The 125,722-nt window shown below is 39.6% G+C and overlaps 11 protein-coding genes across 17 annotated transcripts; 6 read left to right on the top strand and 5 right to left on the bottom strand.

The window, feature by feature from the left end:
• Positions 1-11,428: 11,428 nt before the first annotated feature.
• On the bottom strand, positions 11,429-23,385 carry LOC131664237 (sodium- and chloride-dependent GABA transporter 2-like). The gene is made up of 10 exons (XM_058935176.1): positions 23,243-23,385; positions 20,293-20,461; positions 19,806-20,084; positions 19,284-19,503; positions 18,870-19,063; positions 17,215-17,395; positions 15,583-15,820; positions 13,559-13,897; positions 13,032-13,184; positions 11,429-12,401 (listed from the first exon to the last, which is right to left on the bottom strand). The coding sequence occupies exons 1-10, from the start codon at positions 23,270-23,272 to the stop codon at positions 12,270-12,272; spliced, it is 1,935 nt and encodes a 644-aa protein (XP_058791159.1). The 5' UTR covers positions 23,273-23,385; the 3' UTR covers positions 11,429-12,269.
• A 1,703-nt stretch (positions 23,386-25,088) lies between these two features.
• Positions 25,089-26,071, top strand: LOC131664283 (trafficking protein particle complex subunit 1). Its single transcript, XM_058935254.1, has 3 exons — positions 25,089-25,247; positions 25,639-25,848; positions 25,932-26,071. The coding sequence occupies exons 1-3, from the start codon at positions 25,149-25,151 to the stop codon at positions 26,055-26,057; spliced, it is 435 nt and encodes a 144-aa protein (XP_058791237.1). The 5' UTR covers positions 25,089-25,148; the 3' UTR covers positions 26,058-26,071.
• Positions 26,072-27,036: 965 nt separating this feature from the next.
• LOC131664278 (E3 ubiquitin-protein ligase RNF19A-like) lies at positions 27,037-40,072 on the bottom strand. 2 transcript variants are annotated; one of them, XM_058935245.1, is made up of 13 exons: positions 39,631-40,072; positions 39,084-39,227; positions 38,131-38,375; positions 37,899-38,032; positions 37,628-37,817; positions 37,238-37,549; positions 36,966-37,110; positions 36,539-36,675; positions 36,350-36,447; positions 29,663-29,861; positions 28,973-29,168; positions 27,986-28,459; positions 27,037-27,285 (listed from the first exon to the last, which is right to left on the bottom strand). In XM_058935245.1, the coding sequence occupies exons 3-13, from the start codon at positions 38,291-38,293 to the stop codon at positions 27,045-27,047; spliced, it is 2,289 nt and encodes a 762-aa protein (XP_058791228.1). In that variant the 5' UTR covers positions 38,294-38,375; positions 39,084-39,227; positions 39,631-40,072; the 3' UTR covers positions 27,037-27,044. The 2 variants fall into 2 exon arrangements, with proteins under 2 accessions (XP_058791228.1, XP_058791229.1); XM_058935246.1 differs by having other exon boundaries at positions 27,146-27,285; positions 27,949-28,459; positions 39,631-40,068.
• Positions 29,868-36,322, top strand: LOC131664281 (uncharacterized). The gene is made up of 4 exons (XM_058935253.1): positions 29,868-30,802; positions 31,101-31,513; positions 31,721-32,078; positions 32,165-36,322. Exons 2-4 carry the CDS (start codon positions 31,187-31,189, stop codon positions 32,752-32,754), a joined length of 1,275 nt encoding a protein of 424 aa, XP_058791236.1. The 5' UTR covers positions 29,868-30,802; positions 31,101-31,186; the 3' UTR covers positions 32,755-36,322.
• A 1,196-nt stretch (positions 40,073-41,268) lies between the features above and the next one.
• On the top strand, positions 41,269-50,092 carry LOC131664280 (fragile X messenger ribonucleoprotein 1 homolog). Of its 6 annotated transcripts, none has more exons than XM_058935252.1 (14): positions 41,269-41,435; positions 42,075-42,127; positions 42,423-42,573; positions 42,724-42,887; positions 42,971-43,136; positions 43,215-43,285; positions 44,108-44,179; positions 45,056-45,203; positions 45,276-45,413; positions 45,493-45,636; positions 45,719-45,929; positions 46,177-46,392; positions 47,007-47,102; positions 47,465-50,089. In XM_058935252.1, exons 1-14 carry the CDS (start codon positions 41,385-41,387, stop codon positions 47,695-47,697), a joined length of 1,914 nt encoding a protein of 637 aa, XP_058791235.1. In that variant the 5' UTR covers positions 41,269-41,384; the 3' UTR covers positions 47,698-50,089. The 6 variants fall into 6 exon arrangements, with proteins under 6 accessions (XP_058791235.1, XP_058791231.1, XP_058791230.1 ...); XM_058935248.1 differs by having other exon boundaries at positions 41,281-41,435; positions 45,719-45,902; positions 47,465-50,092; XM_058935247.1 differs by having other exon boundaries at positions 41,281-41,435; positions 45,276-45,410; positions 47,465-50,091.
• Positions 50,093-50,224: 132 nt separating this feature from the next.
• LOC131664277 (KICSTOR complex protein SZT2-like) lies at positions 50,225-67,983 on the bottom strand. The gene is made up of 29 exons (XM_058935243.1): positions 67,714-67,983; positions 67,150-67,470; positions 67,000-67,077; positions 66,506-66,914; positions 66,211-66,431; positions 65,501-66,135; positions 64,691-65,428; positions 64,361-64,560; positions 64,125-64,285; positions 59,591-59,921; positions 58,310-58,489; positions 57,944-58,233; positions 57,543-57,873; positions 57,112-57,470; positions 56,940-57,039; positions 56,526-56,851; positions 55,921-56,458; positions 55,332-55,853; positions 54,803-55,269; positions 54,164-54,718; positions 53,389-54,094; positions 53,222-53,316; positions 52,714-53,152; positions 52,286-52,649; positions 52,051-52,213; positions 51,738-51,954; positions 51,159-51,661; positions 50,478-51,086; positions 50,225-50,400 (listed from the first exon to the last, which is right to left on the bottom strand). The coding sequence occupies exons 1-29, from the start codon at positions 67,732-67,734 to the stop codon at positions 50,269-50,271; spliced, it is 10,011 nt and encodes a 3,336-aa protein (XP_058791226.1). The 5' UTR covers positions 67,735-67,983; the 3' UTR covers positions 50,225-50,268.
• A 255-nt stretch (positions 67,984-68,238) lies between these two features.
• LOC131664272 (non-lysosomal glucosylceramidase) lies at positions 68,239-80,218 on the top strand. The gene is made up of 14 exons (XM_058935238.1): positions 68,239-68,927; positions 69,371-69,459; positions 70,143-70,323; positions 70,633-70,913; positions 71,547-71,786; positions 72,158-72,287; positions 72,353-72,604; positions 73,149-73,393; positions 73,644-73,798; positions 73,878-73,981; positions 74,523-74,665; positions 75,862-75,968; positions 76,474-76,668; positions 77,482-80,218. Exons 1-14 carry the CDS (start codon positions 68,794-68,796, stop codon positions 77,677-77,679), a joined length of 2,454 nt encoding a protein of 817 aa, XP_058791221.1. The 5' UTR covers positions 68,239-68,793; the 3' UTR covers positions 77,680-80,218.
• An 8,390-nt stretch (positions 80,219-88,608) lies between these two features.
• LOC131664302 (uncharacterized) lies at positions 88,609-96,179 on the top strand. The gene is made up of 2 exons (XM_058935276.1): positions 88,609-88,706; positions 95,738-96,179. The coding sequence occupies exons 1-2, from the start codon at positions 88,666-88,668 to the stop codon at positions 96,177-96,179; spliced, it is 483 nt and encodes a 160-aa protein (XP_058791259.1). The 5' UTR covers positions 88,609-88,665.
• A 1,203-nt stretch (positions 96,180-97,382) lies between these two features.
• LOC131664273 (uncharacterized) lies at positions 97,383-104,520 on the top strand. The gene is made up of 3 exons (XM_058935239.1): positions 97,383-97,396; positions 102,833-103,862; positions 103,932-104,520. Exons 1-3 carry the CDS (start codon positions 97,383-97,385, stop codon positions 104,190-104,192), a joined length of 1,305 nt encoding a protein of 434 aa, XP_058791222.1. The 3' UTR covers positions 104,193-104,520.
• Positions 104,521-108,030: 3,510 nt separating this feature from the next.
• LOC131664300 (pro-resilin-like) lies at positions 108,031-113,771 on the bottom strand. The gene is made up of 3 exons (XM_058935275.1): positions 113,710-113,771; positions 108,850-109,320; positions 108,031-108,375 (listed from the first exon to the last, which is right to left on the bottom strand). Exons 1-3 carry the CDS (start codon positions 113,713-113,715, stop codon positions 108,031-108,033), a joined length of 822 nt encoding a protein of 273 aa, XP_058791258.1. The 5' UTR covers positions 113,716-113,771.
• Positions 113,772-124,410: 10,639 nt separating this feature from the next.
• On the bottom strand, positions 124,411-125,461 carry LOC131664252 (pro-resilin-like). The gene is made up of 2 exons (XM_058935204.1): positions 125,336-125,461; positions 124,411-124,665 (listed from the first exon to the last, which is right to left on the bottom strand). Exons 1-2 carry the CDS (start codon positions 125,453-125,455, stop codon positions 124,411-124,413), a joined length of 375 nt encoding a protein of 124 aa, XP_058791187.1. The 5' UTR covers positions 125,456-125,461.
• Between the last annotated feature and the right edge of the window lie 261 nt (positions 125,462-125,722).

Here is a 125,722-nt window from a genome sequence, read left to right as displayed (position 1 = left end):
CTAACAATTATATTTATGCCCGAAGGTACGAGGCAATGAAGAAAGGCGAATATTTGTTCTTTCTGTATCCAGCTCAGTTATGAATTGGCGATGACTGAAAAACAAGCATACAGAGTGGACTCCTTGCCCGCGGGCAGCCCTCGTGGTATGAGCTAATCGTCGTATGTCAAGTATAAAGCAGGCGAAGCTGAGCGCACTCCTCTCGACGCCGTCTTTAATTTCCTCCGCGCTCTCGCGGAAATACATCCGGCTGCGAATAAACGTCACATCGCTAACGTTCGCGCGCTGCCCAGCCTCGTCGCCCCCTCGAAATTTACGACTTTTTCGATTCGTCGACATATAAATCGCGCTCCTATCTGCTACTTCGTAATGCTATTTCGATTTTCCCCTCTATTTTTCACACACCCTGCTCACTCGACTACGAATGAAAGAAGAAACGTGCGGTTTGAATGTCTCGCGACTATTGAATTGGTGAGCGGTAAGAGTTTTTTGTTTCAATTTCAAATGAAGACGAAGAATAGCCGCGACTGTTTACTTTTTCAGCGCTTCCGTCGTGACAATGGTCCTGGATTATCGAAAACAAAACAAAGGGTTTGGTATTCCAGGCAGATGCACGTGTAGTCGCACCGCCGCGATTGTATCATGCATTATTTCGCGACGACAATGTGTGACCTACTATCTTGCTTCTTTTATGCTTGAAGCTTCGCTGTTTTTTTAGCAAGATGTAGATATACCATTTATAGCTGAATTAGAGCGAGAGAGCGATTCCGAAGCTCACCTTTTGTATTTTACAATTTCATTTCATCTCGAATGGCAAAATTAATTGTGTTCGTTTGGAATTAATTCGTTAATAAGATATTCACGGCAGCTTTTTTTTTTATTTTGTTTAACGTCGCTCTATATATGCTCCATCAGTGTTAATCAGCGACGAAGGCTTGCAACGTGTTTGAGAACAAAGCACATGAAAACTTTTTTCAGTGGTGCTTGTATCAATCAGCAGGGACTGGGAATCGAACCCGGGCCTACCGGGTGCGAGTCTGTCGCCCTACTGATCGAGCCATTGTAGACCTCTTACGGCAGCTAAAAATAAAATAAGAATACTTTAAATATTTTAACAGAGCAGGAGAAGAATAACGTTAAAAGTAATAAAAAAAGGTAAGTCGAAGTTAAATTAATATCATCCAGTATGAGTATGTGAGAATTTATCGATACATTATATTATTCATAAGTTTTTATTTCATGAATATTTTATTGGAGCGTCGCTGAACTTATTTGCAGGTATAAAATTTAAAAAAAACATCGGTTTGCCTCCATAGGATGTCAAATTATTTTAAATTACGAAAAAATAACACCGATAATTAATTCGAAGCTCAATAATCGTCTAATAATAATTTAAACGACAATATATCCTGTATTGTTCTACATAACTCTTATATACTTGAGATAGCGTTGTAAACAAAATCGAACGTAAGCAATGTACCAAGAGATCACGTTATTATTGGACAAACACAAAGATTTGGCGCCAAAGCTCGAAGAAACCGTCAAGAAACTAGTTGCGCGGTCTGATGCACTATATTCCTTTGGTAAAACAACAAGCAAGGCAACACGTGTCCGGTAAAAAGTCATCGCGCCAAAGCAATAAGTTGGCTTTGGAAAAATGTACGATGCCGCGGGGATGTAACTCGGATGAGTGCGCGCGAGGTATTAAAACTTTTTCATCCTCTAATGTATGGCCTCCATAATTTCATTCCGCTGTTCGCTTAGCTCGTCCTTCTCTCTTAGCCTCTCTTTCTTCGCTTTCGAGCTCTGGCGCGTTATGTTCCCGCGGGCTTTGCTCGCGAGCAAGAGACAGTGACGTATCGCACGAGAGAGCAAATAACTTTTTTTTTCTTTCATTATTTATTTCTTTCGCTTCGCTCTTTTTTTTTTCACGCCCGCCTTTTGCGCTCTTTCTGATTTCTCGCTTCCTGCTTTCGCTGCGCACTGCATTCTCACTTCGAGAGTGCGCCGCTCTCTCGGCGAAATGTCATTTCTTACGCGCTTTGTCATGGAAATGGCAATTCTCATTGTAATTTCTTACTCGAAGACGAAAAAAGTCTGCTCTATGCAAAGGATATTTTTCAAACTTCCATTTTTACTTTTTCCATTTTTCCATTACACGCGGGAGAGCAAAATAATTTGTGCTTCTAACGAATGGACAAAGCGTCGAAATCACTTAATAAGTGCTTAGTTCCATTCAATTAACCCGTCGTTTTTCAATCATTAAATAGATAAATAATTATTTATATAGTCAAAAGTCATTCTCGTGAATGAAAAGTCTTCATTCCGAGAGAGAGAGAGAGAGAGAGAGAGATTGACATTCTTGAACGAGGGTCGAGAGCTGAAGTTTCCTTTTCGAGCCGTATGACTGTTTACGAGGCAGAGTTCCGTAGCACCTGGGGCTTATGATTCGCAGGCGGGTGGCTACGTTATTGCGAGCTTTCGCAAGCTCGCACAGCAGGGAGAGGAGGTAAATTAACATTGCAGGCTGTTGTCTTGGCTATAGCACTGACCTCGTAACGGCAACTGCGCGCGAGCGCCTGAGCGCCTTGATTAAGAGACAATGCTCAGGCGCTTTTTCAAATTTACTTAATGCGGTTAGCGCGCTCGAATAATTACTCTTTTGATTTTATGCTCTCGCTCTTCGGACAATGAGCTTTGTTGCAAAATTTTATCGCCACAGCTGCTGCGAGTGATTAAGTGAGGCTGCTTCTGCTGCTACTGCTACGAGCGGATAAGTTGCTCGTTTAGTTTTCAGTAACGAGCTGCTTTGTCGACCGACCGAGCGCTAATAAAACAACATGGCAGCCGAGCAGACGACTATTGTAATTTATCCAAATGTTTTTGGACTGTTTGCCGAGCCTCTTTCGCTACCGACGATACACGTTTCAATTTGTCATTCCCGAATAAATACGTTTGGTATTAATGCACGTTATTAATTAAAAGCATTTAACTATACTTTATGCAATAAACAAGGTTTCATTCTGTTGAAACTCATGTCTAAAAGTCATTTATGATCTATATACTGGTATTACAATAAAGGAATACAACCAATTGTAATGTTTTCAATGTCTCTAAAATATATATATAGATACAAGCGTGAGTGCAGTCATTCTTTGTCGGCGAACAAAGCGATCCGCACTTTTCTCGTAACGAATGAACTCAACTACGCAGCACTGCCTTCATACTCGTACAGGACGAGACTTTAGTGGCGCTAAGCGAGAATAACGTATGGTGGGCAGCTTCAGAATTTATACGCGCAGTTTATTACTAAACAATGTCGGTATAGCTAACAAGCTAATCGCTCGGATTTACGAGTTGCTGCATGAATTAATTGAACACCTGGTCGGCATAACGCTCTCTTACCTTTTCGCACTTGGTTGCAACTCGTAAATAAACTCCTCTCGTTAGCAAACTTGTAAAACATATCTCGACTCGAGCGATCAAATCTTTCCCGTTAAGATACGTATCACAGTTTTGCTACTCACCCTTGATACATTTAACTTACAACTTGTTTAGTATTTTGCTAGCACAGTGGAGCAACGGTGACGCTATAAGTCACTTGGTAGTTCTCGAATGCAACGAAAACAGGTGAAAAATCGCGAAACATCTCTTTTTAAGCGCTGCGCGCGTTACCTCAACTGAAAATCATGAATGTCGAAGGCGTCGCGCCAATAAAAGTAAAGGAACTCGTCGTGTAAAGTATACGTCTTTTCCCCCGAGTTAGGCTCGTGTGTTTTTACCCCACGGCGCTTGAAAGTACGCAGGTCTACGTGACGCGACTTGGCGATAACCCCGACGCGTGCTTCAAATACATTTCTCTACTATACGCGATATTACACACATACACACACACACACACACACACACACACACACACACACGCACACACGCGCACACACACATATCCTTTTCGCCGCTCCGTTACTGCTGTCTCGGCATTGTATATTTGCATAATTGATACAACTACTTGTGGCTGTGCCTAGACTCTGATTCGATTGCTATATGCAAATTTGGCACACTGACAAATAATGTCTTATAAATACGGACGTCGAGTTAGTCGTTTGCATATTGGGTGAGCTGTAAGTAAAGTCCACATGAATATAATTCCTACGGGGGACGTCAAAGTTCTGACGCTTCTTGGTACAATTTCTTATCGCAAAATAAAGTTCGAACGCACGAAAAGACACAGAATAAAAGTGAAACAAGTTGGGTTCTTTTCTAATGCGACTAAATGAGTTCAGCAAGTGAGGCATGTATAAAATATAAAATAAATGTACATATTCGTTATAGCTTGGTTGCATTGATGGAACTAGTACAGCTTTTAGCTTGATGCTTTTAAGGAATAAGCTTTATTGAATGAGTCATCCAAACGTGAAAAAAAAATGTTTTCAATGAAAACTAGCTCTTTGAAAGACTTTTCAGAATTGCTACAAATGATTTCTGGGCGTATGTTTTATTAGACAATAATGGGAAACTATTTTACATACTTTTTTTATTTTCATTCAATTCGCACATATAATTTTAATTCTCCCAATACTGAACGAACAACGAATTTTTAAAAGTATTAATCTCCGTAAATATTTGAAAAGTTGGTGAATCCGATTAGTCATGAATTTTCTAGCTATAGATCACCTCCAGCCATAAAGCATGTAACGCAACAGAAAGCTTGTCGAAACGCACGCGAGAAAAAGGAAGCTCGACTAGACTACATAGGTAGGCTGCTGTAGAAGCGTGGCTGCTTCGACAAAGCACGCAAAACTTGTTTGACTTACAAACAAGATTTTATCGCGTTCCCTCGACGAAAGTTCGCTAAGCCAATTGCGGTCGTGGATAAATGAGAACTTTCTTTTTTTTTTTTTTTTTTTTTTTTCGGTTGCCTGACTGCTCGTTTACTCGTATCACTGCGGTGTGCAAGTGCTATATTCATTACACATGAAATCACTGAAAAGCCTTTGATAAAGCGTTATGAATCGATCGTTTCAATCTCAAATTGAGGGAAAAACAACGGACACGGTCAAGAATCACGAAATCAGCGATCCTATATGTGGTCGTGTGGTCTCGCACATTCTAGTTTATCGTAGTGCGAGGTACAAAATAGTGCGGTTTTGCATGCGGATATGCTTGCGTACCGTATAAAGTCAGCCGTCTAGTGATAATTATATGCATCGGGGGTATCACTACCACTCGATTCCGAGCCCTATAGCTACACGTCGGGCATCCTGATTAACGGTCTTCTTTATTCCCCGCCGGTATATTGGCGCACATTGCAATTCATGGCTTTTCAGCGTGCATTCCTTTTGAAGGGAAATCATCAAATATTCACTGATCGCACATACAGGAACACTAAAGTGCCGCTCGAATTGATTTTCCGGGGGATTTGGAGAGAACCCAAGTAATTAGCTGTACGGTCATCATGGAATATGTTCGATCTTCAAATGAATTACTGACCATCGTCCGTGTAGAGTATTGAAGTACATTGTTGCAGGTAACCGGCGAGCTGAATATTTAACGTTCTGAAAAATACGTAGGTCAACAAGCGAACTGACAATAAATTGATCCATTCGTGAAATTCGAAAAGTTACACGCGAAGCATCGAGGATGAACAAATAAAATAAAGCGCCGTTGTATATCGCGATCGCGAGCATTAAACAAACTCGTCAACAAGTGAAAACTATTGTGTGTATACTGTAGCTGCAGAGAAAAAAAACGATTGCATATGTCGAAACAAGCAAAAATATTTGTGTAAACGCGAGTCTAAAATGGGCGTGCATTATACAGTCAGTAAGAGAAGAACAACGAAGTATGAGCGTGTGCACGTGAGAGAACAAGAGAGAGAGAGAGAAAGAGAGAGAGAGAGAGTCGCGACACGCGCATATAATCATTTGCTCACGTATGGGCTGGGCGAAAGGCAATTTAACGCGTTCGCGCGAGCGAGGAGCGGCTTTGCCGTTTGTAGTCTTAATTCGTTTTCGTGAAAAGTGGCCGCCTCAGCACTACACGTCCTGTCACGTAACATTTCAACGGCTGCTATTATTCTCGCGCACGCGCGCGCACGTGCGTGAACCTAACGTGGCACATACGAGACTCGTACATTTTACCTACGGATCATGATTTGATGCATGTTTTTTTATTTATGAAAATGCTCGCTGCTCTCAAGCGAATAATCTCTGAGAAAATGCGAAACAAGTGATTTTTTCTACTTAAAAAAATGTTGTTATTTACAATTGTGCGACTATTCAGGATAGATGCAAACAAAACAAACTACAGCACAAAAATCTAACAGCAACTCTAATCCGAGCGTTTCGTCCGAAATTAATTTCTATTTTATAATTTTTTATGATTTTAAACTAAATTTCTTCTATCGTCAGAGATAAAATTAGTTCAATGCAAAATATACTTTCAAGAATCTTTATTGTAATTTAAAAGAATTCATATTTTTACGGTCTCGAATCATTAAAATCTATTTAGAGCTAATTAAAATATCAATGAGTGTTATAGATCACAACGTGAACTCGTGTTTATCAATGATCTAAATATCAACGAGTAATTAAATATTTCTCACTCGAGCTCGTCTGTGACGTCTTTCCTTCTTTGTTATCGCACTTTGTTTCTTATTCTTGCTGTAAACTTTTAAGTTGTCAAATTTGAATTTATAGTCGGACGATCAACTGTCACTGTAGTGACGCCTGAAGGTTTGAAATAGTAGTAGATTACGTATCCAGGCCGGGAAAATATAGGTAAGTTCATAGCACGTCAGAATTGACAACTGAGGTGAAACGAAGCTGCTCACGTGCTATAGATTTGCCAATTTGCCGGCCGGGATACATATAAGGCACTATTGTATCGTTGATTAAAGTCAGTGTGTCTTTTTCAGTTCTTTAAGTTCAACTAAATGATTTATTGGTTTGCCTTCAATTCACCTATACAATTGAACTTATTTCACAGTACGTTGATTCAGAATCGTCGCACGCGTTCGTATGTGTGTTGTTAACAAATGCGACTAGTAATCATAACCCATATAGATCGCTTTATTCTCAATTAACAATCCATTGATTATCTGAGCTCTGTATTTATACATACCGTTATTTCCATATAAACGAATACTAGGGATGAAGTAAACCGTAATTATAAATTCTTAGAAAAAGAAAAGAGACTCTTTCAAAATGAAAAGCTTGCCATTTATATTTCCATCCAACCTGACCTACATACCGCTTTGTAATTAAAATACACAGGGTTGACGGAAGCCACCTAATGACGCCTCGACGGTAGTGTACGAGTATGTTGAATGAAAAACGGCATGTCTCGATGATCGGGAAATGAAACGACGCCCCGCCACCTTTATGAGAGATACATTACGTCACAAAGTCTTAAATTTTCGTATAGCTTTTATAGCTATATATATTTAATTTTTCTGGACGCTTTCACATTTGTAATTTTTTTAACATATTTTATATCGTAGTTTCTGCCACATTTAAAAGATCAAGGTAAAAATAAATAAAAAACGCGTTTTTTTCGTAAAATAAAATATTGAAAAAATAAAACTGAATGATGAAGTTTACAAAATCTTTAATTCTGACAATTCTCTATTGCGGTTTAGCGTTTTATATACTTTGATAAAGCAATATAACAAAAAATATAGTTTTACAAATAACCTGTTGCAAATAAGCTGTTTTATAATTAATATATCGCCGTTTTGACTTTAAAAAATAAAATAAAATAAATAACAAAAGCATACATAAATAGCTAAATCTGCCGCAAGGGATACTTTTCAGAAGTGATAGAGCGCAATTTCCGAAAAATGTTAACGTTGATTTGATATCCAAGTAGTTTTATCGATTTATCTTATCAGATTTATTCAAACACTTTAGAATCGAAATGATTTTGTAAAATACATCTGCAAAGTGATTGTCAAGAGCTGCTGTAATCTAATTTCAAACTCGACGTAGATTATTCCATAGCAATTTCGTCAAAATTTCCCTCAACATAAATTTATTCAAACTTAAATGATTTATTGAGTTTCATGCGAGGATTACACATCACTTATACTCATTATAAATAGATAACAACTTAACGTGAATAGCATACTCTCAAGTGGCATTAGCAAGTTGTAAGCGTTGCTTGCACAATTAGCCTGGGGCTTGTCAAGCTGCGTATTCAAGACAATACGAGATTTCTACAAGTTGTCTCGTTATTTTTACTCATCATATTCAGAGATAAATGTACGTACGAAAGGTATGGATACAATTTAATTATCCTGTACTAATTGTCGACAATTTATCGCTGGTAAAAGTACAGAATAGTGGCAGTTATAAATGAACCTATAGATTTATAGATTAAAGACAGGTCGGCGTAGTCTTCATCAATTATAAATAAATATTTAGTTCACATTCATATGTCAAATTCTCTCGAAGCTATTAAACTACTATAAAAACACCATTTATAAATGAATGAAGTCAATAGTTTGAATGTTTTCTACGTGATAAAACACAGCTACGATACAGGCATTCAAACTTACTTCGGAGTTTCTTAGAAAATTTAGATTTAACAGAAAATAGCTGCCACTCAAGCGTTAACGTGATAGAAAGCAAGCACCCGTGTAAAAGCTATTCTCGCTTTGATCTTTCTTTGCAGGACATCCGAGAATTCCTTTCACAGATTTTATGACTTCTTATTATGAATCAGTGCTCGAGAGCAGCTCTCCTTTTGAACCTACCTCGCTTGACCTGCAGTTTTATTTGTATCTCGAGGACTGTTATTTTTTAACAAAAAATAAGGCCATTCTAAGCGAATTAATCTTAGTAAACGATGTGCTGATTTTATTAACGCTTAGATCTCGATGCAAAATTCACTTGAATTACATAAAATGATACTTATAGATCTTAGACTATATATTTCGTTCTATATAATCTGTTATAATTATCCTTAGAATAATTCTATACTTAGATCATCAAAATTTTACATATTGTGATAAATTCTCAAACGATGTTATACATCAATCACTTTGTCTATCATCAGGTGACTTTCGCTTCGATTAAAATTAATACATAATGATGACTTAATTATCTTTGATTATATTCTATCCGTTGAATTGGGTCTAATTACACATTGATTAACATCAATTTCACATGTATTAGCGCAAGCGATATCCGTGCCAATGACTCGAAAATCGCACAAGAGATTACAGCATTCCTCCCACATGCAACGAAAATGAAACTTTAATGGTAGCCTACGAAAGGTTCTTCTCATTTGCGAGTTTCGATGGCTGTCGTGGCATGTCTAATCTAATTGGAAGGTACATATGCCAATTGGCTGTCAAAGTGCCGGAGGGCAAATTGCATTGCATTAAGCCACGTGCATACGTATATGGGGGGCAAACAACCGCCACCGCGGATCGATACGATCGCCCCTCCTTGCCTCTTCGTTACCGACGCTTTTAAGCGCTGAATATGTGCTCCTATCGCACGCGTTTTTCATTACGATGCTACCCCTCAACCATTTCCATTGGAAACCCACCTGTGGCGACTTCCTTTTTATCGCTTGCAAAACATCAATTTTTGGAAATACCAAAATTGTATCTGCGCACTTTCGTTCTCTCCTTTCAAATTTTAATTGTGACAGAAAGACTATCGGTTGATGCATTGCGTTTGTACATGAATGTATTTTATGTAAGTAATCGGCTTTGTCGTAAAATCAAACTCTATATACAGTACTTGTGAACATTCATTCTGTTTCATATTATTCAATAATATATACACAGGAATCGAAAGGGAGTATTATATCTATATATATCATAGTTTTACAATTGCACGACTCGTGTTTCTAATACGAGCCGGTATGAAAGCTATTCCAGTACAGTAACATGATTTTCAACTATGTTAGCTATTTGGCCGAATTACATGATGTGCGTGGTATGTGTGTGGTGTGTGTGTGTGTGTGTGTGTGTGTGTGGAGAATTCCACTTAAAGACGTTTTGTTCGCCATACATAATTCTTCTTCAAGCTTACTGAAAAAAGCACTGCATGAAAAAAAGATGCAATTTTCAACGTACGTATATTGATCCGTAGAAATGGAATTTGGTATCAAGTTAACGCTACCATGTTTGGTTTTTTATTACAAACTTGAGAAAGCTATGGAAAATTGTGTAGTTTTTATATGACTTCTTAGGACAAAACAAGGACATTAGAAGGAAGAGAAGTACAATTTTGTTTGATGTTTGTAGTTGGAAAAACGTTCAATCAAGAGCTTTCAGTCAGTTTGAAAATGTAACGAGCCAGTGCTTGACCAATGCAGTTATTTTTCTAGGATTAGTTGTATATACATAGCGATGAAATTCAAGGGATTGCTTTACGCGCACGCAAGCACGCTAACAACCTTCAAAGTGAAGTTGGCAGCTTTGACACAAGACTACCGGCGAATCTTAGGAAGAATGCCAGTAGCTCGTGCCGACTCTCGTGACTCCGAGTGGACCGCTTGGGAGAAGAGGAGTGTGTTTGAACACCGCTAAACCGCAAGCTCTGTTCTAGCTCTGTTTTCAATTCGACCGACTTTGGTCATTTGCTCGTGAATTGTTTTGAGTGAGGAACGACGAAGAGAGACATGTGCTATTGGCCGAATATACGGCCTTCCACAAGGAACTATTTACTATTCACATTTGACACAGCTAATTTCAAGCACATACAAGTGATAATGATAGAAGACAAGCAATGATATGCAAGAGCGAAATTCAATAACTTACCAGAATATCGCGGCACCAGCTTCTAAGTCGCTTGCTGGAGAGCTATAAAGTAGATTTAAGGCCCAAAGTAAGTTTAACTCTCGCGAAAGTTAAGCAGCAAATTTTCCTTTCGCATAACCTTTCGTCTATGGAGCAAGCTACTTTAAGTTTGTTTCTTATACTTTTACTGGCGACAAAGTGCCCTCTCGATCGGTCGGATCGATGCTGCTTATTAAACTAAGCCGAGCAAATGTAATAGGCGATAATGAAACATAAATGCGCGTGCGATATCTTCGGGGGATTCACGCAAAACTTTTATTATTAGGACAAATGCGGCAAGTTGCAGAGAGCCAATTTCCGCCGGGCTGCGGCCGTTATCGCGCGGAAGTACGGCACCATGCGGATAAATTATGTACACCTCGTGCTCTAAACGAACGTACGTACGAGCGCAGGCAAGAGTTGGTTTTTTTTTCATATTGCTGATGTGAAAAAAGATGCCAGTATTCGAGGATATTGGTACGATAACGCATTTATGACGCTACCTTTCGAGAGAAAATCAATGTTTATCTATATTTTTAGATATAGATATAGAGGATTTCGTAAAGTAAAATCTTAAGTATACAAAACTTTTTTTTAATTTAAAAAATAATATCAAAGTACTTTGTGGTCAAAGTTTATTTTACAATGATATTTTATTAAGGGAAGTTTATTGCGGAATTTCTTTTTAATATTTAATTAAGATGAGTTTGGATAAATTTACGTTTAATTCATAAAATACGTATTGTCACGATGGGAACATTTTATTTTTAAATAGAAAATAAAAATTCGGTATGTAGAATAATTGGAAGACATCGTCAATTTTCAAATTATCCGTATCATTAAGAACAATTAGTCTGAAGAACTTCGTGAATAAGTCAAACCATTGTATTACTATTATTACTATTATTAATTCAAGAACTACGTTCGTTTCGAATACTGCAGAGATAACTGAAATAAAACTTTCAATTAGTTACACGTGAGGTCTGTAGTGGAGAGTATTTTATATGTAAATTTACTGTTACGAACTGAATGATTAATAGTAAATTGATAGATTATATTGTACATGAACTGTTAATAAATGATTAATAAAGATGAAAGAAAAATACAAAGAGCTTGCCCGTCTAATATTAATAGAATATTGAATCGTTTATTAACAGAGCAAGAAGAAGCCTCAAAGTTATTGCCGTTGTCAAAGAAAGTATAGGATAGCTCTATTTAAATTAACAAAAGACATTACCTACAAAAATATAGCATTAAAAAAGTAGTTGTAAAACACGCATAAAAAATTGGTCGGACATTGGATTAACATAGTATTCTGGCTAAACTCGGGACGTAAATCCTCGTTCGCGGGTAGATAGCTTCATGCATATTGCTGTCGCAGTGTGTACTCGTCCGCACTCGAACAAATTCGAACGATTGCAAGTCAAATGCGCCAATCTGCATACATCCTTTTCTCGCGCGCTCGCGTACTGAATCAAGCTTGCGAGTCGGAAATAAATGCCGGATTACAAGTTGCCGCAGCGGCGATGCAGGCCACAGCGAGCTTTTCGTCACTCTTCTTTACCGGCCCCCATAATGACGTCGGTCTCAGTAGACTCCAATCTCTCTGTAAATTGTTAACAGAATGAATCAAACAAAGAAAGAGTGTTCAATGGTTTGACCTCTGGCGCTCAAAGACACAAAGGCAAGGGGAGGGAGGAGGAGACGGAAAATCCCGTGAGAACCTGGACGCATGAGTAATCGCTGAAGAGTCGAACGTCAAAGTTCCAGTAGTTCAAGGGAGCTAAAAAGTTGAGCGTTCTTTTGGGACTTTCGAAGATATGAGAGTTAGCGTAACTCTTCGACAGCTATTGTCGTGCGGCAGTTTGTGAATTGATGGTGTGATCGCGCTTACTATCAAAGTTTAGCAAGGTAAGTGAAATATTTATTTGATATATCAATCAATTTCCACGATGTCGTGATCTACATTTCCGTATGTTAAAATTAATTAATCAATATATATCGGATGCCTCGCAAACGTACATCCTGTGAAAGTAGACTCCTATATCTCAAGCCAAACTATTTTATCAATTAAAGTTACCGTATAAAATCGATTTGCAGAGCAAATATTATTGTCACGATTATTTCGAAAGCCACGAACGTTACGTCTAGCAGAAAGGGAGCAGAAATTCTCTGACTATTACGAGAATAGTCGCAACAGGCGAGCAAAAATAATCGATGCCCTCGTGAAACTTACCGGGCCAACGTAGAGTCGATAGCAGAAAAACAAAGGAAACGGTAGGAGCGTCGACAGGCCAATGAGTATGCCGATGGCATCGGCCCACGCTGGAAACTCGTAGTCACCGTACTTGGCCGCCTGGTACGTGTACATCTGATAGGCGAACACGCCCTGCAAGCAAAAAACAGTTATGAATTTTCAATGAGTCTGCCTGATAAATTGAATTTGCACGCGCGTAATACACATTTTCACATCGAGTTTGTGAGTTATTCAGTGTACATGGCTTAGTGATCGAATTGAAAATTAATATCAATCCCTTAACATCTGAACTTTCAAACATTTATAATTAAATAAATATGTAAATTAATTATCGAGTATGATTATATCGATCGCACGTTATTTTATAATGTTTATTATTTTGACAGCATACAAAATATCGAATTATTATTGTTAGTTAATTTCGGCGTGGAACTCTACGCAATACACGAAGCAACCTCGGGTGAACCAAGTGAAAATACTCGCGTACAGTCAGGCACCTTACTCACCAATGCAGTGACAGGGCCGGCGACCATCCAACTAAATCGCCAGTAAGCTTGAAGGGTTCGTCCAAATTTCATGCCCATATCACTGAGATCGACGAAGAGACGATCGCAGCCGTAAAGCCAAGCTGGTAAAATCAGTTCGGCGAAACCAATAAGTAGAATAGCCCAAGCGGCCGTATTCCAGTCCATCAGGGTGAAGAGGTAAGCTCCACCGTTGAAAATCATCGGAATGCCTAGTAGCCAACCTAGGAAGCATATCACTAGGGTAACTCGAGCTTCGTACTTTTGTAAACTCGGTCGCATGTCGAGGATGGCTCCGCTTATCGCTTGAACGCCTGCAAACTGAGAGTGACGGCGTTCGTTATTAAACATTCCGATGCTCCCTAATGTCATTGAGACCGACGCTTGGCAAAGCACTGTCTGTCATAATGACTTGATCAACTGTTCTCAATTCCGCAGACGAAATATCATTTATTGTCTAAAAATGTAATACCTCCTGTCGTATCTTCATAAGCACTCTTTAATTTACTTCAATCTCTCACCATTAACTTTTTAGAGCTATTGATTTCACGACAACTTCTTTAATTAACTTGGCGTCGATAACAGTTATTTCACTTAGGTGAGCAAGAAAATTAGATGTTATTCTTGGCAAATACAACAATTGCAAGCGCCGAACAGTAAATCAGCTACGAACGCAATAAAGTCATCAAGTGCGCAAGCCAACGGAAAAATACGAGAAGAAAAAAAAAAACAAATTCGTATTTCGCTCACGTTTAACTCCTGGGCACACTTTCCCTTTTCGACTTCGGTGAGCTCGCCAGCGGGCGGTGAAAAAAAGGAGGATTGGCACGATGCCAAAAGCAAGTCTCTGTAGCACGCCCAACAAAAATCTCACCTGCGCGCTCTTATCGTGTGCTGCTGCTGTCGCGCCATTTTTTCTCTTTTTTCGTCGCAAACTCGGCGATCCTTGCTTTTGCAGGTCACCGCGCGACAATGTAACGTACTTCATTTGAGAGAGCACATATCTTCCGAGATATCCCTATACCTGTATACTTTATACCAGATTGTTTCGAAACTAAAAACGGCTGCAGTTTTTCCATTCGAAATAGCAAAGTTTAATGGTCTCGAAGAGCAATTATATTGTAGCAGCTCTCAGAGATTTATAATAAACTTGCTGCATCAATGGTATTAGAAACTTTTCGGCCTGCTATAGGATTGGTAAATTTCTTGACTTAAAAAAATATCAAAATTGTTACTATAGCTTGATTTGGTGCTATGGAACGTTATTTTTCACTTCAGAATCCATCGAACTATAACGGAATAACTAAAATTAGCTATATCTTTCATGGTATATTGAATCGTGAAATAGTTGTATGGGGTAGTGCTGTATGGGGTAGGACTGACCTCCATTATAACATATACAAAATAAGTTACTAAAATCAACAGTGAGAATCCTTGTATGAAAGATGTTTATCCTTTAAAACTGGATACAAAATTTACTGTCGAATCGCTTTTTTACCATTGTGAAGATTTAAAAAATAATTATGTGTACATTTGCAAACAAGACTTTTAACTTATTACTTTATGAATGAAAGATCTTAAAAACTAAAAAAAAAACGATTATTAAAGAAACAACTGAAAAGTTGGATCAGAAGTAATAATTTATATTATAAGTAATAATTTATACTATGCATTCTTTGGTAATAAGTACCTAGTAATTAACTATTGAGATTGTTTCATATTTTTATACGCATACCAACCCTGTATTTAAGAGTTTCGTGCTATTCTGCAGCTGTATGCTGCAAGCTGCCTATTTACGTTGGTATAAATAAATAAAAAATAAGAGTATAAATAAATAAATTTGCCACGTTGTAAAAACAAATCCCGTATTTGTTTAGATATTTTTATTACGAGGTATTTTATTCCTGGCAATCCTGCATCAGCGGTTTTACAAAACAAAAAAAACAACTGAGATTCCATTTTACCAACACTCGTGCAGGATAGATAAAACATGTGTGTATATTTACCTGACTACCGAGACCGAGGATAAACAGCATGAAGAAAAATAGAATTGCCCAGAGGTTTGGTAGAGGCATCCTTACGACTGCCTCAGGAAAGACAATAAAGGCAAGACCAGTGGAACTGCGTACTACATCGTCAATGGGTAGGTGCATCTGATTCGCAAGAAAGCCCATTATCGAAAAAGTCACGAAGCCCGCGAATACCGACGTCAGCAAGTTGGTTATTGTTACGAATATTGCATCCCTATATTTCAAGAATAAACAATTATTGTTAGATGAACAAGTTCTTGTAATTATAATTTCATACATAAAATGAATTTTTCTTTTTTTATGTTGACCATATCTTTCAAGTGAAATCGTGCAGAGTAAAAGAAGTATCATGGATGAAAACTGTTTTGATTTCCTTTAAGCGAACCGGATTTATCTCACCAGTTTATCGCTTCCACAACTCTCCAAACGGATCGATCAGCAAGCACGAAATAATGCTAGAAGGATCAAATAGGTTGAAATCACAGCAATCTCATAGAATGGATGTCTTGTGGCAATAGTTATTCCGTCGAGTGACTAAATCGTTTTATCATCTTTCATTAGAGAGAGAGAGAGAGAGAGAGAATCGAGTAACAAATTGCGAATTTTTATGAAGAATCAGGGAGATCGGGAGATAAGAAAAAAAAGCGAAAGCGCCCTTATCTCCACGTGCGACCGGAAGGACTTAACGATAGCGTAAGTATGAAAAATTTGGTCGCACGTAAACAACGGTGCTAAAAAGGATTTGTGACTTGTCTGTGTGCAAGTAGGAGGTGGAAAAAAGGAGATATAGGAATGCTGGCAGTTCATTATTGTAATGAGGCCGATAACCACTGGCAAGACTTTATTCCGTTATGAGTATATAAGCATTCTCTTTTTGCGTGACTCGATGATTTCGATTTATGAACGGACTAGCGCGCAAAGACGCAAACAGCAATTATTTGTTACTCGCAACGGTTCTGACAAATGTATACTTTTTATTTTGCAGGCAATTCAGCTCGAAGAAACAAACATAATGACTTATGTATCGATGAAATCGAAAGTTTTGAAGATGCGAATCATTGTTCAAAACTAGAAAATTCAGAATTTGAAATAAAGAAATGCAACTTTATAATATAAGATTTATCGGCGTACTGACACCACTGTATGTATGAAGAATTTATTGCTGGTATTCCAGAAAAGCATATGAGTTTTCCAATATCGATTTCTGATCGTAAATCACCGGAAATTTATATTGTACAATGAAATTCGCTTACTAGACAATGGATTTCTAAAAAAAAAGCTTGAACTAAATTGACTAATTTTAGATGTACCGTACTAGTGAACATATCGACGACGAAGGTAATATAAAAAAAACAGGACTTAGTGTTTTTTAAATAGCCTTAAGACGCGATGTCTATTTCTGCATTCCTGATATTCTTTGGCCTCGATATCGATGTAAGAAACAACGAATACTTTTGTCTATTTTCCAGCAAAACGAGAGGAAAAAAACAGAAGAAGAAGCGTAAAGCTTAACTGGCGAGAGAAAAAGCAGTGGTGTAAGAAAGAAGGAAGAGAGAGAGTGAGAGAGAGGGGCGACGGCAGTACGAACGAATGGCAGGGGATATATACCTGTGACAGTTGTTGGTAAAGGAGCTGTAGCTGGCGAGCGTGACGAGGGATCCGCAGCCAATGCCCAGGGAATAGAAGACTTGCGAGGCGGCGTCCGCCCAGACACCAGCCTTAAGTAGCTGCGACCATCGTGGTGTGATGTACCACACGATACCTTTCAACGAACCCTCCAGTGTAGCACCTGCGCCATTGTCAACAACAGTAATGCGTTAATCATGATCTCGGCATCGAATGGTTGAAACATTCTAGTCTCGTTGAATTAGACTGCGAGAAAAGGTCTGAATTTACCCCTTTGTGCTTTTCCAACACGGAATAAGAGTGCGATTTCTAATTTTACTTTACGATCGCTTTCGGCGATTGTTCTTGAATGAAAAATACACCGCTTTTTCCTGCACTAACGTTTCTCTGCTCGTGCGCTCGCGACCTGACCTACCTACGATGTCGCGCTTTCCTGATTCTTTTACACGCCATATTAAGGTCACGTTTGTATTTCAAAAACAAGACTTTTCCACTAGTGGCGTTTGACTTTTTTTAAGTTAAAATAAACACAGCTTTTGAAATAATAATATCGCAATGCGCAGTCGCGAACCGTTCGGTCTTATACAAATATCAAGTGTGATAATTGAATTAATGTGGAGGATTTATAAGAAAAAAAGGCTACGGTTAAACCGCTTAGTTTTCCACGGGATGACATCGTACGGCCAGCCACATACCCTTTAGGGAGCCACAGAAGCAACAAGATAACTAAGCGTTCGTGACTTTTTGCAAAGAGTTCAACTTGACTCTGGGCACGTCGACGTCGTCGTTGCCGCGAGATATATACTTTAGAGATGCTGTCGTTACGGGGAATTTGACGTTTTCATATCAGCGAACATGACTGCTATGCTACAATTTCCCGAGAAAAAAGGAAGAGCCGGTGTATTGCACGTTTTTTTCTATTAATAAGTGAAAGAAAATAAAAGCCCTTCTTTGTTTATTCGCATTATGATAATTTCCAAAGTAGTAATAATGATTACTTCCAAGCGGCTTGCACGCTCGCTCATTTATCCTCTATATTTCATTTCGCGAAACTGTAATTATATAAAAGTAATTGCTCGAGAGCTACTTTGCCGTTGAATAAATTGCAAAGATGCGTTTGTAAATTTTTTATTAAAATTTTTAATACTGCGCGTACGTGCACATCCATTGTTTACTGTATGCAGTAGTTATCCTTTATGAAAATCATATGGTTGTTTCGTAAATATTCATGAAAATGCAAAAGCTAACGCGTATGTATGAATTTGAAAATTAGTTTTCAGTATGAAGAAAGCAGCATTTTCATCTTGAGAGTAGTTAAAAGAATGGTAATTCAAACTAGTACATTCACTTCACACACTCGCCCTCTATTACGCCGCCTTATAATGAGATACTTAAGATACAGAACGAGTTGTAAAACTGGGCGACCTAGATATAAAGAAAGAGAGAAAGAAGGGAGGAAAGAGAAAAAATTGCGAGCGAGCTTTTACGCTGATTAATAATATTCCTCGTTATATGCGTCTAACGTTCATCGCGTAAAATGGCCGAACTCGCTTCGCGTCTGATTTTTCTCATGCTGGTCGGAGTGTCGCGACAATAAATATGGATGATCGAGCGAGCTGCACGTGGATTCAACTCACCTCTCCACATCAGAGCTATCAGCACGAAGTAGGGGAAGAGAGCGGTAAAGTAGACAATCTTCCCCACGGACTGGATGCCCTTCATGAGGCAGAAGTAGCAGATAATCCAAGCGAGGCTGAGGCAACCGAGCAACTCCCAGCGTATGCCGCCCCAGTGCTCCCAATCGGTGCCTCGCACTCCTAAAACGTAATCGCTGTCCAAACGTTTGACCATTAATTTCCAATCATTGCCTTGGCTATGCGGCAGATTTGAGCTTTCGGATTAACGCGCCGGCAAGTTGGTAATGGCGAAGCTACGCTTCACGTTGTGTACAATCGACGTATAACAATCGTGAGTGATCGTTGGCGAGTTTGTCATTGTTTTTCGGATCCATAGAGTAAAGCTCGATGCATAAGTGTACTCGCTTGACTCACTTGAAGTACTCTTCGGACGAGAGTACCCTGGTGTAGAGCGTTCGCAGCTCGATCGGCTCATGGGCACTGGCAGCTGACACATTGAAGCAATGCATCAAATCCCCCGACTGGCTCGCTAGACCAAAGTCCTGGCATATCTCGGCGACTGGCGTGCAGTTGCCGTGATAGAAAACCGTCGAAGTACGTTGGCACTCGGTGTCCTGGATACCACTGTAACAATCTGATGAATATGCCGTGATTGTTTATTCTGCTGTATTACATTTACAGTAATATCAATTTGTCGAAAATCTGATTACAACATCGGTCTCCTGTATTTATTTTAAATTGTCAAATTTATGTAGCTAAAAAGATGATCGCTTTTTGCGGTATATCTGATTTTATAATTAAAAATTCCAAATAAATTAACAGATTAACATGAATATTTGACTGCGTTGTCCCCTACCTCTATTTCGGTTCAGATATATACCGCGTGAAAAAAGGTAATGCAACAAGAAAGCCAATCGATAATAATTATACACTTACTAATTGAATTGAACTGATTGTCGCAGTAGGCCCAAGTGAGGCGGTGAGCAAACGAAGCGAAAGTATAGAACAAGGTCCAGCTGGTGATGACCATGTAGTAGATGGTGACAAGAGAGATAACGACGATAGTACAGTAACCAAGTCCGTGGAAAAGCGGTGCCATTCGTGCGTAAGCTTTGGTCGGGCCAGTGCCCGTGTACTGGCCGATAACCAGCTCGAGGAAGAACATCGGCATGCCCATCGTCAGCAGCATCAGGATGAAGGGGATGAGGAAAGCACCTGTGAGATGCGATTCTCGTGTTAATCCTAAGATGAATATGCTGTTGACGTGTCGGCACTTCGGAGACCTTGCGAATCGATATTCCCTCCAGTGCGACTATTAGACACGTCAACGACTCTTTCTCTTCCTCTCCCATTGATCTCGTTAAGCCGACTGCTTGTACATCGGTTTATTTTCACATCTGGAAAATCAGTTTTACGTGCCTACCTCCGCCATTACGGTAGACGAGGTATGGAAAGCGCCAGATATTGCCAATTCCAACGGCGTAGCCGACGCACGACAGCACAAACTCGAGGGGGTTCGCCCAGTTCTTGCGATCCCCTCCACTCTGCAGATCAACTAGCGAACTATCGACTATCAACGACGGACTGCTCATCTGCGAAACATTAAACATTTGTTTATTTCTCCAGTATTTATGCAGCAATGTAGAATTTATAAATATTTAATTGTTAATGACTTTTCAATTTCTGCATCGAAAGTTGACGTTTTTTTTTAATTTCAATTAGCTATATTGTATTACACTATTGGTTAAGTGATAAAAGATAGTGAAACTTTGATAGAGGATTAATATTCTAAGGCAAATAAAAGATGCAGCTGTTAATAATCGATGATCATTTCAAAAACATACGCTCGATTTCCCCTGATGTACAATGAAGACAATTCAGCTATTTCTACTTTAAGTTTAAAGTCATAGTCAATATTTCTACAAAGAAAACAGCACTCAAGATTCAAATTATCGCGGATTAGCATACAATTTTGTCCTGCACAGCTGCGCAGTGAAAATTTAATCTGTCCGATTATTCTTCACGAACACACGAAAAAAGCGTTATCGCGACCAAACCCTAGTCTTTGCAAAAAGAAAAAAAAAGCTTTGAAGAAAAAGTAAATGAAAATTTGCATTTGCGTTGGCAAAAAGCTTAACAAGTGAGTAATGCTGTAAAACAAAATAACATTATCCGAGGCAAGCTTTTCCGTTTCGAAATTGCTCGATTTTACAAGCTCGCAGACGAAATGAACGACCATCCTTTGTTTATTTTTAAAACGAAAAATCAAATTCAACTCTTGTGTACGGGGCTAGAAATGAATTAGTCTCTCGAGTGAAAGCACCGCCAAATTCATGGCTCATTAACGTGTATTATTTTTAACCAACACTTCTCATGATTTCCCCCTAGACTACATATATTTATAATGTAGGTTACTCGCACAACGACCATCATATAATCTTCCAAACTGTTTTCTCTGGTTTTCGTTAAACTCCACGATATAATAAGCTCAAGCTGCTAAGCAAATAGAACGCGCCGCGATTGGATTTGTTCTCATTTAGCTTTCTCTCGAGCAATTATAATACATTCGAGGGACCGTGGCGGTACACGCGCGCGCGTGTATTTGCTTTGGCGACAAGAAAGCCTAGCGTATACGTGCGGTTATATTTGTTTTTGTCGTGCCTGTACAAACGGATTCCCTAATGACGGCGAGCAGCTGCATTAATGTTGTTGTCGGTGCGGATTGTGCAGACGCTTTCGATTAAAGACAATCAACTCAGACCGGAGAGTCTTGGATATCCGTAAACTTTTTTCCTTCTTTTTTGTTTTGGCAACGGAGTGCATTAGGTACTGCTTCGCTTCGCGCAAGAAATGTTATTTGTTCAAATATAAATAGTACTCTAGTGTGGAATTTGTAACATTCAAATTATCGTAATTTAGCATACAATTTTTACATACACAGCTGCATATATATTAATTAATTAGTTAATATTTAGTTATAATAAAAGCTTACATATGAAATAAAAAATGTTCCAGTATCCAATTTCCGACGAACTAATTTTTAATGAGTTTTAATGTCCTTCTACTGGTATGCTATACATATCAAATTGTAGAAAATTTGCCTCCCTATTTTCGTCTCGAGTATGCGTTATGACGCGGAAAAAATAAACGATTCGGTAATTGTGTTTATGATTTAATTGTAGCTAGTATAATGAAGCCAAACTTTTTAAAATAATTGTTCTTCAACGAAGTTATTATCCGTCACTCCGGCTAAACAATTGAAAGCCGATGTTTCGAAGAGTTACTCTTCAAAAATTATTTTTAAATAATCGAGTTGGTTAAAATGAGTTATAATTGAATCAATGCAATCGTGCAATATTAAAATATTGAATCATATGTTTTTTCCCGCATCGTTATACAAACTTGAGGCGAAACTACGGAGGTAAATTTTTCATATCTTTGTGTGGTATATGCACACGCAGAGGGACCTGAAATACAGACTGCGCAAATATTTCAATAACTCGCTTAATCTTGCTGATAAGAAGGTGTTACCCGAAAGAATTCACGATTGTCTGACGAGTTTTAAGAATGAAGTACTACGGTATTCGTTTTATCACTTGACTTAAAATTAATTGTCAACTCGAAGATATTGTGTATACGTGCGGATGAGCTATTTTATCGCTTCATCTGGCAATTCCTAGCTTACAACGACGTAATTAGGAAAATTTAAATTCCGCGGGAATTCGTTTATTTGATATTCTCGATTTACAACGAAAGTTCATTGTAATTCAAATTGATACACTGATACCTTACGAAAGAAAAAAAAAAGAGAAAGAGAAAAAAAGAGAAAATGGTCGATTTATATTCGTTTGTGGGGAATTCCTATTAGCAAAATTGCGTTACGATCTCCGATCATGTGTGCAGTTTCATACAGATGAAAAACTATACAATTTATGTGCGTGCAGGTCGTTCGAATTATAATCTGTATGCACGATAACACGCTAAAACATTTTCGCAACGAGCCGCGATAACAGTTTTTCAAATTTCGCCGAGCGCCGTAACGGTTAATATTCTATATAGAATACATTATAGCTACACTACCATCATTTAATGGCATAGAAAGTATCCAATTCCCGATTAAACTCTGATGTGTCTTGAAAGTAGACTACGTGACTTTTTCAATCTTTTCCGAATGAAATTATTAAAGAAGTAGAAAATGCAATCGAAGTGCAACACATTATCACCAAAGCTCACAACTGCCTGAATAAATCTCTAAACGAATGAAAGAAAAAAAAGCCGCAATAAAATTTTTATCGCTGCACTAACATACCAACATATTATAACAGTTATGTACATAACTCACGTGATTCTTTTCTACTTAAATTGACACTGACCTTTCCGGGGTTTTTCTTGAGGTTGTCCATCGTGTCCTCAACCTGGACGCGATTGTACCGTGATGATGTGACACTGAAGGAGAAGTCGTCGATCGCGTGTATAGCACTGACACTTTCATACCGCGACTCTCGAGTGACGACTATCGAGCACGTAGTAAACACCGTACATTGTTATCTTCTCGAATTAGTATAGCCACTTATATACCCACCGAATTATCGGTTAACAAGTCGATTAATATAGACATGTCATCATTAAAATTTTATCTTCCAGTGATTATAAGTCGTCTTGTGAACGTTATAATTCAATTAGTTCGTCGTTCCTGGGCATCACCGAGAGATCAGTTTACGATAAAATATCGATTATTTTAAAGTATCGATAAAATGCTCCGTTATTAATTGTTGTTGTCACTGTCAAACTGTAATAGTCATTTTAATTTTGCTTTCAAATTTTTCGCCGTATGAAAAAATTAAACAATTGAAAAGAATAATCATCAAATTGATTATTTCAAGCTTACCGAGTGTTTTTCAATTAGCAGTTAAAACTAGCAGTTAAAGTTACTAATGAGCAATCCGTTGGAATACCTGATTGAAATTTAATCTTAAGTGCAGTTAAATGAAAATAAACGCAATTAGTTTAAGGTAACAAGTAACGCATTTTATCAGTTCATTGTAATCATTCTATTATTTTTTCTCATCTTTATAGTGAAAGATAACAAATGAACCGAGGGAGTTTTTTTCAAAACTTTTCATGCTAATTATTCAACGTCACAATTAATATTTGAAACTTTAGAAATTATCAATCATTTGTACCTAGTTATCTTTTTTCCATTATATTGTAAATTTGACGAAAATTTACTTAGTAATCATGAAACAATACGAAATTTGTACATAGATCAACAAAAAATAACATAAGTCAAAATACTACACGAGGTTTACTAGATTAATATAACTTTCTGGTATCTCCAATAATTCATACTTCATTAAAGAAATCAAGATATCGCATCATTTAACACATGTGAGTTTCAGTGCGATTAAAGATTAATGAACGATATTATTTGATTTCCTGATTTTTGATTTTAAATGTTACATCAAAGTCAAAAACCAATAAGTTCAAATTACTTACTAGATCGAAAGTAGCAACATTTATGAAAAAACGATTAATGTAAACGATGTTTATATATTGTTAAAACAGCTTTTGGTAATTTCATAAAATATCATCGACAATTTTGTTGTTTCTAATTATTTCTGAAAGAAAAGGTATTATATGTTTTTTATACTACTATTCAAATGTATAATTCACTAAAATTTTTGTTTCTTAATAAGTTTTTTTGTTATAATGATAATTTAATAATGTAGATAAATATTTCACGCTTTGAGAAATGGCTTATCCTATCGTATCTTAAAAAAAATATGTCGTTGACATCCATAGATTTGAAGAATGCTCACGGATGTTTTTAACGAACCAACAGAAGAACATACGACATTGAAATGTATTAATAATACACAATAATATAATATAATTAATAATATAATACTGAGGTAGTAGAAAACCATTATTATTAAATAAAGTTATGATTGTATAATACGAAGCGCGCTAAATCACGCTACTATATCTAACAAGAGCTTGTGGTTTTTTAATTCACATTCATTTAACTTGGTCTTGGATATAATTTATTATGAAATAAGAAAACACATATAATGATCTTTATACCAATGTATATTTATGGAATAACTATTCTTAGAAAATTACAAAAAAAGGAAAAAATTAAATATTTTACTTTTCACATTTTAAATTTTAGCCACCTACCTTTATAACGGAGAAATTGTTTCTTTTGTTATTCGTACCGACGGTTGGTACATCCTAAACGTCAAATCGTTAAGCTGTGTTGTAAAAGCAGCAACTGCAATGACAATTCACAATTTATATATTTTTTCCAAAAATGGCACTCTTTTATACTATACGGAGTGGAATCGGCTTAATAAATCAGGAATGACAAAAGATGAGGTAAGTTTAAAGTAGTTCAAATTAATTTTACGATTTACAAGATTAACCTATAAATTGCGTACCGAATATTTTCTTATCGAATAACATTTTAATATTAATGGTTTCATAACAACTAATTAAAAACACAATTTTTGAATACCATTGCTTGGGAATAACTCGTTTCAGAATACCAGAACACTTTCAGTATTGATAGCATTTTCATGTTTAATACTTGTGTGAAATGTTTATGCGAAATTCTTTATTGTATCATGCTAGACGTCTTATAAATTGATGCTTGTTATAAAGATTAATCATGATTATTGCCTTAATATCGACTAAAATAAATTATATTTACTACTTTTATAATGTATTTTTTTCATTAGGATTGTTATTAATGCAATTTTCATTAAAGGAAGCAAAATTGATGTATGGTATGCTGTTTTCTATTAAATCGTTCGTCAGTAAAATTTCACCGCTTGATTCAAAGGAAGGTTTCTTGTACTATAAAACAAGTAAATACACTCTTCACTATTTTGAAGCTCCATCTGGTTTAAAGTTCATATTGAATACAGATAATGCAGCTCAGAATGTTAGAGAACTGTTGCAAAAGTTGTACAGCCAAGTATGTATTTTTTAAATAATATTTTATTGAATTTTTATGTACAATTCTTTTAAAATCCATGTATGTACATTCATTTATTACAGGTATACATTGAATACGTTGTGAAAAATCCACTCTGTCTACCAAATGAACCAATACAAAGTGAATTATTTAAAATGAAGACAGATGAACTCATCAAAAAGTCTCCTACATTTTTGAGAACTATATAGAAGTGTTTACTAGAGTTATAATTTTAATGTATTTTCTTTTGTATAAAGACCCTGTATGTGTAAATAGTAATGTTCCTGTTTTATAATTATGGCATACTTGTGTTACAGAAAAGAACTGTAAGAAATGCATGTTATTACTTACACCCTTTTTTGTCCAGTTATCTTTAAAACTTTCAAGAGCGCCTATTAGTATCAATTACTAAATCGTTTTTTTTGTTTTTTTCTTCAAAAAGGCGGCAGTTCACGTTGTTTTCAATTAAAGAATGTATTTCGGTATTTTAAAGAGCCTTCGCGCAGGCAAAGCAGTCGGTTACATGGATAAGTAACATGTCGTTGTTTGAAATTCAAAATTATTATCAAAATTTCAAGTCAATTGAGTCTAAATCTTTTAACTGATTCAGTAATTAATTGTAAAAATACTTTCTTAATACATAAATTTCAACGATAGTTATTATGATTTTCCGACTTGGTATATAAAAAATTTCTAATAAGATCCTTTATAAAACAAAGAAAATATCTCAATCGATTCGGTATTTTAGCGTAGTTTACGAAAAAAAAAACAAAAAAAAACTAAATAAAAAACTTTTTTAATGCTATAGGTATTTTTATACTGACGACTATAATTCGTAATGATTTTCGTTAGTTTTAGAGTTCACAGACCCTATAACATCACACAAGTTATCATGATAAAATGCGCATCTCACTTTCATATAATTTTTTCCATTTCATAATTACATATAGTAATTGTGTGAATAAATAAATGCATGGATGTATATATACGTATATGTATATATTCATCTGTGCATCTATGTACATTTAACATGTACGAAAATCGTACATATTTTAGCTTGAATCATGTACCAAAGCCTCCAGGTATATTATTTTTTTTTCTATTTAACTATTTGTTTATTAATTTCCTCCAAATTGCAAGCTCAATAAAACTTTCTCAGTCTTAGTAGCGATAAGCATTTAAAATTTCATCAAATTTTAATTTTCATCTGACTTTATTTCGTTACTTGTATCGTCTATCTGATGTGTGTTCAAGTATGCAGAATTAGCCTGTAAGGTAACTGAAGTAGGTTCTTCTATGACTGGTAAGCGTTTTTCACGATCTGAACATGTTGAAGAGTTATGAAAAAAGATATTTTTCAATGCTGTCACGTTCATACGTTCTTTCGCTGGCTCTTCTGTGAATAATTCCGGCGAATTCGAGTCACCGTTCGGAGACCTGTAATGTTAAACGTTGCAGTTTTATATTTTAAAAGCCAGAGAGAGAGAGAGAGAGAGAGAAAGAGAAAGAGAGAAAGAGAGAGAGAGAGAAAGAAAGAAAGAGAGAGAGAGAAGAGAGAGAGAGAGAGAGAGAGAGAGAGCGAGAGAGAGGGGGGGAGGACGCGAGAGAGAGAGAGAACATCCAAAGGGGTATATTGTAAAGTGGTGAGAAAATCTTTGATGGCATTAAACAAGCAAAAAAACTAAAATTTGTATCCGAAAATAAAATAGATATATAAAATAATTTTATTTATCATTTGCTGTTCGCATAACAAAGTGATTTCCATATTTTTAAATGTCGGAAACTTGGTGTAACATAATAATCATCAATACGACGATAGATTACACATCAAAATCTTCAAATACAAAATAAAACAAAATGCGTATTCTTATTATATCAACAGAATTTGTAGATATAAAAAACGCAGATAAAATCTTTCAAAAGCGAGCGATCAAATCGCTCTTCACTCATCATCAGTCTATCCATACTAAAAACCATAAACATCATTCTTTCTAAAAAGTTTTAAAAAAAACTCGAAATAAATAAAAATAATAATAAACGTCCGTCATCCAATTCGATGAGTCGTCATCGAACGCACACGGCTCAAACACATTTTCTCACCAGATACGATCATCTCGAGAAAACACGCTGAAGGAACCTCAAGGGTTTCTGCTGCGGCTCCTCGGTGCTGTTCTCCTGTTGTCCTCGCTTGCGCCTCGAATGACCTCTGCCAGTGGTGTTGGCTTCCTCGATGAAGCTCACGTGGTGGTCAAATCTAACCCGTTCACTGCCACCGTCATCGGCACTCGAGTCGCTCGTTTGTTGCTTGTCGACTGGACGACGACGTGCACGTTTCGCCAGATTGCCTGGTGTCATCTCTTCAAGCGAACTCAGAGACGCTGCTTGACCCGAGGACAAATCCACCTGGGTGGAAGATTCGTTGGTCGCGCACGCTGCAGAGTCGAGCTTGATGTTCAGAACTGAACCGGCCAGAGTGCGGGTCGACGCTGAACCGTCGTCTGGAGCGATTGATGCGTTGACGGATTTTTCCGAGAGGCTGGTAGCCGCTGATGCTGTCTCGCTACACAGACTGAATCGTTGCGCCGATGTCACGTCTGCCTGGACTTCCAATCTGTAAAATTTTTAATTTAGTTTTTGCTTTCAAGGTCGGTAAAAACGCTATAAAAGCTCAGCGCGTCGAAGGTTGAAGGATGTAATACATATCGCTGCTTACTCGAACTTTATTTATAGAATAGAATCAGTCTCTTAACTCAGTCAATGTTTGCTAGTGAAAATCAATGTCGTTCAGTCGACAGGAGTCCTATTACAATTTTGTTTTCGTTCATTTGATCAAGAGGTAATTCCATTATATTGAATCATGGACTTTTTAAAAATAAACAATCGAGAAAGCTGAGATACAGCGCTTTTTATTTACTCGGAACTTGATTTTCCGTCTGGCGCATTCGATATTTCTCGATCTCTAACTGTCTGATTCAATTTTAAACCTTCGGCTCTAATCTTCACTACTTTCATGTTTTTGTCTTTCCGACAAGTAGAAATCTGCTGGACTATCGTGGAAAAACTGCGAGCAGAATATTCGCGCAAACGCAATAAAAAAGTTGGCATATAACAAAATTGCATTTACCTTTGACCGCCAGGAAGAACGCTGGAGGCGATGCTGCCTGCGAGGCTGGTGCCAGCGAGGGCAACATTACTGGCGCTCTCGCGGTCATTCTCTCGTCCGAGCTTCTCAAGCTGACTGCCACTGCCGAGCGACAACGAGGCCTCTCCTATTGACGGATTTCCACCTCGGTGGCTCGCCACATCTATCGAAGCTGCATCTGTAATACCAATGACGCGTTCGATTTTCAATGATTGAAGAAAACATTTAACATCCGGATATGAAACTTGGATGCTCTGAGTATTTTCAATTTCCAGTTAACGCGATGATGCCGTAACAGTCAGCGAACTCAAGTTCTAAAATTTTAAATGCGATCTCGAATTCTATATTTGAATTGGTCTGAATTGTCGACGGAACGATGAAAAATATATTTACGCCGCGATGGATTTGCGTGTAATGAAAAGGAAAAAGAGCGAAATGCTTACGATGAATCGCGATGTTTCGAGTGATCGCGCAAGGTTGTTAACAAGATAGTTCTCGAATTTAGTGTGCTTTTCAAACAACAACAAGAAAACTTTTGTAAAGAGAAGAACAAACCGCCGCGAAATCCCATTACAACGGGGAAAGCAAAAGCGAGGACAACACAAAGGCCGAGCGCGCAACGATGTGCACCGTTGGCTGCGCGCAGAACGGAAACAATAAATGCATACAGACCTCCGGTGTTCCTGACGCCGAGAGCACCCATCAGCTCATTCTCGTCGTCGAACTCGAAACGCACACCGGAGCCGCTAGTCGACACTCCGCAACCTCCGCTGCGACACAGTGACACTGGCACGACGCCGTAAACGTAGAACAGCAGAATCGGCACTCCGATGCCCACCGCTAATCCAGCTATCAATGGCGACACCAGGATCTGCGAACAAGCGTGCGACAAATCAATTTTACTTTTCCACGCTAATGCGGAGCAACGGAAGTGTTTCGCAGAATCGCGCGCGCTAAAAGGGACAATGGATCGTGTCGCTTTTGTGCACCGTTGCCGGGCGTTAAAGCTGTCAATTTTTTTCGCGCGCCGTCCGTTTACTTTTTATTACTCGTGTGTCTCTGTATTAATCAGACGGCGATGAACACACCGGTAATAATCAATGAAACAACGCGCAGGGGGTCGCGTCACTTGTCCACGAAACCTCACCGCGAGCGCGAAAAAAAAGGAAACAAAGCGTCGCTCTGTATTCCTTTAACGATGTAAGGAGTTTTGCAATTCCAACGAGTCTCCGAGCTCGAATGCAAAACGTCGTATCGAAATAATTGACAATCCGAGTGACAGAAGTTGCGATTCGATGCCGAGATACCAAAGGTAAAAGAGAAAAGGGCGAACTTAAAAACAGCAGCCTTTTCATTAGTACGAGTGGCGTTGCTCATTAGCATCCGCTTTCCCGCTGAAAGAAGTGCAGCTTCGTGCAGCTGGCCCTGTCCAAAAAGAAAAACGAGAATGACAAAAGAACAGGCAGAAGACATTTGGTCGAAAGCGCCCGAAGAGCTTGCGCATGCAGGAAGACGAGGAGTCGACGGCAGGATGTAGCATCGGCGAGAGCGAGAGAGGGAGCGAGAGAGGGAGCGAGAGAAAGGGCGAGAGTGAGAGGATATTGATTGGAGTGAGCGCAGCGTCAGAGGCATGCGCGACCAGGCAGGCAGGCGAGCAGGCAGGCCAGGCCGTAGTCCCACGCCCGTCACCGCTCTCAGACCGCCGCCTCGTGTACCGTCGCGAGGACGATGCTGCTGCTGCTGCTGCTGCTGCCGCTACTGGTGTCGCCGCTGCTCGCTGCTCAGCGTTTCGATAGCGTTGCCGGCCGCGAGGTAAGCCTTCGCTCCGTATCGCTTGGCTCCGTTTACTTTTTTCCGCGCTCTTCTGCGGGCTGTCCCTCGGTTTCCATTCGCGCAATTGTTTGATTAGCGCAGAGCGCAATTGGCGCGCGTGCCCGTCGCGTGCTTTTCATTCTTAATTGACTTCCGATATGCTCGTCATCGTTGTCGCTGCGGCTCTTCGCTCTCTTTTGGATCTTCGATCGAGGTCCTTTCCCCGAGAAGCCCGCGTTGACAATCTTTGCAGAGCTTTCTGCCTGGCAATCGTTTCATTTGGCAAATCTTTGATTAGGTCTTGGACGAGTAGAGCGCAGGATAAGCCAAGTTGACAGTGAAGTAGGCGCCGAGAGAAGCAGAGAGAAGAGATTGGTCGCGAGAATGTCCGACAGCGAGGATACGGAAGGTTCGTGCGCCGACTGGAACATAACGAGGGAGTGGCTGGAGGGTATGCTGGCGGAGCACCTCGGCAACAAGGAATGCAACAAGCCCGAGGTGATCGACTTCCAGGTGCGTCCCGGCTGCAGCGCCGGTGAGAGCGTGCTCAGTGACATTCTGGCCGTGAGCCTCGAGTACCGTTTGCCAAACGACAATGCCGCCAGCAAGCAGCTCAGTCTCATCGTCAAGAGGTTGCCTCAAGATCCTTACAGCCGTTTTTTCGTTACCGAGGCGCAGTTCGACCTCCGAGAGATTCGATTCTACACGCAGGTGAGTGAGAGAGAGAAAGAGAGAGAGAGAGAGAGAGAGAGAGAGAGAGAGAGAGAGAGAGAGAGAGAGAGAGAGAGAGAGAGAGAGAGAGAGAGAGAGAGAGAGAGAGAGAGAGAGAGAGAGAGAGAGAGAGAGAGAGAGAAGCAGAAAACCATCGAACGTCGACGACCGGAAGGAAGGACGATACACGATAAACATATCCGACAGGTGGTGCCGGATCTCGAGGTGTTCCAGAAGCAGAACAGACTGGCAAACGCCGAGCCAATAGACCTGCCGATACCACGCTGCATTCACGCTCATTACAGTCCCGGTGGCGGCGGCAGCGAGGACAGTCCCGAGCTGCCCGAGTCGTTTCTCGTGTTAGAAAATCTCGGCTCGCGCGGCTTCGAGGGCGCCGAATTCTCGCGCGGACTCACGCTGAAGCAAGCCGAGGCCGCCCTCGACGCCGTCGCGCGACTGCACGCTCTCTCGCTCACGCTCAAGGTCAAAGAAGGAAAGCCGCTGTCCGAGAGATACCCGTTCTTGTTCCAGACGACCAGGGCGACTGACTCCTATCAGCAGCTGGGTGAGTATTCATGGACGCTTCGAGCGTCGAAACACTCGGCGCAGCTTGCCGCCACTACAGTGTCTCGAATGTACGTACGCGAACAGTGGAACGGGGACTACCGCAGCTGGCCCGTTTCCTGGAGCGACGCCCGGGCCTGGAGGCCGTGCTCGAGTCGCTGCTGGCACTGCGCCCGCGCACAAAGGAAGTGATCGCCAATCTGCTGGCGCCCGAAGGGCCGCTGGCCTTGATCACCCACACGGACTTCTGGTGCAACAATCTGCTGTTTCGCGACGCGGACGACGGCAAGCTGTCCGAGTGCGCCGTGATCGACTGGCAAATGGTCACGTACAGTCGGCCGACCAACGACGTCGCTCTCCTGCTCGTCAGCAGTCTGCCTACCGAGCTGCGCCGGAGACACACCGCCAATTTGCTCGACGGCTACTGGCACACGTTAAACAAGAGCTGCGCGAGCCTCGGACTCGACATCGCCAACGAATTGCAGTACACGAGATCGGACCTCGATCGCGACTATCGGCGCAGTCAACTGCTAGCCCTATTGCTGTGCATCGGTTCGGTCGACGTGGCCTTGGGTGATCCCATGACCGAGCAGCGACTCATCGATGTGCTCGAGGATTTGCACAACGACGGTGTGCTCGACATCAAGGACATCGTGGAGACCGTCGAGGAAACTTGATTGGCCAAAGTCGCTAGCAATACAGCTACGAGCACAGTATTCACGCACAGTATACTATAATTTCCCGTTCCTTTTTTTCTTTTGCCTATCGCGCGCGCACACGAGTACACGTTCTAGGCGAAACCGACGGTAAATACGACACGTGTACACTGGAAGAAATATCGCGTAAAAATTACCGTAACTGTCACGGTAAAGCTGGGACATTATAGCAATTTGTCAATTTTTATGATGAAATCGGTCCAATTATTATAAATCTAAGCATAAGCACTGCTCAACACTCCGAGAAATATTACAATTCCGCACTGTCATTTTTCCAAAGAATAATATTTCTAATGAATTTATAGAATTTTTCTGACGATTTTCATGAATTTCTACATTATACACGTTAAATTTTACTGTTTCATCACGGTAATTTATAGTACTGATAATAAAGTGCAAAAATTCACATAGACAAAACAATGGTGCTACGGCAGTATCAATTGCACAGGATGCTCGAGTGAAAACATTTGTTATTGTTGTACGTTCCTGAATTGAGGGCAAAGTAAAAATTTTGATTAATTAATTGAACAACCAATAATGGAAAACTATTTAACAATTTAAAATTCTTCTTTGGTGGGTGTGAATCAAAAAACTTTAGGATTGGTTCAACATTTTGGTTTTATCATTTTTATAACCTTCAACATTGCAATACCTTAAACCGGATCTGTTTTATCAATCGGCAGTGCCAAGTTCGGAGAGTAGGGGAATTTTTACAATGACGATTCTGCAAAATTTTATTCAGAATTTGAGAAAAATTATAAGAAAATTCATAATTTTTATACGATATCACTTCAAATTTGTGAAGCAGTCATAGTGTCTTAGCTTTACCGTGATGCACTGTAATTTTTATGAAACACTTTCTTCCGTGTAGGCTACACGAGCGAGCTAAAATAGAGAAGGGTGTAGATTATAATATTCAAAGCTGCAAGGCCGTATCGGAGCGGTGACACGATGCTACTTAGATACGTCCTTCGAGCTGTCGCTATCGCAGGCTCTGTTAGACATTTTCATTATTTTTTTTTTTTTTTGCGTCACTGCCGCCCGAACAATTTTCAATCTCGCGCGCTGTAGCATATTATAACGCGTGCAACCTTCGTCCTCTCGATACTACAAGAGCGTCAAACGGGATTTTGAAAAACTGCCATTTCCAGTACGACACATGTGAATCGCATGAATAAACCGACATTTGCATTGATTACAGTCGACCTGCTTAGTAAATACATGACCACTCATTCAAAGAGTCTGCGGATCGGGAGGATAATTCTGTCTGTGGTATCTCAAACTTAATTATGCAATACAGCTAATAATAATGTCAAAGAGCGTCTATGGCGGAAGGTCAAATGTCAATTCCTAATTGTACCATTTTTTCGCATGTTGCTTCGAAAGCAAACGCTATGTTGCATTTGCTAATAAGACGATTCACGTCCTTCGGTAATCCTTTTTTTTTTATAATAATTTTTCCAATTTACGTAATAAGAGGTAAGAGAAAGAGAGAAATATATCCATAGACACTCCTTGAAAATAATATAAAGTGATACGAGGACGTCTTTCTCCGATCGACTTCCCACTATTGAAAAACGCGAATTGATTTTGCATAAGAAATTAAAAAATATATATATATATATATACAACGTATGCATCGACTTAGCAAGCATTGTATTGATAACACTGATGAGCGAGAGAGAGAGAGAGAGAGAAAGAGAGAGAGAGAGAGAGAGAGAAAAGAGCGACAATCGTGCGAATGAGAACTTGTTTCCTGGAAAATCACCTAATCGCCGACTTGGAATCGAATTATAATATTTCACCTTGTCGATCAATTGATTCTTTTTTTTCTTAATAACTACCGCCAGCAGCGTACATAGATATTATAAATAATGCCGTCACGAATACATAACGAGCTCATTTTATCGCGTACTGCTTACTGTAAAAAAGAAAATAAAAGAAAATGAAACATACGATTAATAGCGATCGATAAGATTTGTATCTCAGTGTGCGCGAAAATGTGAATTTATCAAGAAACTCGCGTCATTTCGTTGTTTTTACACCTTTGTAAACGAGATGACGTTAAAAAAAAACTTAATCGAACGTCGTTCACAGACAACATAAAAAAACCATCTAATATTATCCAAGTGACGAGTGACTCTTATCTATGTAATATGCGTGCGTACTTTGCAAACATCGACTGTTTTCTATGTCACATATTCGCTTAATGCAGATTTCTAATCAGGCACGTGTTTACATTATACAGAGTTCAAGTGTGACGAAACTGTCTCGTCGGATATAAAGTTGTCATATTAAAAAGCGAGAAATTCTTTTAGATAAATGCTTGACGTGCTTGAGTTAAAATTTTAGACAGTGTCTGTATATTTGCGAGAAGCAAAAATGGACAGGTGGAATTTTTTCTTCTTTTTTGACTTCTATTTTTTTTCCTTTTCTGTTCGCTTTGCTCGATCGCTTACGCGTGCGTTCGTCCAAGTCAAATATACTAACAGAGGTGATAATTAACTATAGCGTCGCGTCTTCAGAAATCATGCATTGTTTAATCACGATGATTAAAGGATATTGTGAAACTATTGAAATTGATAAGCGATAAAGATGTAGAGTTTTACTCGTTTTAATGCTTATATACCAATTTTGATTCTTTTTTTGCATGATCATGTGACTGTCTGCTAATCGAAAATGTTCCTTGCGGTAAGTGAATTAAAACTTGTACTCAGTGCTAATCATTGATGAAACAAATGTATATTATCATCAATTTTACGACATTGTTTCTGCGCTATCAATTATCAAATGTATTTGTATGCTGATGAACTTCACGAGGTCAGATAAATGTTAATTTTTATTAATTTTATCTGTAATTTTTATGCCATATGGAATAAAACACTGAAAGTAAAATTACACTTTTTACCTATAGGTCTATTATGAAACTCGTTTACTTATCGTTTAATCCGCTCTTCGTTTTCGAGCAATGTAATTCAGTCTTTATTAAAAAATAGATGCTTGTGGAATAAAACATCTTTTTTTTTCATGTGGCGCATTGCTTGATACGTTACCGGAAAAATCCTCAACGAATGAAAAATGAATAAAACGTGAGCGTATGCGCTCATTAAAAGAAACACGATCCGCGGATGGGCATTCGTGCGATGAACCGTTATTATCTTTACACGTCAACGATTTAGCGATGACGAATGCGAAAAAAATGAGTAATGTAGAGAAAATATAACGTCGACGCAAGAGTTATAAAAAACCTACTTTCGCGATAATTATTAGTCAAGCATTTTATTATCTAACACGAGATGTTTAGATATCACTACAGCTAAAAAATTTAACAATCTATTCATTAACTATTAATTCTTGACTTGTTAATTTATGAAGTATTAAATACCAACGTTGATTCTATGGAAAATAGTTTTATAAAAAGCTAAATGCTTAAAATTAAAATTATCATCACGCTGTTTAAAATACAAAAATATCTATTAAAAAATTGCACATTCAAATGTCGAACATTCCGAATAAACCGAATAAAATATGCAAAGTTATGTTTTTCTCCACTTACCGACGCGGTAACTCCACCAGCTACGAATGCATTCCTTTTGTGCTTGTTGGCCTTTTGATATCTTGTGTACAACTTCTGTCCAACCCAAACGGGAATGCCTAAAAACAGCCACAACGTTGCGCATGTAAAGATGTGTAAAGAATTCAAGCTGTAAAACGAATACATAACAATTGGGATCTATCTTGTTACCTATGATCATAGCAGGCACGGCAATGCCAGCAACAAGGCCAATGCCGACTGGAGCACCGACGAGTGTACCGAGTTGCCAAAGAATTTTCTTTTTGCGAGACCATGGCTTTTTACCCCAAAATGTGCATCCGGACGGACTGTCGAAAAGAAAGAACAGGAGTTGGACGTTATTTTATGCCAATGGATGTTATTACATTATACAAATACTTCGTGCTTGCGATAAGGGAATACTTTTCGAGTGTGTTATAACTTTTACGTATTGCAGTGAGTTTGCTAAGCTATGAGTCATATTTCGTGACTCATACTTCGTGACAAAAATACAGATTAAGCGGAAATATCAGTTATGATAATTTTTTCACGTTAGTTCAATGCAAATTTAAAAAAAGTAATAACTATTATTTTCAATTTATCTGAAAAACTATGATACCTTAGATAATGAAGATCGCTGATTTCTTTCATGCATAGCCAACAGAATTCCACAGCACACATAGTACATGTCATATGATTACAGCTACCATCATCCATTTTAAAAATAAGAACTTGACATCTGGGGCAAGGTTTGATGTCATCTCCTAAACAAGTATAAAGCATCATACCATCTTGTTTTATAATTTATGTAATCTTAGACATTTAGTGGCCCCGTTAAAAAATTATTTTGTGCAAAAAATTAACAAATTTTTGTCATAGGAAATTACTAACTGTGTTGAGAGTCGCTTTGACTGAAACTGAGAGATGAGCTTCGTTCATAATATTGTGAACGTTGAGCTCGTGCAGCATCGCAAGTTTGATTAGGATGCCACCTCGCCTTGCAGTGATAGCAGAAATAAGAATCGCAACCAGGCCTCTCACATCGCAATTTTGGACACGAAGCACAGCCCGATGCAATCACAGCAAAGCTGCAATCCGGTGCTGGACACCATCTTGCATCTGGTTCAACTGCGAGAACTCGTCTTACCATAAAATCTTCATATTTTTCAAGTTGAATATGATCATTTAAAATCATCTGTATGTCTGGAAAAATAGGGTAAGAAAACATTAGAATTATTATTAGCTTAAATGAAATATTCAAAATAATAATTTGTTATTTACCATTTGGATGAAGAGGTTCTGAACACTCAGGGCAAGCTATGTTAACTCTAGATTCAGATATTTCCACTCTGAGGTACTGTTGGAAACAATCATAACAACTACGATGATGGCATGACTGTATTATAGGAAATAATTCTACTGGAAGTTCAGCTAAACATAAAGGACACTCCATTGTTCCATTTTCAGTACTCTAAAAACATTAATTTTATTTATCAGTTTAATACACTAATCATATCGAACAGTTTCTAAAATAATTTTAAACATATATTACTTTTCCTGCAGTTGATAAAACTGATCCTTTACTGGAAGCTCTTTGTAAATCTACATTGTGATACTGTGTATGGCTAGAGCTAGTCTTGGCTTGACCTCTTTCTGTATCAGGGGATTTGGTTATAGTGTCCCTGCCTATGAAAATTATATATAACATAAGTTTTAATTCATCATGTCTATTAGCAATGAAACTTTTTTAATTAACTTTAAACTATTATAAATAATAAAATTACCTTTTCCACTTTTGTTGCTTGAAGTAGATGGTCTGGAGATACGTCGACCGATTAAGGGACTTGTATATAGCAACCTTCTTAATGAGAATCGTGGAATCAACCTCCTTGGTCTGGAAGTTATACCGCTGCATCCTCCTGATCCAGCTTCAACGTCTTTAAGCATTCTTTCCTAATTATTTCACCAAACTGTCATACTTGTCTCTCAGAGATAAGTATGCAATTACACAGTCACTTATTTACAAAATCTGCAAAAAAGATTAACACTTTCCTAAGTTCATATCACAAGTTTATTCAGCAAGACAGACTTATGCAGGATATCAAAAATAAGCTAGGGACTTTTGTTTTCACTGTTGTTTACACCACCAATTAGATTAACATCAATTAATACTATGAAAGTAATCTACAGGTGATGTCGTATATACTATAGAATATCTATATAAATACAATGTTAGTCTTTCAAGGCTGTAATGAAATTTGTGTAAACCTAACAGTACATAAGAAAACTTGTATTAAATAACTTTTTTATAAATATAATGTACTAGAAAAATATTTTACTTTGTAATTTACTGACATTTGATTAGTAGGTAAATGAAAGGTTTTATTGATCAGTATGCTAGAAAATACAGAAAATATACTATTAAGTTTTCAAAATATGGTAATTTGCTCAAAATAATTAAAACGAAATTTTAAATCAATGTCTGTTGAAAAGTCATAATGCACTATTTTATAAAGAAATTGAACTATTCTAACATATAAAACAAGGTTAACTTTCGTGAGTCTTGATAATTGACACGAAGTATAATTTTCATCAACTTAGCACGCTTTTTGTCCTTTCACTGGCAGTTTCAACGATTCAAGGACTTTTATTGTTGCTGAAGCATCTTTATTTGTCCACACGTACACACATTCATACAGATACACTCGCGATTCTTGAATAAGTACGTGATATATACCTGCATGGAAGAGTGCAGACCCTAAGTGCGAACTATAGGCCACTTAACGAATAAATTTCTTTCTCAATTTACACTCAACAGTCGTACGTTCGCCTTCGACAAAACATGTAGTCCACACACCACTTAGCTTTCCCAAAAAAGTCCCTGAAAAGTTAAACGAGTGTCAGCATCCAGCTGTAAAAACTCGTTTTTTTTTCCATCGTCATATACACGAACGCAGGAAAGAAGTAAAAAAAACACGTGTGTAAGCGCAAGAAAGAGCACACGCAAACCAGTCTGAAATTTCGCGAGGAAAATGAAATATCTTTCAAGATGAATGTAAAAAAATAAAAATAAAAACTTGATATCGTGAGACAGAACCCATTCCGTGCGTACGTATACATAATATGCATATGCCCCCAAAAAGCGAGTGGCCGAGTCGCGTATATATAGGCAAAAGCGAAAGTTTTCTGGAATACATTACACGCAAGCAGACTAGTGAGGGAGAAAGAGAGAGAGAATGAGAGAATGAGAGAATAAGAGAGACAGAGAGAAAGATGTGTAATACCTGACAAATTTCTCTGCAAATGAAAACGTGACGAAATGCTGGCTGTTCTAAACGATGACAAGTAGTCAGTAGTGCGGTTGGCTGATGAGTCAGAAAATATGTGCAAAGTCCAGAGATCTCTTTCTCTCTCTCTCTGACTCTGATTAGACACACGCGTATTTATTGAAAACAGCTTTCGATGTTTACGCGTCGAGTGCGTATCCACTACTACTCTATTACTTCGCTAGCTGCGGCTGGTCAAGAAGTTCCAGAAGAGCGTTTACCCCACCCCGCGATCTGTAGAATAGAGGCGTTGCGTCTTTCTTTCTCACTTATTTTTTGTCTCCTTCTTGTGCGCTGTAAATGACGAGAGTGACAAGTGACGACAGTAGCTCACTACCCGTACGTCTTTAACAATTCTAGCGATCGCAAGAAAGCGAGACACATTATAAAACACAACTGACCGTCTGTACTTGCTGTATACACACACACATACGTGTGTATGTATGTATGTGTGTATGTATGTATGTGTGTATGTACTTACTATAGTATACAAGGACTCTATATTCTTGCTATGCATGTATATATATAAGGATAGAATACCATTGTAACTGAAGCTTGCATTATTTATTTATTTATTTAGACTTTTAGGTGTCAATATCTGCATGTACTCTGCGTTATGAAGCTAAAGAATGATACATGTTTGTCATTAACACATTATTGTCACGTTAATAAATAAATCAAACTTTAAAAAATTTATATGGATGGGGTTTTAATACATTTATTTTTAAATTATTTGACAAATGTATATGTTTATGAAAGATTTGTAGTCAGAGGTATTGATGTATTTACATACATACATTACACTGAAGGACAAAAGCTAGTTCAACCTTGCGGGAATTATCGAGGGCATTGTTATTCATTCTATCTAAACAAATCGCAGGCGTTTAGTACACTAAAATTAGTGCTATAAGAGTTAATGAAATATACATTGACTCATATATTAAAAAAATTGAAAATATTTTGCTTAATACAAAAATTTATAAATTATTATTTAAAGTTGAAATTCGAAAGACTGCTAGCAAACTATAGCTGCAAATTTCAAATTGCGCGCTTCAAACAAATTTTACACGAAAGATCGCAGCGATTGGCCTTTTCCCCTCACGGCGAATTTTTTTTCGTAACCATAACCAATAAATAGCGTCGTGACGCTTTTTAAATTTTTCATCCAAGTTGCAGTCAAATATGTACAATACGCGTAAACATTGGTAAGTGTTGAAAATAAACCACAGTCAAATAAACGAAGCGTGATTGTTTCGTAACCTCTTATATATCAACAAAGAACAAGACAAAGAATATATTTAACGGGTAAATTCCAAAGAAAAAGTGCAGACAGAACGTTATCGAAAAGAGGAAGTGGTTTGAATGTATAGCAAGCGCACCGCAGAGATTGGCATCGCTTTGAATTACATTCCCCGAAGAAGTTCCACCAGCCGGCGTATCGTATAATCGTTGATTCGTTGGTGCGGGCGTGCTCTTTCGTCGCATCGTTCTTTCTCTCTCTTTCTCGCGCATTTGTACAAGGCAAGACAACGATCAACAGCGCCGCCTCTTTTATCTCTTTCTCTCTCTTTTGCGCGGCGGTACGGTGCGGCAGCAGCGGAGAGAGCAGAGGGCGGCGCGCGCGCGTAGCGGGGGCTAGCCAAGACTGTGCGGCTCGGGAGCTGAGGTCCGTGGTGTGGTGTCGTCGTCGACCCGTCACACACAAAAGCAAGATGGAGGATCTCGTAGTCGAAGTATGCGGCGAAAACGGAGCGTATTACAAGGTGCGTTATTACAAAAAGTATGCATTACGAGAAGCCCTCGTTATTTATCATCACGAAGTCGACATACCGGCTCGCCGGCCCCACTATTCCAACTGCTAGACCTACCTACCTAACTCGTCTCCATCGCGCCACGAGCCGACGCCATGTCGCCGCCGACGACCTGGGCTTCTCTTCTATTTCCTTACTCTCGCTATCTTTCGGATTGCTTCCTGCATTTCTACGGACTTACCTCCGGTTACGCGGCTATCTTGCTTGGTGGTAGTGCGTCATCCCCAGCGGCATATACTTATTCTCCGGCACGGCGTTTCCTCTCATTCTCTTTCTGTCTCTCTCTTTTTCTCCCTCTTCCTCGCTTACTAGCGATATTGTATCCGGGAGAGCTTGGTTGTTTTTTTGATTTTTATATTCTTAAGGGACTGTTTTTTTTCCACTTTTCATTCGGTTGTTTCTCTCTTTGACAAAGCTTCTTGTATTCCGCATGTGCGGGCGGCGTAAGACGCCGCCGCGAGAAACACCTTTTTTGGAAGTCCACGCACGAGGTTTCGGAAGAGCGGTTGGATCACGAAGTACAGCGACACGATCGAATTAACCGCGAGGATATTTCAATATTCTTGTGAACATAATTTTCTTCTTTTACAGGCCTTTGTCAGGGACGTTTATGACACCGATGTTCTGGTGGCTTTCGAAAATGAGTGAGTAGCCTTTGATTTTTGTTAATAAACAATTGGTCGAAAATTTATTGATTAAGCTGCATTATAACTTACTTAGTTTATCCCTTTGATCTTGAACTAGTTTTCATTTTTTGTTTTACACGATTCATTAATGTATCCATTATTGTTATAACTTTATTGTTTAAAATCTTTACAACTTGATTTTAATTATTTACTATAGTCAGATTTATTTATAGATAATAGTAGTAATTTTCAATTTTGTTCTTCAATTGTTCTAACAACTTTGTTTCATTTTACTGTTTTTTTATATTTTTAGCTGGCAACCAGAGTCCAAATTTTCTTTTTCCAAAGTTCGTCTACCTCCCAAGGAAGGTTCAAAGCCTGAATTTCAAGAAAATCAAGAAATTGAAGTGTTCTCCAGGGCAAATGACCAGGAGGCAAGCGGGTGGTGGAGGGCTGTTATTAATGTTAGTATGAATTTCTTTTTGAATTGTTACTGTTCATGATTAGATTCACAAATGAATGTTAGTATTAATAGTTTTAACAAGAAATTTGATACTTTGCTCATTGAATATTCGAGTGAATAATAAGTTTTATTATTAATGTTTTTCATATAGATGACCAAGGGTGGTTTTCAAGTCATTGAATATCTGGGATGGGACTGTGCTTACACCGAAATTGTTGCCAGTGAGAGATTAAGACCGAAAAATCCTAACCCTCCTATTGACAAAAATACATTTCACAAGGTGGAAATAGATGTGCCTGAAGACCTGAGAGAATAGTAAGTTAATATATGCAGTATATTTTGTCCATTAAAATATTTGGTTATTCATGTGTTCTTAATTTATCTATTTTACTTATTAGTGCAAAAATGGATGGTGTACACAAAGAATTCCAAAAAGTGATAGGGGCAGCAGTGTTACGATATGTGCCTGAACGTGGAGTATTGCTGGCCATCTCCCGTCAAGAGAATCTACATCGACACTGCAGTATGCTGCAAGACATGCATTTTCGTAATTTGTCACAAAAGGTACTTGTCTTCATAAAAATTAAAAAAAAGTATTTATTCTTGAAAAAACTAGTTTGCAACATTTTTTTTATTAAATAGGTACTTTTATTGAAGAGGACAGAAGAAGCTGCACGTCAGTTGGAGTCCACCAAGCTTCAAACTACAGGAGTGTAAGTAATTCATATTTTATACTTTTTGTTGCTAATTCAAAATAAACCCTTTCATTTTTGCCTTGCTCTGCATATTCAATTAATTTACTAACTAAAATACTAATTCATATACAGAGGTAAACATTCACTGTCCTCACTACCATCCTGTCTGTAAATTTCATTGTTGGCAAAGGTGAAAGATACTCTGTATAACAGCGCAAAATGTTCCAAATTTACTTTTGTTCAATATATGTTTGACTATTACCTTAGCTATTGAATATAATGTTATATCCAAATTCTTTCACAATCTGTATCACATAGTTTCAAAAAATGTCAATCTATTCATAATCGCAGTTTTCATTAAATTACGTGAACATTGTGTTTAATAATCGAGTTATTTATCCAAAATTTACCGAAAATGATCGATGCTTTGTTAATAATGTCAAAACACATTGTGTTGTCGGAGTTAAAAAAAACATAATTTTTAGTTTTTCCCTTGATTTAATTACTCGCTTGCTGGCCGATCAGCGTCATATTTTGCGTACGTAGTGTTCTTCTCACGCATCTTTTATCACTACTACTATACTAGGGATTGTCTGGGCAATTATAGCGATAGAAATTCATCGCACGCAAACAGACAGAATGGCAAGGGCGCAGAATGGGGCCATCCTTTTATAAATTCAACAAAATTCTATCCTTCAAGTCATGTCAAGAAGTTTGAATTCTGGAATATTTCAATTGTATCCTCAGCCACACAAAATTACCAAATGTGATGCCAAAGCATTTGAAATATTCTATACTTTAAACTTCATTGTTACTTCAGGGATTTCTTTCTTATTTCAGCAAATATAGATCTTCAAACTTTGTATACCAACGTGTCTCAGATTATGAGACAGGAGTTAAAGGAAACTCAAGGTGAGACCCATGCTGCGTGGTCTAGACCACTCAAGATAGCTTATTGTATTTTTATCCGATTTGACATTGCTATATATATTGAAATTTTCAAATTTTTTTTACAACTAGTAATTTACACGTTTAATGTGCATGCCACAAATATGCAGTGTAGATATCAATTACAAACGTACGCTTCAATTACACTTTGTATGCAAAACTATTATTATATTTGTTGTAAATTATTCCTTTAGTAAGAGTATGCAAAGTTGGTTAGTGAAGATTAGTAGTTTTTTTTAATAGTGCTACAAATTTTGTTTTATAGTTCTATACAAATAATGTATCTTTCAAATAATTTGTTCTGCATTTTCTTTCTAAACTATTAGTAGCTACAACCTAGAACAAGCCAAATTTTTCTTAAAGTTACAAACGATGGCCCATCTGCTTATCCCTTGCCTGGAATATGATTCGATTTGGAAACATAAAACAGGAGCCTAAATTTAATTAGCTACAACTAAATACATGAAAGGGATTTCGAAAATTTTTATTGTTTTTTATTTGTTACTTCTTACAGTAATACAAAGATCAAAATTTACTATTATCAGTAAGTTACAAACAAAGCATCGATCAATTTCGGCCAAAAAAGATTCATTTTTCTTAGCTATTCTACCCCTGCTTTGCATGAATGTTTGCACGTTTTGATAATACCAAGCTGAAAGAAATTACGATAATTTTTTCATTTTAATCATCATGTAATCCACTGTAAAATCATGAGTTTATTTCAATCATTAAGAATAAGAACTTTTTTTAGTTTGGTTGAATTTTTTATAATTTTAATTATATAAAATATTTTTTAGTACACGATTTTCATGAAAGTCTATGTAGAAATTCGAATTTCAGCTATACAGATGAGTTTAATGTGAGGGAGGATTTAATGGGCTTGGCTATTGGAGCTCATGGAGCTAACATCCAACAGGCAAGAAAAGTAGAAGGGATTACCAACATTGAATTAGAGGAAAACTCTTGTACTTTTAAAATTTATGGAGAGGTAATTTTTAAAATGATTACTGAATCAGAAAAACTGCATATGGATACCAACACACTTTTGTCTAATCAACAGAGTCATGAAGCTGTGAAAAAGGCTCGTTCCATGTTGGAATACAGTGAAGAATCCATACAGGTTCCACGTGTATTGGTTGGAAAAGTCATTGGGAAAAACGGCAGAATCATCCAGGAAATCGTGGATAAGAGTGGGGTGGTAAAGATTCTAAACGTTACCAAACCCTAGCCACCAGCGACATTTTAAGTACTCATACGTAAACGTTTCTTTTTTGCAGGTGAGAGTGAAGATCGAAGGTGACAACGAGCCTCAGCCAACAATTCCAAGAGAAGAAGGTCAAGTACCATTCGTGTTTGTTGGTACTGTTGAGAGTATCTCAAACGCCAAAGTCCTTTTGGAATATCATTTGGCTCACCTTAAGGTAAAATATGGAACTTCACGTCAATTGATCATTTAATTGTAATTTATCAAGAGCTAATTGAAAATAACTAAAAATGAAATAGGAAGTTGAGCAGTTGCGGCAAGAGAAGCTAGAGATCGATCAACAGTTGAGGAGTATTCACGGATCGAATACAGGACCAATCCACAGTTTCCAACCAACGAGGCGAGGCATGTCCATGGGTCCAGACGATGGTAGTAACAGTCGTGGTGGCCGTGGTGGCCAATCCAGAGGGCGTGGTGGACGAGGTAGAGCTCCTGCAAGGCACAATAGTGGTAAATCATACTAATATGATAGGATGTCGCGTGTCAATTTTAACTGTTATTTATAAGTATTAACAAATTGACATAGTGACAAGACGCTTTGCAAATAAAAATGGGCTTTTATTTTTCAATGGCAGCACCGTTTAAAATTATCAATGAGTCTGTATTGACTCACGCGGCAAGCCATAAATAAAAACAGAAATTTGACAGAACAGATAGAACTTCCTTTGATGACTCACTGACAATCATATTGTTGTAGGTATGCGTCGTGATACAATGGATAGTAACGACGATCGAATCCGAGACCTGCCACCTCGAGGAGGTCATCAAGGTAGTTCTGGTTACGGTCGACAGGGTGGAGGTGGCGGAGGACGGCCAAACACGCAACGTCGAGACCGCAGGGATGATCGTCGCCGGACTACTGACGACGAGGACACTGTTCTCGACAGCCAGGACGTGTCGAGTGTCGACAGAGGTGAGTCCTTTGCTCTGTGTTGGCTTATCGTTATCATCGATGAGCTTGTTTTTATCGCTGTAGCCTTTTGTTTACGTTATCTATGTGCATGAAAGTGTGCTCTGCCTTGTCAATCACGGCAAGATAAGGATAATTAATACGTTTATTATTCTGGTACTGTTAAGCTTCTTTTTTTTTTTTTTTTTTTAATGGGTTACTAATTCATATACTTGAATGAACTAATACTATTAATGAAGAAACTGTTTTACAAAGGAATTAATATAATTGAATTTGGTTGAATGTGCCGATCGATATAATACACGTGTATGTATGGCTTTATAGCTAGGGTATCCTCAACCATCTTCCGAAAGCACAAATTAATAAGAATTGCATTGTTAATTTCCGAATATAAAACTAAAACAAATATATGTATCGTCCTTGAGTGATTGTTGTCAAGAAAAAATAAATAAAGCAAACACTTGTGACCATCTAACTGTAATGTTGTGGAGAAATCATACTGGGTACATTAACCTGAATGCCTGTTACTAACAATTGCAGTCATTTCTTCACACGAAACGTAAAACAAAAAGTGAAAGTAAACTAATAGATGGTCACAATGGTTTGTATTCATTTAGAGTCGGTATCGAGCATGGAAGGTGGTACCAGAGGATCGAAAAGACGTTCACGACGGTATCGTCAGCGCAGCGCGACGCCGACCCGTAGTAGACGAGGTAATTTCATTCGATTGCGATTTCACTGTATTATTGATAATCGCTACTGCAATCTATCGATAATGAAAAATGAAAATAGAAAAATAGACCTTGCCTTACTTTCGTATTTCTGTGTTATTGTCATGTAAAGCAAGCACCGATTCGCTTCGTTATAACAACGTATCGATATTTTTGCATTATATTTGAAAATTAATTGAAATCAATAAATATATACATACAAAGGAATTGGTTACTTTACGCAAACAACACGCTTCATTTAATATTGTATTTTTATTCAGTAGTTTTTAATTGAAATTTGAAATGTATGTTTCTTTGATGTTTCTGATGCACAGTCTTTAACAAATGAAAAATTAATATTGCAGGCAGTAGTGTAGGTCAAGGTGACCAGTCAGGCGGCAGCATCCAGAGTAAGGAGATAACGCCGTCGAATAACGACATCTCAGCGTCGACGAACAACACTGGTAGTAACCAACAACAGCAGCAGCAATCCCAACCAGGTGGTCCGAAAGGTCAACGAGAGCAGCGGCCACGCTATGCTAGAGTATCACAAAACAGCAAGCCCAAGGAAACCATGGTTAACGGGACGAGCGGTTAAGTTCGTTTCGCTCTCGCTTGTCGAGGCAAACACACAAAACACTCACTTCCCCTCAACGACGAACTAAAATGGAAGCTAAAGAGAGAGCTATCGTTTTTTCACGGGACAGATAAACCATTTTTTTATGTGCGACGAGCGTTACGAGAGTCTAAACACAATATTAAGCGATGTCAAAAGGTGTAAGGGTTCAGCGTTGCGACGAATTTGAAAGCTGAAGCTAATGAAAAAGAAAACACGTCACGGTTAACAATGAGACAAAATGATTATAACGAAAAATGGATAAAAAAGTACTAAGTAATAATGGTGTTCGAGAGAACTTCCCACGACGCGATATATATTAACGTATATATATATATATATCTATATATATATACATATAAATATAATGGTGTATATTGTAAACCCAACAAAATGAGCTACCTACATCAGCACGCAACATGACGCATTAACCTCTACTCACTAATGGACTACACACGATTTTTGAACGCGACATAAAGATTAACCTATGCTCGTCAGTAAGACTGTTTGCTACCGATAAGAAAAAAAAAACAAGTATCGACATTATAATCGACGGTCATTCATCTTAAAATGATAAAAAGGATTAAAAAAATACAAAAAAATTTAAAAGACATTTATTATATTTATGCATGATTTAGTTTAAAACAAGAAAATAAAGTAAAGCGAGCGGTGACTGTGTGTTAAATCACAGAAACGGCCCCTTCGCCTGTGGTTCGACATATACGGACGCATTCATTGGGAGGCAGTAGCTAAAACAGCGGCCGCACAATTGGATCGAAAAGAGAAACAATACTCCCTTGATCGTGAAAACTGTGCCTCATTTTTTATACTCAAATCTCGATTGACGGCACCAATTCGTGGGTGAGCCGGATATCCGTAGTTGTGAACGCACCAAAAGTTGGCGTTGATGCAGTGTAGGCTTGATCGTACTTTTTTAAAACTAAAAGTAAAAAGATAAATTCATTTTTTAGATAATGAAATCTGTCAAGCGTACACTGTGTTTACGTCAATTATGTTTGGCGTTTTCGCTCTAGTAACGAGTTGAAGAAATAGGCAAGTCGACTGTTTTTTTTAAAGACTAGCGTATAACATCGTTACTAGTACGAAAGACACCATCGATGCGAAGATCTCAACATCAACTTTGATGAAAATGACAAACTTAAACACGATAAGTTGAGATGATAAATGGAGATTACAAAAAAAAAGAGAGAAACCGGAACGGCAGCTGTAGTTAATCCTAGTTATGTCAGTGTCCCAATGATGTTCCTTAAATTTTGTTCTTTACATAATTGAGTTTTTTCTTTTCTTTTATTCTTTCGTTTACGATTACTAGTAGTTACATAAATCACAAAGCTAGATTTTTATGTTTCAGTGCAGTGCTAATTACTGGATTATTAGTTTATAAAATATTTGCCGATAAAATTGGCTAACAGTAAGATTTAAAAAAAAAATACAAAAAAATAGTAATAAATAAATGATCAGAAAATAAAAAATAATCAAGATCAAAAAAACGGCCCGTGCATGCGTCGTGTTGAAAGATGTCGAAAAAAGTGGCGCTTAAGAGCGTTAAAAAAAGGGTTGATTCACTTTTTCCTCGGCTACGCTTTACCCGTCGCTGTGCAAATATCGTGCTGTTTTTTCCAAGTTTTATCGTACTTCTTTAAATCCTCGTTTTTCTCCCTTTTAGCTGCGTTAAAAGCGTAAGTGCTGCAACTATGACAGCTGACAAAAAAAATTAAAAAAACAAAAAAAAAAGACTAGAACAGTTGCCAGCTCCCCGCCCAAATCTCATACAATGTTTTCATGTAATTTGTACGAGGACAAAAAAATAAACGTATACTTAGCGATACCAGTTTATGATGTGCCAGAGAAGGAATGATACATGTTTTTAATGATATCTAGCTGAAGCGAAGACTTAGCGAGCGCGCATACCTTTATTACTATATTATATCTTGGTAGAAATGTGAATGTCTGAACAATTAAAGTTAGCTTTACTGTACCAAAAGCTATTAAAAACAAAAAAATAGATATGGTCAACGGTCAATGATAAATTGAAGAATCGTTCAATTTAATGAAACTGTGGTATTTCTTCTTCCGGATATGACAACAACCAATCGGACGTGTCTGATATAGTTATTGTGAAAACGAAAAGCTAATCAAGTGAAAGAATCACAATGAAAAAATATATCTACGTACGCCAGTTGAATAAAACTATCGTATAACTCGACACCTACAAATAAAGTAGCTACTCCTACGAACATCATGAGAAGTTACACTATATCACTGTAAGGCGGCAAAAAAAACTGAGATATCCCCCAACTTGCTTGTTTCAGATACATTTGTATTGATTGCAATTTGTGCATAATTTAAGAATAAAACATTTCTGTACATAACTTCTTTGCTTCTCTTTTCTTATCTACCTTTCCCAAAAATAAATGTATACATGAATATTTCGTAACAAAGAATATATTATATACAACAACATACAAATAACAAAGATATTTTTTCTTATTTTTTTCTTTTTTTCCAAATTTAAAAAATATAGCTGAAAATTCATGAGTAAAGTCCCAACCAGAGATGAAAACAACAAGCGTTAACGAAATCTTCTATCAAACTATAAATATCTCCCATAGTAAACGGTGTACTGACTATTTCTTCAGTCTTTCTGTATACCGCGAACAATTCCTGTCATAACAAATAGTCGATCATTAGTGAATGCTCATTTCTATAAAACGTTTTATTATCAAAAATTGTATACTTACACCTCTGGAGGTATGCAGATCGATCGTAAGCATCATAAATGCTTGAACGTAGTTTGGATGCAGAATGAGATGATGCGTAACGTTACCATCTGGTGCATTGAACTGCTTGTGATATTCCTGATACTTGTTTTGTAAGAGTTTGGCAAGGTTCTGGTACCAACCGACTGGTTGATTGCAGAATAAGCTCAACCTTGGGTCTAGTTTGGACAGCGGCTCTACGCAGGCAAGAGCACAAAGCTCTGAGAATTCGACGTAGTTCAAGCTCGATTTGGTCTCAAGAAGACGATTCCAGAGCAGATGAGTACGGCAGTGCAAAGCTCCTTGCTCGATCATCTTGCGGATGTGCTGTTGGGCAGCACTAGCTTGAGACATTATGAGCTGCTGCATCAGTTGCTCGTGTGACGAGTAGTAACCAAGATAATTAATAGATTCTTGACGTATTTGCGTTAGGTTGGTTGTCGACGTCGAGGGAGCATTGAGAACGAGGGGACTGTCTGGTACCGGAGGTGGTGTTGGGGCCATATTGCTCGGTTCTTGGTTGTTGGTCTCGTCAGAATCACGCTCTACGCGTTCTCTATGAGAACCTAGGGATTCTTTTACGTTTGTGTCCTGAAAATACGTATAGTAAGAAATAGTGCATTCGTTTAAAAATTGACGAAGAATAAATAATAGTGTAATCACCTGTGTTTGTAGATCACTGGGGTAAGAAATGAGTTCGTTTCTAGGTTGCCGGGTTAGATAAGGCGAGATTGTAGAAACAGGGCTATACTCGGAAGGAGTATCAGCCTGCGAACCTGCCATTGACTTAACGACACTGTAAACCGTACGGAATTTGCCGATTTTGTTGTTGCTTTCAACCTGTCGCTTTGGGTACAATTCGCGTTTACTCGTGAGCATGAGGTAGTATTTGAGAGTAATTTCTCGACTGTCAGGTTGTGCGAATTGATCGAGCCACGTGACGATGAGAGCGATGTCAAAGTCGTCGATATATTTTGTATCTTGAGCATCGTGGTAACTCACTGAAGGAGTACTTTGAAGTTTTACAAGAACGTACTCGCTGTTTTGAGTATCATCTGGATCGTCAGACATCGAGAACACTTGCATATTGTACGTCTTTTCATGGGACAGTAGGTATTGGTAGAGAGTATGCGCCGGTGTTATTAAATTACTTACAGTCACGTCGCCTAAAAACATTGTTACACGTTATACAAAAACCAATGAGATCTAACAAAAATACAATATCGAAAAAAATAATCTTACCACTATAAATTAGGTTTCTAGCGTAATTAGGCGCTTTGCTATAATACTTATTAAAATCATCCAAAAAGTTGGTCAAGTGATAGCCATGTTTGAGCGCCCATTGGCTATTTCCAGCGATGTACGAATGAATACATCTCAAGTGGAAATCGTAAGTAAAGGAATGTAAGTGCATGTTTATTTTTATCTCATCACAGGCATCCACGAAACTTAACATAAACTGAAAAAAACAAATAGATTAGTTATAATTAGTAGGGTGTCGTAACTTTTTCGAATTCATAGTTTGACTTTATTTCATAGCGCTTATTCTACGCACTTGATTGACTAAGGCACTACTTGATTTGGCTTGTAATCGGCTGCACTCAATTACTCTTAGCTTAACGGCAAAGAATGGTTCAGCTAAACTGATTTCAAATAGTAGTACGCCACCAAGCATCGACTTCTTCAGATAGTAAGCTTGATTAAGAACGTCTTCTTCGCTATAAGTAAAATACAGCAACGATTAATTTGAAATTTTCAAAACAACGAGAACAAAAGAAGATAGAAACTACTTTTTTTGCTGCGACTCGATCAGAACGGGACTAAATCCTAACACTTGAAGGTATTGCATGTACTCTGACAGCATAGATTCACATAATTGCTTGTGCCATTCAGTAACCATTTTCTTATTAGATGCATCACTAGTCGTTCTCGATCTTTGCTGCTGAGGAGTTAAATGAAATGGTGATGGTACCAAGGAATGATCCCTTGTAGCTGCCGACTGTAATCTCCACGACGGTAGAAATAGCAGAGGTGTGTAGCAGTAATGAATGAGTCGCGAATACTGTTTGAAAGTATTGAGAGTTGCTAAGGATATTGGAATATTTGGTGCAGCGCTGCGACTCTGCCACATTGTGTGTAGTTTATTGAGATCATCTGACAAAAAATAAATACGTTTTTTTTCAATTTGAACGTAAATCAATCTCATTTTTCTACGTACCTTTGTACTTTTTGTCTTTGTGCCGAAGTTCTTGAAAGTCATAAGCAGTTTTGACGACAGGGTCGGTTGTATTTGGTGGATACTGACCACTCGGTTTAGCATCGCGCATAACTTGTCCAACTAATTGATTCCACGGTAAAATACCTCCTTTCCCTTGTACACGATTGTTAACCTTCTGCCACTCTTTACCATCGGGTTGCGCCGTGTTGGGGAATTTGGCGAGACTTTCCATGTCCGTTATTTGAGCGTAGTACTGAGAATTTCTCTGTTCCTCCTGTTCGTAATTTCGAGCCGGCTGATGATGGAATATTCCAAGTTTTTGCATTGTTATACTAGAATGGAGATGAGACCGCGACGACAACCACAGACCTAAGCTACTTATTTGTTTAACTAACTTTTCAGAACGCTCCTTAGACCAGTTATACATGTATACGATAATCTGCAATAAGTAGTCAGGAAATTCAACGTTCAATGTCAATGTACAAGTATAACAGCTTCAAATACTCACATGCTGACTTTGTACTTTAGCTAAAAGTAACCTTTGACGAGGTATGCATGTCTTTTCTAAAATTAATGGATTGAATTTCTGTAGTAGTTTTTGATCTGAAATATGAGTAAATAATTAATTAATTAAAAGTTAAAAAGTACTTAAAAATAAATACTTAAAAAACAAACCCTTTGGGATAAGCCATTCAGATTCAATTTTATAGTTGAAAGAAGCTTTCCATTGATTAAAATTTCGAGCTAATAAAATACTCCTAACAAACATCCCTTGATTATCTTTTGCAGTATCGTATGACAAAAATTGTAAGTCACCAGCCTTGTCAGCAATTTCAGCAGCTTTCGACAGCCATTTAAAACTGTTTTCGTTATTTTCCGTTAATTTGTTGATCATAAGCAGTTCATCTTGGGTTGCACCAATGTCGAGGAAAGGCTGTCGACTCCATTGTACAAAAGTACGTGTCGTTGTATCGAGTGCATGACCATGAACTAAATTTTGCAATTCTTTGAGAATCACTGGTAACGAGTGTCTTCTTTCCAGTGTGACCACGTGTTTTTTAACAGCGGGCGCCGAAAGATCTAAGGCGAACTGAAACCAGTATGGCAAAATCGTGTGATATACTTTGCCTAACTTTCCTTTCTCGCCTAATTCGTAACTGCTCATTTCTTCATTTCTTTGGACGGTATCGTCGTAGCATTCATCATCGGAATTCAGTGGTTCTGTAAGTGGAGTTGGTAGAAACGCGTACTCGGTTACAAGATCCCAATTTGCGTGTCTAACTGCAGCTTTGAGTTTTTGTACTAGAGTTTCCAAATTCACTCGTCCTTGTTTCCATATTCGAAACTCGACAAATGCTTTTACGGCCACATCAGATTTATCCTGAAAGAAATACAAAAGATCAGTGATCACAGATATTGAATTATTCAATTAAAACCAGTTATTCCTTACAGCTCGTGTTTGTCCCCAAAAAACTTTGGTCTCAACAATTTTTTCAAATTCACTAATATCGGGACAATTAGAAAGTATCGAGACATTCTCATTTTCCTTAGCAATGTTATCACTTCTTTCATTGACGATAGCGATCGCTATACAAGCTATTCCTCGACTTCCACTTGAGTGACTTTGATTGTATAAATATATATCACTCTCGGGAACTCGTTTGCTAGAGCCATCAGACTGCGAGTAATCTTGAAAATGTGAATGCGCTCTTATAGTATCCGTATACTTTGGCGTGTAAAGGAATTGTAGGATATTTTGTCGGAGGTAGTAGCCAAAAGCAGTCATATGGTACAAATATCGCTCTTGCACAGACAATCGGATGATGTTTTCAGGTGGGCGGTACGGCCGCTGAATAAAATGCACATCCGAAGGTGTGAGCTTGCACATTGGATTTCTCGCCAACATCACTGAGAGTACTTCGAGAACTGCATCGTCTAGTCGATTTTGAAGGACTTGCACTAATTCACATTTGACCTCAGGTCCGGCTTCTGATATACCATGTACCTATAATAAGTCAAAAAAAACATTAGTACAATTCTTAAATGACACGAATAATTAAATAACCTAACATATAGATTTTCAATTTACCATGAGAACAATTAAATCTCCGGACTTGTTTAAAAGGTCCGATTCCCTTTCGCCAAAAGAGCGTACTCTCGGCCTGAGATCTGCAGAGATAGACGAGACAGAGGTCTGATCCATTGAAATACCAAGACTCTTGACTTGTGACAACGAAGCAATACTGCTACTTCGCGATACCATCAATTTTTCATCGCTTTCCGAAAGTTTGTTATTCTGCAATGGTCGATCGTCGCTGGTTCGCTCGTGTAACCGCAAATAGAATACGTTACCATTGCTCTCCTGATAGACGAACATGTTGCTACGATTGTTTACACAAAAGCGATTGAGTACTGCTTGTAAGGCTTTGATACCTCGGGATAAGCCTGTCTTGCCGGGGCCAGTTTTCAGCCGATGGTGTAAGCAGAAAGACACTTCGCATACGACTGGGCATCGGAACATTCCTGGCACGATGTTTGAGTTTTCTTTAAAAATTACTTCAATCAAATGTTTTATTACGCATGGCACATAATTTTATTTTAAAGGACAAGATATTTACCTGTGTTAGCATTCAGCGCAGTAGAAGTTGTTGGGTCAACGCTATTATCTGCATTCTTCCACGTATGATCTTCAATTGACTCGGGTTCAAGTAGTGGCTCACAGATGCGCTTATCATGCAAATCACGGAGAAGCAGATACTGATTAACTGTTCGACAAATAGCCTTGACTTGTGACACGGCATTCTTTTGTATCTGTAGGTATCTATCAACTTCCGGCGAAGTGAGTTCGAGAAACCGGCAGTGAAAGTAGACATTCACGTGGCTTTTCTCGACGCGCATTATTAGCCAAAAATTAGGTAGCACTTCCCTACGACGGTCAAGGTCGACTAACCATTGACATTCTTCCTCGGAATTACTGCTATCACCTTCGTATCCGTCGTCAGTACCGATTTGATTGTCTCCTATACTCGATATTTCCGAGTGATATCCGGGTGGATCTCCTGAATCCTGTTTCTTTATTCGTATTGACGCTTGTGTTGGCAAATCGTTTACATCAAAAACAGTACTGCTATTTGCGGAAGCTAAGATGATATATTGTATTATCAAAATATTTTACTTTGATAAAATTCCACTAATAAAAATACTTACGATTGAGCTGCTTAACATAATTATCTTTTTCCGACAACGTGTCAACGTTTTCTTCAGAAACCATATCTTGCTCGTTAGTTGCATTTTTAGCAAAATAAAACCAGCTACCTTCTTGCTCAATGAAATATCGATCAATATTCAATTTCTTCAACTCTTCGATGAACCTTGGAAGACTATTTTCTGACGGAAAGACAAAATGTAGAGGTACTTTGTCTAAATAGCAACTGCTTCTGTTATTAGATTCCTCAACGTGTTTTGCAACGAAGTTCAGATTTCCTTCGGTAGGCAAGGGTTGGTCTAACAATACCGTAGCAGTTTCGTCTTTCAGCAACCAATTAATTTCTTCCACTAAATTTGAAACTGCGGCATACTGATGAGTGGGTAGATTGGCCATGGTTTCGAGTATTTGCTCTGCTTCGAATGATTGTAGACGATCGAAATTGCTAGTTCCTTCGCTGTTTTCCGAAACGTTACGTGCACTACCTTCGCTACAATATGACGTTGTTCTCAAACCACCTGGTGTGTTGTCAATACTAACCTAAATATTAATCACAAGAACAATGTTATCGATTGCAATTCTTTTTTATGATTTCTTTCAATCATACCTCTAATACGTCTTTCGGTAGATTCAAGCAAATAATATCGAGAGTTATTTTGAAATTGGAAGCCGCGGCATCTTTCAAATGATAATCTTCGAGCTTTTCGGTGATCTCGGTAAAACAAGTTGGTAAAAGTTTAACAGAAGTACTAGAGAAGCTAGATTTGGAATGTAAAGAACAATTGAGTTGAAGAAACAAAGGTTGCTCCTTTCCATTGTCAGAATCCATTTGCAAATCACTAACGAAGGAATCATTAGAATCTGAGCTTTCGGAAATTTTGGATCGTTCGTGGAGAACATTACTTGGCCACGTGTGTGTGCTGATCTGATTTACTGAAGAGAAAAATTCAATAAATATAGTTATATTATTTATTAAATAACAACTTACATAACAGTAATAACTATCGTGAATGATTCTTACATTTTTTCAATGAATTAACTTTGCCATTAACTACACCAGAATTGAAAGTAAAACGAATTTCGTCGTCGCTATCAGAAGATGTTTGAGAAGCCGCGTCAATCTGAAACGAAATCAAAATAATTATGTTTTACATATGTGTTTTTTTAAACATTATGGCTGAGAAAAAACAAACCATTTTCTCAGATTTCCACGAAGGCAAGCAGAAGTAAAAGTCGGGATGAACGGGCACTTGTTTGAAGGCGACATTGATGATTTTTTTGAACTTATCTTTGATGAGATTGTGAATATTACGCATTTCGCTGCAACTTGCTTCTTCTTCGCCAGTCTGTGCGTGAAGATGCTTACATACTGCTCTCAAGTAGTCCGTTATATTGATTTCTATAAGACATTCCTCGCATTGTTCGACCGCTGCATCCATATCACCATAGCTAAGTGGTTGTTGTAAAACTAACGATTTGTATGCTGCCACGACGTACGAATGGCAGTGAGCGAGACTAAGAACTTTGCAGTGGTCCATGAGATTTCGTTGATCTGCAATAATTACAGGCTGATTTTAGTATATTTTCCTTACACACGTAAATGTCTTATTCCTGAGGCACTTACCACCGGAGATATTATCGGAGTCCTCGCTCTTGGGCTCCGGCGATGAAGGTTTGGTATTATCACCGGACTTGAGATTCACAAACTCTTCGCTGTACTGCTCACCGAATTTGAAGGTATGATCGCGATAAATATCCTTAAAACGCGGCCTCTCGAGCTTCTCGATAAGCGCATCTATGAGCAAAGCCAGCGAGCAATCATAAACGTAAATCGGCAGTACAAGGCCGCGACGAGGGTTCCCATCGCTAGACGCTGCTGCTTTCTCGCAAATGTCCGATGACTTCGGTGTGCTGAACGCCATTGAATTTTTCAGGAAGTACAAATCGCTGCTCTCCTATATAATTAAAGAATAAGTTTTTGAAATGAACTTTATCGTGTTGAATAGTTTCTTGCTCAAAGCTTACCGCAGTGCTAACACGATTGCGTGGTACAGGCGATGCATCTCCCGATGTTTCGCCGTTTGGCTGCTCACTCGAATCTTCGAGTTGTTGAAAAACTGGCGTCGCAAGATCTTCTTGCCTATCCTCGTCGTCCTCGAGTAAGGCTTCGTCGTCTTCTTCAGGATGAACCATCAAGTGCACGTCGGTTTCTGCTGCTGGTATCAGAGTTACTATCACGTGAGTTATGCTTATACCTTTGACGAAACATCGCCAGCGAGGGTACAGCACTGTTGACTTGTTACTGCTATCTGATTCTATAAGATTTGGGCGGTATATTTTTCGAGCTCGATGATTGCTTAAAAAATGGAAATAAATGAATGAGGTAATTACCGTTGTTTAAAAATAAGGGTTTAGCACCCTCTTCTCTGGGCCTTGCAGCTAGCATTTTGGTGAATCTGTCAGAATCTGCCGTGCTCAACATCAATTCTCGATTATGTATATTTCTTATGTGACTTAGAAGACCTTCCATCAGTATTCTATTGGCATTGTTTTCTCCGTTATCGTTGAAGTCTATGATCAAGTTTTTTTTATTATTTACACGCCGAATAAACAAAAAATCATGCCAACAATGTTTTAAAACGGAAAATTAACGTCTTTACGGAAAACCTTTTCTGTGCACGTGCGACAATTTCCTCTGTATACACAAAATTTATATAAAATTTAGTTGGTTATATTCTTAATTTACCATAGGAATACAATGAAATATACGTGCTCGCTATATACTTATGTTGCTTTACTTACTATATTGCTTATGATTTATTTTATAAGTAAAGGTTATGTTAATGAGAATGTTTATCATAAAGAAATTAATTTGTATTGAATCAACATTTATGAAAACCTTGAATAATGAAAATTGTTCAAATCTCAGGGAAATTGATGATTCATCAAACTACATAGTTGTGCAATGTAGGTAGTCATCTTATTTTTTATCACATTATTCAGATAATTGATTTTTTTTTCGAGCTGTATTTGAAGATGAATTGAACGTCGACAGAAATTGTGTTATAATCGAGTTAAGTTTTCAACTAAATTTTCGAAAATTAAAACATTTAAAAATTTCTAAACCAAGCGGGTATTATTAAATCGGGACTTTTCGAGTAAGATTTCTCATGATAGTGTGGGTAGAAATGTCCATTATTTATAGCTTTGTTAGCATGTATATGAATATATTTTTATTATCAAATGTTTAATTGCGAAAAAGTCTTAACTGATCAGATGTTGAGAAACAACGAACTGAACTGGACCTGTGCTGGGGCAATTTTTAGCAAAAACAAAAAAAATCTAAATTTCAACAACCGGAAGTTCGGTGCTGTATTCCTGTGATAAACCAAGATTTCAACCATTTATATCGAGTAAAAATTGTTTTTTATACAAATGCAGTTTTCGCAAGATACTGTACAATGAAATTGCCTTATTTTCCGATATCATCCAGAATATTCAATGCAATAAAAAACTATGTCAAAAGCATTCGACTGAAACAATCTTTTACTTTATCTCCTGAATCATTGATAGGTATATAACCATAAAAAGTACCGACTTTCCGGGCATAAAAGGATCGTGCATAAAAAATTGTCAACATAAAAGTAAATCGCAGCAATAAGGAAATCTAACCGTCGACAAACATGGAAAAAAGCAACTCAGCTTGCTGGCATTTGGGTAGAATGCCGAGAGCGTCAAATTCAAATTGCATCGGACGAATGCGATCATCGATGAGGGGATTCTCAGCTGCAGATGCAATGTCCGCATACGTTGGTCGTCTCGATGCCTTGCTCAAACCGTTAACATTGATACTGTTATTATTGCTGACGCTGCTGTTATTCGGTTGTACTGGTTGGTTACTCGTGCCATCGGCGTTCTTATTTTGAGGTGACGCTTGGCACATGAGACTCAGATGCTCCAGCGTCAGCAGCGCGTTTATGCATTCTTTGTCAATCCTGGATATCTATATTCATTTTGAATAAATTATCGAATACATTAATATGTTTGGACATAAATAGTCAAAAATGTTATAATTGAACATTATCTTTGACAAATATTTTTGATTAATTTTCATAAAAGTAGTGTTTTATGAAAATTATTTTTTAAGTAAACAGCTTTTATATAAATAATAGTTGATTAAAACTGGAAATTTCCGGATAAAAGAACTCCAATTCCTTAAATTGATAGATAAGTTTTATCTTAAAATAGATGCTCGTTACGAGTCCTCACTTGGAGAGATGTCCTGCTTAGTTAAGAAACTACATTTGATAAATGAAGAAAGAATCAAAATGCTTGAGCAGCGATAAGGGTATCGAACGCAAATGATGTAAGGATTAGAGGTTACATTTTATTTTCAATATGACATGAGAAACATATATAACATCATATATATGTGTATATAACATCTAACTGTACATTATATAAAACACATCGGTAATTTATTTATCAACAAGTAAAACACTAATAAAAACTTCACCAAAACTTCAATATCAAAGTCCAATATCTCGGGCGCTCATAGAAGTATCGGGGTTTCAGGAATAAGTTGGAGGAGTTGAATCTCACTTTCAAACAAACAAAGCGCAGAGACCACTTCTCCACTTGAACCTGAAACCCTCCCGTCCAGCAACGAGTTATTCACTTTCTTTTATTATCAGCTTGTTATCTTCGGCATATCATATCGATCTTAAAGATCGAGGACACAATGAACGGACAGAACACCACGAGGCTGTTGCCGTGCCGATCTCGAGCTGGAAGAGTTAGATCTGGCACGTTTTATCCACCGAACTGCCTAGATCTCCACTTCCAACTCAAGATCGACTGGCCCGACGACGATGACGACGACGACCAGGACGATAATACCTCAACCGTTTGCAAGACTTATTCTCCTCTCTCTCTCTCTCTCTCTCTCTCTCTCTCTCTCTCTCTCTCTCTCTTTCTTTCTTTCCTTTTCACGTATGAGAACACGTCTCGCCTCGCCATATGGCGGGACTCATCTGGAACAATGGATTCTTTCGAAAAAAAGAAACTAATACTTGACTGAGTCAAATAATACGTCAAAAGCTTTACACTGCCGTGGCTGATAAACCGCTGAGTACATAGACGCGTTATTACAGACGTTATCATCGCACAAAATAGATTTTCATTTTCGTAATTCAACGTAAACGAACGAAACGACTGTATCCGTTGAAATAAAGAAATAGTTCTTTTCATTGTCCGATCACTTTGCACTATCACACACCTCGGCGAAAAAGAATAATAAGAAGAGAAAAATTCGGAAAGAAATGAAAGAAAAACCTCGTGATTCACACTGTCGGCGCAGTGGTTTCGAGATCGATAAGACGACTGTGGCGCGTTATCTAAGGCTGCACCTCGTTCATGGCACCGTCGAAAAACCGGCGCTTACTGCGCGTTCGCCGCTTATCTATCGCGTTTCTGAGGCGCTCTTTTACGTAACGGCTCACCTTTGATCGCACTTTCTGTCATACTAGAAAAAGAAAGAATAAAGAAATAAAAAAGAAAAACAACAAAAAAAACACCCTGCCCGCTAGAACTCAACTTCGAAAACGAGAGAAAGAGAGTACGAGAAGAGGGTGGTGCGTACAAGTTCGAGTACGAGGGGTCACTAGAGGGCCCAGCCGTGACGGCGGGCCCTATATATACCTGGCGGGTCGCTTGCTGATATGGAAAAGCCCGTCCCAACGTCCGATATCAAGCGCCCCACCTCGATAACCCCGATAAGCACAGCTATGAAATGCCTGGCTTGGATATATAGATTGAGAAAGAGGCAGCTATGATGACCACCTGCACTTTCGATGTCTGATTCCCGAATGCGGCCAACATTTTACAAATATATTTGGTATTTGATCCGACGTCGTCTCACAAGAACGACGAGAATTCCTTACTTTTGACTTACTTAGTTGGGTGATATGTCGGCATCCACGATCGTTCGAGATATCGGTATTTCGTTAGACAAAGTTGAATGCACTTTCGGTAAACCTAGGGATCTCGAAATAGGGCTAATATTGAATTTGAAATTTTCAAATTGAATGTTACTTTTTTAGTAATCATTTCTTTGAATCCTACAAGTGATATAGTTCGAGTGTGCTCAAACTTTTACAATGCAGATAATTATTTATAATCAAGAAATCAGAAGAAAACTAAAAATATAATCAGGTCGTGCATTACTTTGGTAACATTAATGCTGATCTACCATGCTCAATTATCAATCGAATAAATTAATTTAGACTTTACATCAACTTTAATAACATTAAAAATAGAGATTACAGAGTATATTTAAAGGATGAATGCTTAACATTTATAAGCCTAGGTTCTATCAGAACAAGTTTTGTAAATTGTTCTATCAGAACAATTTACATTCAATTTACATTGAACATATTTAATTTTAACTTAATCTATTTCCAAAACGATGTATGGCACTTTCTCCCGTTAGCTTACTCTAGTTACCTTTTTGCGCCACTTTGGATATTTGGCTAGAAGTGGTTTAGAGAAACAGACGATAAGAGGACATGTTTTATTTTAAGAGTGAAACGTTTACTCAAGATTGATAGTTCCTTCCTTTTGACACATTTGACCTGACAACCGACGGTTTCGTCATTGACAGTTATACTGATTTAGTTTTTAAACAATTGTAATCCAACAGAGATAAAATATAGAATGCGTCACAAGATTTTAGCGAAAAATAATTTACAAAAGCCATCAGCAAAAATATTACTTTACAGCTTGATTTTATCACATGATTCATCACAATGATACAATGACGTAATTTTTAGAAATGAAAAAATGAAACATTTGATTTTAGTTATCGTACATTGTTTTGAAATAATCTGCTTTTGTTTTAATCATATTATGAAAAAATTCGCTAATTTTACGCTTTTTATGCATTTTAGATTGATACGTGCTGTAGTTACTGAATGCCTTTGATAAAATAATTGACATCACTGGTAATATTAGGTTCGAAATTCTTTTTCATAAAATTTTCTTTGTTTTTTATCAAAGTTGCAATTCTTCTATTCAATAGTTACGAATCATCATAAATCCTCAGTTCAAAAAATTACTTATATTACAGTATTTATCTAAGTTCAATAGAATCGCAATAGTTATTGACTGTCATATATGCTAGCTCCGACTATGCCTTAACCGCAATAAATCAATGCAGCCGTTTCAAAAAATATTCATTGCCAAAGCATTTTTCTCTGGAGACGACAGCAAGGAAAAAAATCTGCAATTCCCACATAGCACAATGCTGGGGAGATAAAAAGTGCATCGGCTAGTGCCAAGAAAGCCTGCGGCATCGGGGAGTTTTTCGAGAGAGAAAAAGATAGAAACGCTAGCGTCGATACCCACGTCTTTCTCTCTCTTACATGCTGAAATCTTCAATATCTTTGACGGCTGTTTGCCGAACGAGATAGCGCGCGCGTCTTTGCCGTCGTCTACCTGACAAAATAAAGCACTCGAGAAAAGTGTCGGTCAGGATAAATTTTTATTTTGCAGATTACAGGAGATAAGCCGACGACCCAAGTTATTCAAAAGAGATGCTTGAGGAAATTCATTTATTCTCTTCTTTTGTTCCCTTTTCTTTTTCCTTCCCTCTCGACTATTATTAACGTAATCGAACGTGAAATTTTTTTTCATTTTTATCGTAATCGTTCGGGGGATTCAAATTCCTCGAGAAGCCACGTGTAATCAGGAGTCTATGTGCTGAGATATTGGACTTATCGGTGATAAGTTATCAATCGACAATTTATTTGAGGCAATCTATGTCTGTAGAGCGTGATCAAATGAGCTTTTGTATGTAATATAAACGAAATTATGGCGTGTGGACAATTTCACATGGTTTTATTATATACACAAACTAGTATGCATAGCAATATGGCGTCAATCAGCGTGTATTAATTCCTATGCTATGTTACTCTGTACAAGAGTTTGTGTATATAATAAAACAATGGACGCCAAAATTATTAGACTTCAATGAAAATTGTATGTTTGATCTTTGTAATACAAGATAATGATAATATTTGTATAATGCTCAATAATTTTGCATATTAATTTTCCAATCATTGTATTTACTACAAATATTTTTGCATGCGTAGTAATTTTAATTTTTTAATTTTCTCTGCTAGATACATAGTTATTTGAGAAGACTTACCGCGTCTGATAATTGCTGATACTCTAAAGAATGCATATAGGAAGATTTTTTAGCATTCGTTGAATACACTTGTCCGCACTGAGGCTCAATCCAAACTTCCATGACTATTTGGAAATCGCCACTGGCTTCAGTATCTTCGACATTCTCACCGTCGTTTGTACCTGTTAAAAAGAAAAGATTTTCAATGCATGTCACGATGAAACGCATTTGATAACAAAAATGTAAACTAATATTACCATCAGTTTCTTCTTCAGATCCACTATCTTTTTCTGGTCCTCCAGGACTCACAATAACATAAGGAGGAAATGAAATATATTGCACTATACACGGATACGTTATATGATTACTACCAGGTCCTTGCATTTGTACTTCCATCACAGTATTTATAATCCCAGCAGCGGAATACGCAAAATTGAAACCTTCTGCCAAACGGATCCTGGAAAAAGTTGTTTATTTCCAATAATTTTATTGAATAACTTTTATTTATTGAAAAAGAAATAAAGCTTATATTTTTTAAGTCAAAACTGTAGAAAATTAGAAGTTCAGTAATTAAAAAGTATATTTACTTGGTAACAGTAGATAAAATTCTAGCTACAGCAGCAACGTTCAGTCTTGGTAAGTTAATTACAGGAACCGTTTGCAGAGCAGGTTTCTTGAGCAGCCACAGCCACCTGACGTGATATAAGTACCTACTCAAAGTGGTAGTAAGACTACCCCCAACGATCGCAGCATTTCTAGCTATAATCTGGGAGCCATCGGGAAAAATAACAGTGCTTAGATCTATTGGCATCCTCTCATATCTTATAAGGATTTTCTCCAAAGCTTTATGCATAATTATACAACAAGGAATTTCCTTTTGCTCAATACGTCGACTCGCTAAAGCAAGTTGCGAGAGTTTTTCCATTAAATCAGACATGACGTTGTGACGTAAATAACCCTCGGTACCTCCAGCGAAAGCTACATTAAGGACGACGCATAGGGATTTACAGCTAATATTGATAAGTGAAAAAGATATCGGTGGTTTATCTGGCTCTCGGTGAATAAACTGCACATACGTATGATTTTCTACGAGTACAAAAGTCGCCCAGTTTTTTAACATTCCATAGAGCACTGCTGCGGCTTGGCGGTACTGTACACTTTGAAAGCGACCACTTTGGTTTGCCTGATGCAGGTGTTTCGACAGAGGTCTATCGTGAATGAGAATTAAGGTGACTCGTTGAGAATGTAGCCATCGAGGCCACTGATGCGGTTCTAGTGAGACTACTGGTTGCCAGATTTGACCGAATTGCGGACAAGCTGCATCACTGAATACGAATATTTCAGTTATTTATTAAGGTGGCAAGAAGTTTTGATTTATAAATTGTTCAAATACAAACCTAAGTTGGATTGAATTGGATGATGAACTAGGCATATAAAACAGCGGCATACCACTCTTGATAGTATCAGGTACATTGTACCAAGTCCATTTCATGCTTGGAAACCAACTGAAATGCGCCAACATAGTATCGCCCTCAGTCAATGAAGTCAGAGCGCTCCAAAAACGCGAGACCATGTTCTGTCTGTACTGCGATTTTAGCGGTTTCTTCGACAAACACGTGATGTCGTGCAAAAATTCATAAGGAGCTTCTATCGTTATGGAATATTGTAGAGTATTACAAACGGATAAAGATTTCGAAAACCTTGGACACGTCACAAGATACTCCACGGAAACGTGGGTTTTCCAGGGAAGTACAAAGCATATTTCAAGACTACCGTCACGTATGGCTGTCTTTTTGATCAAATAACCTTCACGCAATCTACAACACAATAGACTATTCAATGTACATGTCACTTGGTTATCGATCTGCTTTTTCCTAAGAAGCTGAGGCGGCTCATGACCATAAAACAAATTGTTTTTCGTTCGCCAGGCATTGGGACCAAGCGTTGCAATTTCATTCTGTTCTGTCCGATAAAGTTGCCATCGTAGCAAATTTCGGTGGTATGTATTCAACTCTATCTCTTCGTTAAAAACCTAGAAAATAATAAATTAAAGTACTTTAATTTAATGAAAGTAATATAATATTAATTTTAGAAAGAGACTAATTACAGATGAAGGAAAAACTGTCATATAACTTCCTAAAGTAGCACTCGCTAAAAATCTGAGTAGATCTGGATATGGCACGAGCCCATTTGCACAGCGAGGGTGATATGAGCTTCCGACGTGTAAAAAACTACATGCAATCGTTGCTGCTCTTAATTGCTGTATCACAGAATCCAAAGCATGAACATCATCAACCCCAACAATACCATCCGAAACTATAACTAAATCTGAAAAATAGGTGTATAAAAATATTAAAAATAAAAATAGAAAAATATTCAATAAGGTGTTAAGAATTACATACTGGCACAGCTGTGTTCAGGTAAAAGTGACAATGCTAACATGCCATAACGCAACATGTTGACAAATCCAGTTTCTGGTGAAACCATGGCTATCGTAGACATATTATTATTGGTGTTATTTTTACCAGTGCTAGTGCCACCTTCCTCGAACAGGCCACCTACCAATTTCTCACTTTCTGCTCGTAAAGTCTCTAACTGTAAATTGACTAAGCTCGTAACTTGAGCCACCTTTTCTTCTAATAAATTCAATTGTTTTTCAATAATTTGCATTAACATAGCAACATTATCCAATGTGACTAGCCAGCCTTGAACTAACACTTGTTGAGCTGGATTGGTAAAAAATGGTGTATGAACTATCACAGTTACATAAATTTCTGGATAAATTAATTTCTTACTTCCAGGAATTACAAGCTGAAAAAATGACGAATAAATGAGTTATTTGATAGACGCGAAATTGTATCATTTCAATAATAATACTATCTATTAGCTCCCTTACAGGTTTTGTTATGCCTTCAAGACATCGCTTTGTTGCTATAAAAACTTCATCAATAACTATTTCTCCATTCTGGATATCCTGAAATTGTGATTTTATGATTTACACATGATTTAATTATTTTTATTTAGGTAATAAAAGATCAATACATACAACTGTGGCAAGGGATGGACTAAGATCTAAACTAAAAACAACTCTGTATTTATGAGCGAGAAAATATATTGTTGTTGAAGCTGTTACTTTATAAAAATACAGATGACTGGTTTCTGGGCTCCATAAATGATTGTTGTTCTCTTTTGGAATGACAGAGATAACATTTAGTTCAGGCACTTGTGTTTGATGTATATCAGGATTTTCTATTGAAATCACAGCATCCAAATGTTGAAGTACCCATAGTGCTCGAACATTGCGTGATATTGGAAAGCCCTTTTTCATCAACAGATAGACAATATCTGCTTCCAGCACCTGAAGTTTCTATAATAATATAATAAATTGATAACTATTTAACTTATTAACAGTCTTTTAGCTTGACATTTTTTTTTAGTAAAAATACAATAAGTATATTTAAATTTTGAAATTGATAAATTTTAACATTTTGATTCAAAAAAGTGTAACCCTTGGAGAAAAGTATACCCATGATAATATAACGAAAGTTACTGTACACTATCGAAAACGTAATATTAAGATATTTTATATAACCAAAATGTGAATTCTCACCTCACTTTCTGCAGTATCCATGTCGGTTGATTTATTGTTTATCACTAATAATAAACGTTATAAAAAGTACAGATGCACCAATCATGTTTATGCTAAGCTGTTCTTAAAAAATTATCAACGAATCCATAGAACTCCACTTGAAAGTTACTTGTACAAATGGAAAACACCATGTTTTCATCTGTTTTTCTTTGTGCATAAAGGTCACGTTCTCACATGCATTTTCTAAATCAAGCTCGACGATTTTCTAGTCAAGCTCATTCAATATAGCACATAGCAGCCAGTCATAAACGCAATGTTTTCAATAGTAAACATAACCTAGAAAACCCTGTCTACGTATCGCGTGTATCTGCGCATCTGTTGGCACATGCAGAACATACTATACAGTAACATATAGTATATGTACTAACTCGTTGATATGCTTTTGTTTCCTTGTCGTACTTAAGGAAGAGCCGATGATAAGTCAAAGGGAGATAGAGCATGCGTGGTGTATAGTATCTTGCTATTTTGGGATTTATAGGTTACGTCTTCTTAGTCATGAAGAGTGTTTATTTCGAAGGCTGTGTGTATTTGTCTCTCTCTTTCTAGCGGCGACTAGTTGCTTACGCGGTGCGTTACAATTGAGAGACGCTTGATTATAAATTACAAGCGATGCGAGCACTCATTAATACGTGCTTTGTAGCGATTGTCGGTGTATGGCGATGACTTCTATTCTGCCAAGTATAAAAGTGAAAGTGTATTCTGCGTGCAAGTGTGATTTGGTTTTATTGAAGTAAATCATACTGTGATAATATTAATTAATGTACAGTACTAGAGTACTATCGAAAAATTGAAACGCCGCTGTTGGTGAAGCCACTTGTCAATGGGCAAACGTATTTTACGTATTTTTTAAATAAAACCTAATACCAATAGTGCCAGTAATAAGATAAATAAATCATGTTCTGCTAGACGGAGCGCCAAATTCGAATGGACGCCGGTATCGACCAGTGCAAATATTTGTGTATAAACCATAAAATTGTTTAAAATTATTAAATAATTCAAACTCCTTAGCTGCGCGAATTTGTAATTTTGACCAGACAAAAGATGAATAGTGACGTGAAAAGCGTTCCAAAATACGGTTTCAAGGTGAAACTCGATCACAAATTTCCCGAGAAATGGTCGCAGAATTTGAGGCCGAATTTCAAACAAACGATACAGATGTTACCGCTTGCCTGGAGGTGAGTGTTACGTTTATTGATTACGACCGTTATTTATTCACGATGCACAATATCAAGGTTTTAAGTTACATAATGTTACTTCATAACTTTCTATATGTTTATTTACTTTTATCAATTTTGACGTATTCTTTGAGTTTTAAAAATATTTTAATATAAATATACAATAGTATATCTGTATGTAAGATATATATAGGTACACAAAAATATACTTTTATGAAAAATCGAATGATTAATTAATGCCAATCATTTTTCTTCTACTTTATTAACTAAAAATAAATTTAAAAACTAAAAAAAATATTTATATACACTAATTATATTCAAAATTAGCAAAGTTAACAAATTTTATTATTCTAAATGTATAATGTTCGTTAGTCATAGATACTTGAAATATAAAAGAATTATAAAACTATAAGTAAGATATGAATATTGTACTTGTACGACAGGTATCTATTTTATTACACTGGCGTAACACGAAACGGTCGGCCTGTAGTAATGGACTACTGGAATATGCGACATGGCCAGCAAATATACGGTAAATATGTATACCATTTCAATCAGTCCAACCAGTCTATTACAGTATTTATTCAATGTGCTTACACACATTAAAATGGTTATCAAAAGCGAAAATTCGAAAATGAACAGAACTCGCGCGTACTGTCGATTTTTCCGTCGAAATTTATATTTATGTACCTAATTGATGAAAAGTAAAATCCAATGCATAAACGCGCGAGTATCGCATGTTACGAACTTTGAAATTTATGCAATAGCTTTGGCACACGAGAGCGAGCGTATGCCTGAATCCATTATCGTACAGTATTAACTTTGCGAGCCTGCAATTTCCCGTTTACGGCAAATCTCTCTCTCTCTCTCTCTCTCTCTCTCTCTCTCTCTCTCTCTCTCTCTCTCTCCCACCCCCCTCTCTCTTTTATTATCTCGGCCGGGAATATTGGACTTCTTTGACTCACTTTTTTTTTATATCGCGAGTTTGATTTTTTTCTTTCACATCGCGCACGCAATAAAGTTTATATCACATAGATTTACCGTTGGTGAGCTCATGACACTCAATTTTTGCCGCTTGAAATGTGAAAAGACAAAAATGATTGAGATAGAAAAATAATGACGATCGCAAATTAAAAAAAAAAAATCGTCAGTAGACAGGAAAAAAATGGAAGAAAAATAGATTGCAATCGTAGAAAAATTAAATGTTCTGTACAGGCGTGCCCATAGGTGGGCTCGGATCTGGTACAATTGGTCGGGGATTCAGGGGTGAGTTTTGCCGCTACGCGGTACTCCCGGGTCTTTATAGCTATCACGTGATGCCTGCTAATCAGTTCATCCTGACTGTAAGGGATGCCAACGGCAACGTAATCTGCAACCAAGTCTTGTCGACGAGAACGTGAGTCTTACCTCCCTCACTTCTACACATAATACTCAGCAATGTCGCATTATTATATTAAGCTTTTTTACTCTCGCGTGCTTCGGATTTCCAAACTTTGAGCGAGGATTCAATTTTTCCGTAAATTCTCCTTGTTGAGCATTCGTGTTTGCGCTCCAACAAATTTGAATAGCTACGTGGTCCGGGCAGCTTTTTGGTTCGAAAGTTTGAAATTCTGTGTATTATAAATTTCGGATCGATACAAATTTCGCAGTGTACTTTTGGAATTATTAAATTTGACAATGCAATTTCGCATTCTGGCAAATGCAGAAAAAGCAAGCATCTGAGATCATGGCGTTGGGGCTTCGACGGTCGCAAAGCCAGTTATACCGGTCTCTATCCACGTTCTTGGACGGTCTACGATATCGAAGAACTGCAGCTACGGCTTACCTGTCGTCAAATCTCTCCGGTGATTCCACATGACTATCAGGATAGCTGCCTGCCGTGCGCCGTGTTTACTTGGGACGTCGTCAACAGCTCGCGACGTGATCTCCATGTCTCCATCACTTTTACTTTTCAAAGCGGATGCGGCAGCAAGGACGACGCCGAGGGTAAAGCTTCATATTTTCATGAAAACGTTGCAGATCGAGCTTTCTTACATAGGTATAATGTGATCAAGTAAATGGTGAATGCCGTGTATTAGCGCGACAACTAATAGCATTGGCGCCGCTTCGTCGTTATTTTCAGCGAAACTGTTCGCTCGAAAAATCCTTCGTAATTGTTCGAGTTTGTTTCGCAAAGTGCTCTCGTATTGCAGGGTACGTTGCCCTCCGCGAGATACGCGTTTGAAAAAGTCTCAATGCACTTTGAAGCGCGAGATTGCACGTGTTACGATACAGTCTTCAAGCGCGTCAAGTGTAATTAACATACCGATTTTTTTTATCTCACTCGCAAAAGGGCGCTCTCCAGTTGACATATATATTTTTAGCTTTTTAATCAAGAGGATTAACATCTTTTGCGATCGCAACACGACTTTCAAGTCCGGTGTCATTCCATTATCTTCTTTATCGATTGAAAGCCGAGTAGAATCGTGATAAGAGGCATTAATCTTTAAAATTGATTCACACGGCAAAAGAGGCCTGTCAGAGAATGATAAAAAATCTTTGATAAAAAATATTAATCTACTATCAACCTAGTTCCTGCGGAAAAGGTAACTCACCAAGCTTGGATATCTATTTTCATAGGTGAAAAATGGACGGAGCTATTTGAGCATGGCGATGTCAGAGGTTCGATGATTCACCAGGAGTTTCGTGGAATGCCTTGTACCTATGCGCTCGGCTCAAAGCCACGTCGTGGTGAAGTACGAGTGACTCGTCAGCTGAGCTTCGATCCACGCAGTAATGGTGCTGATTTGTGGCAGAAGCTGCAGAACGATGGTCGACTGTTCGAGAACGGTGACGAGGCTAAGTGTTCGAGCAGAAGCAGTGAGTCGAACACACTTCGTGTCTCGAAGCTATTAGGGGAGGGTGAAAAAAAAAACGCGAGAGGCGATAACGTTTAAAGTCGAGCGGTGGCATAAGCTTGTAAAAAAGTGTCGAGATGTGTGGGTGGGAGCTGTGGCGCGTAAATCGTGGATCTTAACTGATGGGGTCGCTCTCAATGACGGGATAGCGTCGCGCTTTTGTCGAACGCCCGTGGCGTTAATTAAGAGTGCCTTTTTTTTGTAAAAAAATGTTCAAAATGATTTTGGTTGATAATTCAGGGATTTTGCCAAGCTCAAATTCCAACTGACCATATTTGACCTTTTCCACTTGAATTACGAAGTTGATATTTATTTCATTTATTTTCATTCAAGGAAAACCAATAGCAACGGCAGTATGTGCCGATACTCTCGTAAAAGCAGGTAGTAGTGGCGTTTTGGAGTTTTGTCTAGTCTGGGATATGCCAAAGATACATTTTTACTTCAAGCAAAAGACTTATCACAGGTAATTTTCAAACATATCTATAAACAGAAAAAGTTCTTACATGTCTTACCCTCTCTAAATTACAGGTATTACACAAAATACTTCAGTCCTAAGGAAAATACGTCGACGGTAGCACCAGAGATAAGTAGGTACGCATTATCGCGTTACGACGACTGGAATGAATCAATAGCTGAATGGCAGCGTCCAGTACTGGAAGACCCAGATTTACCGGAATGGTTTAAGAGTGGCCTCTTCAACGAGCTGTACTTCGTCAGCGACGGCGGCAGCGTTTGGTTGCTCACTGACCAGTCTGACAATTTATCCGATGACGATCCACGGTATTACTGACGAGCTCCCATTATCCTCTCGCTCGCGCTTTGGTATTGAGATCCGTATCTTTCGTTAGTGATTTTTAATTAGAACTGCCGCTGCGTTAATTGGTTTCCGATTATTTGCGTTGCACGCTTATTGTTCGTGCTCGGGTTGCATGGCTAATCCTCTTTTTTTACTTTTTTTTCGAAAAAAGCTGCATTGTTCGGAAGGGGTTGAAAAGACTAATTAATCTTGACAGTATATGATTTTTCAATTTGATGCGCGTATTTATTTGAATAGGTATGTGATAGCCGGTCACGTATTTTTGAATAAAACGTAAGGCTGTCATAAAATATAAAGGTATTCAAAAGTTGAAATGCCGCGCGACAAATTGTATCTAACAATACGACAGTGTGTACGACAAATAAACAAGAGTAAGAGCTAGTCGGCGTAACAAGGATTACACATTACAAGAAGCTTGCGAGCGAGAGAGGACAAGTGGTGCGCGCGATTGCGTGAGACACGTATAATATAAAGCTTTGGAGCATAACACATTGTATGTTGCCGTAGGACAAAGTACGGTCGATTCGCGTATCTGGAGGGCCACGAGTACCGCATGTACAACACGTACGATGTGCACTTCTACGCGGCCTTCGCTCTTGGCTGCCTGTGGCCGCAGTTGGAGGCAAGTATACAATACGAGTTCTGTGATAGCGTTCACGTGGAGGACCAGCGACGACTTCACGGTCTTTACGACGGTACCAAGCGTCGCAGGAAAGTCAAGGGAAGCGTGCCACATGATATTGGCGATCCCGGTAAGTTTTACACACACGCACGCGCGCACACACAGTCTACATGCGCTTGTGATTGCGCTACTGTTCAGTCCCGGTTTTTACGACCTGCTCGCTGCTACTGTTGTTAACCTTTCTCTGTCTCGACATAGAATAGAGATTTCGGAACAAAATTCTCGTATTTCACAACTGATTAACTAAATTAAAAAGAACGTTCTCGACATATAAGTTTTTAAAACTCTTCGACATTTGATTTATTCTTACATCACTATAGGCGAGGAACCATTCAGCATGATCAACGCTTATCCCATACATGACGTATCCCAGTGGCGTGACCTCAATCCAAAGTTTATTCTAAGTTGCTACAGAATCTACTTTTTCAACAAAGATTTGAAGCACTTGAAGCATTTTTGGCCGACGATCAAGGAGGTGAGGAGAAAATTTTATGTGAAACCCACTTGACAGCTCACTCGTATGGGTTAATTGAATGTTGATGTGATTTCGTCAGGTGCTGGAGCACAGCTTAACTTTTGATGTGGATAACGATGGTCTCATTGAGAACGGTGGCTTTCCCGATCAAACTTACGATTGTTGGGTGATGAGTGGCTCAAGGTAATATCTTTTCAACTTTTATTTGACTCTTTTTTTCATATATCGACCTTCCAAATTTCGTTTAATTAATTAGTCTATAGTACAAGGCTTCACTTAGCGCGTTTCAATTATCCGAAAATGGAAAACCTTGTTTTCGTTCTGCGTTTCGATAACGGCTGAAAATTACAAATAACCAAAAGGCATTCTAATTAAACTGCGTGCACACGGCTATATTCCATATTGATATATGTATATATAACGCGACGCCTCGAGCACACATAATATTGTTGCTCGGCTTTTAAATATGCAGTGGTTTCTTTTTTCATTTGACAAATGGGTGACCTGCTCTCAGCGATATAACAATGAGCATTGCAAAGAAGCAGAAAATTCACCATTGGAAATGTAAAAATAAACAATTTTATTTCTCCTGTTAATTGAAGTGTATATAGGATATTCAATATTCGTATTTGAACCGATGCAATGAAATATTGAAATGTTTACTGAGGGAAAAAAGATACGTTTGCAATGGATGATTTACAATTCCCTCGATTCTCGTTTATAGCGCGTATTGCGGTGGTCTGTGGATCGCTGCTCTCCAGTGTTCTGTAAAAATGGCTGAGCTCCTTGGCGAACACGAGGATGCAAAAAAGTACAAGGAGATATTGGATCGTGGCAAGATAGCTTTTCAGGAAAAACTTTGGAATGGTATGGTTCTCATATTATTTTCGATTATTATACTGAAAAAAATGATATTCTTACAACAAGAGATTAATATTTTTGATTAAATCCTCCTCTGATAAGAAGAAATCTCTTTGTATCCGAATTGTTTTCTTATAATAAGAATATTTCTTCTTGGATCAACAGAGTCTGTTGAGAGAGAACTTTACGAATAAGAGGAATTCTTTTATTATATAAAAGAACTTTTTTGAATATTTAATTGTAAATAAAAAAAGCACGTATTTATCAGCTTGTATACCATACAAAGCAGAAAATTGAATTATAATGAAATAAAATATTTCAATAGTTGATTCGACTAAAAAATTATTATATTTATATTATATCAAAAGCGTAACGCTTAGAATGGAATGAAATGGCGGGCATATTATTTAGGAATAAAAATTAATCCGGCTTAATTTACATAGCAATTATACACTGACAGTGTAGACAGAGAGTGTGACTTAATTAATAAATAAATCCTAGCTTTATTACCGTAATATTTTAGTTGACAGAGAGAGAGAGAGAGAGAGAGAGAGAGAGAGAGAGAGAGAGAGAGAGAGAGAGAGAGAGAGAGAGAGAGAGAGAGCGAGAGAGAGAGAGAGAGAGAGAGAGAGCGAGAGAGAGAGAGAGAGAGAGAGAGAGAGAGAGAGAGAGAGAGAGAGAGAGAGAGAGAACGATTGCGAATAAAAATACACTTTTGACACGAAAATACGATTATAAGCACGCACGCCAAAAACTAATTTTCCTCTCTTTTTCTCCCATAAACGTTGAAAATTTAGATTTTTATTTGTGACGTGTTAAATGTATTGATTTGATATAAAGCATATATACATACGTTTTATATTTTTAAATGTTAAATAAACATATTTTTAATTATTTCAAATTTACTATACCTTCAATAGTGAACACATTTATTCGCTTGGAATATATACTTTGCTTGTGAAATTATCTGACAAAACAGGAAAATTTAATTTTGAAATAATTAATATTTGCCTCCTACTTCCTCTGTGTGCGACCGCCCCCACCCCTTGAAAAAAATTATCATAAAACAGCAATTTCGTTTTTCACCGCTCGTGCCACCCTACCTTAATCTTTTCCGCATCGCCGAGCGTAAAGCTTTTATTACACGGATTTTTTATTATCTTTTTCTCTTTTTTTTCATCTCTCTGCCGCTTTATCCCAAGGCAAATATTATAATTTCGACTGCAGCAAGGACGAGAGTAGAAAAAGCATCATGAGCGACCAGCTATGTGGTCATTGGCTTTTAAGAGCTTGCGGATTTACTTACGAGGTATGATTTTTTCAACATTTTTATCTCTATTTACCAATATTTTTTATACATACTATTTTTACCCATCAACATCGAGAAATGAATATCACTATGTAAATATAAATATTTCGTTTATCGCAGCTAAATACTTTAAAATATTTGATTTTTCAAAACGAAATGGTGAAATCGAACAGTAATTAACTTTTTTTCATATTGTTCTCTGGATTACAACAGTATTAACGCGGATTTTTATACCTGCAATATGTTAATGACTTTTATGCTTTTGGCTTTATCGACATAAATAATATTTGCCTAAATTGTCAATATATTAATTCATTCAATAAAATATTGTAATACAGAAAGCAATATAACTGGGAAACAACTTACAATACACCGCAGAAAGTTATGAAACGTATATGTAGAGTAATAAAAGTTTTCTATGTTTTTATGGGAGACATTTTGTGTCAAGGCCGTGTTACACGAGACTTATAAAAAACAATATAACGAAAATAAAAAAAAATTGCAGGTGTTTCCGGAAGAGCGAGTGAAGTCAGCACTGTCAACGATATTCGAGAACAACGTGATGAAGTACAAGAATGGCGAACAGGGTGCAGTGAACGGGTTCTCGACTGAATCAGACTCGATCGATGTTTCATGCGTTCAGAGCGAGGAGATGTGGACCGGTGTCGCTTATGGCTTAGCTGCACTCCTAATTCATGAGGTGGAAAAAACTCATTCTTTTTTCTTAGCCTCGAAAATTGTGCTTCTTTCTTTCTTTTACGATCGAAAGCCAGATGTCGCACTCGTGTTTTCTCGCGCGCGGAACATTGAACAAGTATAGATTGTTACCTCTAGAGAGAGAGAAAGAGAGAGCGACTAAGCCACGCGGGGTCTCACGACGTACATTTTCAAAGTTTATCGCGTATGAGTTGCTACAGAAAAAGGCTATTATGAATGGCACCGAAGGGTACTGAATAATGCATTCGCTCAACTTTGCCGCTATTAGTTCTCTCAAATTCAGTGTCCTCCCCCTTTAAATTTTGTACGTTTGAATTAGCGCGCATAAAAAACAACTTCCCGATAATTTCGAGTATTTTATTGACTCAGCAGCGATCTACAATGAGAGTTCCTAAAATAGAGCAACATAATTTATGTCGCTACAACGTTGTGAATATATTTTTTTAATTGAGATATTTTTTTTAAACAGTGCGCAAAATAAAAAAAAGACTAAATTTATTATTGCTTGTTACTTTCGCTGCACGGTATGTGACATGAATTGAAATTTTTTTACCTCAAGTATACACGAAGCTGCAGGGTTATTACTGCACCATTTTCATCAAATTTTTCTGATGATAACGTAAAAAAAACGATTTTTTCATTTAAATTGCGGTTATTGAACTTTCGTTCGACCACTGAATGAACGAGAATGGCCCGGTAATTGCAATCTTTGCCACTCAAAAAATTAGCAGCGACAAACACAAAAGTTACATACTTAGTAAAATTAATGAATCTGAATATTATTTGTTGCCTTCAGGGAATGATCAAAGAGGGTTTCCACACGGCTGAGGGTGTTTACCGCACAGTCTACGAGAAGATAGGTATGGGTTACGAGACCCCGGAAGCTTTGTACGAAGACAAGGTGTACCGTGCAATAGGCTACATGAGGCCACTGTCCATCTGGGCGATGCACCATGCCTGGCAAATGAGGAAGCTCGAAGCGCTCGATGAATAATCAACTTAATGGATTCCAATGATATAAAAAATTATGTATTACAATTTCAAATACTTTTACTCTTCTATTTACATTGACTGTGTTAACATCGTCCAAAGATAACATTTTGTATACGCTGGCTAATGGAAAAAGATGATATTAGTATTTAATGAATTGCGCGCACAATAGTTATAATTTTCATGATGTTATATATTGCTATACTCTGCGCAGCAGACATTAATTACACACACTCACACACGCATACACACGCGCGCGCACGCACGCACACGGTTAATTTTTTGCATTTGAACTTTTCAACGTTCAGAACAAATAAATATGAATAGATTTGCATAGTGAAAGTACATTATTTTTTATTGGAAAATTCATTGGCTCCCTCGTTGGAGCGAGTAGCTAATGAAAAAAGTTGACATATATCGATGTCGCGTGAAACATTATTAAAACCTCGAAGCAGGTATCCACGCGAGACTCTAGCATTAACGAGTGCGCGACTTTGTGCCGCCGAAGCGACAAATTTGCATTTAATTGCGAGCAACGCAAGGGGGAGAGAGATGAGCGCGAAATAAAACGGAGAGTACGTACGTACACTTTCGAACGCGCGCAATAACAATTGGAAAATTCGAAGCGTTTGGCGCACTTTCATAATCGCGCAAATTCCCACGCGTATTCTCTCGCGCGTGGCGATGAAAATCGCTTTCCAATTTGCGCGCGAGTCTGTTGAGAATTAAGGGTGTACGTACGTGCGAGTTGCTTTTTTCCCTTTCTGTTGTTACAGATGATTGCGTTCGCTCAATAATTCACGCGTAGCTCTAACACCAAATCTCACATTTCTTTTTCTCACCCTCCGATCGTCGCTGATTTATTTCATTTGTCGTCATTTTCCTGTCAATAATCCCGGAATGCAAATGTCATGGGATATTTCATTCGTACACTACGTTGAGCTTTTCGATAACGTATATATCTTTTTGCTTGATTTCAGATGGAAAGTGAAGGGAGTATTTGCATTTTTGACGTTCTATGAAATTTTCATTCCCTTCCCTCAACAAGAATTCAATTTTATTACGTTATTTTTAGATAGTAAAATATCTCTACTTGGTCCATTTATTTTTTATTTAAATTTCAATAAAATTGATGAATTTTCTTGATAGGCTTATAGAAAGGACTAGATGCATTCAAAATGTGAATATTTTGCTAGTATAATTGTTATTATAATTTGAAACTGTAAGATTATCGCATACTTTAACTCATTAAAACACGGTATTAATAGGAAAAATTCCAATCAATTTGATTGCAAAAAAATATTCTTTCGATAAATTCAACGCGATTGCTCGAAAGATACAAAAATCAATTGAAACTCATCATTCAAATTTTTCCCTACAATCAAGGGGGAAGGGGTGTCGCATTACATTAAGTCCTCGTATCGCCACCACAAATGTTATTAAAACGTTCGAGCGTGAGCAAAACGCATGCATTAATGAGAGTGAGGGAGCAAAAAAGAGAGTAGCTGTCTGGTTTGCCAGCCCTCTCTTTTGGTTTTTCTCGTTTTCGCCGGGGCGCGCGCGTACGTATTATAATGATATTTCGCAGCTCTCGCACACAATCGAATGGGCGCATTATTCATTCTCCGTGCGCGCATTATCATTCATTACATTTTTCAGTCGTGTGGAATAATGCGCGCGCGTGAACACATGAGTTACTGGCGAACGGCCAGCTGCAATAGCCGCCGCGAATTGCGCACTGACGCGCCAGGAAATTAAGGAGCCAAGCGCGGATCATTTTCACGCCTGCGACTACGACGACGACGATGACGACGACGACTATGACTAGTTGTAAAAAGAGAGAGAGACAGAAACTGAGCTTACCTTTAATGCTTTCAGCTCGTAAAATGCAAGATCGACTCTCGCGTGCACACAAAAGAAAAATGTCGACGTTTTATTTTCACTCTTTAATAACCCGTTGGATTTTCCATTCGTGCGGTATCCAGCGCTTAAAGTTATGCTATTACGTTATTGATCGCAATTTCTTAGTTATTGATAAAACGAATGAAAAAAATTCATTTGAGAATATAAAATTAAAGATCGAAATATACGATAAACAATGGAGAGTTGGAGCAATCGATAATAATCCGTGGTCTTGTTCTCTTTCGTGAATTTCTTCTTTTTCAACTATTTATCGTTGTCTTATAGTCGCAAGTTTGCCTTGTGGCCAATAACTTCTAACTTGCTCGTGGATTAACACACTAGCCATATCTTCGTTTTCACCAACACACGATTTACTCGGCTAGTTGGCCTTCTTTTCCTTTTTCTTTTTTCTCTTTGCCTTTCTTTCTCCATTCGCATTCGGCTTCTCTCTGTTCCGTCTGACCAGTTCGCTCGCTTATCTACTTAAGTGTACGCGCACCGTGAGCTGTTTGCGCACCCTTGCCAAAGTGCAGGATGTATGTACGTCCGTAAAGTTTTGTATCGTGAATTCATTTACTAAAAGCTTTGGATTTCAACTTTCCAAACTATGTCTGAATGAAATGGGACACAATGTATTTCATGCGGACATTTTTTGTATTTATAGTAAAATATTCGATTTGTATCAATGATTGCTAAAATAAACAAATATTGAAGTAAAGCTGAGAACTACGAACTAGAGGGGAACTATTCTCCTTATAAAATTTCATGCCACAGTGGATTTTTTTAAGTCAAAGACATCTTGAATACATTCAAAGTACAAACAATTTTCATTTTCAACTTCCCTTTCCTTAAATATAAAACGCTTTACGTACTAGCATGAAAATGTTCATCTGTTTCTATCACGAGTGTGTTGAAGGAGAAAGAGAGAGAGAGAGAGAGAGAGAGAGAGAGAGAGAGAGAGAGAGAGAGAGAGAGAGAGAGAGAGAGAGAAAGAAAGAAAGAGATAAAAAGAGAGAGAGGGCGAGAAAGGAAAAAAGGATGAAATAAAAAAAACATCGAGCAGAGGCATAAAAAGGCGCGTTTCCCCAGCGAAAAATAGTCGAATTCTCATAAAGTGTCGCCCGGAAATGGAGAGACAGCGTACAAAGTAATGCAACGTAAAGAAAAAAAACGAAGGGGAGGCGGTGCACGTGTCCCATGTCGAAAAAAGTTTGCCAGGGCCGTCGTCGCGCGTATAAAGTCACACGCCATTCCCAGGATAAGGAGAGAGCCGAGCGACAGGCGAGCGTCGTCTAAGCTTCCGGTTATTGGAAATCGTGCGCCGACTCTCTACGTCGCGAGCCACGAAAGATTTTTCAGCGATGGATTTAATTTTTTTGTTCGAGCGCGTGTCGGCAGACTCTCGTGCAGCCCATTAAACCCATTCAGGGGAAGATTCCATTAGCTCGTGATTGATTTGGTCTTTTTGAGCCAACTCGTCGACGCTAAACAATGGATACCCTCGTCGCCCGTGCGACCGCGCGACTACACTGATGATATTCTTTTCTTTCCTTTTCTTTTATCCCGGCTTCACGAATCTCACGTGAAATGTCTTTTCAAGTGAATCAATCTCCTCATGAGAGTCTTTCAGTCGTTGAAGCTGCTCTGCAAGACTACACTTGATTCTGTTATAACGACGAAACTTGACGATTTATCCGACAAAACCGAAGCTCCTAAACCTGATCATTCTACACTTGAACACACTCTCGCGCAATTCAAACTTTCATTAAGCATTGTTTAGATTTCCTTGTTGTGATGGAAGTTTCATTAATGATCCTATCATTGTTTGACATCCCACTGTAACACTATACCCCTATGTATATAGAAGAAATAGGTATCGCTTTCAGTGCCCAATACGGACGTCCGTCGTCAAAGCGAAAATTCGATCCCTTGTCTCGCTCTCCCAGTCCTCCAAACAAAACAGCGTACAGCCATGCATATACAGTCCACTCGTAAAACGTCCCTGTAGCGCAGCTGACAAATGGCGCGCATTTAATCAGATCTTCGCACTTGTTGAAGCGAATCAAGATCGCAATTAAAGCCTGACACCGCGCAGTCTGCATACTAACCAACGAAAAAAATAAAGAAAACAAGGAAGAAAGGAGGAAGAAGGAGAAAAAGGACAATCTCAGCAGTAGCTGATTGAGACGGTGGTGGGGTAGAGGGTGAAGACTTATTCCGCTGTCTATGCCGTGGGAATTAAACAGGAGGCAAGCGTACTACGTGATTCGCATTTTTGGAGAATTTGCAAACGCTTTCGGCGCGCGCGCGCGCTCTACGCTGGCGAATAACGAGGACGAGAAAGACCTATATATATATATGTATATATATATATATATAAAAGACGTGTCGACTCGATTACGGTTGGCCGCGAAAAGGGCTGCTGTTGCTGCTAATTTAGCGGCAGCTGGCTCCGACTCGCACGCGCGCGCGCCCCTCATCATCCGCGCTCTCTGATTAATGTTGTCGCCGCTGCGCAATGGCAGCGCCGACGCGACGTCCCGATGAAGTAGAAAATTAGCTGGGAAACGCTTGTTGCGTGCGCGCGCGCGCACACACCCATACACCCACATAGACACATACACACTCACACACGCATATCGCACTTAAGGCTTTCGCGCAGCTGCCTGCCTGCCTGCCTGCAGCTGCCTCATGGAAATATCCCGTGTAATTAGGCGCTGAATTTCACGAAATATACCGCTTCGTGTGTGCTCTAACGAGGATTAGCTTACAAAATACTTTAGGGCACGTCTTATCATTGTTGTAGATCACGCATCAAAGTGTCCATTACACTTTTATGAAAAAAATTGTTTTCGCCAAGGATACTTGGTGTTCGAACGCTAATAATTTTGCATAGTACGTGCAAGTTTCGTTGAGGTAACATTGATTAATTCCGAAAATTGATTAACAAAAGTTTGCTTTATCGAGAATATATTAATTTCAAAGTTCTTTAGTTATGATATAACTGGTAGTTCGAAAACATTAATTTGAAATTACAATTGACCGAACGAATCGACGATCTATTCTACGTATGACGTATTCCGTATCATCAGCTCGAATAAATTGCCACGCGAATTTTCGACCTCGTTCAAGTTTATAAGCGATCGCGCGCAAATGAACCGAAGCGCGCGAGCTTGCAAAGCTAAAAAAAGTTGGGAAAATGAGAATTCAAGCTCAATTAAGCAAGGCACTTAAGTTGACGCTCAACTTGCAGCATGCAACAGTTTCGGTCGAATTACCCCCTTTTGAAATCGTGGTAGCTGCACCACGAGAACTATGTCTTTATTATAGCTATGCATGGTCCCCAGGTTTCCCCATGGCTATATTCGTCGTGTAATCCTAATGCAAGCTCTCAAATATGAGATTTCGTTCGCACGTATTAAAGAAGAATTATAAGATGATGATCTTTACGTCTGTCTGAGTATAAATGTAGACAGTGTTTCATACCGTATTGGCTATCTAAAAAGAAATAAGACTACATGCTCATTTTTGTATACTTTTCTATTGTAATGAAGTATATGAGATATTGTAATTTTTTAATATTCAATTGATCTTTTCAATCGAATATACCTCTTCCATCGAATATTTCTTTTAAGTATCTTTTATGCATTCTTGGAACAATTAAAACCAATGGAATTGCATTGAAATCGACTATCATTTATTTATTTATAGCAAGCTTGGATGATTTACGTGAAAATTTAACTCGCATCGAAATTTCCTGTAAACGTTTCGGAATTTCCATCGTCGGAAATTAATATTCGCACGTCGAGATAGAGGGAAAGAGAGAGAGAGCTGTCAATGTAATTTTTGCAAATTCATTCACCGTTTAAATTGGCTTGCGATGAAATGTTTGAATGTGCAACTGATGAAAGTTGCTGTACCAGTGCAAGTGATCAACATATCCTATTCATAATCGCTCGAGCACATTGCGCCGCTGATTGACGGGCTGTTCGCTCTCGACTCGCTCCATGCCGTTAGCAATACGCTTATCTGAAAATCCAGAATCAAAGAGAAGCCCATTTTGTTGCCGCTGTGGAGAATTGAGAGTAGTAAAAACATATAACGTAAGGAGCAAGATACACTGGGTGAAGTTGATTGGGATCTGGAAATCGCGCGCTTGAGCTTGCACGTATTGTAGTATTTTCAATTATTTCAAAGAGACGAATGATTTATTTCGAATCCATACATCAACTCGAACATTTTTTCCGATATACTCGAAACAGTCTAGTTACAATAGCTGGCAGTATTCACGTACTTTTTGATAAAATTACCTTATGATTATTCTTCATTTGGTAGGCTTATACGCGTGTGCTTGAAAATGAATAAAATAACTTATAGTTATGGCAATTCATTTTACTCAAGCCCTAGGAGCTCCGAGACGTGCACTTTGGAAAAGTTGAAAACTTCATAAACTAATTCATTAATCGGCCTGTACAAGCCGAACTTTTAACTAAAAGGGGAGGCAGCGGCTGCCGCTTGGGTAATAAGCACAATAAACTCCTTAATGCACTGCGAGATTATTCGAGAGTGAAAAATAATCGATGGCCAGTTTGCTAAAAAAGAAACTTTCAAACCCCTTCCCCAGACAGGAAAAAATAGAAAAACGCTGCATGAGAAGTACTCGGACGGCTATTTGTTGAGTTCGTTATCGAAACTTGCTATAGGACTTGAAGGGTTCTCGGATTTCCTATCTCTCGTATTTTCTCAATAGAGGCTTGAAGTTACGCGAGGCTTCATCATTCCACGATATGAACGGCAAGCAAAATCATTTAAAAATCCATTAATTACCGAATATTGTGTAACTATTGCGTAAATGAAAATGCGGAAAAAACAATATTCGTAATCGTTCAACGGAACTTGCAAAGTGACCGGCTTGGTGCGAGGTAGATCATTATAAGGCACGCGCGCTTGGATGAAAAAATTGAGTAGCGCGGGGGAGCATTTACGCAAAAAGCGAAAATAAATCTCGGCGCGTCCTCGTTGGCTCCGCCGCAATGGCGAACAATGAGCGAGCAGCAGAAAAAAACCCCCAATATCGGACCAAATCTCCCTTTGTCGATTGCACAACAGCTCACCGAGAGCCGGCCAGGAGCAGTACCAACTTTATCCGATTTCGCCACGCAACGATGGCCGAGATCTCTTGATCTCGTTATACGCGCGACCTGCACGTAACGTCACTGCAGGTGGTAAAAGCAGCTTCTCGCCTTCTCCCTACTTTCGGAGTGAAATAGCTTAGCACCGGCCACGAACCTCCTCTGATCGATACTACGCATTTACGTCCTTCGCATAATTCTGCGTCGCAAAGGTATGCGCATGCTTGACGATTTAATATATCCTCGTGTCGTACTGTCTGATCGTTTAGTCAATACGGAACCGTAGCATCTCACCAACCTTCGTTTCGCTATGTTCTTCTGCACTAACGGTGAGGCTGCGTTATTATTGCCAGATTCTTATTACTACGGCTGTGAGTCAGTACGTTAGGGAGTGCTTTCCTTCTTTTTTTTTACATTATTGTTGATTAAGATTTTGTTTCTATGCTAAAGAACAATTGTCAAATGTGTTGTATTTTTCTATAATCAGTATTTTCAGAAGTAAGTTTCCTACGGTTATCGTCATTATTTATTATTACCTAACTGAAAATCGCCAATATCGACCTGCCATTATGAGAAGTCAGTACTTAAAACCTTGTCAACATCTGATATAAAGCTAAAGATATTTCCAATGACGAGTGCAGCTTTCGGCGCGTAAAAGCGAGCTCATTTTAGTTGGAAACTTAAACTGACAAACTTCATATCTTTGATATGATATGGTTAACGGTTTTTCCGTATCTGACATATGCATAGAACTTGCGTGAAAGTTTCTACAGTCCCGAGATTGTGGACTTGCTATCGTTGATTGTTTTAGTAACTTGGAGATATTAGAAATATCATATATTTTCAACTGATACTTAAGAGTGGCATCTGTCTTTTTTCAATAAAACCCTTGATAAGGTTGGTAGATCATAGCCGACGGGACGTCGCAACGAAATTTGCTTATCTTTCTTCCATCTAATAAACCTTGTTCTCGTTAGATCTATCAATATTAATTTGCTTTTAGAATCATAAAAATACAAGAAATTCCTTGATTTTGATGTTTTTTTATTTCTTATGAAATGCTTTTGTGAATGATTTTACGGCTAATAATAAAGATTTCTATTTTGCGATAGTTAGTTGAGGGTAGATTATTCAATCAATAAACAACAAGCTTCCTTATTATACACTAATACTCAAAATAATGCACTGCTGTTTCTTGAGCAATCTTTATTTGGACAGAGTTCGTGTAACAGTTTGATGAATGTAAGTAATTTTTTATAAAGGACACTTCATAACTAATGACAATATATGCGTTGACATTTGTAGCACTGAAGAAGTGTCGATAAAAGGCTAAAAGAAATAAACGCGCTCGAAGAGGCGACCTTTCAGTGAAAATTGCGTAAAAAGATCACGCAAAATTGATATCTGCGCGCACACGAGCAAATGCATCGCGAATATTACCTCTGATAAATCATCTCGCACTTCGTCTTTTTCCGACCTTTCGGAGCGCCATCTTTTTTCTTTCTCTGACTATCCCTCGCGCTTTTCGCGCACTCCAATAAAAATACAAAGGGCTACGCGCTCAAAATTGCGTTTCGCTGCGGAAAAGTTGACGCGCTAGCCTGCCCCATCACTTTATTCCGCTCTCTTATACGTAGAAACTTGAAGAGATGAGACTTGTACGTTACGGCAGTTTTTTTTCCTTCTCTCGCGCGGAGAAACTTGTAAGTTAATTTTACAGTTGCACATCGTGAACAGTGAAAACATTCTTCAGCGATGGAAGAAAAAAATGTATGTACATACCTCGGGAAAAGACGATTAAAATTATCGAAGGAAACCAAACAAAGTATGCCTATTATCAAGTTCGTACGATCACAGACAATCGCGACGTTATGAATATTCTAATTGGAATATCAAAGTTCGCGAAAACGCGAGTTACGCGATACACGTCATACGGTCACGTGTCAATATGGACCATCGGCATTTGAATCTGCTAAGACAGGTGTGCGCACCATAGGTCATTAGATCACCTACGCGGAATGCAGCGTCACGACGAGAGAGTAAGGCGCGTCGGTGATTCCTTTAAATGGATTGGGGTTCGCGTTCACCCATCACGTAGCTCTTTGTTTGGACATTTTTTCCCATTGTCGTCTTCTTATGGCGTTTGACGCGATCATTTTTCTTCGTGCATGCTGCTTTACGAAATTATTCTTCGTCATTTCTTAACGCATACGATGCATTTGTATCCAGCAAGGTCGCCTTTCTATAGAAACGTTTGTCGGGTTGTTGACTTCATCAAACGCGTGATGAAAGTGTCTTTTTAATAGCCTCACACCCATATTCCGTTGTACATAATTCAAATCTTAAGTTATTACTCTATGACAAATCCTCCACTGCTTCATTCAATAATTTTTCGGTAGCAACGTATTGCCCGCAGAAAAACATTTGACACGAAACGAAATACGAACTAACATACCTGCGCGAAGGAATAAAAAATATGAGAAAGGGAAAAAATTATTCACGTCATAGCATCGCACATGCCAACGCCATTAGTCGAGGATATCGAAAAATGAGCGCGACGACGACGCGTTATAGCACGCAGGCGCTCGTGCGCTTATAAAATATGCCCTAGACAAAGAGAAAAACGAGGCGAGCTTTTCACGACGTAAATATATACTGCGGGGAAACGCACTGCACTCGCTTGGTGATGTATACTCGTCGCCAACAATGGCATCGCGCCCCGCGTCAGAAATTCACGCGTTCGCGCGCGCATAATGATGATCGTTCGTTTTTCCTTGGCGTGCAAAGAGAAAGATGACGAAAAAAAAAAAAAAATAAAAAGAAATAAACGAGTGACTCTGAAAGAGGGAGAATGAAAAGTGGCACTGTCCTCTTGTGAGCTTGTAAGTGTATTTAGCTCGTTTGATCCTAATTGATTGATCTCACATGGCCGCTTTTTTTTTCTCGACTCCGTTCTCGATTGGTAGGAGCTATCATTTGTCACTTTGGCCTACACGCAATTGTAGCTTTTTTCGCATCAATTTTCCACGAAAGGCTCGAATGCTACCGAGGCATTGTAAGCGCGTAAAGGTACGAAAGAAAAAAATTGTTCTTTTCCCTTCGGTCGTTACAAGATTGTGTCGATTAGCAGAGGAGAGGCGCGATTTTAATCAGGTTACTCTTAAACGCTTTATAAAGGGACGGATTGTAGTTTCAATTTGCGAAAGGCAAGCACTCGAAAGCTGTGAAAAAACAGCAGCGAAGGAAGGGTGGTGGGATCGAGGCAGATTGAAAGTGAAAAGTAAAAACAACGAGGAAGAGAAAAAAACAACTGAAAGAAAACGCGAGAAAAGCCTCGCCGCAGAAATTAACTTCATATAGATGTTCACATTTATACGTATGTGAGAGTGGGGCGAAGTAGTAAAAACAGAGAGCGAGAGGGACAGCGCGTAATTGCGGGAAAAATAAAGAGAGTGGGGAGGTTGCGGTGTGCGGTGCCGCGAATGAATATAAATGTCACAGGGGCGAGCTTTAGTTATACGTATACGTTCAGCAGATTTTCCGCTTGCCTCGGATTCAGCTATATATATATATATATATATATATATATATATATATATATATATATATATATACGACATTTCCAATTTTACAGACGTGCGCTTTGGGATGTAATGAATGGCTTTTAATTAGAGCGTATCGACTGCAATAAACCCCTGCGCGGTCAGCCGGTAAGAGCAAGAAAATAATATGTTATTTCAATTCTGGATAGACGCCAATCAGTACCCTATTCAGCGCAAGATAACGTTTAAGTGCTTTGACTCGTCGGCCGCGACAAGACACCCAATCGATGAAGCCCCTTTTGTGCAACGCTACTGCGCGGAATTCAACGTGTCTACAGGAGACGATGACTCCATGGTCGCACAAGGAGTGACGTGATTGCAGCTCTACGCTCCGATTAGGCGGATGTACTTTACATGGAATATCAAGCATATTTTGCTAGTTATGTGTTCCATCTGTATGTGCTGGCTTTTTTGCATTTGAATATTTCATCGCTAGAAAAATGATGAATCGCTCAGCGTTTCATTTGCTTTACCTGTAAACGTGAAAACAGCACCGGAAAACTACACGTTTGAAACACGCGAAACAAGGAGATAAATTGAGTGGTTTTGAAATAATAAACTCGACAAAATCGTCGACTGCACGTAGAACCAAATCGATAGGCTGGATCTAGGCGCCGCGCATAGTTGATTCACGAGTAGGCGACAACTATGCCCTCAGTTGCGAAGGCTCGAGCCGTAAGCATGAATTTTCAAAATGAAATGAGTGCGAGGGCGAGGAAGTTTTGCCGCTTCGGCGAGAATTAGATAGCAGCTATTTTCCAACGGATGTGCACTTTGCCAAGTGCGGGAGGCCCACAGCGCGAAGAAGAAGACGAGTTTTCACATATTCCTCTCACACGTCTTCGCTAGCTCTCGCGCGCGTGTGACTTTTATATAGCGTCTCTGGATCGATGCACTTTTCCCCTGGAAAGAGGAAATGACGTTCGACATTCGCGCGTGCATCTTTCATCATCGAGCACGACGACATTTTCCTTGGAATTCAATCGTGCTCTGCCGCGCTGAGCAGTCCCGGCAAAAAAGTAGCTTTTACCGATTGAAGGATAAATCCGTCGTAGCTTAATTGTCAGCTGCCCGATGTAACGAGGCTAATTACGTCAGTGCGTTAGTCTATACGTCTCATTTACGAGTCGTTGTGCACTTCTAAATGGGCATGCGCCGATTCCAAATGAAATTAAACTTCAGAGACGGCGCATTGCTCGAAATAAAAAAGGAGTCTCGTATAAAAATACCAAGTCGGGTTTATGGAAGTGCACGTCCACGCGCGCCGATCGTAAAACGCAAATAGCGTAGACCGCGCTTTGTTTTATTTGCCTTTTCTCTTCCAGTTAGGCGGCAAATGCGAATTCAATAGAGAGGCTCCTTACTATCTTGGCGATGAGACGCATTGAACCGTGTCGCGCTGAGCCGAAGTAATTCGTGGTGCTCTCTTTTTGCCAAAAAGTCATGCGAATGTAGCAAGGTCGCGCAACTTCCACGCGTTAGAAGGCATTTCGCTATTTAGCCACACAGCCTCTTTCTATTCGGTCTAGCGCAGACGGGCCATTTAATGCAAATGGTCGCCGCCTTTTTATCTCTTTTCATCGCCTGTTGCTGCCCGCTTCCGTTATGTTTGCGCGTATTTTTTTGTTTTTGCTTTTTTCTTCGTTCATTCAATGGTGTTTACCCAAGTTTTTATCTTATCGGCCGCACTATTCTCTAGGCCTGTCAGCCGCACGCGTGTTCTACAGTGAAAATCAGTGACGTACGATTGCGATCCGCGCGACTGTAATTTTTTGGTGCATGACGCTCGCGAACGCCGAAATAACATACTAGAGACGTTGAAGCGCACCTACATGCGATTGCTATAGTATTCGCGTTACGTGTTTCTGACTGTACGCCGCTTTGCGAAGGCGCGTTTCGAAAGAACGCGGACCGCAATTGCAATTTGACATTTTTCTTTTCTCATCCTCTTTTACATTTTTTTCGTTCGCGAGTTAACCGAGCTTTTATGATGCGCTCACGTAACATCGTAATACCCTTTGTACCCTTTGCATTGTTAACGTGAAAAACACAAAATCGAATTTGCATTTAAGCGAATCCTGGGTAATGTAATTGTCAAGTCTACACATTTTTTTTTGCGATGGGAAAACAAAACTGCGGTGGGCCCACGTAGTCGAGTGAGAGATGTAATTTATGCGCACAGCAAACGAGCCGCAGGCTCGTCCGTGGAACGAAAATATGCTTGCAACGCGGCGATTAGTATATGAAAATGGCGCATGTTTGGCGTTAAGCGAAAAGTATTTTACGCTTTATAAATCCATTTTAAAGAGCTGGCGCGCGCAGATTACGTTCGGTCTAGCGATTTAATGTGACACATAAAATGTTCGCCTATGGACGCGTTTATGAAACGTTGCACTTTTTGTTCGGCTCTATATAATTTCACCGCCTCCTCGCGCGCGTCTGAATCTCACGCCTGGAATACCGATAAGAGATATAAAAATTCGCGGACAACATTTCTCGGCAATGCTACAATACTCAGCCACGTTGACGTCGCGTTCTCGTGAGTCGGTAATTTATTGGAGGCAAAATCATCAGCATGGGGAGGAGCAAAGGCCATAGTAACGGGAGTGTCCTAATAAAGTGGAAATTTGCAGCAAGGATCCTCCAGTGTCGTGGTAACGTGGAGAGTAGGTAGCAGTAGCGGCTGTTGCAGCGAGAGAGAGAGACAAGTGAGGCGCCCCTCGGATTGCAAGCCCTCAAGCTCCGCGCGCGGCGTCTTTGGTGGCATCCTGCTTGGACAAAGGCTCCTTTGTGTTTGTGTCGCGGAAAGCGGCGGTGAGGCGATCGGTTGCGCAAGTGTTCTCGAAGGAATCCTTAGCCGCACGGATAGCGAGATGTTCTACGTTGACATGGGTTGCGAAATCGCTCACGGTCCAAGCTTGCAAGGTCGCTGCTTTGCGTACAATGATCGAGGCAGCGAGACGTTAAGGTTTATGAGGCGCAACGCTCCGGAAGAAAAAACAAAAAATAAAAGAAAAAATCGTGAGGCGCTGAATATTCATCGATATCTCGTACACTACGGCTCTATTCTGCGAAACTCTTTCAAAAACTTGGCCACTCGGTGAGCGAACAGGAGGAATTTCTTGAGAGGTGGGTCGCGCGAACGATCGAACGCTACCTTTATTCTCCCTTCGCGGTCAAAAAAACAAATAGATTTTTTCCTCGTCGTGTGAAATTAACGACTCGGCATTTTATTGGGAAAACGTCGCCCCGGCGGTGCGCGTAAAGTGTCTCGGGCTGCGCGGTAAATCTCCAAAGACCTCGCGATAATAAATTCGCCGCGGAGATTAAACAAGCGCCACCAATTACCGTGGCGCTCGCATGATTTATCCCCAGCTAGCCGCTTTTCTTTTTATTCTATTTCATAACGTAGCTACGACGGTGTAATGAGATGCTCAACGCTCCGTTGGAAAATTATATGGTTGATCGAGTGTCTCAACGAAAGTGAGAGAGCTATTACGAAGGGTTGTAAAGCAGAGCCGAGAATAGTAATTTCAATTAAAACGCTTTTATTGCCGCTTGAAGGGAGTAGAGCGCGCGAGCGTGAGCTTTTATCGTAGTTCACTAAACAATTGCAATATCTTGGGCGGGAGTTTGCATTATCCGCGTTTACCTTGCAGAGTCGCGCGCTTAATTAACTTTTAAAACTCCTCAGCTGAAATGGCCTCGTAACGCGATGGCAAATAAATTGCAAAGCGCTCGAAGAGCCACTCAAAATGATTGTAAAACACGCAATCGCCTTGCCAGTTGCCTTTAGTTACAATTATATGTGCACAGCATAGACACTTCAGCGGAACGCAGCTATTATTTGTCTCTTTCATTTTCTCTTTAATCTTAAAAAAGTCAAGGTTTGTTAGTCGGTATTTCGAATGCACAACGAGAGATTTATACACCTGAAAGCATCTCACTAAAAACTCCCTTAGCTCCAGGCATGGAATTGCAAAAAGTTTGCTATGACGGCGATGCTTCGCCTCCCCCTCCCCCCCTTGTACGCTGAACTACCCTACATTTGCGGCATTCCGCAGCGAGCAACTTTTGCGCGACATATCCTCTTATAATGCTCTTTCCTAAAAATGCTTTTTTCATAAGCTCCTCTGCGGCTACGCCAATAGCGGCGATCCATCCAGCTGCTAGGAAAAATAACAAAAGTATATTTTCTAAAGCGCTACTCTAATAATACAGCTGTTTTTTCATCGAATTTTTCCATCACAACGTGTATATATATGCTACCTGTAAAAAGTGAAACGTTTCACGGGAAAATATCCATCGCTGGACGAATAGAAGAAAGGATACTGCCCCAATCAAGCTTTGATAATTGGTCTCTCACATTTGGCAAGCGTTAAAATAGCTAACAAGTTCGATACAGCAGCTGGGTTGAAAAGGGGATAACGAGAAAGAGAGAAAGAGAGAGAGAGAAAGAAGCGGCAGTGAATGACATGTACACCGAAACGCGGCGCGTTCCACCTTGCACCTAAAAGTCGTATACGAGAGGGTTCGCGTACAAGAAAGAGGGTCGGCCGCAAAAACTTTTAATCGTTCGTTTCCTCCGGATAAAGCCGACAAATTGAAAGGCAAACTGCAAAGTTTGTACTCGCGCGCACCGAACTTGTACAAAAGCGATGCGTCAACATTCGCCCTCCTCTCCTTCTCCGCGCCGTCGTTGCACTCTAGTGCGCCGTCTGATTTTTTACATGCCCGTTGCGTTATATGTAGCCAAAGCTTTTTTTTCTCTCACGCCCTAGATAGAAATTCAATTTTGTTGCGAAGCAGCTTTTCGTTTGGTGCACTCTATGGTTTACTCGTTCGTTTCGCGTTTATTTTCTTTTTTTTTTCAGCTCGCGCGAAATCGAGATGATAGCCGAGCCCACGCCAAATTGTTATTACAGATAACAGTTTTTTTTTTTATTTTGCACGCGAGTTGGCTATTCGACAGATTTTTCTCTTTTTGTTTATGATTCGGCGATTCGATTTTATATTTTTTACGTTCCATTTGAATAACGAGATTGTTCTGCATTGAACAGCTCGTGCTTTTCATATCTCACTCAATTGAGCCGCAAATAATTAGCTTACTTTCGTAAATGCTATTCGTTATCGCATAAATAAAAAAAATCAAATAGCTCGCGAGAACGTAAAAATATAAAATCGGGATTCTGCCAGATGAAATGTTAGTGGCCAATCGAACTGAAAATTTAACTCAATAGGAGAGAACACGCGACCTAGCAAAGATATCGTGCATTCAAGCTTCAGGGAGCTTCGTTATTATCTAATTCAGTTGACAATAACACTCGCAGTTCATAATTTGTTACTGACATACGGCTAAAAACTAATTCGCTTTCATTTTGCACTTGCAATTGATGCATCCATGCGGTAATAGTGTCTCTACACGAAACCAAGACTCATTCGTCTTACCAGAAAGCGATGTATTCATTACTCCATCTCGAGGATTAATGAAATAGCGTGATTGTTGGGAAAAAATAGAAACAAAAACAAAAAAAAACACACGAAAAAGAATAAAAAAAAAATAATAGAGTTCGAATAAACAAGCTATAAAGAGGTGAGCACAGAGGATGTTCGCGTTGAGAAACTTGGCGAAAGGGGAAGAGGTCGCCCGAAACAAAGCGCCATTAAAGAATGTGCGTTGTATGGCGTCATCTTGATCGGCTTTTGTAAGATATTACACTCACTCGTTAAAGTGAGTCGCTGTTCATTTCAAGCTATGTCACTTGGCCTATAGGGCTTATTGTTTGCACGAATCTTCTATTTGACAGATAGACCGCTATTACATGACTTGTTCGGCTGAGGTAAAATCGATCGCCCGCTTGATTTCGATGTCATGTTATGTCGGTATCAGTCAAACTAGCGATCATTTCGTTGTAGACTGTAATTTAATTTTATTCCCCGATTCACTACATCCGCAGGATTGAGACGAGTTCAAACATTCATAACATTACGTGCAGTCTACAGATTGCTTGGAAAAATTTCATAAAAGTTTTATAACAACTGGCTAAAGCGAAAGTCACATTATACTTGAATGCCATTAAATCCCATTGCCGAGGGAGATTCAATGAATACCAAAGTAGCTCGCTGACCACAAAACTTTTGCTCTCGCGCTGAAAATGAAAAACAACGAGATTAATTTTGATTTCCCCATAGTAAAACTTTCGATTAGACGAGTTTTACCCTCCCCGAAAAGGCCAAGTTGAAATTTGAGAATTTACACGTAAATTCAAAACTTCTGATACAATCAAAAAGGTTAAGAGATGAGATTACACTTTGTAAACCGATTGCCTGGGAAAGGAAAATATTTTTAATTCACGCACAAAGTGAATATGCTAATGGACAAGTAAAATATGCTTGACGAAGCTTTCACGCGTAAAAAGGACATGTTAATTACCTAGCGTTACGCCATCTACCTACAAACATTTTTTTTTCTACTCCAGCTAATTTATATAATTCATATCATAACAGTCCCGTTTAAAACAATGGCTACATCGCTAAATTGGAATGGGTTTGAATTCCATTCGATCGAAAAATGTGTTGGCTTTTTGTTTTGTTTTTATATTTATCTCACGATCGTACAATATCCTTTAAATGAACAGCTCGGAAATCAACATCCGATAATCGACATATGACCTCGCGCATACATTAACAATACTTGGTATTGTCGCTGCAGAAAAAGTTCAACGTATATTCGCGTTAGAACAAGAGGATGATAGGTCGAGGACAGGCAACGCCGATGAAAGAGAATACAATCTATATCCGCCTGCTTGCGATTTGTAAAAAGTTTCGTGCGCGCAAACAGCGCGAAATCAGCGCGGCAGCGAGAGTGGCGAAGAAAAATTCCGACGACCTTGCACGCAAATCGCGCTCGCCCCTTAAAATTCCCATGGGTTGAAACATCGTACAATTACTGCGCGATATGGCGCAATGCGGAAGAAGATTCGGCGTGGTGGGATGATCTTTATAAGTATAAAGCTTCATACTCGCTTACCAATGTGTATCATTTTTTTTTCGTCTGCGACTGCAGTCGGACTTATCGGCTCTTTCGTTTACTTTTTTTCTCGCTCGATATGCAGGTACATTTTTTTCTCGCCGCGTGTTTGCCACTCACAACGCGAATTTTTCTTTCTCGAATGTCGATTTCGTTTGATACGTGGACGCAGATTTCTTTTCATCTCTGTGCGCAAATGTAAAAATGTGAAAAAAAGGCATTGAAAGATTTTTTCGTTTATTTTTCACTAGTGCCAGGATTGAACAAAAATTAAAAATTTTTTTTATATAAAAAAAAAAAATCGCCCATTCAAAAAGACTGCATTTTTATATGAAAATTGTTATACTCACAGATCCTGCCAGTCTTAACCATATTAGCAGGATCGGCTATGTGTAGTTTGGAACCAGCTGGCTATCGCTTATCTTCAAGTTACTTGCCACCCAGTTCTCGTTACGGTGGCCCATCTCCGTCAAGTACTTATCTGCCTGCCAGCAGCAGCAGTAGCCGTCTTCAAAACACCTACTCAGCATCTCAAAACAATTACCAGCACCAATCTAGCTACCGACGTAGCCAGAGCAGCTACCAAGCACCAAGTTACCAATCTAGCCAGGATTATAACAGCGTGTCGGCGAGCACCTATTTGCCGCCCAGCAACAGAAACCAGAGTTTCTCCGCGCTCCCGAGTAGATATGTTCCTGCACCGCCAAAAGATACGTATTTCTTGCCCGAGGTAGTCAAGGCGCAAAATTTCAATGCACTTTCCACTTCCTATGGTGTACCCGAGTACAATGACGCCCATTTGAGAGACTACCACCACCACAATCACGAAGTGAGTTGAATTTATTGAGAATTAAGAAATTAATGATACGAAAAAAAGCATAAATTTTGATTGTCAAAGTGGAGCTATCGTTAGGAGTCAATTTTACGATACTAGACTTGTACAAAGCAAATACGAAGAAATACGATATAAATTATAGTAGATACAAGTAAAGCATTGTTTACCGAAGAAGCATATTAGAGTTATGGGAAGGTACGGCCAATGAAGTAATATCGGGAGAGTGCAGCGTGTAGCCTTTTTATTCGAGTCGTGACCGTTCTCTTGAGCGATGACATCGTTATAAAAATTCATTGATAAAGAGCTGCGCGGACACGCTTGACATTTAACGAAAGAGGTCGTACTTATTCATTGTCCAATCGGAATATTTCATTTCATCGATTTGTATCTAATGTGAACGCTGTACAAACGCGAGGTTCGCAAGAACTTTGTAGGAATTGGTGACACCGGCCGATGTCTCTGGATCTCTTGAGCTTCTTGAGATTTTTTGTAACTATGTCTTTGACGTATCTCTTCATTAGGATAAATACGTCGCAATTGGACCTTCAATGCATTACAGTTATTCTTCTTGATAAACAAGAGCGATATAACGAGATAGCTCGCGGCGTAAAGTAGCTTGCAGCCTGCAGTAACTCGATGCGCTGCTGCAAATATCCACTTCACATGTACATACAGACAGAGAAAACGACGGCGGCGGTGAGTGGTGGATGGAGAGAAAATGGAACTCGGTAACGAACTTAAAAAGTTCCGAGTATCATTATACGAAATTCGTGCACCAGCTGACAGAAAATCACGTCTCGCTCTTATACTTTTCACTCTCGAAAAACTCTCGCACTCTCTTTCGTATACCGAAATTGCTCGACCGCGACTTCGAGTGGTTCAAGTTTTGAAGGCGCTCCACATACAACCAACTCGTCAACTGTGTAATACAGACTTTTTTGCCTCTTGGTCTCTCTCTCTCTCTCTCTCTCTCTCTCGCGAGGGTTCTGAGAGAGCAAACTTTGCATCCGATCGGACCAATACCATCTTTCTCTTTTCGTCTTTGCTCGATTCGATTTCAACTGAGATTCCTTGATTTTACGCTCTTTCAATATTGATATCTGCCCTCGCATATTTTACATTTTTTGCACAAACATAGAAAACTACGTTTTATGGAATTTCAACATAACTGAATGTTGCACTTCAATAAGAATATTTCTGAGAGAAATGAGTTTATTTATGTTTGTTTGGATGTGTTTGTTTCCATCAGTTTGATCAAGTGTAATTTTCGTAATTAAAAGAATGAACCAATTTATTACTGAACAGCTTTTAGCAAAAGTATTTGTACTGCCTGCTGAAAATGAAGTTTACGTAACAAAATTAAAGGTTGTTTATATTTTAACATAATAAAATGTTATTGCTATTAAAATTCATTTCGATTTTGATGCAAAATCTTATTGGAACTTATTTTTATTTTTCGAGCAATAAGACTTACTATTTGGAAGTTGACCCTAATTGTTTCTTTGCAGGATAACTCCAGCAGCGAACCTGCGAAGTATAACTTTGGCTATCAAGTAAAAGACAACTACGGCAATGACTACAGCCATCAGGAGTCGCGAAACGGTGCCAAAACTCATGGCTCTTACAGTGTCCTCTTACCAGACGGCCGTAAGCAGATCGTAGAGTACGAGGCCGACGAGGCTGGCTACAGGCCGAAAATCTCTTACGAAAACGTCCAGACGGACAGAGCCGCTTATCCCGGCGGAGGTCCCTACTAAGCTTACTGCATTTCTCCGACTGTGCAGTTGTTGTTTACCTCGGCCTACGAAATTTCTACTTCCTCTTCATTTTTTCTGTCAATAAAGATGGATTTACGTTGGATATTGCTTTCTCATGTTTTTTCGAGCTGCCCGCTTCCTCTCTCCTTACCTTTCCTTGGAGACCCTTTTTTTTTATTTCGCGGTTATGAAGTCGCGGCGACGAACATTGAAAGGTCTGCCTCGAGAGAGAGAGAGAGGCTTTCTTTTCATTTTTCCGAAGATGGCTTTTCAATTTGGTGAAATTTGCATAGACTTTCAAGACTATGATAAGAGAATATTTGAATTTTTTTCTTTGATTATCCCCTACAAAAGAAACTTTAATAAAATGAAAAAATTGAAAAACGTAATGTAATAAATTCGCATTTTTTAAAGTAATTGTGAATTTCGTTTATATATATTTTTAGCTCTCAATTTACTTATCACAGAAGAAATGCATTCATGTTTTCTGTGTAGGTAATTTGAGTGAAAATGCGCATGAGCAGTCACGAAAAGCTTAGAAAAAATCAAACAAAGAAAAAATAATAGCGATAAAATTTGCTTTAAAATTAAAAATTTAAAATGAAATACATTTTTTTTTCGGTAATCAGAAAAAAGTAAATTCTCGCCTTCTCTCCTCTCGGAAAACCATTGCACTCGATTCGAGTAAATGAAAAGTGTGCTGTGCAGCTTTGGCTTGAGGATCGAGAGCTGCTGAATTTCGCTAACAACAGCGGTAAAACAAATTCGGACCAAAAAAAAAAAAAAAAACAGAATTGGCAGCAATCCACTTGAACTTTTAGGTATATGTTAGCATGGCAAAGCGTACATACGAGTGAGAGAGGGAACTATCGATCGGGGCAATCACAGATAGAGACGCTGTACATGTAGCGACAGTAGCGCCATACACACGTTTGGACACAAAGCTCGCGTGTCTAGCATTAATGTGACGTGTATCGAGTAAGGCGCGTACTGCACGTTAGCAAAGTGCACCATGCCAAGAGAAGGGGAGTAGTACAGCCTCTATGTTGGCACTGCCATTATAAGTGGGATCCTTCTTATGAGTTGTGAACGTTCGCTTCGGCTAAATTACCGGGCTAAGTGCGCTTCACCGGGAACTGCGCGACACCGTCAATTTCGCCCAAAGCCGAAGTTTATTGAAGCGGTTTTATTCTTTCTTTCTATCGACCGTTCGTTCAATTTGATATGATTTAGATTTAGTTACACGAGTATGAACAATTTTTTTAGCATAATACGTTATGAGTTTTCGCGCGACTTCATTACGATTAATTTAGCGAGGTTACCGATCGAAACAAACAAAAACATTACCAGAAATACAGTGGGTTATCCGAAAGTGACCGATAACTGTTTACATTGGAACATTTCATCCGTATTTCTGTCGAGTAGAACGTAATAGCAGCACTAGCGGCAGGAGCGCAACGCCACGGATCGCTAACTCTCGAAGTGCTTTTCACGCTAATTAGACACGTCTGTTCTTTGCGCGAGCGCGGAAGAATCCTCTCTGCTTCTTCCTTGCTGGTGCCATTTACCTTCATTCTCCCCTATACCTACTGCTGTCTTATCCGTCCTCTGTTCTCGCTCACTCTCTTTCATCCGATCTTCGCTCATCCTTACGTCAGGCTAATTAAGGCGCACACAAGGTTATTTACTTGCGGGAGCGTTTGCGTAATTTGGACGTGTGCGTACCGAGCCTACGATACTGCGTTATTGATATGCTCAACTTCGATAGCTCATAATTTGACCATTTTTCAAACAAAGATGCGTAAATTACTTCTAATGACACCTCTATATACGTTTCGCTTCTTACTACTGTACAATGATGATTGACGTGTGCGGATATGTAAAAAGCCTAACGTAACTGTTTGTATTTATGTATGTATTGAAGGTGCGCGATCACTCGCGATGGTATGCAAGACTTTACTCTCTTTCATATGTACTGTTGACACTTTCGAATTACAAGTGCTATAATTTCTTACAAACTTTTCTAACGGCGATATTTTTTAACGTCGGTGTAACGATATTTGATTGATATGTGGATACATGCAAAAGAAAATAAGAAATTCAATTCGCGATAGGATGTGAAACGCTTGCGATACGCCAAATGAGAACTTTTGATATCGGGTTTGGTATACGTTTAATCGAATCGTGAATTCGGCCGATAAGTATATATTTGCTAAGTGATGGATATAATCTCTCTGGATGCTTCGAATTTTGGATGTTTCGCTAATCCGGTATAGCCGGTGAATTTTCAATTAATGAATGCGAGCTTATATATATGCGCGCACATTTATTACGCGGTTAATTGATTGTATCATTCAGTAAAGACGAAAAGCAAAGTTAAAAGCTAATGATCCGAATCATAAATAATGTAAAACGTGTGTGCGCGCGCGCGCGCGCGATTGGGCAATATTTATCGGGGTGTAAATTCATTCAAATATTCATAATGTACCAGCATCTCTAAATTATGTGCCAGACTGAAATAGTACCGCAGCTGCAAATCATTAAATCTGCGAAATTCGATGTCCCGTTGCAATAGGCTCGACGCGCGTTTATTACAAGAGTTTTTCAATTTTGACATTACTTGGATAGAAACGTCGTTCTGATAAGAGAGCTCGACATACGAGCGTTACATAAAGACGCAGCGCGATGAAGCAAAGCAAATGAATCTCATCCACGAGATCTCCCAATTCTCGTTCCGAATTATCATTTTTGAGTTTCGGTCAGTTGTGCAATGGCCTCGTAATGAAAATTCGATTCAAGCTCGCGCCGCGTGCTCGAGTAGTTTTGTACTGGCGTGACGTTAAGTGCACTTTGTTCTCTAAATTTTCGAAAGCGCTAAGAGCGCGTTTACAGTGCTTCTGAATTACATCAGCCACGCCAGTTACATTGTGAAGTTTCTTGTTGGGGACATTAACTATGCTTGGTTGGACAATTTGAAAATATTCAAGTGAGCTTGAGCGCCTTTATTTTTCTCACGCTCTCGCAACGTCATTCCCTTTCTCTGCATAAACACAACGCGCATCTAGTTTTGTCGCTTCTGATTAAAAAAAACAAGAGCATTTGCAGCGGATTCTTCAACTTTTCGCGCTTGACACTTCGATCGCTAACGCTGAATATTTTGGTGAATTCATTAATTCGGAATTATCAAACAATTGTATATTGTCATCCGCGCGACTCCAATGACAAGTTTCTACGAGGAAACAGCGTAGCATGCGATCGTTGACAGAAACTCAATATGAACTTGAATTTGTTTCTTTAAAAATTGCGTGAATCCGCGGGGTAACGCTATTCATCGATAGTCTGCACGGATAACTCCGACACGTCGAGTTTCAGTATCGACTAAACGTCGTTTTAATTGTCGCGTTGGAGTTTTGGGCTGCCGGAGAATTCTCGCGCGACGTATGAATCAATTGACGGCGTGACCAAAATCACTACGTAAAAGCCGATGTTCGCTACTTTCCAATTGACAGCCATCGGAGTTTTACCGGTTGATGAGCATATAAACGCGCAATAGATTAATCTCATTTTTCGCGAGCATCGTTGATTATCTGTCTCGAGCGCATTGTCGCGCGCAATTGATTAGAGGTTTGGATTGATGAGCGGCTGCAACGATGCAGATGACGATCATAACCGTCGTCCAATTTCACTGTATGAGAATCAATCCCGGCAAGGAAATTACTTGACTCGTTAGATCAGCATCTGCGGCAATCGAGCGATAAAGGCCCTCGGCATTGTTGGCAATTGAGTGTGGTCCAATAGCGATGGGAAAGCCATCACCTTGCAGCGGTATTCACGGCCTTACTCGATGAAAAAAGGCAGCAGACGAGACGCAAGATCCTCTTCGCGTCTGACAGCCGTCAAACAAAGCTGCTTCAGCGTGGAGTCAAGGAAATAACGATGCGGTGCCGATCCCTTACGAGTGCGACCCGCGTGTGGCCTTGCTCTCGATGTGACGCGGCAGCGGTGCGGCTGACTGCTATAGCTCTCTCTCTCTCTCTCTCTCTCTCTCTCTCTCTCTCTCTCTCTCTCTCTCTCTCTCTCTCTCTCTCTCTCTCTCGCTCTTTCTCTATCCTCGTTGCGAAAGGGAGGCGGCGATGCGCTCACGCACGATGAACAACGCTATAGACAACTTGGACTACTTGCGCGCGCGCGTGTGTGTGTGGAGTAGGGAAGCTGCACGCGGGGAGCTACTCGTTTGTACTCGAGAAAGAAGGAGAGCACACACACCGATCGTTTTATAGTCTATACTATGCTTGCTATCGTAACGCGTGCGTGTGTATATAAACTGCGGGCCAGCGCTGGTCCAAAAGCAAACTCACTTCCGAGCTCGCGCCGTACAAGCATGAAGGTGAGCTCACGGTTTGCTGCGATCGCATATTTCTTATTCTTCTTTTCTACACGTTTATCGTGATTTTGTGCTCGATAGTGATATGGTTATTGTGCTTTTCCTCATGGATCCGCTGGATTGTGTCTATATTTATCTGAACTTCTTTTTTTCTGTGATTCTATTGTGCATTTTGGTGAAGTTTTGACAGTTTGTGATACCGATAAAATAATTTTAATAACCATTGAAAATTAATACGTAATAATAACAGCATATTGTAAATGGGGGCGTTCGAAATATTCAAAGTATTTTTTAATTGTTACTATCGCGATTATTAATAAAATATACATACATTTCTTTGATATGACTTTGACTTTCAAAATTGTTTAAATATAACAAAGTATGTTAATTTAACGAGTATCCAACGCGATAATTTACTGAGTTCTCGATAAATTCTATTGATTTAACTTTAGTTTTAGTTATTTTTGAAAATCAATAAAATTAATGTTACTTTTGTTTTCGTCCTAGGTCATCAGTGTGTTCCTCTGCATCTCCGCAGTGGCGTTGGCCAGCCTCGAGCCCTCCGGCTACCGGCCGCCAGGTTCATCCTCGTCTTCGCAGTACCTTCCTCCTCATCATCAGTTGCAACACGATCACCATCAACAAAATCAACACCATCAACAGAAGCAACCAGCGGTGGCCTCGTTACCGCCATCTTCGCAATACCTGCCACCAAGCGACGTCTCCGCAAAGCCAACCTCGCAGTACTTGACGCCACAGCACCAGCAGCCTCTACAACCGGCTGCGCCGTCGGGCAACTACCTGCCAGTTACGGAAAAGCCACACGTCAGCAGACCTTTGCCACCTGCCAACGGTTATTTGCCGCCGCCTGTACCTTCGAGCAGGCCTCCACCTCCCCCTCCGCCACCGGCCCACGATTACTTGCCGCCCTTGTCGAGATCTCAAGCCACCGGGCCTTCGGTGAAAGCTCCGGTGAGCGACTACCTGCCGTCGAAGAGACCTGTGGCTACCGCATCTTTACCCTCAAACGAATATTTGCCGCCGCACGCAACCAACAGGCAAGCAGCTTCGGCTTCTCTGAAAACGGCACCTGCAACACCACCGAAGGCCGAGTACTTACCCGCCCGCCCGAACGTGCCTTCGACTCCTAAGAACGACTACTTACCACCGTCACAACACTCGACACCTCCTTCGGCCAGAGTCTCCGTTGTGACCGTCTCGCCTTACAAACTCGATGGGTCCGCTTACACGAAACAAGAACCTCAGCAGCAGCAGCAGCACCACCACCACCACCACCAACAGTCGCCGAAGTTCGGTGGTTCTGAACTTGTCACTGCGGCCACATCGTTACCTGCAAGAAGTGGGGGCTATTCGTCTGGGGCCGAGGGTTACCAGAACAATGTGTACCAGCAATCCGCGGACCATTATCTGCCGCCCGCCGCTGGAGCCAGCGACTTCCGAGGCGCTGCCGATCAGAGCGGTTATCAATATGGAGCTGCTGGCAGCGCTGCCGGTTTCGGCTTGGCTCGCTCGGAACAACCTGCCGTAAGTTTTCAAGAACAATTTGACCAGAGTATTGCTTATACGAGATGTCTAATCGTGAAATCTTACCAGGAGCCAGCGAAATACGACTTTGAGTATCGCGTGAGCGACGAATTCGGCAACGATTTTGGCCACAAGGAGACGCGCGAGGGAACGCAAACTCACGGCTCGTACAGCGTGCTCTTGCCGGATGGTCGCAAGCAGATCGTCCAGTACGAGGCTAACGAGAACGGTTTCCAGCCGCGCATCTCGTATGAGGATGTTGCCACGGTACTGGGACCCAAGGCTGCCCTAGCTGGCTACGATGGCAATGCCAACAACCTCGGCTACTAGTCCCCGGTGAATTTTATTGCAGATCGCACACACATGTATAAAGAGTGTCAAGACCGTATTTAAGTATCCTCATCGAGGCGCTTCTAAATTTGTCGTCAAGCGAGCACTCGTGATTTTTTTTTTATTGATTTTGATTGTAAGAGGTGATACAGACCGTATACTTACCGTACTTGTATCGTGCTCAGCGATTTTCATTGCAATCATCGCACCCAGGTGACGCGACGGAAGCTTGCTATGGATTTATGTGTTTCGTGTTTTGTTTTCTTTTTTATTGTCCGTGCAATGTGATTTCGACGCGCTGCTTCGACGATGATGTATACATAATGTAATAGAGGTAGACTTGACGTAATAATAGTAGCTTACCCGCGCGTGTGATGATTGAACCGATTATATCGTATTAATACGATGACAATAGACGATGTAGTAATGTATTAAGAGAACACTATTCTTTTGTACAAAATACACATACTTTTATGTATACTTACAATATTACCAAGTATTTGTGTTTGTCTTGATCGTTTGGGGAAGATAGTAAAATACCGAACTGTAGGTTATACACGGAAAAGAAAAAGAAAACGTTCAAGAGATACGGTAAATTAACGTCGCGGCCTCGACACACACAAATATCTATTCATGTGGCTGAAGTAGAACAGTGCCGCGCGCCCAAGCGGCAATCCGAAAATTTAGATAGGAATTTACGGTTAGCAGACAATGTCGCAGAGAAGAGGAAAAAATTGGAATTTTTAGACGAGGACGTGCGGCCCATACTACATGCTTATGTAAGACAGCACGGTGTAGTGCAACGGCGCGACGACGGGCGACGGGCGACGAAGGAGGAAAGGCGAAAAAAAAAAGAAAAGAAAAAAAAAATCGAAAGAATGAAGTAAAAAAAGATATCCCAAGCACCGCGACATCTCGCAATCCACAGTAGCATGGGCGCGCAAGTTCATCCGAGCAGAGATACATGTAGGCACGCTGCATACGTAAAAGCGTCTCTATTCAAATTTTCCCTCCAAACGCCGCGTCGCGTCGTTCTGATTCCTATATATGCAGCCATGCCTTCGCATTCGATTCTTTTGAAGCTTTCTTTTTTTCAAATGTGCTCGCTCTTGCATTAGCATAAAATCATATTTCGCTTCGTTTGCATATTAGCGCGTCGCAGTTAGTGGTGCATATTTCGATTCAGCGCGCGTGCCGTTCATTTTCCTTCTCTCTCTCTCTCTCTCTCTCTCTCTCTCTCTCTCTCTCTCTCTCTCTCTCTCTCTCTCTCTCTGCCGATGATGCAGTTCTTTCGGAAATCACATCGATGCCACGCTATTTGCTTCCACGTTGAGCCCTGCCCAGCGGCAACGCTACTTTTGCCATGCACCCTGCCGCGCCGTGGGAATTTGATTTGTGCCTCGCTTCAGCCGACAGTTAATTTGTTGAATTCGGTAAACATATGGCAACGTAGTGTAACAAAGGCGCTCTCGATTTGAAAAAATTAAGCCGAACGTGAATTCATCTGAACTTGTAACTTCGAAGAGTAAACTACAATGAGAACTGGCGGAGATGTCGAAATAGCGGACTCGTAGATTCGTAGGTATACGCGCTGAGCGGCGTTACGCGAATTATAATTGATGGGAATTTTCAACGGTTGAAAATCGTTGAAAAGCGTAATCGATACCGCGCCCGTGCTCTGCCTCGAGACCATCATTTCGTCTACCTAGCCGCGGGATTCGCTCTCGCCAATGACAGCAGCGACATCTTTCAGCCGTTAGATCACGTCTATATTGCCACACACGACGAAGACGCCTGCTCGTGCAGCGTGCGTCTTCTCTCTCTCTCTCTTTCTCCCATTACTTTCACATTTCCAGCCATCAGCGCTCCAGTCAGACGTCTCTCTTTCTCTCTTTCTAGCTCTTCCTCGAGGATTTTTATTTTCCTGCGGCTCCTTTGTTGCGCGCTACGAACTGGATCGTTCATTTTGTAATAGCTCTCGCCCCGAGAGAATTTTTCTTTTCAATAATTACACGCGAACGAAAGTATACGCGGACATAATTAATTGTTTGCCTGCCTGGTGATGTTTCTCAAGTGGCGCTTTCGTTTGCCTGTCGTACTCTTTCGCGCACGCGCATTTATGGCGCCGCGTTACAAAATTATGCAATTAAACGATCAACTACAAGATAAACGCGGATTTAATCTATGCAAATGCATTCATTGAACGATGATAAGCAACGCTAGAGAGCGACGCGCGCTTAACTGGCAGGAAATGCGCTTTCAATTATTTAATCGCGTTTTATGCGAAGGCCCATAAGAGACAACGATGCTGTTGCCAATTCAATTATCCGTAGCTGCATTGAAAATTCATCAGTGGCGATAAGTCGGACATTTGTCAGGCTTGTCATTGTCACAAAAGAAGTGCAGTTGATTAACCAGCCCCTGTGTCTGGATAAGAGAATTTTAATCTCCGTCCCGAGGTAGATCTGAAAGTTCAAGCCACGCTTTTATATTTTTAATTTTGGCTTCCTAGTGCACGAATCACCAAATTACTCGGGCTAAAGTAATATTGACTCGAGCTTTTATCGCCTCGAACGAAAATTGAATGCATTAACGTATAAGCGAGCTTGCAGCGGTTATTTGCTCGGCATGCTCACGCGAAGAATCTCTTAAAAAACAAATCTCGTGGAGCGGTAAGCATCTCTATTTTGGCGACTTTTATAACCCAATAGATATCGACAGCGGATTAGTATATTTCAATTTGCGCAACTTGTACAGCTCGTTGCAAAAGAAGAGCGCCGCGCTCGCGCTTGATGGCGACGATAAGTGCATTTTCGATAGAAAAGCCGTTTTGAACAGTTCATCTGTGTCTCAGAAAATTGGGCATGCGAAAGGAACAAAGAGGGAAAGGCGATGTTCTCGTGTGCATTGGGAAATTCAAATAAATTCAGTTGGGACACTAGCACTTTCTGTTTTAAATTATTTGTATTGTACAAACACGATATATTGAGTATAGGGTATACATGTCGGGAAGAGAGAGAAAAAGACAGCGGGGGAGAGAGAAACTATACATACACGTGATCTTGCGCGCTTTTACAATTGTTTCACATTTTTTTTTACTTTCACGCTGTCGATGTACAGCAATCAGATACACGTGTTATTCGATCATCACATGCATATTACGTATGAGCACAATAAGCTATGTTACAGACTCGACGAAGCGTTTTGCGTTGCCTCGCATTACTAATCATGAATATACGACGGAAGATATCGGCTACGTATGGTAAGTTATATATGTCATCATCTGTAAATGCATCGTTCGTATAAAAATATCATTAATTCAACAAGATTATTATATATTATATCGTTGTCATTTTTATTTTCAAGTGTCGAGCAGTCGATTTAAGTTACACTTGTCGCGACACTTGATTAATTGAAATGAGGGACGTTCGCGGATTCTGCAACGAATTCGATTAATATGCAACGGGTTCTATGCAAAACCATCGATGCCTTAATAGACTATTTCTTCTTTTTTTTTTACTTTTTTTACAACAGCTTGCTTGACGTGTAGTCTGATAACTATTGATTGGGTCTTTCGCGTCTCTCTTCACATCTGCGTAAAGAACATCTTTTTATCGTGCTAATAATGTCTTCGTCGCAAACCAAAACTTATCATGAGTAACCTCGTTAAAAAAAATTATCTATATTTATTGCGCTCTGCAATAGAAGCAATGTTCGACGACAAAAACAATACGCCAGACTATTACGTACTTTGTTCCTCGAATCCGTGGCATTAATAAAGCACATAACGTTCAAGACGCAAAAGACCCAAAAAAATAAAAAAATGGCTGGGAAAGTTCTAGTAACGGTAGCCACCTTGTCCACTACCACCAGGGTACCCACCAGCGGAACCAAGCCCACCGCTGGGGTAACCTCCAGCTCCTCCACTCGAGTAACCTCCGGGACCTCCACTTGGGTAACCACCAGCACCACCGCCAATTCCATTGTTCACTTGCATATAAGTGATCTTGGGTCTGTAGCCGTTTTGATCGGCCTCGTACTCGACCATCTGCTTACGACCATCAGGAAGTAGAACGTAGTAAACGCCGGTTGTGTAGTCACCGTCGCGCATTTCTTTATGGCCGAAGTCGTTGCCTGAGGGTGGGTCATTTACCATGTACTCGAACTCATACTTTGCTGGCTCCTGCAATGAAATATTATTTTACCTTACAGTCATGTGCGACAGGTAGGTCACTCAAACCGATCGGAAGATTGAAAATAACTTGGGTTTTCGTACAGTGAATATTTATATTATAAATAAACTAGTGTAAAACTAGTTGCTTATGAATAAATTTGTAAATAATTTTGATTCTAGTTTAAAGTTGAAAGTCAAAATGGACTCTTAAAAAAGTAATTCTGAGTAGGCTATTGTTAGCTGGGTTCGACAGCAACATTAAAATTGAAGCAGCGTTTGCAAGGTTCTAGCAGTGAATGCTGATTATCAATCAAGTGAAAATCACACGGCAGCTAGACGCGTCAATAGAGCGAGCGTGGGAGCACAAAGAGCTTTAACACAATGTCGCTGGCATATAGGTACAAATCCTGTTGTCGAGCGCGAGCGAAGGGCCGAATTTGCGGAAACCATTCGATAGCCAATCTCCGGCGCGAGCAAACTCACGCTGTTAGCGTCGTCGTTGTATCCGCCGCTGCCGCTACCACCCGGATAGCCACCGGCGCCGCCACTGGAATAACCCCCGGCACCTGCGCCGGGATATCCAGCAGCACCACTGCCGACAGATGGTGGTCCGTATTGCTGATTGGGTGGCAAGTACTGATTAGACAGTGAGCCTCCGTTGCCTTGTCCGAATAGACCTTGTCCACTTGGGCGTCCGCCACCCAACTGGGGTGCCCCGTATTGTTGGCTAGGCGGCCTCTGTTGCTGTTGTCCCGGAGGTCCGTACTGCTGGCTAGGTGGCCTCTGTTGTTGCAATCCTGGAGCTCCATATTGCTGATTAGGCGGTGGCCTCTGCTGCTGAACTCCTGGAGGTCCGTACTGCTGGTCTGGCGGCAAGTACTGGTTGCTTACTGGCGGCTCCGCTCGGCTGAGTGCAAGTACTGCCAGTAATAATGTTGATAGACTGATGATTGCCTGCGGATGTAAAAATGTCGAATATTTGTAAGCTCACCCGCTCTTACAAGGTTTTCTTACAAGGTTTCCCGGAAGTTTTCATGGTAATCGTTGAACTGCGTTGTCGGACAGTTTATAAACAATTGCTCGGATGTTTTCAACAGTCAAGTTTAATAATAACGGCCGAAAATATTTATGCCACGCTTGAAAAACTTGGATTGTTTTGTAATTAGAGAAAGTTTCGAGTGAAACTTCTCCCTTCACAAAAGCTAATTTCATTTGACTCAAGTAAGAGTTTAACGAGGAATTCTAGTCAAGACTTTATTTAGTTTAATTAATCTTGAAACGCATTGCTCAAGCATGTTTGACAAAAAAGTATATTTGAAAAATATGTCCGCCTTCAACTGAAACGCAAGTAAATCGTTATGATAATTAATGGACGACTTGTTGCGCTGTCATTAGCAAACTCTCGGTGAATGAAGATAACATGAAGACAATAAAGATAAAAATAATGCTCATCAAGCGCAAAATGATGACGATATTTTACGAGTATTCGCAACCTCCGCAGAAACTCAACGTGGGAAACCCAATAATTTACGAGCTTTGTTTTCCATGAAATCAACGCACTCGGTTCTCTCTCCGACATTTGAATTCAGCATTTCGAAAAAGCATATATAAATACAATTCAGTAAAATACCAATCGCATAGAAACATACAGCGATGAAGAGGAAGGGGGGAGGGTGAGAAAACCCATCAGCTACCCGGGATTGAAGTGAGCTGATTGACGAGGTAAAATAAAGTGAACGCGAAAGCAAAAAAAAAACGTCGAATTCGAAACACGCGGTAATAGCTACATTTCTGTCCCGCTCGCACACGGCGGCGCGTGCGAATGCAATTTCGCGTTTTGGCGCAATAACGTAGAAGAAGCACACCGGTATAGGCTTTCGTAACTTTGACTCGCATCGCGCGCACTAGCACACACGCGTACACAGACACGATACACGCAAACGAATCTGTAACAAAGCTCGAAGATGACGGCATCGATATCATCATTTGCAAGTTGTATGTGCGCCTGTGGGCATCTACGACGAGTGTCGCACGATTAATGTCTCGGCTGGAAACTATCAGCGCGTGCGTGCTCATGGCGTTTTCAAAACACTTTACGACGAAATTTCACGCTCATGATTACGTGAGTGGATGAGCCGCCATGAAATCGCGGTGGTTTATTAAGAATTGCGCCGAATGCACGTCCTTATTGAAAATAAGCGCCCCGAAAATGCGTATGTATGTTAATCTCCCAAGTTATAGACTATGCAAACTTCATGTCACGGTTTGTTACAAATGCAAAAATCTTCGTTGCTATCGAAAATGGAGATCTGCAGCGGAATGTACTGGTGCCGTATATCCCGCTGAAGATCTCCGCTTGGTGTCTGCCGCGCGCGCGCGAGAGATCAAGGAATAATGGCGCCGTAGCCGTGTAGCTGGGCGAAGCTGTCGGTTCGGAAGCAAATCTTCTTCAATTAGCGCGACTGCAATCGATAGGAGATCACATCGTCAGAGACTCAAGTTGTATACGGAATAATTTGTAAAGGAAGATTCGATCTGTTCCTTACGAGCAGAAGCTTCGCAGGATTGATCGTGCTCGGAAAATATGTTGTGTTTTACTTGGCGTTGCAGCTCGAGTGATAATAATATATGATTTTTGGGATATTCGTAGTAATGAGCGCAAGTCTGATAAGGCGCTTGAATAATAAAGTCGCATATTCGACGTATCTTTCGTGAATAAGTTGCGGGGATCGGACGACAAGCAGGATTCGAATCTGCGGCTGTCTTTGTAAATGCGGAAGGAAAAAAGGTCGCGGTGCCCCTTGCGCGCAGCATTTATCGTCTGATTTAAATAAACGTCGCATACGAATGCGCGTAGGTCTGAATCGCGTCGTGCATCAGCATATACCCCGTATACGTATGTGCGCGCGATCTTGGAAGGCTTTTGCCGAAATGGAATAAATTTCAGGCGCAAATTACAGGCACGCGGCGTCACAGAACGCAAGCGTATAAATTAAGAAGCTGAACAATGGCGACGCTTGCTTAAACGCTTGTTTGCTAATTAATCAATTGCGGTGTGCAGACGCGAGCGAGAGAGAGAGAGAGAGAGAGAGAGCGGCAGAGAAAGAACATGCCTCTAATGCTTAATAAATCAGTGAGGCGATTGGACGAGAAAAACGAGCGCTGCACCTCCGCCGAACGCTTTATCGATTGGGATTACCGCCACGACTAATCCCCGATTGACATGTTTGCAGTTGCTTCTTTTCCGACCTATAGCGATGCTCGTTCTCGCGTGCTCGCTCTCAACTGAAAAGACGCGCAGCAATCCAACGTGCTTTTAAAAGCGCTCTTAATTTCTATTTAGCTGCTGTTCCCCTCCCGAGTAATGGTAATCACACCTCAAATATCGTTTTATCATCAATGCCAGAGTGTGCAGGTAAGTACATGATAACACGTTTATTTTATGCAATCATCTGCCTATTGCTGGATCGGTTAATGTTAATATTAAACGTCAAAGAACTGCCGCTAGAAAGTAGTAAAACACGTCTCTCGTCAGACTCAATTAGCAAGATTATAGCGTCACCAATTTTACGAGCAGAGCAAGCGTCAAATAAATTAGCAAGAGCTTTCGTCACTTTGGAAGAATTGGCCGAGCGACGTGTTGTCGCGAGCTAAACTTTGTCATCGAGGCATTTCAAAATTGCCCACAAACGGCAAGCATTTTGCACAGACGACGAGGATCGCCATTGCAAATCAGCGATAGGCATCTGGCACAGGCTGCTTCCGAAAAAAGCCCTCTCCATTATTATCCTCTCTCACCTTCACGCACGGCAGTTTCGCAAGGGAAGCGCGCGGTAGGTGATCGCACGTTGATTTACGGGTGGCAATCATAACGCCCCCTCCTCCTCCCGCTACCTCTCTCATGCTACATGGCAGGCGGGCAGGCTCGAGACGCGGAACGCGGATGCGCCGAACAGTTATGCAAGATCCTCGTTTTTTTTTTCTGGTCCGCTGGCGGTGGCGTTGCCGTAGTGTTTTGATTCGGCTGAATTTTAATTGAAAAAGCAAAAATCAGACGTCAGCGAATCTGCCTTTATTACCAAATATATTCTATTCTTTAGTTTAATTAAGGGACGCTGGGATCTCGACAAGAGCGGCGTACTTTCGCGGGAACTAGGCTTTATGGCGAATAATAATGAGACGTTATTGCAAGCAAGTTTATTATGCAAAATAACCAACGACCTCAAATCAACTTGTCACGTGAGCAAAATATTAATTAATATGATGTGCTGTTGAAAATAAAACGTCTCGCTGAGGGTGAATTAATTTTGTATTTCAAATGATGATTGATTTCTTTTCAAATTGAGCTGATCATTATTTTTCAATATTTTCAGATGACGATATTAATGCTTTTTCTTTTATAATTAATGCACTTTTGTGAGAAGATGTTTTGGTATTAATGGTGGGAAAAATTATATTTTCTTTTGATACATTTCAGCGATACTTTAAATGAGAAGTCACTAACACACAACGCGGAGAGGAATAGATCTATAAAAATTGTGTACGTACCAGAGTACAATAGAATTCAATTTTACACGGTTCAATTTGGAGAACAATTAAGTTTGTTTTAATATCACTACACAAATGGCGCCGCTCATTCAACGTTGAAAATTGTTACAGAGTAATAGTTTGAAGTTTTATTGCATGTTTCGTATGACAATGGATTATAAAACTCAATTTTTACCGCTGTAGTAACTTGATTTTGAAATTGATGGTTCAACATGCTTGTAATTGAAAACCTTTTGATTCATTTGTACAGAAATAATAAGATATAATTTGATATTACAAAGTTATGATTAAGTCTTATTAGAAGTGCAATGCTGGTGATAGTAAGTATTGCACTCAAAAGAAAATTATAACTAATTTTTTTATAAGTGGCTTTTGCTATGCTACTTCTCGAAAAAATACATGCTTAGACAAATTAATTGTCATTGGTTAAATGAAATTTCTTTATAAATAACAAAAGCTCCATTCTCTCACTATTCAAGATATTCTATTTTTGCGAGTAAATAGTGATTTTTTCATGAATAATTATTCATTATCAATACTTACTTGCTTACTCTAATCGGCATTAAACTATTCGGCTAACTAGTATCTTATGGCAATTTTTTAGATTCGGAAATAAACAATCTGGATTAAATTTGTAATCGTTTTTCTGTTGAATAACTTCTCCGAAATGTAAAACGTTGGGATAACAATAGAAAAACTTAATAAAAAAAATAAAAATGAAAACTTGTACGGAATAATTCTTTGAGTTTCATAAAATGAACTTAATTTTTCATAGGAAATTGTAAAAATACTCACGTTCATATTGCCAACAAAACTAAATTTGAGTTTGGCTGTTCAACCAGAAGCAGCGATCACACTGCGAGTATTTTCGTGACAGAGAAATGAACGGAGTCAAGTATAAAAGAAGCGCGTCCACGAGCAATAAAAGAAGAATAAGAAACACAACAGATCGCGTGGCGATGTGTGCGCGGATCGAGAACAAAGCCGTCGCAGGGGGGAAGCTGCTGGTCGATCTTGCCTGGGGGAGGAGGTCCTTGCCAGAGCGAGAGACTACGAGTGCGAGGTGGCCGATGCTGGGATCGCAGTTTTATACCTCTCGCGTGCGGATCATCATCCTCCTCTCCCGATATGTGTAACATCACGAGCAAGGCCGTTGCGACATCAACAGCCTCCTACCACGACTCTTCTTCTTCATCTCTCCCTCGGAGGGTGGCCTACTGCAGTCGCCACTGCCGCCGGCCATAGCTACCAAAGCTTATGAGATTTTTTTGGTGGGAGACGTGTGCGTGATGTCTATTTGTGATCATACACGCGCCTACTGCATCATCCATCGTTTCGTTATTATCTCTCGTCCTTGCGCGGTTTCCATGTGTCTGCGCGTACCTTCACACAATCTGCTCGAGGCACCGCACTACTTTATTCATTGTCCGATTGTCCCTGTAATTGATAGAACTCAATAAGTGCACCACTTACTACTTCGTCTTTCCTCTCCTTTTCTCTCCATTACTCGCACTTTTTTTGTTTTATTTTGATTTGTTGTTTCCTCTGGGGATGAGTGATTTTAGTGACGGCGAGTTGATTGGAAAGTCAAGTTGAGCGTGAAAATCCTGCATGGGAGCTCGCTACGCTATCTGTGCTTTTCTTTTTTCGCCTGTTATTTCGTTTTGCCCAGCTAGCAAACGCGTCGGGAAATCGAATGAAAGCTACATCGACTCGCAACAGATGGCAAAGCTAACGAGTGTTTGGGCTGAATGTAGTTTTTGGAAGCTTTGATGGAATTGCGATACACTTGTAATTCGACAAATAATACCATTGCGAAGAGAATCGACACGCGTAATTAAATTTTTTCTTTCTTTAGTCGATTATTTAACGCAAAATCGAAATGTCAGTTAATTTAATTAATCATGTTAAATTGTAAGTGACAGGTAGGATTGAGAAACAATCAATATTTCCTTGGCTGCGAATTTATCTTTTTTCCTTGTTTATATTTATATTTTTCAACTAAATCTATATGATATTTTACATTGCAACCTACGTCAGGAATATTTTTAAATCATATAAAATACATCGAGAGATGGATAGTTTCATACTTGCATACTTCAGTTTTATTAATTTCGATGCAGAAATATTCAGAAATAAGTCATCTACTTATTTGTCTATCATGTATCAATGAATATTTGATAGATTTAGAAATAATATCGACATTATGGTTGGAAAAAGTGTAAAAATAATTATATGCTTCAAAAAAATTATTCTACGTTTGAAAAATTGTATGGAAATGTGGTCGCATGTGTACGTGATAACGCGCTATCCTGAGCTTTCGTTTACGTTCGAAACATAATCGATATTCACGCAAATTGAAAAAGAAAAAAAGTTATCATTATTTTTTAAATCAAACTTTCTAATTGGCTTGACAGTTGAAACGAAATTCACATTTACTTCGCTTAGATATCCTCGAGGCTACATCAATATATGCTACTGATGACGATGAAAAAAAATTGATGAATTATTTGGCGAATCTATGATGGCTCAATCTCAATCCATTTCTCAATGAGTCCCATTGCAATAGCAAATAGGCAAATGAAGAGTGCACCGGCGCACACATGGCATAAAAAATTTTGTTTCGCAAAGGCAAAAATCAATCTCGGCATTGACGGTCCTTTGTTGCTCGCTGGTGAAAAAAAGCTTCGCTTTAAAACAGCACACAAAGCCCATGTGCCAATATGACGTTTTTCTGTCCTCGTCAGGGTTCTAATTCGCGCGCAGGTTGCACAAAGGCCGAAGGATACGCGAGAGAAGAGAAGATACATCGCATTCCCGTCTAATGGCTTCCGAGGTGAGCGTGTGCACGCTCACGCTCCCGCGTCATATTTCGAGATCTCAATGAGTCGAAAACGTTTTTCTGATTGTATGTGTGTATGTACGTAAGCACTTGAAAGGATGAGTATGCCATGATTGAAAAATCAAATCAAAGCCTAACAAGACGTGAGTTGTTATTTTTTATTTTTCTTATTTTGCTTCTCTCTCTCTCTCACTCATGTCGACTGCTCACTCAAGCGAGACTTCATTGGGTACCTTGTTCATATATTCAAGTGTTTGATTTGAATTAGAAATCTTGTAAACGAACCAAGATCACGAAGTCTTTAATGCATGAATAAATTAATTATATTTGCGTGGATGATACAATAATAACTATATTTGACAGTTTGTCTTGATGAATTTTAGAACATCATTCTAGTTTTTTTTATAAGAGGTATACGCATCACTTAAATTTGACGCAGATAGCGTTTTATGATTATTGAAAATTTTCAACATTTACTATGAAAATAGTGATTAGAAAAAACTTAAGCGTTTGCTCGTGAAATAAGTTTTTTTTATATGGAATGGTTTTTTTTATATATCAGAAAATGCAAGATTTTCCATTAATATGAACTACATTTCTGGAAACAGACGAACAAATCCAAGCTTTACAGTATTGTCGAACTTCCGTATACACTATGAAGTATAATATCGAAAAATAGAACGAAATCCATGTAATAATGTTTGCGAATTATTTGGCTAACAGCTTTGCAACGAGCGTATCGTAATAACTAATAATCTACTTAAGATAATTTAGAACGTTAGCCACGTACATTCAAAGTCGATTTGCATTTGTTAGGAAACACCGTTGTCCGAATTAAAGCTGAATCACCGAATTCCACCTACAAGCGCATACGCACTGTAATCATTCATCAATCACGCGGTGATTTCCTTTTTTAAAAACTGTGTACTCAAATTGCCGACTATTGGCAAATAACTGCTGGCTGAAGAAGGTAACTAGCTTGGAATTTGGCACATTAAACCGTAAATTAATCATAATCTCCCCTCCTCCACAATGGAGGAGGATGAGTTGCGTCGTAAAAAGAGCCTTAAAAATAGCTGAGACGAGCATCTCTCTCTCGTACGCGCGCGCAGCTGAGCTGCATAATCAGCGCACTTTTTGATTGCCCGTGCGCGCGCGGCGCTCGCCGGGAGAGTAAATTTATCGCGGCTAATGAAAAATTAATTAAAATCCGTGCCGCTTGCGTAAGTACGCGGGAGCCCGGGTGATAAATAACAGTGAAACCGCAGTGAGTATGATCTGCGAACGATACGTCAAGGCTCGAGTTTGCCTTGATTCGACACTTTTTTTTCATATCTCTCGCAAGTCATACATCGATGTTCAAATTAACGAGAGCGGTATCGAGAACCGTGCGCCATGTGACATCTCACTGAGCGAACGAAACGTGCCAAGGTACTGCTTCTTTCTATTCTAAGATGTACAGTGTGGAAAAATCGCCCGGCAGCTATTTATGATAATTAACCGAGCGTCGTTCGGATTTATTTCGCATGCATGCCAAGGCCGTTAAAGCAGATTTTCATTATTCTACTTTAACGACGCTTTTTAATTACGGCCGACTTAACATCCTCGGCAACGTACCCAGAATCCTGCACATTTTGTCTACGCTCATTGCCTCAACTGAACAAAGAACTTTTGGACAATGCTCAAGAGATGCGAGCACAAAATGTTGGCGTTCGGCTTGTCTAATGGGCCCAAACGCGCGCAAGTATAGCAGCACATCCGTATACGTGTAAATATTCATGACGAAACTCGTGCATATATGTATATATATTTATGTGTGTGTGTGTGTGTGTGTGTGTGTGTCAGTACGCGCGTGCGAGTTGATGTTGAGCAAACGAGGGCCAAATTACTTCACGCCAGACGATAATTAAGCTGCGCTTCTTGTCGGCTATCGATGCGCTAAAGCAGCGCACGCAGCGTCAGCGAACGCGCGAGAGTTGCGCAGTCGTTTTTGTAAAACTGGAGCTTTTGGATGCTACTGCTGCTGGCGCCCGCCGCCGCATGATGTTTATCGCAACGCCAAAGACTCTCACGATTTTCACGCGGCTCGCATGGGTAGGCAACTCGCACTCGTGCTCTCACTACCCCCCCCCCCCTCTCTCTCCGACGATTATTGATTCTTTCGACTTTTCTACGATTGCTCACTCGTGCAATTGCGCTCTTTCGTTAAATTCACGCCTGCCAAGGTTTTGGCGTGAATTCCGTCTTTCTCTGCCGATCCTTTGTAAGCCAGCTTGTTGCGATCTGTGTTTCTATGCTGTCTCTTGAAATATGCTTGGACAAGAGCGCACGCATAGCTTATCGCAAAACCGTAATCTTTCTTGCTTGAAAAATCGCAGTTGAATTGCTATATGCTGAAACTAATTGAGATTTCTTCCACTTAAAAAATGTAGTAGTAATTAGTGCGCTAATCTTATCAAACTTGATGGTAATTTAATCTCTAAATCAAAGTAATTGTCTTGGAGTGATGATGAGAATGCAAATTTTGTATGTGAATACGCGGGTTTCGTTAGCTTCGTCATCGCAGAGAAGTAAGTATACTTGTTCGCACACGATCAGAAATTTTCGATAAAAAAAAAGTAAATAAACAAGAAAAAAAGCAAAGAAAAAAAGAAAAGAGGCTAAGCGTGAGGCGTCTAGAGCTACGTGAAATATTAGTCTTGAAAAGAATCTGCTTATGCCGCATGTCGTTCATTGAGCATGCGATAAAGGCGTCATAATCGCGCGCCTCTCAATGGAGCTTAACAATAAAACTCATAAAAGCGCGCGCGCGTGAAAACAAAACATCGAAGACTATCGAAATACAAAAGGCACTCCCTTGACTTTTTTGCGCGCGAGAGACGGCACGCGCCATATAACACATCACCGCTCTCTCTCTCTCTCTCTCTCTCGGCAACTGCACGAGGTGTAGTAATGTATTATATCACGTGAAGCTGCGAGACAGCATCGAAGAGGAAGGGGGGGGGGGACGTTCGTAGCGCGCGAGAGTGAAAGATACATCTAATCCGAAACACATAGCGCGTGCATTATGCGACGACGCTGCTGTTGCTCTGCGATGCATTAATGCTCGCTCTTCGATCGACAGATCTAATATGCGCCTCCACACCATTATTATCCCCTCGGCGTATGCCGAGCAATTTCAGCGAGAAAGAGAGAGAGAGAGAGAGAGAGAGAGAGAGAGAGAGAGAGAGAGAGAGAGAGAGAGAGAGAGAGAGATAGCATGCTAATTGGAAGTGCGGCCAGAAACTTGCCTGTTGCGGTTGATAAATTTGCTCGGCAACTTCTGCTCTCGATCCGACTACTTCTTTTTCTCTTTTGCTCGTCTGCTGAATTTTTTACTTTCGTTTTATTCACTGCTATTGCCCGACGCTCGCTTTTCCTACTTCTTTTTTTTTCATTCACCTTATTTGCGGTAGAGCTTTTTTTTATTTTATCGCTGCCAAGTTGAGGAATACTTCCATGGACAGGGCGATATGCCGCGACTTTACTCAAATTTCATCCTGTTTACTTTTGTAAATTTCTTTCAGTTGAATTAATTTTATAATTTTCTAGTAACTCTCTATACACTGACAGATTTTATGAGACTGATTGACTGGCGCTGCTTAATATACACCGTAATATGAACTCATTGATGGGGTGTATATTGCCAATAGCGTTTCATGTTGTTTAGTGGAATTTTATTTCCCACGCTGCATTCTGGGCGATTCGCAGATGGAAGAGCTCCTTTGACAGCTGACTGAATCGATTTTACAAAATCAAAGCGAACAAAGCGAATATAAATTGAAGTGCTCCACTGATCGTAGCTATGGAAAATGCGAAGCATAGAGGTATGTTTTCCTGAATGGTTGCTTGAACAAGAGAAAGCTAGCGTTAATTTTCTTTACCCCCTGACAGAGCAATTAAGAAACCTCACACTTGTAAGTAACGACTTTTAAGTTTCAATTGCAACGAGAAGAGACCATGGAGCGAAAAAAAATTCCAAAGCATCCATTGCGTACTTGAGAGTCTCCCACGTGTTAGAGCTAATCGCCATAGCTAATGACTGGCATCTTGTCATGATTTTTTCCCTTTCGTCGCAGTTTGGCTGCGCGATCATCGCGCTAATTGTACTTTTCCATCCTCTGATGCCGCCGCGCGCGGCGCGCTAATGTCATTTTTCGCAAAAGCGAGACACATTACCAAGCTCATCAATTCATCTTCGTCGCATAGGCCTATGCGCAACGATCGATTTTCTAAACGAGCCTCAAGTGAGAGAGGGATATGTGCAGACGCGCGCGCGCGCGCGCGGCTCTTTCGCAATGTTTTTCACGGATCGGCAGTTATTTGCGCAAAAGCCGCGTAGATAGCGCGGGATGTAAAGCCGCGGCCGAAGTCGGAAAACGAATAAAAGAACGCGCTTATCGAGGAGTCGAGCCGCGCCAACAGACCTTGGCATTCTGCTGGCCGCAGGTGAGGACCGCTCTCGGCGCACTCGTGCGCGACGGTGCGTTAATTAGCGCCGCGCCTCATCTCTCCTATCTGTCCTATATCCCATTCCGTTTCCGCGGCACGTTTTATAGCGGGCGCCCGTGCGCGACAAAGTGTATGCACGCATAAACCTACCTAATCGAAAGAATCAGCGCTGCTGTGCTGATTGAAAGCGTTAATAATCGGTTTACGCGTGCGCTTCCACTTGATTTCGAGTTTTCCAGGATATAGTTTTGACGCGTTGCGCTAATGCAATTAACTAATGTGTCGATTTTTTTATCATCTTGAATCGTGTAATATATGGAAAAACTAATTGACGTTACTCTTTTATCTCGTAATAATTAAGTGTACGAATGAACAGTGCGAACAGTTTCACACCAAGTTATTATTTCAGCACTGGTATCAGAAAGAGGCATCAAAAGATTAGCCTTTGCATGGAGTAAAATACGTGGACCAATAGTAAAAGGTATAATTAGTCAGTCGAAGCTCCATTAATCAATTGTATTTTGAATAATTATGTAAATACGTATCCATTGTCTGGATCGGATTAACCACTGCGTAATATGTTAATTTCGCGAGCCAATATAATCATATTACGACTATTTTTTTAAAAATTACATCGAATGCAGAGAGCAGCAGCTCACATCTGATGAGATAATTGAATTGGCTAATTTACTTAGCCGGATTCAATCTCGATAATAGTATAAAATTCAAATGTGCATTAGCAAAGTAAACAAAATTAGCCATTTTGCGTGTGCCCTCCCTCCCTCTCAGAGCGCGTACATAAAAGCGGCCGCTTGGAAAACTTGATTCCGAAGTATTCAAATCTTCCTCACTCGCGCGTTGCTCCCTTTGCCTATACCCCATTTTGCCGTTTTTTTTTTTCGTTTCTCTCCCATGAGACTCTTTCTCTCAATTTCTATTAAGCCATCCGCCAATCCAGCAGCAACGAATCGAAAGAGCCAATCCATTTAGCGAGTATGCAAACGCGGGCGCGCGTTGCGAAAAAATTCGCATACCCACGCAGGGTAAAAAATAACGGCGGGTCGACGAAATTGCAGGGTCTACATTTGTAGACGGTATTCCGCCGAAAGACAAAATCGGAATAATATCGGTGCGGCCTTGCGCAAGCTGGCTGAAGCGCCGCCGGCGCCTGCTCGTAAATATTCAGCGTCACTGCTGTCGCTACCTCCTCCGTGTATTAATCTAATGAACGTTTTGATTAGATTTCAGAGAAGGAGCCGCTCGGGTTCTGGGCCATTCAGCTCGCTACGGCACGGCATTACAATGGGAGGACGCGAGCAGCGTGTGGGTATAGGTTGCGCAAAAATGCTACGTACCCGGGCGTTTTGTAGATAAAAGAAAGCGAGCACATCCGTTACGTCACGAGGGAGGGAGAGACGCTTCGAATTAGCTACACATTCACATACACACGGCTGACTTGATATTTCTTGCTCCACTATAGCTTTGGTCTCATCGTGTTCTGTGCCTTCAGACGTGCATTATGTCAAGCACACGAGCTCAGCAAAGATTTTGACTTTATAGTATGTGAAGTTACCAGAACTTCAAAGTACTTCAGAGCCAGGTTAGGTAGTCTCTCGGCTTATCTTCTGCTTTTGGTTTTAACTTCGGCGTCTTCGCTATCTCGTGTGAACTACTTATCCGTGCATTTACTTTCGGTCGATCTGAAATGGGGTTGTGGAAGCGCCGAATGAAAGTCGAAAATCTCGCGCGAGCTAATCCGTGCAAAATCCGTCGTTAAACTTCCAATTACAAAACATATTTGCGAGGTGCATCGTCAAATTAGCCCGTGGTGCGCGCAGCAGCGCTCGTTCATGGAAAAGCCTGGCGTGGGCCGACGGAAGCGGCGAGCACACGAAAAGGTTGCCCGACTGGCTTCATAAATAATGCGAGCTTAAGCGGTCAGGGAACGCGCGTTGCGGTTTCACGCGGACAAATTTCTCCGCGATTGCGGAGGCTCGCGGCCGCGGCGCATGCATCATCATTGGCCGCCGCGCGCCGGCACGCTCACCTCGCAGTGTCAAGCTGCGCGCGCGCGCGCGCGCATGTCGCGTTCACGACTCTCTCGCGCTCGGCGTGCATTACACGCAGCCAAGATGTTTATCACGATGTTATGCCCGTATTTATCGCGCGCCGAGAGCAAAGCTTCTCCCGATTTACGAGCGCCAATTGAATTTTGCACGCAGGCTCGATGTTCTTAACGAGAGCGCGTGCCTCCGCCGCGTGACGTAATTGAAGTAAGTGCGGCAAGGCGGCGATGAAATATCGGCGCATCCGACAGCGAACTCAGCTTTACGACAGATTAATAATGTAAAGCGGCATTTTATGCGTGTGTACTTTAATGTTGCGAACGATGAGTGCCATTGACGGCAGCTCCGTATACCAACTATCTGTTGTGCTGACTCTTCCGTGTATGTAAATAATGACGGAGCTCTTGTCATAAATCAGGCGTAATTAGTATACGTTTCTTTTTCATTGAACTCTCTGCGAAAGTTGAGTGATTGAAAAAAACAAACTAGTTACGTTATTATCTCTGATCGCGGGGGTAGGGCTTATACTTTCATCGCGATGTTTGAGCATCAGATGATTTTTTTCTATTAATATTTTATGGCATATTTCGAAAGTTGACAGTCTTCTTTTTAATTAACTGTTGATAATTTCACTAACTGTTCGTCTCGCAAGAAACATGCAATTGTATTAATCAGCCATTTATCACTACTGGCATACAAAGGATGCTGATTTTGATGAAGATGGAGACAGAAAGCCGAGGGGAACGGACTCGACGTTGCCTTGGAAGAAGGTGTCGATAGTCAAGAGTGAGGATAAAAAGGAAGCCATTCTTCTTTTCCCTTGCGCTGCTCGAGGAAGGCTCGCGCAATTGGGCCGGTCCATATAGGTCCATGGGAGCGGGATGCTTTCGTCACACGCGCAACGTGCTCGTTCTGCGGTCTGAGAACGGCACGCATACGCGCTCCCAGGCTTGCACGTAAACCTTTCGTTGTTGAACTTGCCGGCCGCGACGTAGCGGCTAGATGCAGGACGCGCGCGAGATACTCTGACCCGCGAAGCCATACGCGCGCTCGCGCGTCAAGATCGGGCAATTTATTAGCCGCCTCAGCGACGCATTCGATATTGAATTTTCGGCAACGTGTCGTACAACTAGACTCGACTGCTCTAGCTCTGACACCCACGCCAGTCGAGCCAAGGCTTATTGAATTTACGAGCTCGGGGCCGCCGTATTATAGAGCCTTGCGACAATTTTATGCCCTGTGGATTCAAGCGAGAGCTCGAAGGCAGTGGGCAGCACTATGCTTTGTCATTTTAATTCAATTCTAATGTCTTGAATGTTTACATCGTTAACAAGTTTCTTTCATTTTCATTATTATTTGATAACTCTTTTCATTAAATGAAGTCATACACAGCGAACGAATTGCGCGTAATAGTTTTTATTAGCGAGCTCATCGTCAGCAGCCCGAGGGCAGAGTGTGAGTGCCGAAAAACTTTCACATACCCATCAAGGTCGAAGCGTGTGAGCCATTTAATTTGTTTCAATTCACGCGACGCGATGGTAGGTGTAAGGGAAATTTCGCGAGTCGCGATCGGACAGCCGTTTGTTATCGAAGCTCATAAATCGCTCTTAAGTATTTTTTAATACGCTCAATTTGGTAATTGATCGTTCCGGGTAATAAATAATGAGATGCTGCTTGCTTTTGGGGAAAATGCAGTATATGCGAGGTAACATCCAGTGGAGAAAGTGATGTTCCGCTGTGTATGCGATAATTACGAAAAACACGCGAGTTTAAAGGTAGAGAGCAAAAAGACCGTTGCGTTAATTTTGTTTGACTAACTTGAGGTATGTATATATTGTGAAAAAAATGCCCTCGTTTAAATCGGATTGAAAACAAGGAAATGATATGTACACTTGGGAATGCGGGAAAGTTTATAGCCAAAATTAATTATAAAAAAACAAAATTCCAATGGTACAAGAAAAATGGTACGGTATTTTGATATTTTGCAACGTAATGTTCGCGAAAATGGGATGGTACAGGAGAGCGGAGAGGAGATATAAGCTGCAATCAGACGACTCGTAGTCAATCATTTTACTTTCATCACGATAAAAAAATTTTTCATTTCTTCCTGTACTTGTATCCTTCGCCAGCTGGTGCCTGCGCGGAGGGGTAAGATGCAGTGCCTTCGTAACGAATCATTGGCCGGTAGCCATTTGCGTCAGCAATGTAGTCAACGTATTGGTGTCTTCCATCTGGAAGTAGAACGTGATAGCTGCCGGTTGCCTCATCGTCTTTACGCATTTCGTGATGACCAAAATCGAGGCCCACCTGAGCGTCTTGCACCTCGTACGAAAACTCGTAGTTTACTGGGTCCTGCGAGTGGCACACGTTATTATGGTTACTGTTACTGTTATAGCCAGCCTCATGATATCGGCTCGCTCAACGCTATTTGTGCCCGCAGAGATAGTACCTGCACGTACTCGAGATAAATAGCTGATACTTTGTTTGGCGCCGCGTTCACTGTTTCTTTTTTTTTCTTTTTTTATTTTCTTTTGCGCCCACTATCGGAAAATCGTATCTTGTCTTTACGGAAATAATAAAATCTCGGTTGTATGTCCTTGTTTCTTGGAGGAACCGATAGCAGCTATCTTATTGAACAGATTTCCTTCTTATTTCCTCGAAGTTGGTGAAAAAGTTTGTCGATCTCATTCTTTTTTTTTTTATTGCAAAATGATTTGTTCAAACACGACTCGATTCCCACAAGAATAAAATTGTCTGTTGAAACATACGTATGCTAATGAATCTACGAGAGTTATCCATGCGTAGACACTTGTGTTGAGTAATTAGCGACTTTGAAAAAGATCAATCGCAAAAGTCAAGTACGTGCAGAACGTCACATTGGAACTCGAGTCGAGTGCCACGAGTACTGCAGAGCACTCGAAGGGTTTTCGTTAATTAACCAAGGAATGTGTGCTCGAGAAGGGAGGGAGAGCAAGCAAGAGAAAGTGAGAGAGAGAGAGAGAGCGAATCGGACATTGCATACCCCAGCCCATTCATCCGGATGGCCCTGCTGCGGCCTCGGAGCTACAGGCGAAGAGCCGCCGGATGGTGGCAGATAAGCCGGGCCCTGCGGCACGCTTCGAATTCCAGGCAGCATTGTCATAGTCAGCAGTAGTACCGGCACCACCTGACGAAGAAAATGACGCGTGAACTTGCGAGAGGCGTATCTGCCCGAACAAATTGAGGCGCTTTGAAGCTGCTACTCAAGGAGTCCAACACGCTACGTGATCAAACGAAATTCAACCGAGAGAGAGAGAGAGAGAGAGAGAGAGAGAGAGAGAGAGAGAGAGAGAAAGAGAGAGACTACCGACCTGCAGTCACTGGCAAAATTAGCGGCTTTCAGCGCAAGCGAGCGAACGCCTGGCTGGGA

This window comes from Phymastichus coffea, unplaced genomic scaffold (assembly GCF_024137745.1).
Source record: "Phymastichus coffea isolate CEN01 unplaced genomic scaffold, Cenicafe_Pcof_1.1 PCOF00043, whole genome shotgun sequence".
NCBI classification, from domain to species: domain Eukaryota; kingdom Metazoa; phylum Arthropoda; class Insecta; order Hymenoptera; family Eulophidae; genus Phymastichus; species Phymastichus coffea.
The sequence above is the reverse complement of the archived record's forward strand: the minus strand, read 5'-3'. Positions and strand labels throughout refer to the sequence as shown.

Bases quoted from the DNA above. Each gene is read 5' to 3' on its own strand.
- LOC131664237 (XM_058935176.1), bottom strand. From the start codon at position 23,272: ATGGACAACCTCAAGAAAAACCCCGGAAAG. The intron at 19,064-19,283 runs GTGAGTCAAGCG...ACGTTTGGACAG, and splicing joins TCGTCCGAAGAGTACTTCAA to CGATTACGTTTTAGGAGTGC. The intron at 15,821-17,214 runs GTATATATCCCC...CTTGAAATATAG, and splicing joins TTTACCAACAACTGTCACAG to GGATGCAATATTCGTAACAA.
- LOC131664283 (XM_058935254.1), top strand. From the start codon at position 25,149: ATGACAATTCACAATTTATATATTTTTTCCAAAAATGGCACTCTTTTA. The intron at 25,248-25,638 runs GTAAGTTTAAAG...TTTTCATTAAAG, and splicing joins CAGGAATGACAAAAGATGAG to GAAGCAAAATTGATGTATGG. The intron at 25,849-25,931 runs GTATGTATTTTT...CATTTATTACAG, and splicing joins TGCAAAAGTTGTACAGCCAA to GTATACATTGAATACGTTGT.
- LOC131664281 (XM_058935253.1), top strand. From the start codon at position 31,187: ATGTCCGACAGCGAGGATACGGAAGGTTCGTGCGCCGACTGGAACATA. The intron at 31,514-31,720 runs GTGAGTGAGAGA...CATATCCGACAG, and splicing joins AGATTCGATTCTACACGCAG to GTGGTGCCGGATCTCGAGGT. The intron at 32,079-32,164 runs GTGAGTATTCAT...GTACGCGAACAG, and splicing joins TGACTCCTATCAGCAGCTGG to TGGAACGGGGACTACCGCAG.
- LOC131664278 (XM_058935245.1), bottom strand. From the start codon at position 38,293: ATGCTTAAAGACGTTGAAGCTGGATCAGGAGGATGCAGCGGTATAACT. The intron at 37,550-37,627 runs GTAAATAACAAA...CTATTTTTCCAG, and splicing joins AGAACCTCTTCATCCAAATG to ACATACAGATGATTTTAAAT. The intron at 27,286-27,985 runs GTTCCTTCAGCG...TTAACATTACAG, and splicing joins CCGCAGCAGAAACCCTTGAG to GTCTCCGAACGGTGACTCGA.
- LOC131664280 (XM_058935252.1), top strand. From the start codon at position 41,385: ATGGAGGATCTCGTAGTCGAAGTATGCGGCGAAAACGGAGCGTATTAC. The intron at 43,286-44,107 runs GTAAGTAATTCA...TTCTTATTTCAG, and splicing joins AAGCTTCAAACTACAGGAGT to CAAATATAGATCTTCAAACT. The intron at 45,414-45,492 runs GTAAAGATTCTA...TCTTTTTTGCAG, and splicing joins TCGTGGATAAGAGTGGGGTG to GTGAGAGTGAAGATCGAAGG.
- LOC131664277 (XM_058935243.1), bottom strand. From the start codon at position 67,734: ATGGATACTGCAGAAAGTGAG. The intron at 66,915-66,999 runs GTAAGGGAGCTA...TCATTTTTTCAG, and splicing joins TTGAAGGCATAACAAAACCT to CTTGTAATTCCTGGAAGTAA. The intron at 58,490-59,590 runs GTTAGATTTCCT...ACTTGATCATAG, and splicing joins TTTTTCCATGTTTGTCGACG to ACTTCAACGATAACGGAGAA.
- LOC131664272 (XM_058935238.1), top strand. From the start codon at position 68,794: ATGAATAGTGACGTGAAAAGCGTTCCAAAATACGGTTTCAAGGTGAAA. The intron at 69,460-70,142 runs GTAAATATGTAT...TGTTCTGTACAG, and splicing joins ACATGGCCAGCAAATATACG to GCGTGCCCATAGGTGGGCTC. The intron at 74,666-75,861 runs GTATGGTTCTCA...CTTTATCCCAAG, and splicing joins TCAGGAAAAACTTTGGAATG to GCAAATATTATAATTTCGAC.
- LOC131664302 (XM_058935276.1), top strand. From the start codon at position 88,666: ATGGAATATCAAGCATATTTTGCTAGTTATGTGTTCCATCT. The intron at 88,707-95,737 runs GTATGTGCTGGC...GGCTATGTGTAG, and splicing joins GCTAGTTATGTGTTCCATCT to TTTGGAACCAGCTGGCTATC.
- LOC131664273 (XM_058935239.1), top strand. The intron at 103,863-103,931 runs GTAAGTTTTCAA...AAATCTTACCAG, and splicing joins CTCGCTCGGAACAACCTGCC to GAGCCAGCGAAATACGACTT.
- LOC131664300 (XM_058935275.1), bottom strand. The intron at 108,376-108,849 runs GTGAGTTTGCTC...ATTTCATTGCAG, and splicing joins ACAACGACGACGCTAACAGC to GAGCCAGCAAAGTATGAGTT.
- LOC131664252 (XM_058935204.1), bottom strand. From the start codon at position 125,455: ATGACAATGCTGCCTGGAATTCGAAGCGTGCCGCAGGGCCCGGCTTAT. The intron at 124,666-125,335 runs GTATGCAATGTC...TGCCACTCGCAG, and splicing joins ATCCGGATGAATGGGCTGGG to GACCCAGTAAACTACGAGTT.